Here is a 144,179-nt window from a genome sequence, read left to right on the forward strand (position 1 = left end):
CCCAAGATGTCAAGCAAAGAGGCACTGAGTTTGAAGGCAGGCCTTGAAATACATCCGCAGGTACATCTGCAATTGACTCAAATGATGTCAATTAGCCTATCAGAAGCTTCTAAAGCCATGACATCATTTTCTGGAATTTTCCAAGCTGTTTAAAGGCACAGTCAACTTCGTGTATGTAAACTTCTGACCCACTGGAATTGTGATACAGTGAATTATAAAAGTGAAATAATCTGTCTGTAAACAATTGTTGAAAAAAGGATTTGTGTCATGCACAAAGTAGATGTCCTAACCGACTTGCCAAACTATAGTTTGTTAATAATACATTTGTGGAGTGGTTGAAAAACGAGTTTTAAATGACTCCAACCAAAGTGTAAGTAAACTTCCGACTTCAACTGTATGTGGCAGGGTCTACAGACAGTCACGGATTATAAAAGAAAAACCAGCCACGTCGTGGATACCGACGCCTTCCTTCCGGACAGGCTGAACACGTTCTTTGCTCGCTTTGAGGATAATACAGTGCCACCAACGCGGCCCGCTATCAAGGACTGTAGGCTCTCCTTCTCCGTGGCCGATGTGGGTAAGACATTTAAACGTGTTAACCCTTATCCCTAGCCACGTCCTCAGAGCATTCAATCTCTCCCTATCCCAGTCTGTTGTCCCCACATGCTTCAAGATGGCCATCATTGTCCCTGTACCCAAGAAATCAAAGGTAATTGAACTAAATTACTAACGCCCCGTAGCACTCACCTCTGTCATCAGAATGTGCTTTGAGAGACTATTCAAGGATCATATGACCACCTTACCTGCCACCCTAGACCCACTTCAATATGCTTACCGCCCCAATAGATCCACAGACAATGATATCACCACCACAATGCAAACTGCACTGTCCCATCTGGACAAGAGGCAGACATATGTAAGAATGCTGTTCATTGACTATAGCTCAGCATTCAACACCATAGTACCCTCCAAGCTCATCATCAAGCTCAAGGCTCTGGGTCTGAACCCCATCTTGTGCAACTGGGTCCTGGACTTCCTGACTGGTCACCCCTAGGTGGTGAAGGTAGGTAAAAAGACCTCTTCTCTGATCCTCAACACTGGGGCCCCACATGGGTGCTTGCTCAGCCCCCTGTTCACCCATAACTACGTGGCCAAGCACGCCTCCAACTTAAATCATCAAGTTTGCAGGCGACAACAGTAATAGGCCTGATTACCAACAACGATGAGACAGCCTACAGGGAGGAGGTGAGGGCTCTGGGAGTGTGGTCCCAAGAAAATATCCTTTCACTCAACGTCAACAAAACAAAAGGAGATGATCGTGGACTTCAGGAAACAGCAGAGGGAGCACCCCCTATCCACATCGACGGGACCGAAGTGGAGAAGGTGGAAAGCTTCAAGTTCCTCGGCGAATGCATCCCTGACAAACTGAAATGGTCCACCAACAGAGACAGTGTGGTGAAGAAGGTGCAACAGCGCCTCTTCAACCTCAGGAGGCTAAAGAAAGGTGGCTTAACACCTAACAACCTCAAACTTTTACAGACCCACAATTGAGAGCATCCTGTCTGGCTGTATCACCGTCTGCTATGGCAACTACACTGCCCACAACCGCAAAGCTCTCCAGAGGGTGGAGCGGTCTGCCCAACGCATTACCGGGGGCAAACTCCCGCCCTCCTGGACACCTACAGCACCCGATGCCATAGGAAGGCCAAAAAGATCATCAATGACATCAACCACCCGAGGCACTGCCTGTTCACCCTGCTATCATCCAGAAGTCGAGGTCAGTACAGGTGCATCAAAGCTGGGACCGAGGGACTGAAAAACAGCTTCTATCTCAAGACCATCAGACTGCTAAACAGCCATCACTAGCACTTCATAATATTCTACGGTATCTTAGTCACTTTTAAATTGTGTTTACATATTGCATCACCCATTTCATATGTATATACTGTATTGTATACTACACCACTCACTGTTAAACACAGCACATCATAGGCTGCTGCCTACAGACATAGATTAGGAATCACTGGCCACTTAGGAAATGAAACACTAGCCACGTTAATAATGTCTCTGTATCTTACATTACTCATCTCTCTTGTGTAAACTGTAATCTATACTATTCTACGGTATCTTGGTCACTTTAATTGTTTGTAAATATTGCATCACCCATCTCATATGTATATACTGTACTCTATACTATGCCACTGCATCTTAGTCCAATGCCGCTCTGACATATGTATATTCTTAATCCATTCCTTACTTAGATTTACGTGTATTTTGGGAATATGTTAGATATTACTGCACTGTCGGAGCTAGAAGCACAAGCATTTTGCTACACCCGCAATAACATCTGCTAAACACATGTATGTGACCAATAAAATTTGATCGGGTTCTCAAACTTTTTGGGGCCGAGGACCCCTTTTGTTATAGCAAATTCATCAGGGACCCCCTCATTAATCAGAACACAACAACTCGAGTGAGATAAAAAAAAAAATAGCATACAAGGAGTTTTACTATGACTTTGGCAGTGCATGGCCAGATGAACCAAGTCTCAGGACCTGGAGCATCAGCACCAGTCTCAACGTCAACAGTGAAGAGGCGACTCCGGGATGCTGGCCTTCTATGCAAAATTGTAAAGAAAAAGCCATATCTCAGACTGGCCAATAAAAAGAAAATATTAAGATTGGCAAAAGAACACAGACACTGGACAAAGGAACTCTGCCTAGAAGGCCAGCATCCCGGAGACGCCTCTTCACTGTTGACGTTGAGACTGGTGTTTTGCGGGTACTATTTATTGAAGCTGCCGGTTGAGGACTTGTGAGGCGTCTGTTTCTCAAACTAGACACTCTAATGTACTTGTCCTCTTGCTCAGTTGGGCACCGGGGCCTCCCGCTCCTCTTTCTATTCTGGTTAGTGCCAGGTGCACTGTTCTGTGAAGGGAGCAGTACACAGCGTTGTACAAGATCTTCCGTTTCTTGGCAATTTCTCGCATGGAATAGCCTTCATTTCTCAGAACAAGAATAGACTGACGAGTTTCAGAAGAAAGTCCTTTGTTTCTGGCCATTTTGAGCCTATAAATCGAACCCACAAATGCTGATGCTCCAGATACTCAACTAGTCTAAAGAAGGCCAGTTTTACTGCTTCTTTAATCAGAACAACAGTTTTCAGTTGTGCTAACATAATTGCAAAAGGGTTTTCTAATGATCAATTACCCTTTTAAAATGATAAACTTGGATTAGCTAACAAAACATGCCATTGGAACACACATGCGATGTTTGCAGATAATGGGCCTCTGTACGCCTATGTAGATATTCCATAAAAAAATCTACCGTTTCCAGCTACAATAGTCATTTACAACATTAACAATGTCTACACTGTATTTATGATCAATTTGATGTTATTTTAAATGGACAAAAAAATGTGCTCTTCTTTCAAAAACAAGGACATTTCTAAGTGACCCCAAACTTTTGAACGGTAGAGTAAATCAAATCATGCCAGAACTGTGCGATGTAGTAGGGAGTTGTATTTTACAACAGGCCAATGTTCTACATAGTTTAGTGCGGAAAATGTGATAATTAACTACAATGACCATAATTCATTGAGCGGCTACTTGTCCGGTCTGTGTTTCTTTTATGTCTGCTATGTAAGATAGGGGATACAAGAGGGGATACATAGAGAGCAGTTTCTTCGAGAGGTATTTCTACCTGAAAATACATGATCTTAGTGATTGAAAGTTGGTATTCAGCAGTCATAAAAGTATGCCTTACATACTTCGAAGAACTACTAAAATAGTGATTTTGTCAGACAGCATAGGCAGCAGCTCTATAGAGATGAGATGATGACTTGGAATTAAATAATAAAGTAATCAAATAAAACAAATGTAATATACACAACAACTGAAATATTGTATTCAAGTAAAGTCATGTGAATAACTGATGGTTAATAAGTGATAAGCAGTCATAGGCAGTCACTACCATCATGGGACTTGTATTAACTTTTCATGAGAGTTCCAAATATCTCTAACGGTCACCCCAGAGTGAGTTGTTTTATGCCATGTAAAAAAGCTAACGTTTAAGTTCCTTGCTCAGAACATGAGAACATAAGAAAGCTTGTGGTTCAATTTTCCCAGTTCTTCAATATTCCCAATTAAGAAGTTTTAGGTTCTAGTTATTATAGGAATTATGACGCGTCGACTATTTCTCTCTATACCATTTGTATTTCATATACCTTTTACTATTGAATGTTCTAATAGGAACTTTAGTATTGCCAGCCTAATCTCGGGAGTTGATAGGCTTGAAGTCATAAACAGCGCTGTGAAGCAAGCATTGCTAAGAGCTGCTGGCAAACGCAGTAACGTTTGAATGAATGCTTACGAGCCTGCTGCCGCCTACCACCGCTCAGTCAGACTGCTCTATCAAATCATAAACTTAATTCACATATAATAATCACAGAAATACGAGCCGTTGGTCATTGATATGGTCAAATCCGGAAACTATAATTTCGAAAACAAAACGTTTATTCTTTCAGTGAAATACGGAACCGTTCCGTATTTTATCGAATGGGCGGCAACCCTAAGTCTAAATATTGCTGTTACATTGCAAAACCTTTAATGTTATGTCATAATTATGCAAAAATATGTCAAATTAGTTCGCAACGAGCCAGGCGGCCCAAACTGGTGCATATACCCCGACTCTGTGTGCAATGAACGCAATAGAAGTGACACAATTTCCCAAGTTAATATTAACTGCTAACATGAATTTCTTTTAACTAAATATGAAGTTAAAAAAATATATACACTGCTCAAAAAAATAAAGGGAACACTTAAACAACACAATGTAACTCCAAGTCAATCACACTTCTGTGAAATCAAACTGTCCACTTAGGAAGCAACACTGATTGACAATAAATTTCACAAGCTGTTGTGCAAATGGAATAGACAAAAGGTGGAAATGCGATGGGTCAGTCAAGGTGTGGGGTGGCATTTCTTTGTGGGGCCGCACAGCCCTCCATGTGCTCGCCAGAGGTAGCCTGACTGCCAATAGGTACCGAGATGAGATCCTCAGACCCCTTGTGAGACCATATGCTGAGACATGCACATTTGTGGCCTGCTGGAGGTCATTTTGCAGGGCGCTGGCAGTGCACCTCCTTGCACAAAGGCGGAGGTAGCGGTCCTGCTGCTGGGTTGTTGCCCTCCTACGGCCTCCTCCACGTCTCCTGATGTACTGGCCTGTCTCCTGGTAGCGCCTCCATGCTCTGGACACTACTCTGACAGACACAGCAAACCTTCTTGCAACAGCGCGCATTGATGTGCCATCCTGGATGAGCTGCACTACCTGAGCCACTTGTGTGGGTTGTAGACTCCATCTCATGCTACCACTAGAGTGAGAGTACCGCCAGCATTCAAAAGTGACCAAAACATCAGCCAGGAAGCATAGGAACTGAGAAGTGGTCTGTGGTCACCACCTGCAGAATCACTCCTTTTTTGGGGGTGTCTTGCTTATTGTCTATAATTTCCACCTTTTGTCTATTCCATTTGCACAACAGCATGTGAAATTTATTGTCAATCAGTGTTGCTTCCTAAGTGGACAGTTTGATTTCACAGAAGTGTGATTGACTTGGAGATACATTGTGTTGTTTAAGTGTTCCCTTTATTTCTTTGAGCAGTGTACTTCTGTGTATTGATTTTAAGAAAGGCATTGATGTTTATGGTTAGGTACATTCGTGCAATGATTGTGCTTTTTTTGCGAATGCGCTTTTGTTAAATCATCCCCCGTTTGGCGAAGTAGGCTGTGATTCGGTGATAAATTAACAGGCACCGCATTGATCATATGCAACGCAGGACAAGCTAGTAATATCATCAACCATGTGTAGTTAACCTGTTTGGGCGTGCCCAGAGCGTGCCCAGAGTAAACTGCCTGCTACTCAGTCCCAGTTGCTAATATATGCACATTATTAGTAGATTTGGATAGAAAACACTCTGAAGTTTCTAAAACTGTTTGAATGATGTCTGTGAGTATAACAGAACTCATATGGAAGGTGAAATCCTGAGAAAAATCCAACCAGGAAGTGGGAAATCTGAGGTTTGTAGTTTTTCAACTCTTGGCCTATCGAATACACAGTGTCTATGGGGTCATATTGCACTTCCTAAGGCTTCCACTAGATGTCAACAATCTTTAGAACCTTGTTTGATGCTTCTACTGTGAAGTGGGGGCGAATCAGAGGGGATTGAGTAAGGTCTCTAACAGAGTGGCACGAGCTGACCACGTGATAGTTAGCTTGTGTTCCATTGCATTTCTGAAGACAAAGGAATTCGCCGATTGGAACATTATTGATTTATGTTAAAAACATCCTAAAGATTGATTCTATACTTCGTTTGACATGTTTCTACGGACTGTAACGGAACTTTTTGACTTTGTCTGCTCCTAGTGATCGCGCGTCATGAATTTGGAATACTGGTCTAAACGCGCTAACAAAAAGAAGATATTTGGACATAAATAATGAACTTTATCAAACAAATCAAACATTTATTGTGGAACTGGGATTCCTGGGAGTGCATTCTGATGAAGATCATCAAAGGTAAGTGAATATTTATAATGCTATTTCTGACTTCTGTTGAATCCAACATGGCACATATCTGTTTGGGTTGTATGGGTCTCTGAGCGCTGTACTCAGATTATTGCATAGTTTGCTTTTTTCATAAAGTTTTTTTGAAATCTGACACAGCGGTTGCATTAAGGAGAAGTATATCTTTAATTCTGCGAATAACACTTGTATCTTTTATCAATGTTTATTATGAGTATTTCTGTAAATTGATGTGGCTCTGTGCAAATTCACGGGATGTTTTGGGGGCAAAGCCAAATGTAAACTGAGGTTTTTGGATATAAATATGAACTTGATCGAACAAAACATACATGTATTGTGTAACATGTTGTCCCGGGAGTGTCATCTAATGAAGCATATCAAAGGTTAGTGATTAATTTTATATCTATTTCTGCTTTTTGTGACTCCTCTCTTTGGTTGGAAAATCGCTGTAAGCTTTCTGTGACTAGTTGCTGACCTAACATAATGATATGTTCTGCTTTCGCCGAAAAGCCGTTTTGAAATCGGACACTGTGGTTGGATTAAAGAGAATTGTATCTTTAAAATGGTGTCTAATACTTGTATGTTTGAGAAATTAGAATTATGAGATTTCTGTTGATTGAAATTGCGCCAGTGCAATTTCATTGGCTGTTGGCGAGGGGTTCCGTTCCTAGACAGGTTAACTAGTGATTATGTGAAGATTGATTGGTTTTTTATAAGATAAGTTTAATGCTAGCTAGCAACTTACCTTGGCTCCTTGCTGCACTCGCGTAACATGTGGTCAGCCTGCCACGCAGTTTCCTCGTGGAATGCAATGTAATCGGCCATAATCGACATACAAAAATGAAGATTACAGTTGTTATGAAAACTTGAAATCGGCCCTAATTAATCGGCCATATGTATGTATGTATGTATGTATGTAGCATAATGTATTTACAGTTTTATTCACGTTTTCAAGTACTGGTGACAAATAACGCATTTTGATTACTGCAGAGATTGTAATGAACACCTATGATATGTGTAAAATACTTTTTTAGGTTGTACTGATTATAATGAGCTAATGCTAAGCTATTTGCCAGCTATGTGTGGCGTCATGTTTGTTGAAATTATACAATGCATTCTGGGTGTCAGGTAAACGTCTGTCAGACCAAATATTGTATAATGTGGTGAAGGAAGTGAATGATCGTAGATGACACACCCACTTCAACATGCATACCATAAACAGACCAAACTCATCTTGTCTCCTCTTATTATCTTTGGTTGATGCAAAAAAACAAAAATGGCGTTGCGCACAAACTACCCATCGTCGGATTACTTTCGATTTCTAGAAAGTGTTTTACTCAATTATTTATATCAATGGTGAGCTCACCCGTGATGTGATTAATTATAAATAGTCATTGCTATTCAGCCGATAGTTATAAAAATGACTGCTTGTGTTACGTCAATCTTTCCAAAGTTAGGGCTAGGACAAATGTAGCCTACATTTTCTGGTTTGGATGATTGTGTTATGCTGTGAATGTCTGAACATTGCATCCAAAAATAAACTGGTCACACTCTGGACATAACTTTGTAATGACTGTGTTTGTGCAAAATGTTTCTGTGAAAAAACCATGTGGCCAGCTCAAATGCTGATTGTTGCGTCAATCGAAACTGGACGTTCTAAATAAGCATTCTAATCACACCGGTTTGAGCGTACACTGCAGGGACCACTGTAGAATGATCACACCCGTTTGTTGGTACGTGTGAAAAGGTTAATTGCTTTATATTGTGTTGTTACAGCTTTTAAGCCACATTATTTTTTTAAACATTAAATGCACTATGCATTATCAAAACTGAAATTGGAAATTGTGATCATTTTTTAAATAATCGAACCGAAACTGAACTGACCTCAAAAAGCATTAATCGCTCAACACTACTGGCAAGTCCCTCCAACAGAAGCATCCAAGGAGTTGACCGCTTCCAGAACACCTACTGGCTTACCGGTTTTCAGATATGGTGTTTGGGCTTTATTGCGCTGCCGCGACCTTCCAGCAGCTCATGGACAGTGTTCTGAGGGGTACAGAGGCGCACGCAGCAGCGTAAATAATAACGTCATCATCTACAGTTCCACATGGGAGGAGAACCTCCACCATCTGAAAGACATCTTCTGACGAATCCACAAGGCTGGCCTCAACGCACGGAAGTGGCATCTAGCCAAGGCCAAGGTGCAATACCTTGGTTACGTGCTGGGCTCATCAAGCCGCAACTGAGCAAGGTGGAGACGGGGCTGTCCAGCCCACCCCTGACTACCAAGAAGAAGTTGAGGTCCTTTCTGGGCTTGGTGGGGTGGTCCCGGCGGTTCATCCCCAACTTCTCAGGCCGAGCTGCTGTGCTCACTGGCCTCACCAGGAAGTCCACAGAAGATGAAATGGTTCCCTGAGTGTGATGCCGCCTTTGAGGATCTAAAGCAGCGCATGTGCCAGGAGCCAGAGCTGCAGACAGATGCCTCCGCGGTTGATCTATGAGCTGTGTTACTTCAGGGAGAAGAGGATGACAGAAGACCTGTGCAATACATCAGCCGGAAGTTGTTTCCAAGAGAGACAAGAAGGTATTCAATGATGGAAAAGGAGTGTTTGACCACAAAATGGGCAGTCGATACCCTCAAGTACTACTTCCTAGTAAGAGTGTAACAGTTCACCAAACCCACGGTTTTGGGGTCAAGTTTGGTTTGGTTTCAGTAGAGCGGGAAAATTTTAAATCCACAGTTACTGTAATTAATTTGTGTTCATTTAGGAAAATACAATGTGTTGGTATTCCTGATTTGATATTCAGTTGAAGTCGGAAGTTTACATACACTTAGGTTGGAGTCATTAAAACTTGTTTTTCAACCACTCCCCAAATTTCTTGTTAACAAACTATAGTTTTGGCAAGTCGGTTAGGACATCTACTTTGTGCATGACACAAGTAATTTTTCCAACAATTGTTTACAGACAGATTATTTCACTTATAATTCACTGTATCACAATTCCAGTGGGTCAGAAGTTCACATACACTAAGTTGACTGTGCCTTTAAACAGCTTGGAAAATTCCAGAAAATTATGTCATGGCTTTAGAAACTTCTGATAGGCAAATTGACATAATTTGAGTCAATTGGAGATGTACCTGTGGATGTATTTCAAGGCCTACCTTCAAACCCAGTGCCTCTTTGCTTGACATCATTGGAAAATCAAAGGAAATCAGCCAAGACCTCAGAAAAAAAGTTGTAGACCTCCACAAGTCTGGTTCATCCTTGGGAGCAATTTCCAAACGCTTGAAGGTACCACGTTCATCTGTACAAACAATAGTAAGCAAGTATAAACATCATGGGACCACGCAGCCGTCATACCGCTCAGGAAGGAGACGTGTTCTGTCTCCTAGAGATTTACATACTTTGTTGCGAAAAGTGCAAATCAATCCCAGAACAACAGCAAAGGACCGTGTGAAGATGCTGGAGGAAACAGGTACAAAAGTATCCATATCCACAGTAAAACGAGTCCAATATCGACATAACCTGAGAGGCCGCTCAGCAAGGAAGAAGCCACTGCTCCAAAACTGCCATAAAAAAGCAAAGATTGTACTTTTTGGCAAAATGTCCTCTGGTCTGATGAAACAAAAATAAAACTGTTTGGCCATAATGACCATCGTTATGTTTGGAGGAAAAAGGGGGAGGCTTGGAAGCCGAAGAACACCATCCCAACTGTGAAGCACGGGGGTGGCAGCATGATGTTGTGGGGGTGCTTTGCTGTAGGAGGGACTGGTGCACTTCACAAAATAGATGGCATCATGAGGCAGGAAAGCATGTGGATATATTGAAGCAATATCTCAAGACATCAGTCAGGAAGTTAAAGCTTGGTTGCAAATGGGTCTTCCAAATGGACAATGACCCCAAGCATATTTCCAAAGTTGTGGCAAAATGGCTTAAGGACAACAAAGTCAAGGTAATGGAGTGGCCATCACAAAGCCCTGACCTCAATCCAATAAAACATTTGTGGACAGAACTGAAAAAGTGTGTGCGAGGCCTACAAACCTGACTCGGTTATACCAGCTCTGTCAGGAGTAATGGGCCAAAATTCACCCAATATATTGTGGGAAGCTTATAAGGAACACTACCCGAAGTGTTTGACCCAAGTTAAACAATTTAAAGGCAATGCTACCAAATACTAATTGAGTGTATGTAAACTTCTGACCCACTAGGAATGTGATGAAAGAAATACAAGCTGAAATAAATAATTCTCTCTACTATTATTCTGACATTTCACATTCTTAAAATAAAGTGGTTAAATAATTTTTACTAGGGTTAAATGTCAGGAATTGTGAAAAACTGAGTTTAAATGTATGTGGTTCTCTATGGTGTTTAGGTCAGAGCGTGACTAGGGGGGGTGTTCTAGTCATTCTATTTCTATGTTGGTGGGTTGTATGGTTCCCAATTAGAGGCAGCTGGTAATCGTTGCCTCTAATTGGGGATCATATTTAGGAAGCCCTTTCTCCCACCTGCTTTGTGGGATATTGTGTTAGTGCTTGTTGCACCACTGATGTCACATTTTTGTTGTTGGTTTATTGTTTGAAGTTTTCACCGTAATAAAGATGTGGAACTCTACACACGCTGCGCCTTGGTCCGTCCATTACAACAACCGTGACAGTAAACTTCCGACTTCAACTGTATGATGATGAGTCATACAATGCCTGATGAGAGCACTATCAGGAATACTAACACTGTTTTTTTAATTAAAAGACACGATTACTCAACAACAATACTAAAATAAAGTGCAATATGAGTGTGAAATCAATATGTAAACATGTCTCGACATTGTATAATCCTATGCTATAATGTTTTCTTACGAGGAGAAAAATATGCACACTGTAGCACATACTTCTCATTTCCCACTCTGGGGTAATGTGATGGGCTGTCACTGTTTAGTAGCTCTCTGTAGCCCCGGAGGTCCATCCATCTGTAGTAAACGTGACACAGGGTTGGCCAATTAATTGACAACTTCGGCTTTAGCTTGCTTAGTTTAAAGCGAGTACCACCTGTTTGCTGAAATGGGTGTGAGAGGGCGAAGTTCGTACCGTTGTTCGAGCACTTTCACGAGGTGCTGAAACTCCCTATGCTTCTCAACCACCGAGAATGGGTGCATATATAAACATAGTCTATCGCGCTTGTAATTTCTTTGCCCCGGTCTGAATCAGCTGCGATAGGCTGCTTAAATGCAGACAGGAGACGAAGTTGTGTTGTTGTTTTTATGTGTTTCTTGCTCCGGTGGTACTGGGGTGATGTCAGCGTAAATGTGTCAACATATTTGAGGTGTTGGCAGCTGAATAGGCTATTCTGGTTGAGCAGTGGCGACATACTTCTCTGTCGCCGTTGTAATCTACCAGGAAGTAAAATGTTCCCAAACTGCAGATTTATCGACCCCAGCACTCGCCATCATACAGAACTAGCTGCCGGCTACACCTCACAAAAGTACAATTTGAAATACAGCAATTAAGATTTTAATTTTGATTACAATGTTCAAATAGGCTGTAGTTTTTTTTAGCTCCGATTTACTCAAGAGCCATACAATGCAGTGTAGGCATAGGCTGTAGGCCTAGTGTATTTATTTTTTGTATTTATTTTTATGTATTCAGTCGAGTTCACAGTGCGCACTGAATCAAGGTCCCTGTACCGAATGGTTCGGTACAAATACATATACTGTTACTGTCACGCCCTGGCTTTAGTTATCTTTGTTTTCTTTATTATTTTAGTTAGGTCAGGGTGTGACATGGGGGATGTTTGTGTGTTTTTGTCTAGTCTAGGGTGTTTGTATTGTCTAGGGGGTTTTGTAGAGTTCATGGGGTTGTGTTCAGTGTAGGTGTTTATGTAAGTCTATGGTTGCCTGGATTGGTTCTCAATTAGAGACAGCTGTCTATCGTTGTCTCTGATTGGGAGCCATATTTTAGGCAGCCATAGGCATTAGGTAGGTTGTGGGTAATTGTCTATGTCTTGACGTTAGTTGCTTGTGTCTGCACTTTCGTTTGATAGCTTCACGGTCGTTTGTTGTTTTGTCTAGTTTGTATTAGTGTTCGTTTCTTCTTCTATTAAAAAGAAGATGTATTTATATCACGCTGCGCCTTGGTCCTCTCTTTCACCTAACGACGATCGTGACAGTTACACCTCTACCTCCTAGGGAAGGAGTTCTTGCTGGAGATGGATCACCGAGCCTTGCAATGGCTCCATCAGATGAGAGACACATACTGTATTAGAGGATTACCAGGTGGTACTTTTCCTTACAGCCCTTCAAGTTCACTGTCCCGGGCCTGGTAAAGAGAACATCCTGACAGACTTCCTGTCACGTCATCAGGATGAATACGTTTTGTGCCAACTTCGCACTGCGACATCACCTCTGTCACATCACGATGTTGTCACCATCGACGATGGCTGTCAATCTTCTATATCTGATACTATCTTAATATCGCCCAACTCTAATGTCCATATCACAACACCTTGATGCCTAAACTTCTCTCGTTCCCCCAAAGACGCCATTTGTGACACATCCTACAGGTACCTCCACATCACTATGCATTCCTGGAGAGAGATAAACAATAAAACATGGGAACATCAGGACATTCGTGCAGCAGAATACATAATCAACCATTCACCTAAATAGGTCATCACTCAGCAGTCATATGGCGCATCCCTGCCTGCCCCTAGGTTACTGTATATAAGCCAAAGGACCTGCTGCCTGTCATCTATTACTTTGCGGTGAGTGTCTGCATCCCAAATGGCACCCTATTCGTTATATATAGTGGGACCCAGGGCCCTATGGGCTCTGGTCAAAGGGAAATAGGGTGCCATTTGGGATGCAGACAATGAGTCAGGGGCCTCCTGAGTGGCGCAGCGTCACTAGAGACCTGGTTTCGATCCCACGCTGTGTCACAACTGGCCGCGACCGGGAGTCCCATAGGGCGGCTCACAATTGGCCCAGCTTCGTACGGGTTAGAGGAGGGTTTGACCAGGGGGGCTTTACTTGGCTCATCGTGCTCTAGCAACTCCTTGTGTCGGACCGGGCGCCTGCAGGCTGACTCTGGTCGTCAGTTGAACAGTGTTTCCTCCAACAAATTGGTGCAGCTGGCTTCCGGGTTAAGGCTAAGGTTAAGAAGCGCGGTTTGGAGGACACATGACTCGACCGTCGCCTCTCCCAAGCCCGTTGGGGAGTTGCAGCAATGAGACAAGATTTAAATTGGGGTAAAATACTACAAAAAAGTTGTTGTTTTTAAAGACAAAAACAAAATAAACAGTGAGTCAGAAGCAGGCCAGGACCTTTTTACAACCATCTCTCACATTTCCTTGCTTGCTTTTTTCTACATATGGGAGTTTAGAACTGCACAGCCTGCATTTCTGCATGTAGAAGGCATCCACGTATTATTGTATGGACCTGAGTTTTTACCATCACAAGTATTTTGAATTGAGGCGTAGAAAAAAGTAGGCCTAACATGGTGATCATGTGCACCATCGCACGTATATTGATTTTGTACCCCGACACGAGGCACGATCAGGACACGCAGGTTGAAATATCAAAACAAACTCTGAACCAATTATATTTATTTGGGGACAGGTCGAAAAGCATTAAACATTTAAGGCAATTTAGCAATGCTAGCTTGCTGTTGCTAGCTAATTTGTCCTGGGATATAAATATTGGGTTGTGATTTTACCTGAAATGCACAAGGTCCTCTACCCCAACAATTAATCCACAGATGAGAAAGGAATTCGGTTTACCGTTTTGTCATCTCTCCTCCTTCCTCAGGCTTCTGTTTTACTTCTTTGGACGTTATATGGTGGTTGGCAACCAACTTCACGGTGCATTACTGCAACCGACTGGTGTGTGGACGTCAGTTCATCTTTCAATCACCCACGTGGGTATATGCTCCTAAAGACCATTGAAGAGATGGGAGAGGCTGGACTTGCAGCGCGATGAGCTTCAAAAATAGAACCTATTTCTATTTTAGCACCTAGCCATGCAGACGCTCGCTGAGGCGGTGCAATTACTGAATAACATGTATGTGTACATTCATTTTGCATCGCGAGCGGTGTGGTCAGCATGTATGGCTTGCTCCTGATAAGCATGCCTCATTTCCTAGAGACCTAGCCTACAGTAGAGTCTTTCAAATTCTTAATAAGGGTAGATCCACAGATGATGCAATCTCTATTGCACTCCACACTGCCCTTTCCAACCTGGACAAAAGGAACACCTATGTGAGAATGATATTCATTGACTACAGCTCAGCGTTCAACACCATAGTCCCCTCAAAACTCATCACTAAGCTAAGGAACCTGGGACCTAACACCTCCCTCTGCAACTGGATCCTGGACTTCCTGACGGGCCGCCCCAAGGTGGTGAGGGTAGGTAGCAACACATCTGCCACGCTGATCCTCAACACTGGAGCTCCCCAGGGATGCATGCTCAGTCCCCTTCTGTACTCCCTGTTCACCCACGACTGCATGGCCAGGCACGGCTCCAACACCATGATTAAGTTTGCAGACGACACAACAGTGGTAGGCCTGATCACCGACAACAACGAGACAGCCTATAGGGAGGAGGTCAGAGACCTGGCCGGGTGGTGCCAGAATAACAACCTCTCCCTCAACGTAACCAAGACTAAGGAGATGTTGTGGACTACAGGAAAAGGTGCACCGAGCACGCCCCCATTCTCATCGACGGGGCTGTAGTGGAGCAGGTTGAGAGCTTCAAGTTCCTTGGTGTCCACATCAACAACAAACTAGAATTGTCCAAACACACCAAAACAGTCGTGAAGAGGGCACGACAAAGCCTATTCCCCCTCGGGTAACTAAAAAGATTTGGCATGGGTCCTGAGATCCTCAAAAGGTTCTACAGCTGCAACATTGAGAGCATCCTGACCGGTTACATCACTGCCTGGTACGGCAATTGCTCGGCCTCCGACCGCAAGGCACTTCAGAGGGTAGTGCGTACAGCCCAGTACATAACTGGGGCAAAGCTGCCTGCCATCCAGGACCTCTACACCAGACGGTGTCAGAGGAAGGCCCTAAAAATTGTCAAAGACCCCAGTCACCCCAGTCATAGACTGTTCTCTCTACTACCGCATGGCAAGCGGTACCGGAGTGCCAAGTCTAGGACAAAAAGGCTTCTCAACAGTTTTTACCCCCAAGCCATAAGACTGCTGAGCAGGTAACCAAATGGTTACCCGGACTATTTGCATTGTGTGCCCCCCCCCCCCCCCCCCCAACCCCGCTTTTACGCTGCTGCTACTTTCTGTTCATCATATATGCATAGTCACTTTAACCATACCTACATGTACATACTACCTCAATAAGCCTGACTAACCGGTGTCTGTTTATACCCTTGCTACTGTTGGTTTTTTTCTTTACTTACCTACACACACACACACATACACACACACACACATTTTTTTGCACTATTGGTTAGAGCCTGTAAGTAAGCATTTCACTGTAAGGTTGTATACCTGTTGTATTCGGTGCACGTGACAAATAAACTTTGATTTGATTTGACTTAGACAGATATTCCACTTCTCCTCCTGAAATATGAAAGCCGACAGAAATTCATAACCTGGCTTTAGGTTACTCAACAGCTCAGCAGGAAATGTTTTGTCTCAATCAGGAAGTATAGGCCTAGTATTTTATTCCCATAACAAAAACTGCCCTACTTCCTTACTGTGCAATTACAATGCAATTACTACAGTACTAGCTATGTAACATTAGTCAGTACAGTGTTACTACTAAATTCATAACCTGGCTTTAGGTTACTCAACAGCTCAGCAGGAAATGTTTTGTCTCAATCAGCAAGTATAGGCCTAGTTTTTTATTCACATAACAAAAACTGCCCTACTTCCTTACTGTGCAATTACAATGCAATTACTACAGTACTAGCTATGTAACATTAGTCAGTACAGTGTTACTACTAAATTCATAACCTGGCTTTAGGTTACTCAACAGCTCAGCAGGAAATGTTTTGTCTCAATCAGCAAGTATAGGCCTAGTATTTTATTCCCATAACAAAAACTGCCCTACTTCCTTACTGTGCAATTACAATGCAATTACTACAGTACTAGCTATGTAACATTAGTCAGTACAGTGTTACTACTACACATAGGTATAGAGCTGGGTGCATTTCAGTTGGTAGTGTTAAAACCAAGAAGTTGTGATGAGCCAAGGGTGAAGCCCTCATAGATGATCCCCTTGGAAATTTACTGGAAGGGAACACCATAACAATACTGGAGACTGACCAGAATCCACAGGAATCTGACCAGGCTTTAGATTCCGAGCCATATGGTGAAGACAGGAAAGGTGATCTGAGCAGCCGCAGTCAGACCACAGCCCTGCCAGCATCCCCTGGTTTGGCCTAGTCTTCACCCCCTGCAGCAGACCACAAACCACATGGTGATGGCTGGGCCTGGGGGTTTGTCCACCCACTACTTGATTGTACATGTGCAAGAAGATCAGCTATCACATCAGTAGCCTATGACCCTTGGCCCTTAAGACCTCAGACCACACCCACTCATCCTGTCTATCACCTGACTAAAATATGATTTAACAACAATGCTATTACAGTGTTACTACACAGGTATGAGAGCTAAAGTGTTTACCCATAATTCCAATACTGTACAAACAGACACTGAGTTATATCACGAAAAATCACTTTTTTGTTTGATCTAAATACCATGCTATTTACATGGTAGGGTACAAATACTGGTGTGTTTACATTTCTAACACCTGTCACCCAGAACGGGTGTCACCTGTCACCCAGAACCTGTCACTACAGGTGACATCATCCAAGCTACAGTACTTACTACGCCAGAGACAAAACCAATAAACTTTTGGAATAATCTAGCAATGATACAAAGGAGCAAAATACAGAAATGGTTATTGTAATCTGTAGAATCTGAATCATTAACGTTAGTCATTTTATTATCAACGTCGCGTGCTAAAACTTGAAGTTGCTTAGTTAAGAGCGAGCCGAGCTAGCTCGCTAGCTTCACTATTATGTCAATAAAGAAAAGATCTAGCTACCATAACATGTATAGTTTCTGATGTTGATGTCCTTATTCCAAACAATGCAAATCCCCAAAAATAAGAAGAGGTTAGTTTGCAAATATTTACCCAGTTGCCTCGCGCTGTCAGTGACAAGCTCCGTGTCAAAACACTTGGCACGAGCTCAAGGGGGTCTATATTCCTTCGCAACCGTGCTAGCTCACTACAGCTAACCTTGCATATTTGAAAGTACAGCTATTATTCCCATATATTTTGTTACTTTGCTAAGGAGATGTGAGCGGATTTAGAAAACCACTTAATTTATTAACTAACTGTTACCATGAGGACAGAACAGCTTGCAAGTTAGTTTCCCACGCAACATGGAACAGTTTATCGTCAAACGCAATATTACTCACTCAAGCTTCGTTGCATTAGTGCAAATTTGCTCTCACAGTTTGCTCTTCGCCAGATCACTTCGGGGTAGAAACTCCTTTGCAGTCAGCCTTACTAGCTAGATATTTCAATTCTAGACGGAGACTTTTCTGGCTTTTTCAATATCTCAAACGCATCATTTTTCTTTCTCTGTCTGGGACACGAGAATTTCACAAAGAAACGCCCAGTCCCAAACTCGTTCAATTAATCTCTTCTTTGATTGGCTGGTATTCCCATTTAGGGTATTGCCAGTTGTTGATCTTCACATTTCCATAGATCCCCTTTTGTAACGTTATTTGAAAAAGAGAAGAACTGAATTCAAATGTATTTATAGACTGTGGCAATAATAGATCATTTGGATATTCACCATGTTTACATTAAGGTATAGTAAAAATGATTTATAAAGACTTTATAAATATAAACAATATTCAGACAGTACCAGTCAAAAGTTTGAACACCTACTCATTCAAAGGTTTATCTATATTTTTACTATTTTCTACATTGTAGAATAATAGTGAAGACATCTAAACTATGAAATAACACATATGGAATCATGTAGTAACCAACAAAAATTGTTAAACAAATCTAAATATGTTTTATATTTTAGATTCTTCAAAGTAGCCACCCTTTGCCTTGATGATAGCTTTGCACACTCTTGGCATTCTTTCAACCAGCTTCATGAGGTAATCACCTGGAATACATTTCAATTAACAGGTGTGCCTTGTTAAAAGTTAATTTGTGGAATTTCTTTCCTTCTTAATGCGTTTGAGGCAATCAGTTGTGTTGTGATAAGGTAGGGGTGGTATACAGAAGATAGCCCTATTTGGTAAAAGACCAAGTCCATATTATGGCAAGAACAGCTCAAATAAGCAGAGAATCGACAGTCCATCATTACTTTAAGACATGAAGGTCAGTTAATGCGGAAAATGTCAAGAAATGCAGTCACAAAAACCATCAAGCGCTATGATGAAACTGGTTCTCATAAGGACCACCACAGGAAAGGAAGACCCAGAGTTACCTCTGCTGCAGAGGATAAGTTCATTAGAGTCGCCAGCCTCAAAAATTGCAGCCCAAATAAATGCTTCACAGAGTTCAAGTAACAGACGCATCTCAACATCAACTGTTCAGAGGAGACTGTGTGAATCAGGCCTTCATGGTCGAATTGCTGCAAAGAAACCACTACTAAAGGACACGATAAGAAGAAGAGACTTGCTTGGGCCAAGAAACATGAGCAATGGACATTAGACCGATGGAAATCTGTCCTTTGGTCTCATGAGTCCAAATGTGCGATTTTTGGTTCCAACTACTGTTAAGAGTAGGTGAGACGCAGAGTAGGTGAACTGGTGATCTCCACGTGTGTTTCCCACTGTGAAGCATGGTTGAAGAGGTGTGATGGTTTCGGGGTGCTTTGCTGGTGACACTGTCTGTGATTGATTTAGAATTCAAGGCACACTTAACCAGCATGGCTACCACAGCATTCTGCAGCAATACTCCATCCCATCTGGTTTGCGCTTAGCGGGACTATCATTTATTTTTCAACAGGACAATGACCCAACACACCTCCAGCTGGTGTAAGGGCTATTTGACCAAGAAGGAGAGTGACCAAGAAGGAGAGTGGTGGAGGCCAGATGGCCTGGCCTCCACAATCACCCGACCTCAAAACAATTGAGATTGCTTGGGAAATGTTGAATTGAAAGGAAAAGTGAAGGCAAAGCAGCCAACAAGTGCTCTGCATATGTGGGAACTCCTTCAAGACTGTTGGGAAAGCAATCCAGGTGAAGCTGGTTTAGAGAATGCCAAGAGTGTGCAAAGCTGTCATCAAGGCAAAGGGTGGCTACTTTGAAGAATTGAAAATCGAAAATATATTTAGCTTTGTTTCACACTTTTTTGGTTACTACATGATTCCATATGTGTTATTTCAGTGTTGATGTCTTCACTATTATTCTACAATTTAAAAAATAGTAAAAATAAAGAATACCCTGGAATGAGTAGGTGTGTCCAAACTTTTGACTGGTACTGTAAATTCAAACTTTTGGCAGGTATCTCGCTCCATAGACTTGCTTCCATTCAGCCAGAAGAGCATTGGTGATGTCGGGCACTGATGTTGGGCGGTTAGGCCTGGCTCGCAGTCTGCGTTCCAATTCATCCCAAAGGTGTTAGATGGGTCAGGGCTCTATGCAGTCAAGTTCTTCCACACCGATCTCGACAAACCGTTTCTGTATGAACCTCGCTTTGTGCATGAGGGAATTGTAATGCTGAAACAGGAAAGGGCCTACCCCAAACTGTTGCCACAAAGTTGGAAGCACAGAATCGTTTAGAATGACATTGTATGCTGTAGTGTTAAGATTTCCCTTCACTTGAACTATTGGGCATTGCCCCAGACCAATATTCCTCCTCCGCAAAACTTTACAGTATGCACCATGCATTAGGGCAGGTAGCATTCTCCTGGCAATCGCCCAACCCAGATTCATAGCTCGGACTGCCAGATGGTGAAGCGGGATTCATCACTCCAGAGAACGCGTTTCCACTGCTCCAGAATCCAATGGCGTCGAGCTTTACACCACTTTAGCCGGCGCTTGGCATTGCGCATGGTGATCTTATGCTTGTGTGTGGCTGACATTGCTTCCAGAGGCAGTTTGGAAATCGATAGTGAGTGTTGCAACCGAGGACACATTATTTTTCAGTACTCGATTCTGTGAGCTTGTGTGGTTGACTGGTGCAGCTCTAGCAGAGTAGAAATTTGATGAACTGACTTGATGGAAAGGTGGCTTCCTATGACGGTGCCACGTTGAAAGTCAATGAGCTCTTCAGTACGGGTCATTCTACTGCCAAAGTTTGTCTATGGAGATTGCATTGCTCTGTGCTCGATTTCATACACCTGTCAACAACTAAATAAATAGCCGAAACAGCTGAATCCACTAATTTGAAGGGGTTTCCACCAACTTATGGCCATGTAATGTATATTTAAGCAATAAGACACAAAATAAATGTTTTGTCATACCCGTAGTATGCAGTCTGTTATATCACGGCTGTCAGCCAATCAGCATTCAGGACTCGAACCACGCATTTTAAAATGTACATATAAACTCAGCAAAAAAAGAAACACCCCTTTTTTGAATGAACATGCACCTGTGGCACGGTCGTTAAGACACTAACAGCTTACAGACGGTAGGCAATTAAGGTCACAGTTATGAAAACTTTTCACACTAAAGAAGCCTTTCTACTGACTGAAAAACACCAAAAGAAATATGCCCAGGCTCCCTGTTCATCTGTGTGAACGTGCCTTGGGCGGCATGAGGACTGCAGATGTGGCCAGGGCAATAAATTGTAATGTCCGTACTGTGAGACGCCTAAGACAGAGCTACAGGGAGACAGGACGTACAGCTGATCGTCCTTGCAGTGGCAGACCACGTGTAACAACACCTGCACAGGATCGGTACATCCGAACATCACACCTGCGGGACAGGTACAGGATGGCAACAACTGCCCGAGTTACACCAGGAAGGCACAATCCCTCCATCAGTGCTCATACTGTCTGCAATAGGCTGAGAAAGGGCTTAGGGGTTGTAAGCCTGTTGTAAGGCAGGTCCTCACCAGACATCACCGGCAACAACGTCGCCTATGGGCACAAACCCACCATCGCTGGACCAGACAGGACTGGCAAAAAGTGCTCTTCACTGACGAGTCACCGTTTTGTCTCACCAGGGGTGATGGTCGGATTCGCGTTTATTGTCGAAGGAATGAGCGTTACACCGAGGCCTGTACTCTTGAGCGGGATCGATTTGGAGGGTCCATCATGGTCTGGGGCGGTGTGTCACAGCATCATCGGACAGAGCTTGTTGTCATTGCAGGCAATCTCAACGCTCTGCGTTACAGGGAAGACATCCTCCTCCCTCATGTGGTACCCTTCCTGCAGGCTCATCCTGACATGACATGGCATGACAATGCCACCAGCCATACTGCTCGTTCTGTGCGTGATTTCCTGCAAGACAGGAATGTCATTGTTCAATCAATGGGATTGAGCATGTCTGGAACCTGTTGGATCGGAGGGTGAGGGCTAGGGCCATTCCCCACAGAAATGTCCTAGAACTTGCAGGTGCCTTGGTGGAAGAGTAGGGTAACATGGGGCGGTAGGCAGCCTAGTGGTTAGATCGTTGGACTTGTAACCGAAAGGTTGCAAGATTGAATCCCCGAGTAGGAGCTGACAAAGTAAAAATCTGTCGTTCTGTCCCTGAACAAGGCAGTTAACCCACTGTTCCTAGGCCGTCATTAAAAATAAGAATTTGTTCTTAACTGACTTGTCTAGTTAAATAAAGGTAAAATAAAATAAATAAAAAACATTTCACAGCAAGAACTAGTAAATCTGGTGCAGTCCATGAGGAGGAGATGCACTGCAGTACTTAATGGTCACACCAGATACTGACTGTTACTTTTGATTTTGACACCCCTTTGTTCAGGGACACATTATTCAATTTCTGTTAGTCACATGTCTGTGGAACTTGTTCAGTTTTTGTCTCAGTTGTTGAATATTGTTATGTTCATACAAATATTTATACATGTTAAGTTTGCTGAAAATAAACTCAGTTGACAGTGAGACGACGTTTCTTTTTTTGCTGAGTTTATATACGCTACTGTTCAAAAGTTTGGGGTCACATAGAAATGTCCATCTTTTAGAAAGAAAAGCACATTTTTTGGTCCATTAAAATAACTTCAAATTGATCAGAAATATAGTGTAGACATTGTTAATGTTGTAAATGACTATTGTAGCTGGAAACGGCAGATTTTTTATGGAATATCTACATAGGCATACAGAGGCCCATTATCAGCAACCATCACCCCTGTGTTCCAATGGCATGTTGTGTTAGGTAATCCAAATCATTTTAAAAGTGTAATTGATCATTAGAAAACCCTTTTGCAATTATGTTAGCACAGCTGAAAACTGTTGTTCTGGTTAAAGAAGCAATAAAACTGGCCTTCTTTAGACTAGTTGAGTATCGGTAGCATCAACATTTGTAGGTTCGATTACAGGCTCAAAATGGCCAGAAACAAAGAACTTTCTTCTGAAACTTGTCAGTCTATTCTTGTTCTGAGAAATGAAGGCTATTGTGAGAAATTGCCAAGAAACTGAAGATCTTGTACAACGCTGTGTACTACTCCCCTTCACAGAACAGCACAAACTGGCACTAACCAGAATAGAAAGAGGAGTGGGAGGCCCCGGTGCACAACTGAGCAAGAGGACGAGTACATTAGTGTCTAGTTTGAGAAACAGGCTCCTCACAAGTTCTCAACTGGCAGCTTCGTTAAATAGTTCCCGCAAAACACCTGTTTTGACAACGTCAACAGTGAAGAGAAATATATTAAACATAGTGGCTGTTTATTGTTCGGCAGTCTTATGGCTTGGGGGTAGAAGCTTTAAGGAGCCTTTTGGTCCTAGAGAGAGAACAGTCTATGACTTAGGTGACTGGAGTTGACAATTTTTGGGCCTTCCTCTGACACCGCCTAGAATATAGGTCCTGGATGTCAGGAAGCTTTGCCCCAGTGATGTACTGGGCCGTACGCATTACCCTCTGTCGCACCTTATGCCGAGCAGTTGCTATACCAGGTGGTGATTGAACCGGTCAGGAGGCTCTCGATGGTGCAGTTTTAGAACTTTAGAGTGTCTAGTTTGAGAAGCAGACACTGGCAGCTTCATTAAATAGTACACACAAAACACCAGTCTCAACGTCAACAGTGAAGAGGCGACTCCGGGATGCTGGCCTTCTAGGCAGTTGCAAAGAAAAAGGCATATCTCAGACTGGCCAATAAAAATAAAAGATTAAGATGTGCAAAAGAACACAGACACTGTGTATATCCACAGCCTATTATGGTTACACACATCTTATGTATGGAAAATCAGCAACCAAAGAAGAGTTTCCCTTTTCTTATTACACATTAACAAGAGCATTTAAAAGCTCACATCTGCGTTTCTTGTACACTTACAAAGTTACACCACCACATCAATGCCTTTCTTAAAATCAATACACAAGTATATATTTTTAAACCTGCATATTTAGCTAAAATAAATCCAGGTTAGCAGGCAATATAACCAGGTGAAATTGTGTCATTTCTCTTGCGTTCATTACACGCAGAGTCAGGGTATATGCAACAGTTTGGGCCGCCTGGCTCTTTGCGAACTAATTTGCCAGAACTTTACGTAATTATGACAACATTGAAGGTTGTGCAATGTAACAGGAATATTTAGACTCATGGATGCCACCCGTTAGATAAAATACGGAACGGAATAAACGTTTTGTTTTCGAGGTGATAGTTTTCTGATTAGTCAAAGGTATATGGTTTAGAGAGAAATAGTCGACGCGTTATAATTCTTGTAATAACTTGCGGCTGAATTTAAAAGGGGTTCCTTCGTTGTTTTACCGTTCATGTCTTCCATAGAGAATGTCTTGATCTACTTCAAATAAGGTCTGTGTTTCGTGCAGGCTTAAACCGCCTCGATGTTTTGCTACCCGTGTAAATATCACTGGGATAAGGTAACGTTGTCAACATATTTTCATAAATCCACTCTACAATTTTTTTAATCTTTGCTTATATTTAGCCAATATTGATCAGTTACCTTGTCCTATGGATATCTACACAGTTATAAGATTGGCACGTTGATGTAAGTCTACACGAAACACAGACCTTATTTTAAGTGAATCTAAAAATATCCTATGGAATAAATGAAGGAACCGCTTTTCAGATTTTGCTAGGTGTCATGGGAATTATGACTCGCACTTTGGTTGTCAATTCTTACCATGCCCATTATTAAAATAGGATTTCCTGCATATAGAAATTAAAGTTTTTGTTTTCAACATTCATCACAGGTCACTTAAACTCTATTTTTATTCAAACAGTTGAGAGTATTTGTCTCCTAAGCAGACTCTTCAGTATCATTGTCACTTCAGAGCTGTTAAAAGTTAAAATAAAAGTGTTCATTGTTCATTCAGTATTGTTGCAATTGTCATTATTACAAAAATGTGTGTGTGTGTATGATATGTATATATATATTTTTTAAAAACTGTTTAAAAAAATAATAAATCGGACGATTAATCGGTATCGGCATTGAAAAATCATCGATAGATGATCAGCGATAGATAGTTTAGGTTGAGAAAAAAAAATCTATAAGCCTATCTCAAACCTTAACCCTTATCTTAACCATTCAGTGTTAATGCCTAACCTTAAGATTGCGGAGTTAATGCTAAAACTTAACCCTAACCTTAATGCACTACCTTCGACCTCTTCATGCTCTCAATACTAGAAGCGCCGATGCTATCACTATTATAGCAGGACCATTATTTTTATTTTTCCTTTTACCTTTCACCACAGATCATCCAGGTCCTTGACTCTCATCATCCCCACCCATACCATCAGAACTATCATCTATGTATACCACATTCCAGCATTTCCACCTGGCTACCCCTACCCCGGTCAACTGCCCGGCACCCTCCACAGCAACCCGCCAAAGCCCCCCCGTGTCTCCTTCACCCAAATCCAGATAGCTGATGTTCTGAAAGAGCTGCAAAATCTGGACCCTACAAATCAGCCGGGCTAGACAATCTGGACCCTCTCTTTCTAAAATGATCTACAGACCTATATCTATCCTACCCTGTCTTTCTAAGGTCTTCGAAAGCCAAGTTAACAAACAGATTACCGACCATTTCGAATCCCACCGTACCTTCTCCGCTATGCAATCTGGTTTCAGAGCTGGTCATGGGTGCACCTAAGCCACGCTCAAAGTCCAAAACCATATCGATAAGAGACATTACTGGGCAGCCGTATTCATCGACCTGGCCAAGGCTTTCGACTCTGTCAATTACCACATTCTTATTGGCAGACTTGACACCCTTGGTTTCTCGAATGATTGCCTCGCCTGGTTTACCAACTACTTCTATGATAGAGTTCAGTGTGTCAAATCGGAGGGCCTGTTGTCCGGACCTCTGGCAGTCTCTATGGGGGTGCCAGAGGGTTCAATCCTCGGGCCGACTCTCTTCTCTGTATACATCAATGATGTTGCTCTTACTGCTGGTGATTCTCTGATCCACCTCTAAGCAGACGACACCTTTCTGTATACTTCTGGCCCCTCTTTGGACACTGTGTTAACTAAATGGACACTGTGTTAACTCTTTGGACACTGTGTTAGCATCAACCGGACGGGCGACAGGTGCGGGCAGCGATCGGTTGAAGAGCATGCATTTAGTTTTACTTGCATTTAAGAGCAGTTGAAGGCCACGGAAGGAAAGTTGTATGGCATTGAAGCTCGTCTGGAGGTTAGTTAACACAGTGTCCAAAGAAGGGCCAGAAGTATACAGAATGGTGTTGTGGAGCTAGGTGCTGCAGGGCCTGGATTAACCTCTACATCACCAGAGGAACAGAGGAGGAGTAGGATAAGGGTACGGCTTAAGGCTATAAGAACTGGTCATCTAGTGCGTTCGGAACAGAGAGTAAAAAGAGCAGGTTTCTGGGCGCGGAAGAATAGCTTCAAGGCATAATGTACAGACAAAGGTATGGTAGGATGTGAATACAGTGGAGGTAAACCTAGGCATTGATGAGAGAGGTTTTGTCTCTAGAGACATCATTTAGACCAGGTGAGGTCACCGCATGTGTGGGAGGTGAAACAAAAGGGCTAGCTAAGGCATATTGAGCAGGGCTGGAGTTTCTACAGTGAAATAAGACAATAATCACTCACCCAAACTGCAATGGACAAGACATATTGACATTAGGGAGAGGCATGCGTAGCCGAGTGATCATAGGGACCAGTTGGAGGCTAGGCGAGCTGGAGACACAGCGATTCAGACAGATAGCGGGCCGGGGAAAGCAAACTATCAGAAGGGCCTTAGGGGGGACTTCGTGACGGAAGAAGTCTGTTGTAGCCCCCTCGGACGGTTATGTCGGCAGTCCAGTCGTGTTGGATTGGCAGGGCTCCGTGTAGGCAGTAAAAGGGTCCAGGCCAATTGGCAAAATATGTATTGTAGCCCAAGGATGGCTGATGGACCTCTTCAGCTTGCCGAGGGTGGGCCTAGCACGAGACTAGTTCCAGGCTCACTGGTGCTTGCTTCGGGACAGAGACGTTAGCCAGGGGGTAGCCACTCGGATAGCAGCTAGCTGGCTGTGATGATTCAGGGGAAAAGGTTCAGAGCTTGCGGTAGGAAACCGGAGATGTGGAGAAAGAGCAGTCCGGTGTGCTCTGGGTTGAAACACGCTGTGCAGACTGGCAGAGCTTGACCAGGCTAAGGTTAGCTGATGACCGCTAGCCGTGGCTAACTGACTATTAGCTAGTAGCTATTTAGCTGGCTAACTTCTGTTGGGGGTTTCGGTTCTAAAGTATAGAAAATAGCAGATTCATACCACATTGGGTGAGGCGAGTTGCAGAAGAGTATGTTGAAACTGAGGTTAAAATATAAAAAAATATACAAAATATATACGAAGGGGAAAAAAGGTTTATACACGGGACACGACAAGACGAAGACAAAGACGTCTGAACTGTTACGTCATCTTGGATTTTGATTATGGTGTTGGAGTCGTGCATGGACATGCAGTTGTGAGTGAACAGGGAATACAGGATGGGACTAAGCACACACCCCTGTGTCGCCCCCGTGTTGAAGGTCAGCGTCGCGGAGGGGATGTTGCCTACCCTCACCTCCTGTGTTCGGCCCGTCAGAAAGTCCAGGATCCAGTTGCAGAGGGAGGTGTTCAGTCACAGGGTCCTGACCTTGGTGACGAGCTTGGAGGGGACAATGGTGCTGAATGCTGAGTCAATATACAGCATTCTCACATAGGTTTTTCTCTTATGTAGGTGGGTGAGGGCAGTGTGGAGTGCAATTGAGATTGGGTCATCTGTGGATCTGTTGGGGTGGTATGCAAATTGGAGTGGGTCTGGGATGATGGAGTTTATGTGTGCCATAACCAGCCTTTCAAAGCACTTCATGATTACAGATGTAAGTGCTACAGGGCAGTAATCATTGTGGAATGAAGCCTTAGAGTTCTTGGGAACAGGAATGATGTTGGCTATCTTATTAAGACGTGGGGATTACAGACTGGGACAAGGAGAAGATGAAAATTATTGTGAATATGCCTGCCAGTTGTTCTGCGCATGCTCTGAGAATGCGCCCCGGAAAACCATCCTGCTAGAGTTGACCTGGTTAAAGACCTTACTCGTGTCGGTGAGCGATATCACCCAGTCCTCTGTGTCCTCGGTCCAGTTCTGCATTTCTGATCCATTGGATGTACATGTTGTATCTTTAAATTCCTGGCTGTAATAAAATGCTCTTGAGGAGTTTATGACATGCCAACATAGGGTGTGGCTCAGGCTCAGTGCAGAAAAGCCCCAACTGATAGGCTACAAGTATTATTTTCACATGTAGGCATAGTGTGAACCATTGATCTATGGCGCCCCCTGGAGTTCTTTTCAAGCACCATGGAGATTTTGGGATTGTCAGTCATATGCACAGTATGTGAGCTGAGATGAGCAGTCAGAAATACCAATCATCACTCACGGAGCGACTTCCTTTCCCCTCCTCTGCTAATGAACTGAGGTCCACACTCCAGTCCAGGTGGAGGTGGTAATGCACCTCGAAGTTGGTTGCCAACTGCCATATAAAGTCCAAAGAAGAAGAAGAACCCTGAAGGAGGAGAGATTACTAGAAAAAAATTAGGTTTACCTTTTATCTGTGTATACATTTTTGGAGTAGAGGACTTTGTGCATTTCAGGTAAATAACAAACCCTAGCTAAATTTCCATGAATGTTAATGCTTTGGACCTGTCCCCAAATGAATATACTTGGTTCAGAGTTCGTTTTGATATTTAAACCTGTGTGTTCTGATCGTGTCTGGTGTGGGTGGACAAAATCAACATGCGTGCGATGGCACATGTGGACGCACGCGTGTGAGCAGTGTGGTCAGCATGTTCGACTCCTCTTTTTTTAACAATAGCCTGATGCATGGACTCATTTCCACTGGCGTATCGGACACCCCCACAGCCCCCGCCAGTTAGGGGTCCACGAGCTCTGGGGTGCCATGGTCCTGTCATCTACTGTATGTCAATGTTTTTACATTTAATAAATCATTTTTTCAGTAACCCTCTAAAAAGTCATTCATTAACCATTTAATTTCCATATGTACTAGAAAGCTTAGCATTTGTTTCTTGGGTTTCAAGAATGTGACTGATCAAAGTGTCTCTGGCCGTGAAAAATAAATAATGGAACTAATTTAAAATAAGGGTATATTGGCTAACAAATGCCATGGTCAAAAGGCTAAGACGGCGCCAGTGCAAAGTGCAGCTTACTCAAGTGTTCAAGAGCGCATATCAGACCGAGAAGCATTTCGTTCTAGGCTAGAAATGACAGTTACATGGATGGTTAAAAACAGCTTTATTGCCCTAGCAACATCACGTAAACTGGGCAGAAGGGAGTGGTGATTGAAATACAGAAGTTCTGCTACATCTTTAATAGAGCTTCTCCCATCCTCTGAAATTGCGGCCTGAACACTTTATTGAAAGAGATGAGCTGTATATATAGGAATCTCTGGAACAGACCGTTTGGATACTGGACAGCCAATAAATGCGAACAGATCATCTTCAGAGGAATATAGTTCTTTGCTATTTTCTTCATACTGGTGAACCGGTTTTTGAGTTGTGTGTTTGCAATATCAACAGTCCCTTATCTCTGGTATATCTTGACCAGTGGTGTAAAGTACTTTAAGTAGGCTGGTTATTTTGAGTATCTGTACTTTACTTTACTATTTATATTTTTGACAACTTTTACTTTTACTCCACAACATTCCTAAAGAAAAATAATGTACTTTTTACTCTGTACATTTTCCTTCACACCCAAAAGTACTTGTTACATTTTGAATGCTTAGCAGGACAGGAAAATGGTCCAATTCATGCACTTATCAAGAGAACATCCCTGGTCATCCCTACTGCCTCCGATCCTGTGGACCCACTAAACACAAATGCGTCTTTGTAAATTATGTCTAAGTGTTGGAGTGTGTCCCTCTCTATCTGTAAGAAACAACAAGAAAATTGTGCCTTCTGGTTTGCTTAATATAAGGAATTTGAAATAATTTATACTTTTACTCTGATACCTAAGTCTATTTTAGCAATTATATTTACTTTGGACGTAAAAGTGAAAGTCACCCAGTAAAATACTACTTGAGTAAAGGACAATTGGGTACTTTTTCCACCCCTGATCTTGACATACATCCTTCAAGACTTTGTTTAAATTGTGTGCAATGCAATGGACATATAGGCTAACGCACTATATCTCTGGACTTCATAAGACCAGGGGTGTCTCTCAAGTTGGATTTAATTGAATTTACCTTGATTGCAGCCCATTTGTGTAGGCTATTAGACAGACAAAACCTGCTGAATTCAACAATAAATAGTGGCTAGATTTATCCTCAAGTCGACGACTTTTTTCATCATTGTTAGGATATTTGATGTGTAATTTGTATGGATGTTTTATAACTAGCAACTTAATAACAGCTATAAACATAACATGCAACAATTTCATAGATTTTTCTGAGTTACAGTTCATATGAGTAAATCAGTCAATTGAAATAAATTCCTTAGGCCCTAATCTATGGATTTCACATGACCTGGGAATACAGTTATGCATCTGTTGATAACAGATACCTTAAAAAAAAAATGGTCCTCACAGTGGGCCATAATATCTTGTCACGCTATTTTTGTGCATTCAAATTGCCATTGATAAAATGAAATTGTTTTCTTCCTCCGTAGCTTATACCTGCCCATACCAAAACCCGACTGCCACCGTGGGGCACTCTGTTCACAACATTGACATCAGCAAACCGCTCACCCACACAATCAATCAATCAATCAAATGTATTTATAAAGACCCTTCTTACATCAGCTGATGTCACAAAGTGCTGTACAGAAACCCAGCCTTCAACCCCAAACAGCAAGCAATGCAGGTATAGAAGCACTGTGGCAAAGAAAAACTCCCTAGAAAGGCAGGAACCTAAATAGAAACCTAGAGAGGAACCAGGCTATGAGGGGCAGTCCTCTTCTGGCTGTGCCAGGTGGAGATTATAACAGAACATGGTCAAAATGTTCAAATGTTCATAGATGACCAGCAGGGTCAAATAATAATAATCACCACAGTGGTTGTACAGGGTGCAACAGGTCAGCACCTCAGGATTAAATGTCAGTTGGCACACAGGACACCGGATAAGACAGGAGAAATACTCCAGATATAACAGACTGACCTCAGCCCCCCGACACAAACTTTTAGAGCATAAATACTGGAGGCTGAGACAGGAGGGGTCGGGAGAAGCACAGGAAGCAGCTCTTTCAGTAGTTTATTTGGAATAGGGTCCAGTATTCAGCTTGAAGGTTTAGAGGCCATGATTATTTTCAGCAATGTGTCAAGAGATATAGTATTAAAAAACTTGAGTGTCTCCCTTGATGCTAGGTGCTGGCAGAGTTGTGCAGACTCAGGACAACTGAGCTTTGGAGGGATACGCAGATTTAAAGAGGAGTCCGTAATTTGCTTTCTAATGATCATGATCTTTTCCTCAAAGAAGTTAATTAATTTATCACTGCTGAAGTGAAAGTCATCCTCTATTGTGGAATGCTGCTTTTTAGTTAGCTTTGCGACAGTATCAAAAATATATTTGGGATTGTTCTTTTTTTCCTCAATTAAGTTGGAAAAATAGGATGATCGAGCAGCAGTGAGGGCTCTTCGATACTGCCCGGTACTGTCTTTCTAAGCTAGTCGGAAGAGTTCCAGTTTAGTGTAGTGCCATTTCTGTTCTAATTTTCTGGAAGCCTGCTTCAGAGCTTGGGTATTTTCTGTATGCCATTGAGCTAGTTTCTTATGACAAATGTTTTTTGTTTTTAGGGGTGCGACTGCATCTAGGGTATTGCGCAGGTCCCGTGTGGCTCAGTTGGTAGAGCATGGCGCTTGCAACGCCAGGGTTGTGGGTTCAATTCCTACGGGGGGACCAGGATGAATATGTATGAACTTTCCAATTTGTAAGTCGCTCTGGATAAGAGCGTCTGCTAAATGACATAAATGTAAATTGAGTTCCTCAGTTAGGTGGTTAACTGATTTTTGTACTCTGACGTCCTTGGGTAGGTGGAGGGAGTCTGGAAGGGCATCTGGGAATCTTTGGGTTGTCCGAGAATTTATAGCACGGCTTTTGATGATCCTTGGTTGTGGTCTGAGCAGATTTTTGTTGCGATTGCAAACGTAATAAAATGGTGGTCCGATAGTCCAGGATTATGAGGAAAAACATTAAGATCCACAACATTTATTCCACGGGACAAAACTAGGTCCAGAGTATGACTGTGGCAGTGAGTAGGTCCGGAGACATGTTGGACAAAACCCACTGAGTCGATGATGGCTCCGAAAGCCTTTTGGAGTGGGTTTGTGGACTTTTCCATGTGAATATTAAAGTCACCAAAAATGTGAATATTATCTGCCATGACTACAAGGTCCGATAGGAATTCAGGGAACTCAGTGAGGAATGCTGTAAATGGCCCAGGAGGCCTGTAAACAGTAGCTATAAAAAATGATTGAGTAGGCTGCATAGATTTCATGAATAGAAGTTCAAAAGACAAACGTTGTTTGTTTTTTTGTAAATTAAATTAAAGTTAGCAACACCTCCGCCTTTGCGGGATGCGCGGGGGATATGGTCACTAGTGTAACCAGGAGGTGAGGCCTTATTTAACACAGTAAAATCATCAGGCTTAAGCCATGTTTCAATCAGGCCAATCACATCAAGATTATGATCAGTGATTAGTTCATTGACTGTAACTGAGTGAGGGATCTAACATTAAGTAGCCCTATTTTGAGATATGAGATATCACAATGTCTTTCAATAATGGCAGGAATGGAGGTCTTTATTCCAGTGAGATTGCTAAGGCGAACACCGCCATGTTTAGTTTTGCCCAACCTAGATCGAGGCACAGACACGGTCTCAATGGGAATAGCTGAGCTGACTACACTGACTGTGCTAGTGGCAGGCTCCACTAAGCTGGCAGGCTGGCTAACAACCTGCTGCCTGGCCTGTACCCTATCTCATTGTGGAGCTAGGGGAGTTAGAGCCCTGTCTATGTTCGTAGATAAGATGAGAGCACTCCTCCAGCTAGGAATGAGTCCGTCACTCCTCAACAGGCCAGGCTTGGTCCTGTTTGTGGGTGAGTCACAGAAAGAGGGTCAATTATCTACAAATTCTATCTTTTGGGAGGGGTGATTGAGTTGTGAAACTCTGCTGTAGAGCTCATCACTCCCCATAACTGGGAGGGGGCCAGAGACAATTACTCAATGCCAACACATCTTTCTAGCTGATTTACACGCTGAAGCTATGTTGCGCTTGGTGACCTCTGACTGTTTCATCCTAACATCGTTGGTGCAGACGTGGATAACAGTGTATGTTCGCTGGATGATTCGTTTTAAGTCTAATACTGCGGGTAATGAAGTCGCCAGTGACTAGGGTTTTCAATTTGTCAGAGCTATTGGTGGGAGGATTCAGACCCCGTAACGGGAGGAGTAGAGACCAAAGAAGGCTCGGCCTCTGACTCCGACCGGTTGCTAAATGGGGAGAACAGGTTGAACATTTCTGTTGGCTGAATGAGCGACAATGGTTGAGCATTCCTACAGCATTTCCTTCCAGAAGCCATGAGAAAATTGTCCGGCTGCGGGGACTGTGCAAGGGGATTTAAACTACTCTGTACTTACTGGTGGCACAGACGCTGTTTCATCCTTTCCTACACTAAAATTACCCTTGCCTAACGATTGCGTCTGAAGCTGGGTTTGCAGCACAGCTATCCTCTCCATAAGGCGATCGTTCTCCTGTATATTATGAGTACAGCGACTGCAATTAGAAGGCATCATGTTAATGTTACTACTTAGCTTCGGCTGGAGGAGGTACTGACGAACCACGTACAGATAAAGTGTCCAGGTTGAAAAAGTTTAATGAAAAAAGTTGAGCGAGGGAAAAACTAAAAATATAAACGGTACTTAAAAATAAAAACCGTAAAGTTGGCAGGTAGCAAAGTAAGGTTAGCAACAAACCGCACAGCAGCACGTAAACAAGTCTACAAGTTGTGACTCCCGTTTGCTACTATACCAGCCTCCACTCACAAAACCATATACATGGTCTGCAGTTGTGATACCAGTTGGACGTACTGCCAAATTCTCTAAAACGAAGTTGGAGACAGCTTATAGTAAAATAATTAACATTAAATTATCTGGTAACAGATCTGGTGACACCAGATAACAGATCTGACGACACACAATTAATCTTCTCCTTTCCCCCCTCTGATAACCAGGTGGTGAATCGCATCTCTGCATGTCTGGCAGACATTTCAGTGTGGATGACGGATCACCACCTCAAGCTGAACCTCGGCAAGACGGAGCTGCTCTTCCTCCCCTCCTCTCGCCATCACGGTTGACAACTCCATTGTGTCCTCCTCCCAGAGTGCTAAGAACCTTGGCGTGATCCTGGACAACACCCTGTCGTTCTCAACTAACATCAAGGCGGTGACCCGTTCCTGTAGGTTCATGCTCTACAACATTCGCAGAGTACGACCCTCCCTCACGCAGGAAGCGGCGCAGGTCCTAATCCAGGCACTTGTCATCTCCCGTCTGGATTACTGCAACTCGCTGTTGGCTGGGCTCCCTGCCTGTGCCATTAAACCCCTACAACTCATCCAGAACGCCGCAGCCCGTCTGGTGTTCAACTTTCCCAAGTTCTCTCACGTCACCCCGCTCCTCCTCTCTCTCCACTGGCTTCCAGTTGAAGCTCGCATCCGCTACAAGACCATGGTGCTTGCCTACGGAGCTGTGAGGGGAACGGCACCTCCGTACCTTCAGGCTCTGATCAGGCCCTACACCCAAACAAGGGCACTGCGTTCATCCACCTCTGGCCTGCTCGCCTCCCTACCTCTGAGGAAGTACAGTTCCCGCTCAGCCCAGTCAAAACTGTTCGCTGCTCTGGCACCCCAATGGTGGAACAAACTCCCTCACGACGCCAGGTCAGCGGAGTCAATCACCACCTTCCGGAGACACCTGAAACCCCACCTCTTTAAGGAATACCTAGGATAGGATAAAGTAATCCTTCTAACCCCCCCCCCTAAAAGAGTTAGATGCACTATTGTAAAGTGGTTGTTCCACTGGATATCATAAGGTGAATGCACCAATTTGTAAGTCGCTCTGGATAAGAGCGTCTGCTAAATGACTTAAATGTAAATGTAAATGTAATCTGGTGGGCATTCCTGCAGTCAGAGTACCAATTACATACACCCTCAGAACTTGAGACATCTGTGGCATTGTGCAATGATCATGATGTTTGATCAGCTTCTTGATATGCCACACCTGTCAGGTGAATGGATTATATTGACAGAAGAGAAATGCTCACTAAGAGGGATGTGAACAAATTTGTGCATAGAATTTCAGAAAAATAAGATTTTTGTGCATTTGGAAAATTTCTGGAATCTTTCATTTCAGCTCATGAAACATGGCACCAACACTTGACATGTTGCATATTTTTTTTTTTTCCGTGTAGCTATAGATAGTGATGAAACAATCCATAATAAGCTAGAGTTTTGATGGTGGACTGACTGTATTATTTGGAAAAAATAAACTTTCCATCCAAGCTGGGATATGTAGGTTCATGTCTAGGTAAAAAATAAATATATATGTTATTTAAATGATTAATTAAAATGACAAACAAATACCAGTTGAAAAAAAATATTGAAGTATACTGCATATGGAGACTGTTTAGTGCCAAAAACAAGGGGTTAATTACTAAAAAATAAGGGGTTAATTAATTTTTTGTAAAAAAGTATTTGGACACCTGCTCATCAAACATCTCATTCCAAAATCATGGGCATTAATATAGAGTTGGTCCCCCGATTGCTGCCATACAGCATACAATAACATTGTATGCTCTTCCCAGAAGAGCCTCCACTCTTCTGGGAAGGCTTTCCACTAGATGTTGGAACATTGCGGCGGGGACTTGCTTCCATTCAGCCACAAGAGTATTAGTGAGGTCGGGCACTGATGTTGGGCGATTAGGCCTGGCTCGCAGTCGTCGTTCCAATTCATCCCAAAGGTGTTCGATGGGTTTGAGGTCAGGGCTCTGTGCAGGCCAGTCAAGTTCTTCCACACCGATCTCAACAAACCATTTTTGTATGGATCTCGCTTTGTGCATGGGGGCATTATCATGCTGAAACATGAAAGAGCTTTCCCAAACTGTTGCCACAAAGTTGGAAGCACAGAATCAAATAGAATGTAATTGTATGCTGTAGCATTAAGATTTCCCATCACTGGAACGTAGGGGCCTAGCCCGAACCATGAAAAACAGCCACAGACCATTATTCCTCCTCCACCAAACTAAACAGTTTGCACTATGCATTGGAGCAGGTAGCGTTCTCCTGGCATCCGCCAAACCCAGATTCATCTGTCGGACTGCCAAATGGTGAAGCGTGATTCATCATTCCAGAGAACGCGTCCAGTGGCGACAACCTTTACACCCCTCCAGCTGACGCTTTGCATTGCGCATGGTGATCTTAGGCTTGTGTGCAGCTGCTCGCCCATGGAAATCCATTTCATGAAGCTCCCAATTAACAATTCTTGTGCTGACGTTCCTTCCAGAGGCAGTTTGGAACTCGTTAGTAAGTGTTGCAACTGAGGACAGATGATTTTTACATGCTATGCGCTTGTGTAGCCTACCATTTCACGGCTGAGCCTTTGTTGCTCCTAAACATTTCCACTTCACAATAACAGCATTTACAGTTGACCGGGGCAGCTCTAACAGGGCAGAAATTTGACTAACTGACTTGTTATAAAGGGGACATCCGGAGAAGAAGGTTGACATTTTACAAGGGCCTAACCAATTGTGTTTTTTTGTTTTTCTTTGGGTTGTTTGTAACTTATTTTTTATACTGATTTTGCGCTGTTACCGTCTCTTATGACCGGAAATAACTTCTGGACAACAGAACTGTGATTACTCAGCACGAACTGGCAAAATCTTTTTTTTCCTTTAATAACGAGTCCGACGAGATCGACGTGAATGACATACTGGTTTCCCGGGAACAGGCCCAGATCCCTGTCATTTGCATGAAGAGAAGGCGGAGAAAAAGGGGCCGGAACGCGGGCTGCCTTCTGGGAATTCATAGACAATCGAATAAACCCTCACTGCCTTCCATTCTGCTAGCAAATGTGCAATCTTTGGAAAATAAAATTGATGACCTACGCGGAAGATTATACACCCAATAAGACATTCCAAACTGTAATATTTTTTGTTTCACAGAGTCGTGACTGAACGACGACATTATCAACACACAGCTGGCTGGTTATACGCTGTATCGACAGGATAGAACTGGATAGAACTGCTATTCCAGTTTCAGCTCTTCTGCCTGCGGTTATGGAACCGCCACCTGTCCCAGACCTGTTGTTTTTCAACTCTTAATGATCAGCTATGAAAAGCCAACTGAAAATAATTCATGATTATTATTTGACCATGCTTGTCACTTATGAACATTTTTGAACATCTTGGCATAGTTCTGTTATAATCTCCACCCAGCACAGCCAGAAGAGGACTGGCCACCCCTCATAGCCTGGTTCCTCTCTAGGTTTCTTCCTAGGTTTTGGCCTTTCTAGGGAGTTTTTCCTAGCCACCGTGCTTCTACACCTGCATTACTAGCTGTTTGGGGTTTTAGGCTGGGTTTCTGTACAGCACTTCGAGATATTAGCTGATGTACGAAGGGCTATATAAAATAAAATTGATTGATAGAACATCGGCGTCTGGTAAGACAAGGGCCGGGGGACAATGTATTTTTGTAAACAACAGCTGGTGCACGATATCTAAGGAAGTGTCGAGGTTTTGCTCGCCTGAGGTAGAGTATCTCATGATAAGCTGTAGACCACACTATCTACCTAGAAATTTTTCATCTGTATTTTTCGTAGCTGTCTACATACCACCACAGACTGATGCTGGCACTAAGACTGCACTCAATGAGCTGTATTCCACCATAAGCAAACAGGAAAACGCTCACCCAGAAGCAGCGCTCCTAGTGGCCGGGGACTTTAATGTAGGGAAACTTAAATCCATCTTACCAAATTTCTATCAGCATGTTAAATGTGCAACCAGAGGGGAAAAAAACTCTGAACTACTATTACTTCAACAAACAGAGATGCATATAAAGCTTTCCCTTGCCCTCCATTTGGCAAATCTGACCATAATTCTGTCCTCCTGATTCCTGCTTACAAGCAAAAATTAAAGCAGGAAGCACCAGTGACTCGATCAATAAAAAAAGTGGTCAGATGAAGCAAATGCTAAGCTACAGGACTGTTTTGCTAGCACAGACTATAAAATGTTCTGGGATTCCTCCGATGGCATTGAAGAGTACACCACATCAGTCATTGGCTTCATCAATAAGTGCATCGATGACGTCGTCCCCACAGTGACCGTACGTACATACCCCATTCAGAAGCCATGGATTACAGGCAACATCCGCACTGAGCTAAAGGCTAGAGCTGCTGCTTTCACAGAGTGGGACTCTAACCCGGAAGCTTATAAGAAATCACGCTATGCCCTCCGACGAACCATCAAACAAGCAAAGTGTCAATGCAGGACTAAGATCGAATGGTACTACACCGGCTCTGGTGCTCGTCGGATGTGGCAGGGCTTGCAAACCATTACAGATGACAAAGGGAAGCACAGCCGAGGGCTGCCCAGTGACGCGAGCCTACCAGACGAGTTAACTACCTCTATGCTCGCTTTGAGGCAAATACCACGCTCTCCACAGCCGATGTGAGTAAGACCTTTAAAAGGTTAACATTCACAGGGCCGCAGGGCCAGACAGATTACCAGGACGTGTACTGCGAGCATGCGCTGACAAACTGGCAAGTGCCTTTACTGACATTTTCAAACTCTCCCTGTCCGAGTCTGTAATACCAACATGTTTCAAGCAGACCACCATAGTCCCTGTGCCCAAGAACACTCAGGTAACCTGGCTAAATGACTGCCGACCCGTAGCACTCACGTCAGTAGCCATTAAGTACTTTGAAAGGCTGGTCATGGCTCACATCAATACCATTATCCCAGAAATCCAAGATCCACTCCAATTTGCATGCCGCACTAACAGATCCACAGATGATGCAATCTCTATTGCACTCCACACGGCCCTTTCCCATCTGGACAAAAGGAACACCTATGTGAGAATGCTATTCATTGACTACAGGTCAGCGTTCAGCAACATAGTGCTCTCAAAGCTCATCACTAAGCTAAGGACCCTGGGACCAAACACCTCCTGCAACTGGATCCTAGACTTCCTGACGGGCCGCCCCCGGGTGGTAAGAGTATGTAAAAACACATCCGCTACGCTGATCCTCAACACAGGGGCCCCTCAGGGGTGCGTGCTCAGTCCCCTACTGTACTCCCTCTTCACTCATGACTGCATAGCCAGGCACGACTCCAACAACATCATTAAGTTTGACTTGTCTTGAAGCCACTCCTGCGTTGTTTTAGCTGTGTGCTTAGGGTCATTGTCCTGTTGGAAGGTGAACCTTCACCGTCATCTGTACAGGTGTTTGAAAGGTGATTTGATAGTTTCTGATCTACCCCCTGGGAAAGACCTCACCTTTAATGATTTTATTTGTTAAGCATCTTGAAATGCATTTGTTGTAAGAAATGTGCCATATAAATAGTTTGATTGATTGGCTGACGACAACATTGGTTCCTACCATTAACAACTACACAATACAATGTTTATTTATTCATGACACAAACATTCTTTAGTTTCTCAATAAACACTTGTAAATCATCATTAATTTAGCTTTTATCACTCAATTTGTCATAATTTACACACACATGTCACCAAACTAAGTAGCCTATTTATTTGTAGGATGTACAAAGCAATTATAGTTGCCTCTCCTTTTAGGCTTTTCAATTATTAAAGTGTAGCTAATAATGCAACATCATGTTGAATTTGTTTTAACTCCTGTGAAATGTATAACGGTTGTCTTAAAAGGCAATAAAGCATTGCAAGAGTCTACAATCAGCTTGTTTCTGAAATTCACAAAGAGAGCTCCATAATGGGACTTCCTGACCAATAGTGGAAATCCATTGTGCACCAAAGTGCTGATGGACATAGCTTCTCTTGTCCATGGCCAGTCGGCTTGCTTTTTCATTCTGACCATGCTCACAATATGTAAATGACCATATCTCCACCAATCTGTTCAGACTAGGATATGTTTATTTCGCAGAAGGTTTACTTTGCAGGCAGCATCAGACAGGTTGCCTGCAGAGTGTGACACTGTGTAGCTCTCTCGTGATGCCTCCTCCCTCCTGTGTCAGCTAGCCAAGTGAGGACGTGGGGCGTATGTATTCACATATGAGCTAAATCTGTATCAGACCTGGGTTTCTTATTGAAATGGAAATTAGATTTGACAAAGAAGTACAGTACACGACATACAATATAATATGTTAATGCACTTCCACAAATACCCAGCAGGTAGCACAAGAGATCCATAATAGAACCAGGGAGATTGTTTTGAGTTCATACTCGAACTACGGTACTAGATTACCTACCAAGTATTGAGAGTGTATTTGTGAAAAAATGTGACTGACATGCTGGTAGGTAATAAACCTATTTGGCTGCATGAAAATGCCACTGAAGTGTGCTGTTCTAAAGTAATCCGTGTTGTTGTTTTTCTGAACAACTTTGCAGCGTCTCAAAAAAAATCGACAACCGGATGATGGCAGCCGAGTTTAGCGCCGCAGTGTCCCGGATGTAATAGTGGGAGGGGGGACCTGCAGGCTGAGCTTCACCTTTCGGTAGATAGGGGCATAGCTAGTTGGTGTGCGCGCGAGTGGGAGATGGACCGAGAGCGTTCTTCCGATTAGCAACTGAAATACTCAGAACTATTAAAATAATATAACCGGTTGCTGAAACAAAAAGAAAACATAACTTAGTCCATCTTTCACATCCAATCCACACACACTAACACGGCATTGATGGTAATGTATGCAAGGAAACAACCGAGACTCAGCGATGGGTAAACAGCTCTAACGTTACTTCTATTCAGTTTTTTCTTCTCAGTTTTGACAATCCGCCATTTTTATTGCAATAAAAATAAGTAGAAACTTATGGAAGCTATTCAGCTGTTGCAGATTATTGAACTGCTTTTTTTTGTTTTTTCATTGATGTTTGAGATCATCTTTACAACCTGTTTCTTCTTAATTTTTTAGGTGCAACGACCGAAGGGATTCACAGCCCTACCAGGTACTTGTTAGCTAGCAACAAATAAGATTAAAATGGATACTCTAGTGCAGGCTTCTTGAGTACTACAGGCCTCGGTGCGGAAAATCGCAAAGTAGCGAATTTCCTTTGGGTTTGAACAAAAAACAATGCCGTATGTTGGTTAACATTACCATTATGTCTGGTAGATTGTATAAATAATTTAAACGTCGAATTTTGCTTTGTGAACACATTTGCTAGCGAGTTTTATTGGAACCCATAGTTAACTATAATTCAGGCCTATTCGTAATGTCAGTTTGCGCGATATAAGATTAAGGAGCAAACTTCAGAAAAATAAATGTAGTTAACTAAATAACCTTCATGTTGGTAACATCCAAATAGTATAATAAATTAAGTTTTCTTTGCAATTTTAAGAATTAACGTTAGTAGCTAGCTATATATGGTCGGCATTAACGCTAACTAATGTTAGCTAACGTTATATGATAAGACAGAAAAACACTTGAATAAGCTGTCTACCACATCTATTGATTTCAAAATGTGGCGTTACACCCCACGTTTAGTTTGAGTCTTACATGCGCAGGGTTTAGGTAATCAATTGTCAATGCCCATCCATGGAGCCAATAGCTTGTGACGTAGCCACAGCTGATCTAGCTAACTACAAGATTAAGTCACGACTTTTTAGAATTTGCAAGACATTGTAAACACATTTTCATGGCATGCGTATTATTTGGCTGCATATTTTTGGGGCTAACAAGCTTTTGTGCTATGCAACTTGTAATGATATCACAGACACTTAGTCAGACGTCTAGATTCAACTCGAGCATTTCGAATCGATCGCCGTTCCAGAATCTATTGATGTTTGATTTGTGTTTTCAGACTCTCAAATACTCATCGAAGAGTCACCCCGGTGGTGATCAACGCCATGAGAAGATGCGAGACACCGCAGATGCCACTCCGCCATGTAAGATGCTTCGGCGATCTGACAGTCCTGACAACAAACACATTGACAGCACGGGGCATGGCAGGGCAAAGGCAGTCCACGTGCAGCGGGCCAGAGAGAGGGATGGAGGTGAGAAATGCATATAACATAAAAAAAAAAAAAAAAACAACTGTTCAAGTAGCTAACCACCAGTGTCTTACTTAGTTTCTCCCTATGCTAATTTTACTACTGACATGTATTCTGCATTCATTTGTTAAGCTGTATGGTGTAGGCCGAGTCAGAAATATTGTGTTGCTAAGATCAAGCATACATGTAAGTCGCTCTGAGTGTCTGCTAAATGACTAAAATTTGAATGTAAACAGTACTTTCTCTCAAATTATGTTGCCATTATAGATCTGAAGCACACGGCAACAGCTCTGTCTAGTAGTGTTTGGTCACATGCCTTAAATCTATCTTTAAAGATGCACTATGCAGAAATGGCTCCACCATATCCTGGTTGCTAAAATTCCATTAGTTTGCCTAATTTCAGTTTGTGACAAAACAAGCAGTCATTGTGTAGAGCATAATTGAACCATCTAAACCGCTGTGAATTATATTTTCCAAAACAAACAATTTTGTATATTCAGCTGTTTGAAGCTTGTGTACAAAACCGAAAGTAAAAGACAAAAATGAAACTTCTGAACGGGAGGCATAGAAATAGCACATAGATGGTTTAATGACACACTTATTGGAAGTGAAAGACTGCACAGTGTCTCAAATGTGCTGCTTAGTATACCTATAAGACAGTGACGAAATCAAGTCCAGCATATTAGCCAGGACAACACATGTAATAAATCATGGCAGAGGTGTAAACCATAAGACTGATCATCTAACAAATCAGAAGTGTCTGTCTAAACCCAGAATCATATTCTTATCCTCTCGCTTCTCCTGTTTTCGGACTTTGGGCTCTGAATGAGGATCATTATCCCTGGTATTTTGATCTTGAATTGAACACTTAAGTTACTCTACCTTCTGCATTGTCAAACAGTAGTCGGATGGCACTCTCTAATATAGGTAAGACTAGACAATATTCTGAGTGCTGTGGTGAAACTAGACAATTATGTCAGATTCATGAAAAGTAGCTAGCTGTAAAGTGCATCTCCTTCTTGAACTAGCACTTCATTCCACTGTCTACACTAATCAGCCTGCTCATTGTACACTGAGACACTCATATGCTTACCTAAAACTGTGTTTTGAATATGGTTACCAGTTGTGCCTTGTTACAGATTTTATGTGATATCTGTTAGCATTGTGTTTTTCATTCAAATTCTAAATATGTCCATAACCAACAATTTGCAAATGCACACTATTAATATTATGACTAGTTTTGTCAACTAGTAGCCTCTATTTGGATGTAGCCTCTTTAACCATTGACCAAACTGCTAATGTTTCATTGTAATATTCTTTTAAGAATAGTATTCACTGTAGACTTGGTCATGAGATAATAGCATTATAGTGCTCAACCTTCATTTCCCTTTATACTGTACTTCTGGTCTGCTCTGTACCTGGTTAAGTCTAGCTGTGCATTATTTAAGCCTATTTACTGGCAGTGTGTTTGCCTATTTCTTGCAGGGCCTAAAATGAACACCTGTACAAATGCGGGTAGATTTTGTCATTGGCGGGTAAGATGTCTATTTCACCTACCACGTTGGTTGCATTTCACTCTAATTTGTGAATACAAATAAATGCTGCAGTAGCGGTTTTCAAAGTATTTCTGTGGCCTTGTTTCATAGCTGGTAAATTAATTGCTCAAAGAACTACTATAGCCTATCCACCTGCCGCTGCAACACTGCCTGGCTTGGGTCTGTGCGCATGTGAAGAGCTGAGTGAAGGATACATTTTTAGAAGCGCTGCGCAGAGGTACAAAAGTTGGTCTAATTTACTTGTCTACTGAAGTGAGACTGCCCTTGTGTTTCTTGGCTATTTACATTGTTTTGTTAACAAGCTCGGTTTTCAATGTTAATGTTTCAACTGTTAGGGAAGAGAAGACGACTCCGGCACAAACATGACATTTCCTCAGTAACCTCCCACCCTTAAAGGGGCAGGTGAAATGTTTGTTTCTGTGATCTTTTGGTTAACTTCTTAGTGATCCCTTCACGCGCCAATCCCATTAACGGGATTGATCTGACAACACCCAGTGAAATAGCAGCGCGTCAAATTCAAAAACAGATATTCATAATAAGTCATAAATCATACAAGTGTTATACACCAGTTTAAAGATGAACTTGTTAATCCAGCCACAGTGTCCGATTTCAAAAAGGCTTTACGGCGAAAGCAAACCATGCTATTATCTGAGGACAGCACGCCATCAAACATACACATGAAAATCATAATTCAACCCGCCAGGCACAACACAAAAGTCATAAATAACATATAATTCATGCCTTACCTTTGAAGATCTTCTTTTGTTGGCACTGCAATATGTCCATTAAACATCACAAATTGTCCTTTTGTTTGATTAATTCTGTCGTTATATCCCCAAAATGTCCATTTATTTGGCGGGTTTGATTCTGAAAATACACTGGTTCCAACTCACGCAACATGACTACAAAGCATCTAAGAAGTTACCTGTAAACTTGATCCAGACATTTCATACAACTTTCCTAGTACAACTTTAGGTATTTTTTTAACGGGATAAACTGCGTTCAATAGCGGATAAAAACAAAGTGGAGCTTTCAGGTCACGCGCCTCTAACAAACAGTACACTTCACTCGACCCTCATTCTGAACTGCCTTCTTAATTTCTCAAAGGAAAAACATCAACCAATTTCTAAAGACTGTTGACATCCAGTGGAAGTGATAGGAACTGCAAGCAAGTGCCTTAGAAATACAGATCTCCATAGAAAACACATTGAAAAGAGAGTGGCATCAATTTTTCCCCCCTGGATGGTTTGTCCTCGGGGTTTCGTCTGCCAAATAAGTTCTGTTATACTCACAGACATCATTCAAACAGTTTTAGAAACTTCAGAGTGTCTTCTATCCAAATCTACTAATAATATGCATATCCTAGGCCTGAGTAGCAGGCAGTTTACTTTGGGCACACTTTTCATCCGGATGTGAAAATAGTGCCCCCTAGCCTTAAAAATGTTCATTTAAGATTCAGGTCACAAATTAAACAATATACCATGTTACTTCTTACTAGTAGCACATTTATTCTTTTAGAAAAATTACTAAGCATGTTCATCTAGTTTTTGTTGGTGCAGTTTTAAGGATAAAAAAAATCTGTTTTGTTTGGGGGAAAGATATGAGTGTCTGGTAGGTTTTTAAATCTACCTGCCACTGGCTGGTGGACCAAAAATACATTTTTAGGCCCTGATTTCTTGGCTTTGGTCACTATCCAAAATGGCTCTTTTTCCCTGCCCTGACTGGAAATCGGTCGTTGTTTGTCTTGACCCACAATGAGAATGGCATAACCAATCTAACCTAGCCAGACATGTATGAACAGTGAAAGACCAGTGTATAGATTTGTTTACTTCAATATTATGCTGAACATCTGTGGCACATACGCTATATGCAAGGGACATCTGGGCCTACATTCATCAAGCGTGTCCGATTAGAAGTGCTGGCCTAGAATCCGGTCTCTCCTGTCCATGTAATTTTTGTCATTACGATCTAAAAGGCAAAACATATTGTGTATCACTCTTCTGAGATACTTCATACAGGCCCTGAATTAAGCGCCCCTCTAAGTCAGTTCACACTGAGTTCTTGCCTGTACCATACACTGTAAATACTACACAGAAGGAAGCATGCCTAATTACATATGATTTAAATGAATGACTGTGGTTGGCTCATCATACACTGAACAAAATTATAAATGCAACATTTTAAATTGTTGGTCCCATGTTTCATGAGCTGAAATAAAACATCCCAGAAATGCTGACCAGACCGGACACGTCGCGTGCGCCGCAAAATACATTTAGAAATCCATGTTGTTCAATTATTGCACCCACACTGCTCGCGCGCGCCAACGAGCATCTGCGTTGCCAAGGGCTAAAATAGAAGTCATTACTATTTCTGATGCAGATCGCACTGCAAGTCCTGCCTCTCCCATCTCCTCATTGGCTTATAGAAGCAGGTACCCACGTGCCATCTCCTCATTGGTTATACCCACGTGGGTGATTGAAAGATTAACTGTTTTGCCGGTCGTCGTGGTAATACTATGAAAGTTTAGATGCCAATCACCATATACGTTGAAAAATGAAAAAGCCTGGAAGGAGGAGAGCACTAGAAACGATTCGGTTGACCTTTTTATGTGTGGATTAATTGTCGGAGTAGAGGACCTTGTGCATTTCAGGTAAAATAACAACTATGTTTATATCCCAGGACAAATTAGCTAGCATGTGCTAGCTAGCTATATTGCCATACATGTTTAATGGTTTTCAACCTGTCCCCAAATTAATGTAATTGGTTCAGAGTTTGTTTTGATATTTTAACCTGTGTGTCGTGATCGCGTTTGGTGTGGGGGGACAAAATAAATTTATGCGTGCGCGCAGTCGGTTTGGGTTCCGTGTCAGTAAGCATTTCTCCTTTGCCACGATAACCCAGATTTGGCATATCAAGAAGCTGATTAAACAGCATGACCATTACACGGTGCACCTTGTGCTGAGGACAATAAAAGGCCATTCTAAAATATGCAGTTTTGTCTCGCAATACTGTCCTGTGTGGCTCAGTTGGTAGAACATGGCACTTGCAATGCAAGGCTTGTGGGTTCGATTCCCACGGGTGACCAGTGCAAACAAAAATATGGAAATGTATGCACTCACTACTACTAAGTCACTCTGGATAAGAGCATCTGCTAAATGACTAAAATGTAAATGTAATGCCACAGATGTCTCAAGTTTTGAGTGTGTAATTGGCATGCTGACTGCAAGAATGTCCTCCAGAGTTGTTGCCAGAGGATTGAATAAAACGAATCTGGCAGTACGTCCAACCGGCCTCACAACCGCTTTCTAGGGTTAAAGCGTGGTGTGGGCAAGCGGTTTACTGATGTCAGCTTTATGAACAGGGTGTCTCATGGTGGGGTTATGGTATGGGCAGGCATAAGCTATGGACAACAAACATGATTGCATTTTATCGATGCACGTTTGCACAAAAACACCGTGATGCGATCCTGAGGCCCATTTTCTTTGAACGTACCCGACCAACAGATGCATATCTGTATTCCCAGTCATGTGAAATGCATAGATAAAGGCCTAATGAATTTATTTCAATTGACTGATTTCCTCATGAACTGTAACTCAAATAAAACAATTTCATTGATTTTACTATGTTCAGTATATTTATTCTAGGTAAAACATGCCTCTGCCATGACATACAAACTCATCCTGTGATATACTCACTTTACTCCCTAGGCCCCTCAACTCTCTAGGCCTGTTGCGAGAACAATTTTTTTAAGGTGTGAGTAATTCTGACAAGTGCTAGGAAATGGCAGTGAATTTCTGATTTGATCCGCTTAAATTATACATGCATTCTTTCCCCAATCTCACTGTTGGTAGGAGCTAACTAGCGTTCACCCCATACTGTTACCAGGGGCTGCAACCAAAAGTATATTCTTGTAAACTATGGAGCAATATGGGATTGGCAAAGATTTTCAGCTTGCAGGCAGATGGTGGAATAAGTTTGAGTGACAGTGAGTGCTTTGCATAGGCCCTTTGTTTGTTTTTTTTATTTATTTTTTGAAACTAGAAAAAAATGCCTAGAACGTAAAATAACGTTATTAGCCAGTTTCCATGTTTTTAAATAACGGTTCTGTTCCGGGACAGTATGGATCACTTTCGTTCCGTTTCTGTTCCTTGAATTTTTTTGTTATTGTCCTGTTTGTTGGTTCTGTTCCCTGAACCGGTTCCAACCCCTGAGTGGCCCTGTGTGTTGCAGCCTGCCACCCCTTCTATCATTTTCCATCATGCCATATAACAAACAATAGTTGGCCACAGCACCTAGGCCTACAGCATGGGATGAGGAGTTAACTTGTAGGGCTAGGGCCCTATTAGTATGCTTTTAAAATGTAGAAATACTTGAAATCGCTCATCTGACATGACATAATTGTTAAAAGCAATGCAATGGCAAAAAAACTATTTAGTAATGTCAGCTCAATGATCACTTACTTCAATGAAGTAAAGATGCATGTTAGGAGTATTCGAACCGTGCCAAAGTTGGTAGACCTAGATGTTGACAGCTACTTATTGCCCCATAGTCTCTTTCATGCACAGTGACCACAAACTAAGCCTCAATGTTCTGTTTTTCTTGTCAGCCATGAGGTTTTCAGACTTGTAAATGCAGTTTCACCATCTTCAGGGGAGCATAATGAAATCTTTGTCAGTGTAAATAGTCTAGTTCAGCAGTCTTATGGCTTGGGTGTGAAGCTGTTATGGAGCCTTTTGGTCCTAGACTTGGCTCTCCGGTACCGCTTGCTGTGCGGTAGCAGAGAAAACAGTCTATGGCTTCGGTGACTGGAGTCTATGGCAATTTTTGGGGCTTTCCTCTGACACTGCCTAGTATATAGGTCCTGGATGGCAGGAAGCTTGGCCCCAGTGATGTACTGGGGCCGTACGCACAACCCTCTGTGGTGCCTTACGGTCAGATGCCGAGCAGTTGCCATACCAGGTGGGGATGCAACCAGTCAGGATGCCCTATTAGTATGCTTTTAAAATGTAGAAATACTTGAAATCGCTCATCTGACATGACATAATTGTTAAAAGCAATGCAATGGCAAAAAACTATTTAGTAATGTCAGCTCAATGATCACTTCAATGAAGTAAAGATGCATGTTAGGAGTATTTGAACCGTGCCAAAGTTGGTAGACCTAGATGTTGACAGCTACTTATTGCCCCATAGTCTCTTTCATGCACAGTGACCACAAACTAAGCCTCAATGTTCTGTTTTTCTTGTCAGCCATGAGGTTTTCAGACTTGTAAATGCAGTTTCACCATCTTCAGGGGAGCATAATGAAATCTTTGTCAGTGTAAATAGTCTAGTTCAGCGTGCAGCTATAGAAACTTTTGAGTATCTGGGCACCCATTCCTAATCTTTTCAGTCTCCTGGGAGGAAAAGGTCTTGTGCCCTCTTCACGACTGACCATGATAGTTCGTTGGTGATGTGGACACCAAGGAACTTGAAACTCTCGACCCTCTCCACTACAGCCCCGTCGATGTTAATGGGGGAATGTTCGGCCCGCCTTTTCCTGTAGTCCACGATCAGCTCCTTTGTCTTGCTCACATTGAGGGGGAGGTTGTAGTCCTGGCACCACACTGCCAGGTCTCTGACCTCCCTATAGGCTGTCTCATCGACGTCTGTGATCAGGCCTACCACTGTTGTCGTCAGCAAACTTAATGTTGTTGGAGTCGTGTTTAGCCACGCAGTCATGGGGGAACAGGGAGTACAGGAGGGAACTAAGTACACACCCCTGAGGGGCCATATGGTGTTGATTGCTGAGCTGTAGTCAATGAACAGCATTCTCACATAGGTGTTCCTTTTGTCCAGGTGGGAAAGGGCAGTGTAGAGTGCGATTGAGATTGCATCATCTGTGGATCTGTTGGGGCGGTATGCGATTTGGAGTGGGTCAGGGAATCTGGGGGGATGCTGTTGATGTGAGCCATGACCAACCTTTCAAAGCACTTCATGGCAACTGATGTGAGTGATAAGTTGTAATCATTTAGGCAGGTTACCTTCGCTTCCTTGGGCACAGGGACTATGGTGGTCTGCTTGAAACATGTATGTATTACAGATGTCAGGGAAAGGTTGAAAATGTCAGTGAAGACACTTGCCAGTTGGTCCGCGCATGCTTTGAGTACACGTCTTGGTAATCCGTCAGGCCCTGCGGCTTTGTGGATGTTGACCTGTTTAAAGGTCTTGCTCACATTGGCTGCCGAGAGCATTATCACATAGTCGTCCAGAACTGATGGTGCTCTCGTGCATGCTTCGGTGTTACTTGCCTCAAAGCGAGCATAAAAGGCATTTAGCTCGTCTTGTAGGCTTGCATCACTGTGCAGCTCGCGTCTGTGTTTCCCTTTGTAGTCAGTAATAGTTTTCAAGCCCTGTCACATCCAAAGAGTATTAGAGCCAGTGTAGTGTAATTCAATCTTAGTCCTGTATTGACACTTTGCTTGTTTGATGGTTCGTCTGAGGGCATAGCAGGATTTATTATAAGCGTCCGGATTAGTGTCCCGCTCCTTGAAAGCGGCAGCTCTAGCCTTTAGCACGATGCGGATGTTGCCTATAATCCATGGCTTCTGGTTGGGGGTATGCACGTACATACAGTCACTGTGGGGATGACAAACTTCTACATGTGGGCTTTGTATTTTTTTTTTTTTTTTTTTTTTACTGTTTCCAAATGCTCTGTGTTGCCAACGTGGTTGTTGAAATGTACATTCTTACCCGCCAATGACAAAATATACCCGCTTTTGGCGGGTGTTAATTTCCAACCTTGAATGCCTGGACAGAATAAACAAAAACATGCCAAATGTAACTCGAGCCCATGGCAGCAGTATGGTCCAGTTATGGAGCCCAAAGACAACAGAGCTTGTATTCAGAGTGTCTGAAACTAGGAGAGATGATCTAAGATCAGGTCCTCCATGTCCATCTAATCTTATTCATTATCTAATTTTTTTTATCCTAAAACAGTAAGTCCTCTAAGAGCCATAGGGCTCTGGCCAAAAGTAGTGCCCCACATAGGTAATAAGGGTTCAATTTTGGACACAACCATTGACCTTTAGGAGTTATCCCTTCAAGTTAAGCGCTTTTCAGCATCCCCTATTATTCTCACTCTCAAATGTCCACTGTTGATAATGCTGTCAGTACAGAGATGCCACAGCTAATCGGTCCTCTGGGCTGAAGCTTGCCTTTTTGTTTCCATCGATATTGGAGTATTTGTGACATAGCTACTTCCTCCACCTGCTGTGTTTGGTGATGCTATGTCCCTGTCCCAAATGGCTCCCTATTCCCAATATAGTGCACTACCTTTGATCAGAGCCCTATGGTCTCTGGTCAAAAGTAGTGCGCTAAATAGGAATTAGGATACCCTAGGTTCCCTTAGGCTTCTGCTTCTGCTTCACACCTGCCGCATGGGACAAGGAGCTCTCTCACTGACACACACACACACACAACAACCTTCCTCCTCCATCTGGGCCTGCAGCCACAAGCAATATGGCCCACTCAGTGTAAACACACAATTGTATCTGCATCACAGGGAATTAAAAGGAATAAACTTATGAGATACAGCAAACACTATCTATCTGCTTGTGACAAGTCTTTTTTATTTGGCATTGGTTTCCAGTAAAACACTGTTAAACATAAGGTTTATCTTTTGAATTTGTGAATTGGAAATATGTGTATTTCTGGCAAGTCAGTTTTCCTCTAACTGCGTTTTGGATTTGCAAGCCAGTGCTGTGTTTGATAAGCTACATATTAAAGTAGCCTAGTAATTTAAATAGTTTACCTTCACAAATTTTGATTAGCTGAGTGCCTCTGTCAGTCTCTGGATGTTAGCCTATAAACTACTTCACCTCTGCCTCTTTAGTTTCAAACCTCCTATGTCAATATAACTAGGCAATCAGTATTTGTTCTCAAAGGTTTATAAAAATGATCTCAAAAGTTTATAAAAAATGGATTTAGTTACATCATTCCAAGACAATTGCAATTCACCACTAAAAAAGGTCAATTTGTAGCCTCACTTACGGTATAACACAAATGTTCTGTGTAACATTTTTTATTTGCCTTGTCAAATGTTTAACTGTGACATTTCCTTGATGCCTATCTGATTTTGGGGATGCCTCTGAGGTCTAGCTGCTAGTTAAAATTCTTCTAGAAATAGATTGGCAGATTCAGTTGTGCATTAACAATGTTTCATCAGCAACTTTTTTTTGAGAAGTGGTTTACTTGTAAGGTGAATCTGCGTAATATTTATACCCCAAAATAAATACTGCAGTGCAGTTTTGATTCCAATTGAGGCACTGGTTTCTTCTTCTGATGGTAGTTGGATGCACTTATCAGTCAGCGATGATACTTATTAGGCCGATGTCTGGCTGACGTATGCTAAGCTTACCAAAAATGTAAGGCTACCTTGAGACAATGTATTATCTTGAGTTTCTGTTACAAACTGAATTGGACAAATGGAAGGACTTTATTGTTCCATATCTAGCAATTTGATACTTGCCTGTTGGTTGAATAAAAAACATCTACTTTTTTGTTCTTTCTAGGGACCAGTTATTCTCCACAGGAAAATTCACACAACCACAGCACCCATCACAGCAGCTCCAATTCACATTCGAACCCCAGCAAGACATCAGACGCAGTAAGTATATTACACGCTTACCACCTCTGTCCAGTCCACCATGCTTTAACATCAACAACACAATGTCCCAATCCTTTCCTCTGAAGTGTACACTTGTTCACTTCCCTGCGTGGATTTGAAAGGAAATTATTGGTTTTAAGAAATAAGCTGCAAACTCCCTTTAGCAGATGCCTACAATAGTCCAATGATTTGACATTTGTGGGAAGGTGTGTACAAGTGCACACGTTTCCCTTATCATTTGCTGAACACCTTCAATGTGCTAAATGCGTCAGTCTGTCTCTTTTGAATGGGACTCTACAGCCAGACACTGGACCAGACCAGGGTTCGTATATATCAAGCATTTTAGACAGGGTCCAACATAAACTATTGTATGCTGGCCTGTGGCCTGGGAATAACATGTTGGGCCAGTGGATCTTGTCAGTCACTGGCTTGTCCAGGCCAGTAAATTCTCAGCACATTTTGCATTCCAGTTTGACATTTAGCTGCTCTGTCACAGTCTGCCATCTGAAAACCATTGAAGACCACGTGCTGAAAAGTCATACTATTTGTATTTGAGCAATATGATTGGGTGGTAAAGCACCACTCTCATAACTTCTTGTTCTCAAGCAGTACATTGCCAGGTGATGCGCCCACGAGCTGTGCAGAGCAAAAAGAAGCACTCATCAATCCACCCGCTGATCTTATTTTATTTAGGTGAACATACTCGCAGTAGGCTGGCTACTATTGATTGTTTGCAAAAAAGTGTATTGATATCTCTTTTGAAATGCAGATGTCTCTTTAAAGGGGCAACGTCTTATTCTTAAAATGTGACGTTTCAGGGATCTAGGCATATGTCGCGTGTCACTACTTCACAAGAGAGCCATTTGAGAGTCTATGTTTTTAATCGAAATGTATTTTTTGGCAGAAATGCCTTCTGGAACATGTGAACTTAACAGACTTGTATGCCATCTGTAAATACGAATGCAATTAAATTACGAGCCAAGTTGGTTTAGCCACAGAAAAAGGCAGCACCCTTCCTGCTAGCCATGATTGGTTGAGATAATGAGTGGGCTGGACATGCTGAGAGAGGAGTTCAGATTGGTCTGCCATATAGCACGCTTCTGTCTATTTGAGCTGGTCAGTATATGTAGGTAATCCTGTCTAACGCGGCTTAAAAAATATATATATATGTATCACGTCAGTGTTGCTCTCCACTTTCTGGAGGACCGAGTTTTGAAATCAGTGGAATTCGAGTATGATGGCTAAGGAGATGGCGAAAAGACCTGTCTCCGAATTACATCTTCAAACTAAGGGCAACCATGGCATCTGTGACAGGCAGAGGCGTCCATCCATGATAGTCTAGCTAGCGGCATTTTCCGATATGACACGTTTCTAATTTTGACAGTCGTTTTCATTTCAAGTTGGTGTACTGTTAGCTGGCTCTCAAGCTAACGCTACATGTATGATATTATTTGTATCTCAGAGCCATTTGCTTTGCTAGTTATAGCCTAATGCTAGCTAGCTAACATTGAACCTGGTTGGTTAGCTACCTGCAGATTTATGCAGGGTAGTAACATTATGAGTTGCGATTATGGTTCATTGTTTACCTAGCTAGATACATGTTTCAACAAAAGACTCCAAGTAACCATTTCAATAGAATGTCAATACGTCAACTGTTGCTAGACATAGCCAGAGCAAATTTATCAGCTATCTACTCTGATTTCAGAGCACTCTTGTCTTAGTGTGCCAGAGCGCAGAATAACTGACGATTTATGAACGGTCAACACCCGTTGAATAAGGCCAGTGTCAGTAAACGTTGGCAAGAAAGCGCAAATTGTTGCCAGCAGCACAGTTGCAATCACCAATGCTCTGGATAACATAAAAACAACCTAACCAGCACTGCGAGGGCAAGTAAAATGGTCAGTGAACGGTTCTCTCACGTTAGCCAGTTAGCTTGAATTGCTTGACTGTTGTTTGGACAGAACGCTCGGCTCAACCCTTGAAGAGCGATGGTTGGGGCTAAAGCTTAAGAGAATTGGAACGATGCTGAATGGGTGTAGACAAAGAAGGGTTCTCCAGTAGTACTAGTAGTAGTACCAAAACATTCAAAGGGCATTTTCTCAAAAGTGAGGTTACAAGTTTATCAACTTTAAAAGCAGAATTACTTTCCCATTGTTCCTCAAATGCAGTGCATGATATACTATTTTGTAGCTCTGTCTCTGCTTTTATCCAATGTAAAAAACACCACTTCAAATTTTGCTACAAGACCAAATCAAGGCGGTCGGTCACAAATTATATATTATACAAACAAAACTGAATGCTATTAATACAGTGCAATATTAAAGAATGGATTAATGTCTCAAATTGCTAAATTATATTAAAGGCTTTTTAGTACCTTAAACAAATGTAGCCTATTACTTGCTAAATATAGAGAAAGCATGCAAGCCTATAGGCAATGCATTTATAAACAACCCCATGTCCGGGTGAGTAGAAATTATTTTTGGGCCAGTAGAGTTTTGGCCAACTAGCCTGACCAGGCCATAGGACCACGCAGCCGCCATACCGCTCAGGAAGGAGACGCGTTCTGTCTCCTAGAGATGAACATACTTTGGTGCGAAAAGTGCAAATCAATCCCAGAATAACAGCAAAGGACCGTGTGAAGATGCTGGAGGAAAAAGGGGAGGCTTCCGAGCCGAACAACACCTTCCCAACCGTGAAGAACGGGGGTGGCAGCATCATGTTGTGGGGGTGCTTTGCTGCAGGAGGGACTCGTGCACTTCAGAAAATAGATGACATCATGAGGATGGAAAATGTGGATATATTGAAGCAACATCTCAAGACATCAGCCAGGAAGTTAAAGCTTGGTTGCAAATGGGTCTTCCAAATGGATAATGACCCCAAGCATTCTTCCAAAGTTGTGGCAAAATGGCTTAACTTCTTAAGGCTGCAAGGGGCAGTATTGAGTAGCCTGATAAAATGTGTCCATTTCAAACAGCCTCGTACTCAATTCTTGCTCGTACAATATGCATATTATTATTACTATTGGATAGAAAACACTCTCTAGTTTCTAAAAGCGTTTGAATTATTTCTCTGGGTGAAACAGAACTCATTCTGCAGCACTTTTCCTGACCCGGAAGTTCAAAGTCTGAAATCGATGCTCTCTTCTTCTTCCTGCCTATAAATGGGCACAGCAGCTATTAGTATACATGCACGTCATACACCTTCCTCTGGGTGTCAAGAAGGCTGTGAGAGAAGAAATTAGGTGACTATCTCGATCTGGGATGGCATAAATCCTCTTGGACTGACGTGTACCCCATTTCCGGTACTCTGAAGAACGCAATTTGGACAGTGGGGTTGCCTTTTGTTTTGCTGACGTTGTAGGCGACTATTATTTCCGGCTTTGATTTTATTTGATACATGTCACCATATCATCGTAAAGTATGTTTTTTCAATATAGTTTCATCAGATTATTGAATTTTTTTCGGGAGTTTTGCCGTGTTCCGTTCTCTTCCGTTTGTTTACATGGAGAGATCCGTGCAACCCGGCTAGCGCGCTTGCTAAATGGAGAGAGAAAGTTGCCATTCTGAATCCAAACAACGACTCATCTGGACAAAGGACACCTTGTTCAACATTCTGATGAAAGATCAGCAAAAGTAAGACCCAATTTATGATGTTGTTTCATATATCTGTCGTAGTCGCCGGCGCCCAAGTGTTTCTGGCTATTGTGCTAAGCTAATATAACGCTACATTTTGTTTTCGCTGTAAAACACTTAATAAATCGGAAATATTGTCTGGCATCACAAGATGCCTGTCTTTCATTTGCTGTACACTATGTATTTTTCAGAAATGTTTTATGAGTAATTAGGTATTTGACGTTGGTGTCTGTAAATATTATGGCTGCTTTCGGTGCAATTTCTGAATGTAGCTGCAATGTAAACTATGATTTATACATGAAATATGCACATTTTTTGAAAAAAACATATGCTATACAATAAATATGTCATCAGACTGTCATCTGATGAGGTTGTTTCTTGGTTAGTGGCTATTTATATCTTTATTTGGCTGAATTTGTGATAGCTACTGATGGAGTCAAAAACTGATGGAGTAATAAAAGTGGAGTCTTTTGCTAACGTGGTTAGCTAATAGATTTACATATTTTGTCTTCCCTGTAAAACATTTTAAAAATCGGACATGTTGGCTGGATTCACGAGATGTGTACCTTTTCATATGCTGTATTGGACTTGTTAATGTGTGAAAGTTAAATATTAAAAAAATAAATCTTTTGAATTTCGCGCCCTGCACTTGAAGTGGCTGTTGTCATAAGTGTACCGACGTCGGGCTTGCACGCCAAACAGGTTAAGGACAACAAAGTCAAGGTATTGGAGTGGCCATCACAAAGCCCTGACCTCAATCCTATAGCAAATTTGTGGGCTGAACTGAAAAAGCGTGTGAGAGCAAGGGGGCCTATAAACCTGACCCTGTTACACCAGCTCTGTCAGGAGGAATGGGCCAAAATTCATCCAACTTATTGCGGGAAGCTTGTGGAAGGCTAACCAAAACATTTGACCCAAGTTAAACAATTTAAAGGCAATGCTACCAAATACTAATTGAGTGTATGTAAACTTCTGAACCACTGGGAATGTGATGAAAGTAATAAAAGCTGAAATAAATCATGCTCTACTATTCTGACATTTCACATTCTTAAAATAAAGTGGTGATCCTAACTGACCTAAAACAGGGAATTTTTACTTGGATTAAATATCAGGAATTGTGAAAAACTGAGTTTAAATGTTTTTGGCTAACGTGTATGTAAACTTCCGACTTCAACTTTGACGACCCCCCCCCCCCGGCACAAACATTTAGGGTTCATTGCAACCAACAGGCAGATTTTAGAAGCTGTGTTACCCATTACCACTGAATTTCTTAACTCTAGTTATAGGAGGTTACATGCACCGGCTTGTTAAAGCAATCTTGCTTGCAACCAAAAACTCACAAGGATAAACCACCAGGGCCCGGTTTCCATATAGCGACGGAACTTAGGCTTACGAGTTTTTTTTTTTTTTTAACAATGCATCGTTCACCACAACTGGATATTCTGGTGCCGCTCTGGAATGTAAGTTTTAATAAATAAATAATTAAATGTTAAGAATTGTTCCTACGACGGCCGAAAAACTCCACGCGGAGAACTTTTGCTAAGTGCGTCGTTAGACCACGTGTCAGGGATGGGATCTATAGAAAAGCGGGGCTTATTAGGTTTACCCAATAACAATGCACTGAATCACAGATTGGGCACGTTATTGCGCACGTTGTTACAAATCAAATATATTGAGGCAAAATTTCAGGCAGTAGCTGCCTTTCGGCAAAATGGAACTCAATTGATTTAAATATGATAGGCTACATGGGCCTATATTTTCCAATCTTTTAATGCAGTCATCTCAGTTTTAATTTGAAGCATCTTTTTATCCTTCACTTATTCATAACAATTGCAAAGACTCTGTATATGATGTTGACTTCGTTCTGAAGTTATTGGTAGTCAGACAGATAAACATCATGGTTTAATGTTTAGCGGAGATCTTTCAATAGTGGCACAAAATGGCGCAAAAGCATCTAACAACGCACTTAGCTGCTACGAGTGGTCTGACGCAGTCGATAAATAACGAGCGTTTTCAAGTGCAACTTTAGTAACGGTGGTTTTGGGAAACAGCTCAGCGATTTAACGATGTTCCTAAGAAGGTTCTAATGATGAACATGGCCGTAAAATGCTTTTAGGAAACCAGGCCTTGATCAGTTGATCTCTTGTTACTGTGTCAAGCGAGTTTGATACAGACAGCTGCGCGTCTAGCTTCTCCACTACCATTGAAATATTGACCTAGCAGCGGCATCAGAAACCATAAAGCTGCTCAATGTCAACATACTTATTAGGGTACAGCAATATAGTTGGCCTTAATTATTTCGTTAAAATGTTTCACCTTAATGTTGAAACTGCCACGTCTTTTTGGGATATTACAACAACTGATCTAAGCACCTCGCCTCCGTTTCGTCCGCAAAACAAGGACAATAAATGAAAGTACTGGGGCGGATGGTTGCGCTATTACCCTAAATGCAGAATCCATCTTTAAATGGCAAAATAGGGAACGTCCTCTCTGTCAACTGCGTTTTATTTTCAGCAAACTTAACACAAGTAAATATTTGTATAAACAGAAGATTCAACAACTGAGACATAAACTGAAAAAGTTCCACAGACATGTGACTAACAGAAATTGAATAATGTGTCCCTGAACAAAGGGGGGTCAAAATCAAAAGTGATGGCCCTAGCCCTCACCCTCCAATCCAACAGGTCCCAGACGTGCTCAATGGGATTGAGGTCCGGGCTCTTCGCTGGCCATGGCTGGTGGCATTGTCATGCTGGAGGGTCATGTCAGGATGAGCCTGCAGGAGAAGAATACCACATGAAGGAGGAGGATGTCTTCCCGGTAACGCAAAGCTTTGAGATTGCCTGCAATGACAACAAGCTCAGTCCGATGATGCTGAGACACACCGCCCCAGACTATGATGGACCCTCCAAATCGATCCCGCTCCAGAGTACAGGCCTCGGTGTAACACTCATTCCTTTGACGATAAACGTGAATCTGACCATCACCCCTGGTGAGAACAAAACGGTGACTCGTCAGTGAAGAGCACTTTTTGCCAGTCCTGTCTGGTCCAGCAACAAGGTTTGTGCCCATAGGCGACGCGGTTGCCGGTGAGGACCTGCCTTACAACAGGCCTACAAGCCCTCAGTCCAGCCTCTCTCAGCCTGTTGCGGACAGTCTGAGCACTGATGGAAGGATTTTGCGTTCCTGGTGTAACTCGGGCAGTTGTTGTTGCCGTCCTGTACCTGTCCCGCAGGTATGATGTTCGGATGTACCGATCCTGTGCGGGTGTTGTTACACATGGTCGGCCACTGCGAGAACGATCAGCTGTCCGTCCTGTCTCCCTGTAGCGCTGTTTTAGTCATCTCACAGTACGGACATTGGAATTTATTGCCCTGGCCACATCTGCGGTCTTCATACCTCCTTGCAGCATGCCTTAGGCACGTTCACGCAGATGATCAGGGACCCTAGGAATCTTTCTTTTGGTGTTTTTCAGTGTCAGAACACTAAAGAGGCCTTTCTACTAAGTTTTCATAACTGTGACCTTAATTGCCTACCGTCGGTAAGCTGTTAGTGTCTTAACAATCATTCCACAGGTACATGTTCATTAATTGTTTATGGTTCATTGAACAAGCATTGGAAACGGTGTTTAAAGCCGTTACAATGATCTGTGAAGGTATTTGGATTTTTACGAATTATCTTTGAAAGACAGGGTCCTGAAAAAAGGGTGTTTATTTTTTTGCTGAGTTTATATGCCATTTGAAATAACTTTTATTAGCCTACATTTACATTTGATAAATAAAAATAGATTATTTCAGTCTGACAATTGACTTGATTTCGTTACACATTTCAAATATGGACAGTCCAGGGACATTTTACCCCCGATCTTGATAAAAATGACCGTTTCAGACAATTATTTTAAAGACTTGTATTTGATTGATTAAATTGGAAATAAATAAAATAAGGGTAGGATTCACCAACATTAGTTTTCCATTCATACGTGTCGGGTAAATTGTCACCGTACATTTGCCTTGGTAAACGAGAAAACAACATTCTTTCAGTGGTACAGAATGATTGTCAAACGGATAGATAAATTGTCCTTTCGTCTGCTCAAAAAGTAGGATTTTGATAGCAAGCAGGACCATGGTAACACCGATATCAAGTGAAGACCTACAGGGGGAAACAGTCCTTTGCTTCTATCAGCTGCTAGGCTAATTCCTCTCCTACTTCCGTTTTCATTCAAAAGATGTTAAGTGTGTGTCAAGTGGCTGGCCTCTTCAGTCAGTAATGAGCTGTGAAGCTGCTGTCTTGGATGAATTCATTAACATTTTCCCCAAAAACGGAACCCGAACACGGCCTTGCCTTGCTTTATTGTTGTCCATAGCCCCTAGTCCCTAATTATTGGATGACATTGAACATAATTCTTTAGGTTCTAATTCTGTGTCACTTGTCAAAAATAAAGATTAGCGAAATGCGTTTTGTTTAACTTTATTATATTTAGTTGACTGTTACTATGCACACCATTACTCAACAGGTCTGTAAATACAACAGATTTGTATCTGTAGTCCCTGGGCAGGTGGTTTTCTGAATCAGGAAACATTATTGCCATGCTACCAATGTTGCAAGGAATTTGTCTTGGTTTTATACATGGAAGCATCCACCTCAACATTAACAAAAACACCAATATTTTGATATCTTGAGAAGCCTTCCTAGTTGTCAGTTGGGTTAGCCAGCATCCGTCCCTCCGTCTCATCTCCCAACCAGCCTTGGTATCGGAGCCAAACCTTCATGTCCAGATAGACCCACACATCCTTTACATCTCACATTGCAAGCTCTTGCATCAGACCTAATCCCTCTCTTGTCTCTTGCTGCGGTATATTTTTTCCGCCTCAACTCTTGATGGGATAACATGCATCCTTGTATTATCTCCTATCCTTACTTAATTGTCCCTTCTCATGCTCTTTCCTTTCCCGAATGTCATCATCTTCTTGCCAAATGTCCCGTTCTCTCTCTCTCTCTCCCTTCTTACCGAAGATGTCCTCTTCTCTCCCTCTACCTCTTTACCTAAATGTCCCCCTGCACCTCCTTCCTGTTCACTTATCTCTCTCCCCCTTACCTAAATGTCCTCCTCCCTCTCTACCCTACAGTGCCTTCATAAAGTATTCAAACTCCTTGACTTTATCCACATTTTGTTCCTCTGAATTTAAAATGGATTCCATTGAGACTTTGTCACTGGCCTAAACACAACACCATATGCACAAAAAAAAAAGTGTATATATATGCACAAAAATATTATTTTGCTCAAATTTTGTGCACAGATCTGTTTACACCCCTGTAAGTGATTATTTATTATTTGCTCAAATAATCCGTCCACCTGACGGGTGTGCCATATCAAGAAGCGTATTAAACATTATGATCATTGCACAGTTGCACCTTGTGCTGAGGACAATAAAAGTTACTCCACAATACTAACCTAAATGACAGAGTGAAAAGAAGGAACCCTGTACATAATATAATATTTCAAAACAAACATGCCTGAGTATCACACTCCATATTTTTGGGATATAAATAAACAGATTAGAGCTAAGCACAGGCAAAATCCTAGGGGAAAATCTGGTTGTCTGCTGTCCAACAGACACTGGGAGACAAATTCACCTTTCAGCAGGACAATAACCTAAAACACAAGGCCAAATATACAATGCTTACCAAGACTATGCTGAATGTTCCTGAGTGGCATCTATGGTAAGAGTTCAATGGCTGTCTAGCGACAACCAACTTGACAGAGCTTGAAGAATTGTTTTAAATCATGTGTAAATATAGTACAATCAAGGTGTGCCAAGCTCTTAGACTTACCCAGAAAGACTATGTGATTAACATTTCTTGACTCTGATGTGAATACTTATGTGAATCAGATATTACTATTTCAATAAATTTGCTAACTTATAAAACATGATTTGTCTTTGTCATGGGGTATTGTGTGTAGATGGGTGCGAAATAAATGTTATCCATTTTGAATTCATGCTGTAACATAACAAAGTGGAATAAGTGAAGGGGTATGAATACTTTCTGAAGACATTGTAAATGCCCTCGGTCTGCTTGCTTGCTTGTGGCGGCACAATGCACCGAATGATGGCTTGCCATAGCTCTCTGTGGTTCATGACACCTGGTAGGTCCGCTGTTGTGAGACCAGTGTCTCGGCAGATGTTGGCATCCTGTGGTATTCCTGTCTCGGGAGGTCCTCAACATAAAATGTTCCCTTCTCCCTCACTAACCTTTTTCCTTTCTCCCTTACATAAATGTCCTCTTCCCTACTCCTCAGCCATATGAAGATAAAGATGACTGGTCAGAGCACATCAGTTCCTCTGGGAAGAAGTACTACTACAACTGCAGGACCGAGGTCTCACAGTGGGAGAAACCCAAAGAGTGGCTGGAGAGGTACGCATTATGCCATTTTCATTAACATAATACCGATTTCACACTACTGAGCCTAGTTGAGCTGACCTGTGCTGGCTGGCCTGGTTTTCTATTCATTTTTAAAATGCTTGTCTCTTCAGTCCTTGATGAGCTGTGAAACTGATGTTTGAATTCATAAACACCGCTTACCAAAAAACGGAGACTAAGATGGCTTTGCTTTGCTCTACCCTTGTTCTGATTTGTTATTGAATTAAATGTAACATAACAAGCCATATTGTTTGTAAGTTACCATTCCCTTTGTAGGGCCTTAAAAAATCCACATTTCGGAGAACGCGGCCAGAATCTTGGAATACAGACATTTAAAACTGGTATTCAACAATATTCAAGAATGTATTGAACTTAGCTTAGTAGGAAATCAACTACATTTGTTGAAATTATTAGAAAATGCATTCATTAAGTTAATCATAAGACATTAACAAAATTCATCAGTTTTTCATATATTTCTGGAACTTTCTGAAGCCGCGTGTTATGATTAAGGCAGCCCCCCGCACCTCTCTGATTCAAGGGGGTTGGGTTAAATGCGGACGACACATTTCATTTGAATGCATTGTTGTACCACCGACTAGGTATCCACCTTTCCCTTTCTACATTTTGTGTAGCCGTTAGCGATGATGCTAATAATTATAAAAGTTCTGGTAGAGATGAAAAGGCTTTCCAAAAAACCTTCTCCAGTTAAATGTTAACTACAAAGTAGCCTTCTCGTGAACCAGGCTTCCCTGAAACAGGAAGCATGGGGAAGTTCCATGGCAGTAATCCTCTAAAGAGAGTTTGGAAACCTGGTGCATGCGCAGCCACCTCCTGTACTCCCTGTTCACCCATGAATGCGTGGCCACGCACGCCTCCAACTCAATCAAGTTTGCAGATGACACAACAGTAGGTTTATTACCAACAATGACGAGACTGCCTACAGGGAGGAGGTGAGGGCTCTGGGAGTGTGGTGCCAGGAAAATATCCTCACTCAACGTCAACAAAACAAGATGATTGTGGACTTCAGGAAACAGCAGAGGGAGCACCCCACCTATCCACATTGACGGGACCGCAGTGGAGAAGGTGGAATACTTCAAGTTCTTTGGCGTACACATCACTGACAAACTGAAATGGTCCACCCACACAGTGTGGTGAAGAAGGTGCAATAGTGCCTCTTTAACCTCAGGAGGTTGAAGAAATTTGGCTTGGCACCTAAAACCCTAACAAACTTTTACAGATGCACAATTTGAGAGCATCCTGTCGGGCTGTATCACCGCCTGGTATGGCAACTGCACCGCCTGCAACCGCAGGGCTCTCCAGAGGCTGGTGTGGTCTGCCCAACGCATCACCGGGGGCAAACTACCTGCCCTCCAGGACACCTACAGCACCCGATGTCACAGGAAGGCCGAAAAGATCAAGGACAACAACCAACCGAGCCGCTGCCTGTTCACCCCGCTATCATCCAGAAGGCGAGGTCAGTACAGGTGCATCAAAGCTGGGACCGAGAGACAGAAGCTGTTTTTCAGTCTCAAGGCCATCAGACTGTTAAATAGCCATCACTAGCATGTTAGAGGCTGCTGCCTATATACATAGACTTTGAAATTACTGGCCACTTTAATAATGTTTACATATTTTTTATTTCTCATCTCGTATATACAGTATTCTATTCTACTGCTTATTAGTATATGCCGCTCTGACATTGCTTGTCCATATATTTATATTTTCTTAATTCCATTCCTTTACTTAGATTTGTGTGTATTGGGTATATGTTGTGAAATTGTTAGATATTACTCCACTGTTGGAGCTGGGAGCTATCATTTCGCTACACCCGCAATAACAGCTGCTAAACACGTGTATGTGACCAATAACATTTTATTTTTATTTGATCAGTGACGCCTCGCAATCAAATGCATTGCTTTGGCGGAGCTCCAAAGTCACTCACCAGATTAGTGCCTTAGGAGCAACCGTGCAAAAATGTATCAAATAAAATTAACATCTAATGCTAATCTCCAGGAAGCCTAATTGTCTCCTTATTTTCATGCTGTACTTACATGACAAGGGTTGGATTTCCGCGAAACAATTTTATGTCCGCACTTACAAGGCATGTACAAACCTGGTATATGGTTTGCCTCATACTGAACATTGTCTACTGGTATCATTTTAAACTGAACATATAACACAACGTGTAAACAGTGTATGAATTTAGCTATTCTCTGCTTCAGATAAGATGCCCATAAGGCCAGTATTGCCATCATACTGTAGGCTTATGGGTGCATTGGCGATGCATGCCTTATGATAAGCTGCAAATAGATTCACATAGCTAATATACTGAGTGTGACAATGAAATAAAACAGATTGGAGTTCTACAACTACACAAAAGGACATGTTCATTTGGGAATACAACAGACACATTAGACAGAACACCACCCCCTCTTGATTGTGATGTGATTCATCAACATTGACAGTAGTTCATTTTTAATAATGGTTTAACACAATGCAAATAGTCTGGGTAGCAATTTGGTTACCTGTTCAGGAGTCTTATGGCTTGGGGGTAAAAACTGTTGAGAAGCCTTTTTCTCCTAGACTTAGACTTGGCACTCCGGTACCGCTTACCATGCGGTAGTAGAGAGAACAGTCTATGACTGGGGTGGCTGGTGTCTTTGACAATGTTTAGGGCCTTCCTCTGACACTGTCTGGTATAGAGGTCCTAGATGGTAGACAGCTTAGCCCCAGTGATGTACTGGGCCGTACGCACTACCCTCTGCAGTGCCTTGCGGTTGGAGGCTGAGCAATTGCTGTACCAGGCAGTGATGCAACCGGTCAGGGTGCTCTCAATGTTGCAGCTGTAGAACCTTTTGAGGATCACAGGACCCATGCCAATTTTTTTTTGTTTTCTGAGGGGGAATTGGCTTTGTCGTGCCCTCTTCACGACTGTTTTGGTATGTTTGGACCATTCTAGTTTGTTGGTGATGTGGACACCAAGGCACTTGAAGCTCTCAACCTGCTCCACTACAGCTCTGTCGATGAGAATGGGGGAGTGCTCGGTTAGGTGAACAAAAGACCAGTGGTGGCCAACCTTGCTCCAATGATCCCTGATCTACAGGGTGAGCATACTTCAATTCCAGCCCAGCAATAGCGCACTTGCCTGTCAACTCATAAGGTTGAATCAGGTGTGTTATTGCTTGTCTGAAATAGAAGCCTGCAGACCTCCAGCATGATTGGCCTGCTCCAATTGTTGTAGATTTTAACTTTTTGTATACAACATTTGTTGACATAGGTAGGCCTACACATGTAACCCATGCCCTTAGTCTGTTGGGGCCTCTCCATCTGCAAACAGGCGTTGACAGCTTTCCATGTCTGAAGACAGAAAACATCACAGAAATCGGCTTCATAATACTCAAATTAGACAGAACTGAATATTATGTTGCCATTTATCGCTCTGTCCTCAGTTTTCCCATCTAGGGACTGGAACTGGAGAATTTTTTTCATAATGTCCTCCCACAAAATGACCTGCCCTATCCAATAGCTAGCCTAGGCAGCCAATAGTGCATGGGCACTAGATCTGCACAATCTGCTGCCTAGGGTATTAGCCTACACTATCCCTTTAATGACAGCAGCAATTTCACCCTCTTCCATGGCTGTTATTTACGCTTTTGGTGACTATTTTTTTGCTAGCTAATAGGATGTTAGGTGATTACATTTAATTCACTTAGCTAAATAGTGTGGAAAGTTGGCTAGCTAGCAGCTCAGTTGTGTTAGCCTACAAAGTGGCCTACTTGTAGCCAGCCAGCTAGCTAATAATACATGGTTTAATAAAGAAAAACATGTATTTACTTGAGTAGGTTCTCCCATTGCCTCTGCTGTTTGACCAAGGACCCAATCTTAATGTTTTTGGTGGTAGCACAGCCAGTGGCCACGTGGATGAATGGAGACTAGGGGAAAAAGTTTTTGTCATCAGAGCGGTAAAGAACGTGCTGTGATGTTTCACTTTTACCAGCGTAATCCACTTTCAATTTCTATAAATAGCAGACTATCGGCCACACTTAAACTAGCATAGGCAACAACTACCCGGACGGAAAACAGTGACGTATATAACACACAGCACCCGTTCTATGGGCGTGTGGGTGGAGGGTTCTTGAAATGTAACATCCAATCAAAATCCCAGTCGACCATTCAAAAGGTTTTTGCAATACAAAATTCTCCAGACTTTAAAGGGAGGCGTGACGACGTGATTTTAAGTATGGCAACGTGAGACTAACTACAAAGTAGCCTACCTGACAGAATTATATCATTATTTGCATCAATCCTGTGGCCATTTTGTTTTGCAAACTTTGCAATCACAGGAGCGCTACAGAAACATTGCTAACCAAACAACAGTCTCTGACTTGTACACACTTGAATTAAAGGGTAACTACACCCAAAACCCAGACATTTCTTTTCCCATCATTATAATTTGAACACTGCAAATTGACCACGACTAAGCCCAACAATAGATTGTATTTGAAAATAACATTTTCATACCTTGATTGAGACGCGATCACGTCTTTTATTAGGTAGAACACTAACAGATTTCCTAAATTAATTGCCGATCCATGATTTAGAACATTTTGTTTTCTATTAAAGGGTAGGATTTTTGTGAGCAAAAACTGGGAAAAACAAAAACCTGGACTAAAAGGAGAAAATGGAATTTGGTGAGAAACTTAACTCAATGAAATTTATTTATAAAGCCCTTTTTACATCAGCCGATGTCAAAGTGCTATAAAGAAACCCAGCCTAAAACCCCAAACGGCAAGCAATGCAGATGTAGAAGCACAGTGGCTAGGAAAAACTCCCTAGAAAGGCATGAACCTAGGAAGAAACCATGCTCTGAGGGGTAGTTGGTCCTCTTCTGGCTGTGCTGGGTTGAGATTATAACAGTACATGGCCAAAATGTTCAAACGTTCATAGATGATCCGCAGGGTCAAATAATTATAATAATAGTGGTTGTAGAGGGGGCAACAGGTCAGCACCTCAGGAGTAAATTTCAGTTGGCTTTTTCATACAGATTAAACTGAATCGGGCAAAAAATTCAAACATACTATATAGGGCTCTACCTTTGCGCAGATCTTCCTCATCTTTGAGTGCCAATGTATTTTACTTACCTTAGGGCCCTGGTCAAAAGTAGTGATGGATGGATGATGCCATTTGAGATGCAAACTTGAGCTCTAACTTGACTGTTTGTTTGTTTCACAGAGAGCAGAGGCAGAAGGAGTCCTCCACTAAGTTGACGCCGGTCAACAGTTTCCCCAAAGACAGGGACTACAGACGGGAGGCCATGCAGCAGGCTACATCAGCCACTGGCTATACTGCTGCTAGTAAGTCTTTAAAAAATGTTGCACTTTTCTTTTCTACAAGGTCTCCCATTAAGGTACAAAAGTAGGCTTGGGTGGTGTCATGCCTTCATACCGACCCTGTGCCATACTGGGATATTCGGTAATACCTGCACAAGGGACGCTATTTTCTAGCAATGCTAACAAGTACATGTAAAATCCCATAGAGAATTCTAAATAAATGGTAACGAGTGCATCGCAAATATTTTATACTGTCTCTGATCTAAACTATTTAAGGACAGACATCCCAGTTCATACAAGTAACTCTAAAATACTACTCAGTTTGCTGCATGCCCAAAACATATTAGACTGCAAGGCTCTTGATCCAGGATAGGGTTCTCTGCGACGCTTGATTTTGGTAGAAGCTAATCGCTTAGCTAGATAGCTAACTAGCTACTAAATTAGCAAACCAAATGCACAACTGCAGAGCATTTAGAACATTTTAGACAGTTAACTTAATAGTTAAGATATCTAGCTGGCAAACATTTAGTTGTGAATTCCATACTGTAACTACATCTAGGGTTTTTAAGCCTTGAAATTTTGCTTAAATTCATGAAAAAAGTTGCCTTATAACAGTGAATCATTTCAGACCCTACTATATGAATGTCACTTGTTCGACACACCCAATTGCTGAATTGTCATTTGAAAATGCGATTCCACTTTTGAGGCAGTTTCCACTGGAGCAGACCCTGTCTTTAATAAACGTGTCTGTTGCCTAGACAGAGGCATTCCTGTACACTGCACTTGCCAGTATTAACTGTGTATATTAGGCTAAGCTTTACTCAACGTTTCCTATTCTGCACCTGCAAATAAAATCGTGAAGAATCAGATGTGCCAATGCTTTTCACATTTGAGATCTGACAAGGCTGCCTCCCTCACTCCTTCCCCTTCCTCCTCTCTTCCCTCCCTGCACAGAGTCGGCTCAGGCGGAGAAGCAGCCAGCATTGGCGTCCTCCTCAGGCTCGGGCCTGAACCCCACATCGGTTACCCCCGGTTCCTCTTCGGCCTCCACCACGGTGCCCGTGTCCCCGGTCCTGCAGTCCCCCGTCCATACCCCCCTGCTCCAGGACCCCTCACTGCTCAGACAGCTTCTCCCAGCACTTCAGACCGCCCTACAGCTTAACAACGCCAGCGTCGACATGGCCAAGATCAACGAGGGTAAGAGAGTCACGTGCGCACACACCATGTCCTCTGACGAGTCTTACATGTGAGGGTTATGGTGGTAAATGCTTTCGCAGCCAGCAAATTATGGGTCAGCGCCATCTGTTTATCTCTTAGACCCAGTATTCTCTTACCCTTCTATCCACAACACAGTAATAGCTCAGACACACACACAAAAGAGGGTACTGAAGCAAATTAAGATTGGAGTGTTTGTTTTGGTCATGATGGTGACTCAGACCAGTAGTCTTTCAACCTTTCTTTTACTGCCCTCTGAGGACACTACACAGGTACTAGGCAGGTACAGTTTAAGTCGGAAGTTTGCATACACCTTAAACAAATACATTTAAACTCAGTTTTTCCACAATTCCTGGCATTTAAACCTATTAAAAATTCCTTGTCTTAGGTCAGTTAGGATCACCACTTTTATTTTAAGAATGTGAAATGTCAGAATCATAGTAGAGTGATTTATTTCAGCTTTTTCTTTCATCACATTCCCAGTGGGTCAGAAGTTTACATACACAAAATTTGTATTTGGTAGCATTGCCTTTAAATTGTTTAAACTTGGGTCAAACGTTTCGGGTAGCCTTCCACAATAGGTTGGGTGAATTTTGGACCATTCCTCCTGACAGAGCTGGTGTAACGGAGTCAGGTTTGTAGGCCTCGTTGCTCGCACACGCTTTTTCAGTTCTGCTCACACATTTTCTATGGGATTGAGGTCAGGGCTTTGTGATGGCCACTCCAATACCTTGACTTTGTTGTCCTTAAGCCATTTTGCCACAACTTTGGAAGTATGCTTGGGGTCATTATCCATTTGGAAGACCCATTTGCAACCAAGCTTTAACTTCCTGACTGATGTCTTGAGATTTTGCTTCAATATAGCCACACAATTTTCCTCCCTCATGATGCCATCTATTTTCTGAAGTGCACCAGTCCCCCCTGCAGCAAAGCACCCCACAACATGATGCTGCCACCCCGCGCTTACGGTTGGGATGGGGTTCTTCAGCTTGCAAGCCTCCCCCTTTTTCCTCCAAACATAACGATGGTCATTATGGCAAAACAGTTCGATTTTTGTTTCATCGGAACAGTGAACATTTCTCCAAAAAGTACGAGCTTTGTCCCTATATGCAGTTGCAAACCGTAGTCTGGCTTTCTTATGGCGGTTTTGGAGCAGTGGCTTCTTCCTTGCTTAGCGGCTTTTCAGGTTATGTTGATATAGGACTCGTTTGACTGTGGATATAGATACTTTTGTACATGTTTCCTCCAGCATCTTAACAAGGTCTTTTGCTGTTCTGGGATTGATTTGCGCTTTTCGCACCAACGTACGTTCACCTCAAGGAGACAGAACGAGTCTCCTTCCTCAGCAGTATGACGGCTGCGTGGTCCCATGATGTTTATACTTGTTTACTATTGTTTGTACAGATGAACGTGGTACCTTCAGGCGTTTGGTAATTGCTCCCAAGGATGAACCAGACTTGTGGAGGTCTCATTTTTTTTCTAGGTTGATTTCTTTGCTTTTCCCAAGAGGCACTGAGTTTGAAGGTAGGCCTTGAAATACATCCACAGGTACACCTCCAATTGACTCAAATGATGTCGCTTAGCCTATCAGAAGCTTCCAAAGCCATGACATCATTTTCGGGAATTTTCCAAGCTGTTTAAAGGTACAGTCAACTATAAGTGAAATAATCTGTCTAAACAATTGTTGGAGAAATGACTTGTCATGCACAAAGTAGATGTCCTAACTGACTTGCCAATACTATAGTTTAACAAGAAATTAGTGGAGTAGTTGAAAAACAAGTTTTAATGACTCCAACCTAAGTGTATGTAAACTTCCGACTTCAACTTTATGTACACTTGACTAACAGGTTACCTGTGTATGCATATACGCACAGGTTGTCCAACATAGGAGTGTGAGTGGCCTTTTCTGAGGTCTTCCATATTGGTAGTGGTGCCTGACTGTGGTTGTCATGATACCAGAATTTTGACTTTGATACCAATTTTTGTATCAGGATACTCAATACCAAGGCATATTAGCCAAAGTCACAGAATGGCACTTGATTCTGACAGATAAACTCAGCTACTTCTTACTTCAGTCGTTTGGCGTCTTGAGTTCAATATCATTACATTTGCATTTAAAACAATATATATAATAATCAGTGACAGCCATGTCTGCATCAAAGGAAATGTTCACCCATTTTGAGTGTTATTGTTTTGTGCATCGGATGATCTATTGATTCTCTGGGTCATTTCACGTTTTCACGTGTATCTGAGTTATTGGCGTTCAAGCTGGGTTACATCCGGCCTGTATGACTTAGAACTGTGGTAAAGTAGCTCTCACTACACTGGAATTTTAATAGGAATACGACTTTCAGATATCGTACATGTCAGATTTCAATGCTGGCTGATGTCACAACTCCAGGATGTCTGATTGAGCCATTGATCATATTTTGCGACATTCCTACCTTGAGGAATGTGTAATTTAACGGAGTCTAGCCCATTTTTCCTATTTGTCTGCCTCTTTAGTCCAGGGTGCATTGCATGGTGCTGTTGCCTGAGATGTTATAGAAAGTAGATGGGAATCCAGTGAATGGAGGAACGTAGAATATCTCCATCATACCTATGGCGTCATTGTGCAAAATGGTACGCAGAATCATCTGGATATGTGTGCCACAAAAGTTCAACATTCACCTTGTACCATTTCTGTCAAGCTATCTACGCATAGTTTTCCGCGTACGTTCGATAAATACAACGTATGCACCCCACAGAACGCACTGCAACTGTCTCTGCTACTCAATGCTGCAAGGAAAATGCTGCGTTCCATTGGAAATTAAGGTAGTTCTGGTGCACCAAAATGCTATGCCGCTGTCAGTGTAACGCCCGACCCAGCACTGTCGACCGTTCACGTTGTCATGCAGCGTCACACAGTTGCTAAGCTACTCGTCACGAAATTCCTTCTCAAAGTCGGTGTGTATGTTGAAACGTGCCTATTTTCCTCAATAGTACGTATTGTCAAGATTCCAAAGCTATACAATATTACAGATAGCAAATTAATTCTCACATCTCTGAAAATATTTGTATTTCTTGTTGAAATTTGTGCTAATGTTGGGTTTTTGAGATAATGCTCAATAGACTCCCATTCACTCAGAATCGCCCAGAATGCACCGTCCGGCCCATTTGAAGTAGCATGGGCAATGTTTCCCATCTCCTCAACGGTGAAAGAGCCGTTCATTTGTCTCCCTGATTTGCATACTGCTTTTTGAGGTCAATGTTTTTCTGCAGATATATAATGCATCATTCTCTGAAGAGGGTGAATACTCACTGCAGAAACAATAAGTATTGGGGAGAGCGTGTCAGTTTGGTCCACACTGATTTTTACAGTTCGCAAGAAATAAGTACATTTTTGCAGACCATCTAAAAATTTGTCAAGGAATTTTTTTATTTGAATGCGCATTCCACGATCTGACACAATCTTTCCCTCTCTGGTCTCTTTCCTCTCTCTTGGTGGAGTTTGTATCATGTTTACAAAAGATAGCAGATGCTCTTATCCAGAGCGACTTGCTCAAGGGCTCATCGTCAAATTTTTCTCCCAGTCGGCTTGGATTCAAAACCGCAACCTTTCGGTTACTGGCCCAATGCTCTTAACCGCTAGGCTACCTGGCGCCCTGTGTTCTAATGCTACTATTAGTCAGGGTCTGGTTGGTTGGAGGCTGACCCTGTCTGGCGTGTCATGCCTGGTGCTTAAGTGCTCCAGAGCAAATGTGCTCAGCAGGGCCCTCTGTCACACAGATCGGGGCTCTGCAGCAGCCCAATCCTGCTTCTATATGCACCGATGACTGGCCATGCAGAAAAGAACATGGCTGGCACTGGCTGTCTGGGGCGAGCGTGTCATCCTGTCTGACTGCTTTATGATCCCTGAGCCTGGCCCAGAATGCAATATCTTTACTTGAAGCCAACATAAGATACTCAAAGCCATCGTAATGCTTTTATTACTTGTCTTCAAGCATGTGTGCCTTCGGGTTTCGAATTGTATTCTGAGCCGTGACCATTTCAGATTTGTTAGAAACATTGCATAACTATGAGATGCTCTTTATGTTTTGAGGAGCACTCTCTAAAAAAAAAAAACACAAGTGAAATCGCATATTGATGTAGTGTTGCACGGTATACTGCAATTTTAGTTCGTTTCTATACTAGGACATGAAACTTTCTGTACTTCTGTCATGTTTCACGTCGTCTACTAATTGAGAGATCGTCTGTCTATCAGCACAGCCGATGTCCCCTTATAGTGCGAGTGCACCGTGCCTGCTACACTTACTCATTGCTAGCTCTAGCCTGTCCTGAGGAACCACTTCACTCACTGGGAATCTGGGCTGCATCATGTCATCTCCCCACTCATGCTGCACAGAAGTTAACACACTTGAATAATGCAACACAGGATGTAGAAATGTTGCAACTGTTAATTACTGTTCGCAAAAGAGTCCATTACAGGCTAGAACACAATGCAAGAAGATACCAGTAGCTTCCAGCTTTGTAGGCTAATTTTCCTTGCTAGCTTACAGCTGAAGCTAACATCCATTCACTCCCCTAGTACTTTGTTTGTGATGATATGCAAACCATAATGCAAAATATGCTGATTTTCAATCACTGCCAAAAACGTTATTCGATCACATCGTCTCCCTTGCCTCACATCTGTGCTGTTTCTCTGGGGGGTGTGTGTGTGAGAATGAGTCATTAGGTCTTAAACAGACAGCACACGCTGTTATAAAAAAAGAGTGCTTCTTCTATGCATGTTAAGTACAATAAAATAAGTCCCAAATGGAAGGCAAATAGATGTAGCCCAATGAAATCAGCCAATACAAGCTCAATAATTCAATGTATGCTCATACTCCACTTGATGGAATCAAGTCTGTATTGTGAATTGGCCTTGGCTACATCTTGATTTACCAAGTTTATCAACAGAGATTTACCATTCAAATAAATTATGACTGTTATGTAGTTTGGTAAAAGCAAATGTATTAATGAATGCATACATAGCGTTCTCTGAAAAATTGACAAAACAATAAAAATGTAATGATATTGAACTCAAAAGATCTGTCTGGATCAAGTGCCATTCTGTAACTTTGGCTAATACGCCTTTTTATCCAATGGTATCGAGTATCGTGATACTAAACCTGGTATGGGTATCGGAATCAAAATGATGGTATCGTGACAACAATAGTGAGGTACAAAGGGGGGCTTGTATATGTTTGTGGTCTGTTGTACCAGTAAGCCTCTGAGTCATTGAAGATGGTCTATAGTTAGCCTGGTCCCAGATCAGTGTGCGCGGTCTTGCCTACTCCTCTATGACATGACAACGACCATAGGAGTTAGCACGACCGCACAAACAGATCTGGGACCAGGCTACTGTTGAGTAAAGCCTGTTTGGTTTAGCATGTGTGTTTTGACTTCCTCGGCCTTAGGAGTGATGTACTACTTTTGGTCAGACAGTGTTTTCCTGCTGATGCTCTGGTCTCTTCCAGGGCTGGTTTCCCTCACTCAGTGCTACACACCTAAACCTAGAGAAATCTCTTAGTCACTGGTGCTCCACTTAAGGGTCTTAATTAAATCTAAAATGGCTTTTCCGTTAGCAAGCCACTATAAATTGACCTGGAATCTAAACCGAATACTGCTGTTTGTTATAGGGTTGGGTGATTTCCTGTAGGGCTGTCCCCGACTAAAAACAATCTTGGTCCACCGAGAGTCGTCTGTCTGTCCAGAGCTCATTTAAGGGCTTTAACAGGGTGTCTCTATATGGAAAAATACACATTTGAAATTTTAAGCTGTGTATTTTTCCATAGACACCCCATGTTTGAATAAAATCAACTATATATGCAGTCTACTGAGCTTTTCTGATGCTTTAGGAACTGCCATTTAAAAATGAAGACACAAATTACTAGAGGGTGCCAGAGATCAATATATGCTAACCAGAAAAAACAATTGTTCCTGAGCCCCCCTCTACATAAAGCAAACAAATAAAAACATTGTAGGTAGGAAATATCCTGATTTAAAATAAATATTCTATAAATCACATTGGCTACGCATGGACTATCTGCAAGGAACTTGAAACGTATTAACTTGGTCCTGCCTGAAGCTTTCTCTAGCAAACTTGCAACCATTGTATAAATTATTCTGGGCCCTCAATGAGCTCTGGACAGACAGACCCAGCTGTAGGCTATTTGCACAAGGGATAAGTAATCAGGTAAGCCTGGTTTATGATTATTCCACCGGATCGGAGCATGCCACCCCCCCCCCCCACGTTCATGCTTAGTGGTTATTGAAAGGGAGAGCACTGTAAAGATTTTACAAACGGGCTACTTTGACAACAATTTCTCATTCTCAATGGATGTAAAAACAGACTTTGTTTACTTGCTGTTTGAGGGAGATTTTTTTTTCTCCATTTGAGTAGCTCCACAGTGAGTAGCGGAACCCCTGTTTCTTGGTTAGTCACTAACCAAGAAACAACTTCATCAGATGACAGTCTTATAACATGTTATACAATAAATCTGTTTTGTTTGAAAAATTTGCATATTTCAGGTATAAATCATAGTTTTACATTGCAGCTACAATCACAAATAGCACCGAAGCAGCAAGAATAACTACAGAAATACCTAAATAGCAACGTGAAATACCTAAATACTCATCATAAAACATTTATGAAAAATACATGGTGTACAGCAAATGAAAGATAAACATCTTGTGAATCCAGCCAATATTTCCGATTTTTTTTAAGTGTTTTACAGCGACAACACAATATAGCATTATATTAGCGTACCACAATAGCCAACCACACAACCGCATTCATTCACCGCAAAGGTAGCGATCGCAAAAAAAAACAGCAAAAGATATAAAATGATTCACAAACCTTGACGAACTTCATCAGATGACAGTCCTATAACATCATATTACACAATACATATAGGGTTTGATCGAAAATGTGCATATTTAGCGGTACTAATCGTGGTTTTACAATGTGAATACGTAGCCAAACTGCACAAAATTATCCGGACATATTTCTGACTCACCTAATCTAATCAAAGAACTCATCATAAACTTTACTAAAAAATACATGTTGTACAGCAAATGAAAGATACATTAGTTAATGCAATCGCCGTGTTAGAATTCTAAAAATAACTTTAGTACGACATACAGCTTACGTTATAGCGAGACAGCGCCTGCAATGAGGGCGGAAAATATTACTAAACATTTTCCACAAATACGAAATAACATCATAAATGGTTCCTACTTTTGCTGAGCTTCCATCAGAATCTTGTACAAGGAGTCCTTTGTTCAGAATAAATCGTTGTCTGGTTTTAGAATGTCCTCTTCTCCTGTCGAATTTGCAACCAAAGCTAGCCAAGTGGCGCGAAGTTGTCCATCTTCACCAAACGCAGAGAATGGAAAACGCCAAAACTCCCGATAAACGTTCAATAATCTGATAAAACTATACTGATAAAACATACTTTACGATGATATTATCACATGTATCAAATAAAATCAAAGCCGGAGATATTAGCCGTCTATACCGAACGCTTTTCAGAAGGCAATCCAGGGTTCCTTCCCGCGCCTTGCTGAACAAAGGAAATTTGGGGTCATGTCATTCCAAGAGCTCTTGTTCGACATCAGATCAAGCTAGACACCCCATTCCACCTCCCCCTGCCTGTTGACATCTAGTGGAAGGCGTATGAAGTGCATGGATATCCATAGATGTCAAGCAAATGAATAGGAAGTCCCTGGAACAGAGCCTCGATTTCAGGTTTTTCACTTCCTGACAGGAAGTTTGCTGCAAAATGAGTTCTGTTTTACTCACAGATATAATTCAAACGGGTTTAGAAACTTGAGTGTTTTTTATCCAATAGTAATAATAATATGCATATCGTACAATCTAGAATAGAGTACGAGGCCGTTTAAATTGGGCACGATTGTTTCCCAAAGTGAAAATAGCGCCCCCTATCCCAAAGAAGTTAAGACGATCAAATGGGGACATTTATACGCCTACATTTGTGAATGTAATGTAAATGTAATACTGGCGTGCCATCCCTGCGGCTTCCAATGGTTTAGTCCTCTCAGACAGGTGCCATAATTAAAAATCATTTATTTTCCACAGCTCGACCTCCAAACATTTTTGGGCCAAACAACAGCCTATCGATCATGCAACTTAATGAGGTCAGCCCTTATGTCAAATCAAATTATATTTGTCACATGCGCAGAATTCAACAGGTGTAGACTTTACAGTGACATTTTTACTTACCCTAGTGAGGTTAAGGGCTTGTATGTGGGACGCTAGCGTCAACAGGCTGTGAAACAGCAGGGCGTCAAATTCAAAACAACAGAAATCCCATAATTAAAATTCCTCAAACATACAAGTATTTTACACCATTTTAAAGATACACTTGTTGTAAATCCAGCCACAGTGTCCGATTTTCAAAAAGGCTTTACGACGAACGCATACCAAACAATTATGTTAGGTCAGAGCAAACTCATAGAAAAACACAGCCATTTTTCCAGCCAAAGAGAGGAGTCACAAAAAGCTGAAATAAAGTTAATCACTAACCTTTCATCTTCATCAGATGACACTCATAGGACTTCATGTTACACAATACATGTATATGTTTTGTTTGGTAAAGTTCATATTTATATCCAAAAATCTGTTTACATTGGAGCGTTATGTTCAGTAGTTCCAAAACATCCGGTGTATTTGCAGAGAGCCACATCAATTTACAGAAATACTCATAATAAACATTGCTAAACGATACAACTGTTATGCATGAAATTTTAGATCCACTTCTCCTTAATGCAACCGCTGTGTCAGATTTCAAAAAAGCTTTACGGAAAAAGCACACCATGCAATAATCTGAGTACAGCGCTCAGACACAAAACCAAGCCATACAGATATCCGCCATGTTGTGGAGTCAACAGAAGCCAGAAATAGCATTATAAATATTCACTTACCTTTGATCTTCATCAGAATGCATTCCCAGGAATCCAAGTTCCACAATAATTGTTTGATTTGTTTGATAAAGTCCATTTATGTCCAAATAACTCCCTTTTGTTCGTGTTTAGTTCCAAAATCCAAACTCACGAGGCGCGGGCAAGTCCAGGCAAAAGTTCAGACAAAGTCCTATTACAGTTCGTAGAAACATGTCAAACAAAGTATAGAATCAATCTTTAGGTTGTTTTTATCATAAATCTTCAATAATGTTCCAACCGGAGAATTCCTTTATCTGTAGAAATGCAATGGAGCGCAAGCTAACTCTTTTGTGAACGCGCATGGTCAGCTCATGCCACTCTGGCAGACCTCACTCATTCAGCTCCCTTTCCCCCCTCCTTCACAGTAGAAGCATCAAACAAGGTTCTAAAGACTGTTGACATCTAGTGGAAGCCTTAGGAAGTGCAATATGACCCAATAGACACTGTTTTTTCGATAGGCAATGACTTGAAAAACTACAAACAGATTTCCCACTTCCTGGGTGGATTTTCTTTCTCAGGTTTTTGCCTGCCATATGAGTTCTGTTATACTCACAGACATCGTTCAAACAGTTTTAGAAACTTCAGTGTGTTCTATCCAAATCTATTAATAATATGCATATATTAGCAACTGGGACTGAGTAGCAGGCAGTTTACTCTGGGCATGCTTTTCATCCAAATGTGAAAATGCTGCCCCCTATCCATAACAAGTTATAATAGGTTTTAATATTCACAGTGGGTACAACATGTCCTATTCAACCAACGGGCCGAACGGACTATCCTCAGAGCCATGTTTCTGTGAAACAGAGTATGTTACATTCCCTGATTACTCTCTGGAAGGAAATCCTTGACCTGAGCTCAAACTTTATTATCCACAGAAGGAACATTAGCGAGTAATCTACTCTGAAGCGGTGGGTGATGTGTGCGCCTCCTGAGTCGGACTAAAAGTCAGCTCCGAGTGCCTCTATTCCGCCTGCGGAGTTTTGGAACAGCCTCTGGCATCAGTTCAATTGCCCTGGGGGATACGAACAAAGGATCTGGTTCGGGGAAGTCGTATTGCTGTTGAGTTACCGCCGCTCTGATTTCCTGGGCAAATAATTTAAATACTGCAAAGTTTCTTAAGAGCTTGAAGCACGGCAGCCCTTTACATTTGCGCCATTCTTGTAACACTGGATGAATCATTACAAAAGATAAGTGCGGGAAAATCCTTCTAATATTACTTTCTGGTGGAGTTTCAGTATGGAACAGGTGTGTCTGATGGAACCAAGTGACAGTCGGCTAATGAGGAGCGGGCTAAAGCATGGACAAAAACCTATATCGTAATTGATAAATTACAATCTATTTTTTGGGTTGAGGTGCACAGTTACTTTAGCCTGGCTGACTTGCGCCTCACGTGAGTACACAGCGAGCTGCAATGATGTAAAGGCTGGTGTTAGCAAGACTACAGGTACTCTCCATTAATTCCCTTTTTAGACAATGTCAAATAAATTGCCATATTAGCCTAAGTTACCAAGTGATCCATCATATGATTTATAAGATTAATTTAACGCTGCTACAGAAAGAGCCCTGTATTTTAAACATTCATTTAGTTATGCATTGATTTCTTAATTCTGATTTTGAATGTAATATTTTGAACCAAGTTCAAGTCTGTCAGTATATTGGTGTTTGGTAATTGCAGCATATTTGCTCCAAATACAATCAAAATGTAGGCCTGTAACTTTTTACCCAATTTTATTTAACTTGATTACAATACATACCGATCGCGTGGGGAAGTCGATGGCCAAAACACAGCAACCTCGTTCATCCATTTCGGTTGGTGGCTTTCACAACGTTTGATGCTTTTCTTTTGGCTGATCCCCAGGCTTCTAACGAGTCTTGCAGCCCCTGGCCTGGGCTATTATCTCCCCAGTGTGGTCGTCTCCAAGCACCGGCTGCGCAGCTTCTAATCGGCATCGATGTAGTGCAGTGTCAATTACATGTAGGGCTCCAGTTGTTGTCACGAAATAGTACACCGTTTTCAGCTCCAATGTTATTTTGGCATGATATTTCTTGTACATGGCATTTTGTGTTTCTTGTCCAGAGTGTGAACCATCTTCTTGAACCCGATGTTCAATTGTTTAAATTGATGTCTTTTGCAATGTGGTACGTTATGGCATCTTATTTCATTCATTCCTTCAGTCAGAATGTGTTCAAATCAAATTATCAATTGTTATTAGTCACATATATTTAGCAGATGTTATTACGGGTGTAGCTAAATGCATGTGTTGCTTAGGGAGGTGTGTGCAAACGATTCCATAATGGATTGTTGCCTGGGCTTTGCTCTTGTCATGACGCTTGTTGGCCTCTGCCTCATTTTTCTTCGTCATGCTGTATTACATGCCTGTGTTTCAAATGGTAGGTTAAGTTGCTTGTGTTTCCTGGAGTGGTTGCTATAGTTTTGCGACAGTACAAGCACACTGCCTCACACTGCTTAACCTCTACCGAGTACCTAACCCGGATCCGGGAGCACCCCCCACCCCCCCCACACTGATTAGCATCGCTAGCATAGCGTCACAATTAAATAGTAGCATCTAAATATCATTAAATCACAAGTCCAAGACACCCAATGAAAGACACAGATCTTGTGAATAAAACCACCATTTCAGATTTTTTAAATGTTTTACAGGGAAGACACAATATGTAAATCTATTAGCTAAACACGTTAGCAAAAGACACCATTTTCTTACTCCAACAGTTTTTTTCCTGCGTCAGTAGCTATCACTAATTCGACTAAATTAAAATATATATAGCCACTAACCAACAAACAACTTCATAAGATGACAGTCTGATAACATATTTATGGTATAGCATAGTTTTTTTTTTTTAAATGTGCATTTTTCAGGTATAAATCACAGTTCTACATTGCAGCTGCAATCTGATATAGTGCTGATGCAGCTAGAACAATTACAGAGACCAACGTTATATAACTAATTACTTGTCTTAAAACATTTCAGAAAAAATACACAGCGTACAGATATTGAAAGCCCAACATCTGGTGAATCCAAACAATATTTCAGATTTATTAAATATTTTATAGCGAAAACAAAATGTAGCGCTAAATTAGCATAGCCACGCCAGCCAGAACCAGCTGGGCGCGCCCGACCAGTTCACATGCACGACAGATATATGAAATAACATCGTAAATTGGGTCTTACTATTGCTGATCTTTCATCAGAATGTTGATCAAGGTGTCCTTAGTCCTGATGAGTCGTTCAATCCATTCACAATGGCAACTTTCCCTCTTCATTTAGCCTGGGTACTGGTCGACTGGCACGGTCCCTGTCCAAAGTTAAAAAACTCACAGAACGGAACACGGCAAAACTCCCGAAAAAATTCAAATAATCTGATTAAACTATATTGAAAAAACATACATTACGATGATATGGTCACATGTATCAAACAAACTTCGAGACGGAGATAGTTTTCATCCGTAACGTCAGCATAACAAAAGACAATTGCACCTCTAAAACGCGCGTTTCAGAAAACCGGAAGTTGTCGGTCACGCTAAAGAAATAGGTCTTATTTCACGTCAGTACAAGATAAACAAAACATTTCTCCTCTGACGTCTTCCTGACACCCAGAGGAAGACGAATGAAGTGTGTTTCGGGTCATAGGTGGCGTGACCATATATAGGCAGAGCGTTGAAGCGAGCATACACATCTTGCAATCTTCTTCTTGCTCAGGGAATGTGCTGTCAAACGACTTGTGTTTCACTCAGAGACAAAATTGAAACGGATTTAGAAACCATAGCTTGTTTTCTATCCAATGGTATATGGTTATATGCATATAGTAACAGCAATAATTGAATGAGGCAGTTTAATCTGTAGAGGCAATTATGCTAATGCGAAAACAGCACCCCCTGTATTCTCAAAAAGTTAATGTCACTAGGTAAGTAGCATCCTTCTTTGGCAGTATTTGTTCTTGGGTTTCCGGGACTGCATTTTCTTCATCGCTGTTAATTTCCCCCCCGCTAATGAGCGAAGCTACTTGCAACATCACTTGAGATCTGCCAACAGGTGTGGGAAGCATGGAACAGAACACAGCTCTGGTTGGCTGCTGTAGTCTTAGTTCAAATGAAACGACATAGATGAGTGTTGAGCTCTGGGAGCGCAATTATTATTTTTTCCTGTGCCGTTTCGCTTTCAAATATGCCGTGCTGCTCCATAGGCTATTGTTTAATGCATGAAGGAATATTGTGTAATCATCGAAAAATACCGACATATGCAAAATTGCTTCAGTATGACTCAAAAATGTCAGTCATTTTCGGTTTATCGTCCCAGTGAGTTACATTATAAATCATGGGTTGGATAGAAGCAAAGTCTACAGTCTAAAGAACTGGATACTAATTGCTTTGCCTCATCCTCCTCTCTTAATAGGCTATTGTTTGTTCCAGTTCTCATAAAGCTGTGATTGAGAATAGCCTAGGCCTATAGCCTCTGACTTTCAAAAAGAACCAGACAAAGTGGCAACTTTAGGACAAAAGTACCTTCTTCAAGAGCTATTAGGAAAATAGTTTGTCATAAAGCTTCTATGATAGGCTATATTGGACATTCGGTTTTTAACCTTGCATGCCTGTGTTTCATCCAAAGAACGATGAAAGCGTAGTAGCCCAAAGTCAAATTCATATTGAATAAAGCCCTTTTCCCTTTTTTTTACCGCTAGACACAATATACAGTGGGGCAAAAAAGTATTTAGTCAGCCACCAATAGGATTTTTAATAAATTTATTTGCAAATTATGGTGGAAAATAAGTATTTGGTTTATAACAAAAGTTTATCTCAATACTTTGTTATATACTCTTTGTTGGCAATGACAGAGGTCAAACATTTTCTGTAAGTCTTCACAAGGTTTTCACACACTGTTGCTGGTATTTTGGCCCATTCCTCCATGCAGATCTCCTCTAGAGCAGTGATGTTTTGGGGCTGTTGCTGGGCAACACGGACTTTCAACTCCAACGATTTTCTATGGGGTTGAGATCTGGAGACTGGCTAGGCCACTCCAGGACCTTGAAAGGCTTCCTACGAAGCCACTCCTTCGTTGCCCGGGCGGTGTGTTTGGGATCATTGTCATGCTGAAAGACCCAGCCACGTTTCATCTTCAATGCCCTTGCTGATAGGAGGTTTTCACTCAATCTCACGATACATGGCCCCATTCATTCTTTCCTTTACACGGATCAGTCGTCCTGGTCCCTTTGCAGAAAAACAGCCCCAAAGCATGTTTCCACCCCCATGCTTCACAGTAGGTATGGTGTTCTTTGGATGCAACTCAGCATTCTTTGTCCTCCAAACACGACGAGTTGAGTTTTTACCAAAAAGTTCTATTTTGGTTTCATCTGACCATATGACATTCTCCCAATCTTCTTCTGGATCATCCAAATGCTCTCTAGCAAACTTCAGACGGGCCTGGACATGTACTGGCTTAAGCAGGGGGACACATCTGGCACTGCAGGATTTGAGTCCCTGGCGACGTAGTGTGTTACTGATGGTAGGCTTTGTTACTTTGGTCCCAGCTCTCTGCAGGTCATTCACTAGGTCCCCCTGTGTGGTTCTGGGATTTTTGCTCACCATTCTTGTGATCATTTTGACCCCACGGGGTGAGATCTTGCGTGGAGCCCCAGATCGAGGGAGATTATCAGTGGTCTTGTATGTCTTCCATTTCCTAATAATTGCTCCCACAGTTGATTTCTTCAAACCAATTTGCTTACCTATTGCAGATTCAGTCTTCCCAGCCTGGTGCAGGTCTACAATTTTGTTTCTGGTGTCCTTTGACAGCTCTTTGGTCTTGGCCATAGTGGAGTTTGGAGTGTGACTGTTTGAGGTTGTGAACAGGTGTCTTTTATACTGATAACAAGTTCAAACAGGTGCCGTTAATACAGGTAACGAGTGGAGGACAGAGGAGCCTCTTGAAGAAGAAGTTACAGGTCTGTGAGAGCCAGAAATCTTGCTTGTTTGTAGGTGACCAAATACTTATTTTCCACCATAATTTGCAAATAAGTTCATAAAAAATCATACAATGTGATTTTCTGGATTTTTCCCCCCTCATTTTGTCTGTCATAGTTGAAGTGTACCTATGATGAAAATTACAGGCCTCATCTTTTTAAGTGGGAGAACTTGCACAATTGGTGGCTGACTAAATACTTTTTTGCCCTACTGTAGTTGAGTGTCCATTTTATTGGAAGAATATATATATATTTTTTTTTATGAATTGTTTTCGGCTATAAAAGCCCATGCATATGACAGAGCGAGGAAAAAGGGAAACAATATTTTCTGACTAGACATTTTGCACTGTCTTGGTGAAATTCACCGCTCTGTCTAGCCTACATTCCTCTCTTGTGTTCTGCTCTATTGAAACAGATTGAGTAATCTGCCTATTCCTATTTGGTACAATGTCACTCGGGCGCCAGCCGACTCCGTTCTTAGGCCTTCTGTGCGGCGCCAGTCAAGTTCAAATAGGGTAAACCATTGTCTGTCATATCACGATGTCGTCACCATCGTCGATGGCTGTCAATCATCATCGCTAGACGATACTATCGTAATATTGCACAATCCTGATTCAGTGTGCTCCTACGTCAAGAGACATTTGTACCAGCTAGAGAGTAGTTAGTCATAGAATTTAATTTCTCCATTGTTTACATTTTGTTTGGTCACGCACTTAGTGGGGCTGATCTGATGGCTCTAAAACAGGGGTGATGTTAGGGATCATGTTATGGTTTTAGATAAATGCCCATATTTCCAAGCTTTCCTCACTCATCTTTATTTTTTCCCCCTTCTATTTCCAGTCCTCAAAGCTGCTGTCACTCAAGCGTCGTTACAGTCGTTGCTTCATAAGATCCTCACAGCTGGCCCGTCAGCCTTCAACATCACTACTCTGCTCTCCCAAGCAGCCCAGCTCTCCAACCAAGGTAGGCCTTCAGTCACCCTGTTGTTTTATCTGGCTTCCTTGTTTGTTTTTAGATCCACAATGGCAACCTTCCTATTCCAACTTGCCACTGTTGATTTTTAAAGTATCTAAACCAGATAGATGTCTAATCATTCTCCACCCTTTGTTACCCCCAACAGCCCAGCAGTCGAACCAGTCCCCCATGTCGTTGACGTCAGACGCCTCCTCTCCCCGCTCCTACGTGTCTCCCAGGATCAGCACGCCGCAGAACAATGCTGGTCACCACAAAGCCCTGCTCAGCACGCCCCCTGTAGCCTCACAGACCAAGGTACTGCCTACTACTACCACTCTGGTAGGCCATGTCTATTTGGCTGTTTTTAGACATGCAGCCCAATTCTAATATTTTTTTCACTAATTGTTCTTTTGACTAATCGTATCAGCTCAGAAAAGATCTGATGTGATTGGTCAAAAGACCAAGTAGTGGAAAAAAATATCAGAATTGTGTTGCCTGTCTAAATGCAGCCTTGCCAGTCTAATGTAGAGTCATATACTAACTACTGCCTGCCTAGCAGCCTACTTCCTGCCTAGGACCTCTGTGTCTAAAGTAGGCAAAGCCATGTCTACCTCACTCTGCCTGCAGAGCAACTCTGTTCAATCCATCTGTCGCATTACAAGTATTGGCTGTCTTGTTCTGAATGTAATGTAAATGAGTGAAGGGGATGGTAGTATTTGTGTTGGCTTTATAACCTAGCTGGTCTGGGCCTATGAGTTTTCTGTTGGTGTTTCACAGCATCACACACTGGCCTAAGTCATACCCAGGTTCAGTGTTTAAGTGATGTAGTGTTGTCACAATACCAGAATTTGGACTTCCATACCAGGTTTAGTATTACGATACTCAATACCAAAACAATACCATGGCAAAAAAAGATATATTAGCCAAGGTCAGAGAATGGCAATTGATCTAGACAGAAACTCTGCTACTGATCTGTACAATCATTGGGGATAGTTGGAGTTATATCATTATATTTGAACATTTTGATGTCCATTTTCTGAGACAGCCATGTCAAATCAAATTTTGGCACGTGCCAAATACAACAGATGTGGACCTTAACATGAAATGCTTATTTACAAGCGCTTAACCAACTATGCAGTTTGATAAAAAAAAATATATATACAGTTGAAGTCGTAAGTTTACATACACTTAGGTTGGCGTCATTAAACCTTGTTTTTGAACCACTCCACAAATTTCTTGTTAACAAACTATGGTTTTGGCAAGTCGGTTAGTACATCTACTTTGTGCATGGCACAGGTAATTGTTCCAACAATTGCTTACAGACAGGTTATTTCACTTATAATTCCAGTATCACAATGCCAGTGGGTCTGTTTACATATACGAAGTTGACTGTGCTTGGAAAATTCTCAAATTATGTCATGGCTTTAGAAGCTTCTGATAGGCTAAGTGACAGCATTTGAGTGAATTGGCAGTGTACCTGTGGATGTATTTCAAGGTCTACCTTCAAACAGTGCCTCTTTGCTTGACATCATGGGAAAAGAAATCAGCCAAGACCTCAGAAAAAAGGATGAACCAGACCTCCACAAGTCTGATTCATCCTTGGACCGCAATTTCCAAACGCCTGAAGGTACCACGCTCATCTGTACAAACAATAGTGTGCAAGTATAAACACCATGGGACCACACAGTCGTCATAACGCTCAGGAAGGAGATTCGTTCTGTCTCCTGGAGGTGAAAGTACGTTGGTGTGAAAAGTGCAAATCAATCCCAGAACAACAACAAAGGACCTTGTGAAGATGCTGGAGGAAACAGGTACAAAAGTATCTATATCCACAGTAAAACGAGTCCAATATCGACATAACCTGAGAGGCCGCTCAGCAAGGAAGAAGCCACTGCTCCAAAACCGCCAATAAAAAAAGCCAGACTACGGTTTGCAACTGCACATGGGGACAAAGAAAGTACTTTTTGGAGAAATTTCCTTTGGTCTGAAACAAAAATAGAACCGTTTGACCATAATGACCATTGTTGTGTTTGGAGGAAAAAGGGGGAGGCTTGCAAGGTGAAGAACACCATCCAAACCGTGAAGCGCGGGGGTGGCAGCATCATGTTGTGGGGGTGCTTTGCTGCAGGAGGGACTGGTGCACTTCACAAAATAGATGGCATCATGAGGTAGGAGAATTGTGGATATATTGACGCAGCATCTCAAGACATCAGTCAGGAAGTTAACTTCTTTCGGATCAGTGGGACACTAGCGAAAGGAAACCATGCGTTTATCCGAGGATAGCGCCCCGCATGCCAACACATGAAAAACATACACTGCTCAAAAAAATAAAGGGAACACTTAAACAACACAATGTAACTCCAAGTCTATCACACTTCTGTGAAATCAAACTGTCCACTTAGGAAGAAACACTGATTGACAATACATTTCACATGCTGTTGTGCAAATGGTATAGACAAAAGGTGGAAATTATAGGCAATTAGCAAGACACCCCCAATAAAGGAGTGGTTCTGCAGGTGGTGACCACAGACCACTTCTCAGTTCCTATGTTTCCTGCTGATGTTTTGGTCACTTTTGAATGCTGGCGGTGCTTTCACTCTAATGGTAGCATGAGACGGAGTCTACAACCCACACAAGTGGCTCAGGTAGTGCAGCTCATCCAGGATGGCACATCAATGCGAGCTGTGGCAAGAAGGTTTGCTGTGTCTGTCAGCGTAGTGTCCAGAGCATGGAGGCGCTACCAGGAGACAGGCCAGTACATCAGGAGACGTGGAGGAGGCCGTAGGAGGGCAACAACCCAGCAGCAGGACCGCTACCTCTGCCTTACCACAGACATGATTCAAACAGTTTTAGAAACTTCAGTGTTTTCTATCCAAATCTACTAATAATATGCATATCTTAGTTTCTGGACCTGAGTAGCAGGCGGTTACATTGGACACGCTTTTCATCCCGACGTGGAAATACTGCCACCTATCCCAGAGAAGCTAACTTCTCGTTAGCGTCCCACCTAACCATCAGCCAGTGAAATTGCATGGCGCCAAATTCAAAACAGAAATCTCATAATTAATATTCCTCAAACATACAAGTATTATACACCATTTTACAGATAAACTTCTCGTTAATCCAGCCACAGTGTCTGATTTCAAAAAGGCTTTACGGCGAAAGCACACCTTGCGGTTATGTTAGGTCAGCGCCAAGTCACAGAAAAACATACAGCCATTTTCCAAAGAAGGAGAGGTGTCACACAACTCAGAAATAGCGTTATAAATATTCACTTACCTTTGATCTTCATCGGAATGCACTCCCAGGAATCCCAGTTCCACAATAAATGTTTGTTTTGTTCGATAAAGTCTGTCCAAATACCTCCTTTTAGTTCGAGCGTTTAGCCCAGTAATCCAAATGCACAGTACGCGAGCAGTTATTTCAGACAAAGTCAAAAAAGTTATTACAGTTCGTCGAAACATGTCAAACGATGTATAGAATCAATCTTTAGGATGTTTTTATCATAAATCTTTTTTTTTTAATCGTCCCGGACAATTCCTTTGTCTTTAGAAATGAAAAGGAACAGAGCTCGCTCTCACGGCCGAGTGCCTGACTTAGCTCATGGTATTCTGCCAGACCTCTTAGTCAAACAGCTCTTACTCTCTCCCCCTTCACAGTAGAAGCCTGAAACAAGGTTCTAAACCCTTGACATCTAGTGGAAGCCATAGGAAGTGCAATGTGACCCCATAGACACTGTGTATTGGATAGGCAAAGACTTGAAAACCTACAAACCTCAGATTTCCCACTTCCTGGTTGAATTTTTTCCCTGGTTTTTGCCTGCCATATGAGTGCTGTTATACTCACAGACATCATTCAAACAGTTTTTGAAATTTCAGAGTGTTTTCTATCCAAATATTTTGGGCCTGAGTAGCAGGCAGTTTACTCTGGGCACCATATTCATCCAAGCTACTCAATACTGCTCCCGTTCCCAAAGAAGTTAAGAGGCTAATGGTCTTGCTCACATCTGCTACGGAGAGCGTGATCACACTGGCGTCTGGGAACAGCTTGTGCTCACATTCATGTTTCAGTGTTGCTTGCCTCGAAGTAAGCATAGAAGGCATTTAGCCCGTCTGGTCGGCTTGCGTCACTGGGCAGCTTGTGGCTGAGTTTCCCTTTTGTAGTCCATAATAATTTGCGAGCCCTGCCACATCCAACGAGCGTCAGAGCCGGTGTAGTAGGATTCCTTCTTAGTCCTGTTTTAAACGCTTTGCCTGTTTGATGGTTCGTCTGAGGTCATAGTGGGATTTCTTATAAGCTTCCGGGTTAGAGTCCCTCTCCTTAAAAGTGACAGCTCAGGGCTTTGTCTCGGTGTGGATGTTGCCTATAATCCTAGGCTTCTGGTTGGGATATGTACGTATGGTCGCTGTGGGGAACGACGTCATCGACGCACTTATTGATGAAGCCAGTGACTGAGATGGAATACTCCTCATTGCCGTTGGATGAATCCTGGAACATATTCCAGTCTTTGCTAGCAAAACAGTCCTGTATCCTTGTCATCTGACAACTTTTGTATATATTGATATAACTATTATATCGAAGTAAACCTGGCGTCACGTGATGACATGTTGTGTGGTCCTCCCACTACAACTCGAAAGCATTTCATTTATTAGTCTGCTGATGAAATAGTGCCTTCAGAAAGTATTCATACCTCTTTATTTATTCCTTGTTACAGCCTGAATTCAAAATTTTCACCCATCTACACAATACCCCATAATGAGAAAGTGTAAATATGTTTATAGAAATGTTTGCAAATTTATTGACAATAAAATAGACATCTCATTTACATAAATATTCACACGCCTGAGTCTGTACATTAGAATGACCTTTGGCAGGAATTACAGCTGTGAGTCTTTCTGGGCAAGGCTCTAAGAGCTTTCCACACTAAATTCTTCAAGCTCTCAAATGAGTTATTGATCAAGATGAATTCATATCCCAGTGACTGGTAGAAAGCAGACTGAACCAGGTTTTCTTTCAGGATTTTGTCTGCTTAGCTCAATTTTGCTTTTTTATCCTGAAAATCTCCCCAGTCCTTAATGATTACAAGCATACCCATAACATAATGCAGCCACCTCTATGCTTGAGGCAAATGTTTGGGGCAAATCCATTACTACACTTTATATTCTGGACAAAAAGTAAATTACTTTGCCATATTTTTTGCAGTATTGCTTTAGTGCCTTGTTGCAAACAGGCTGTTTTGGAATGTTTTTTAATTCTGTACAGGCTTCTTACATTTCACTGTCAATTAGGTTATTATTGTGGAGTAACTACAACGTTGTTGATCCATCCTTTGTTTTTTCCTATCACAGCCATTAAACTCGAACTGTTTTAAAGTCACCATTGGCATCATGGTGAATTCCCTAAGCGGTTTCCTTCCTCTCCGTCAACTGAGCTAGGAAGAACGCCTGTATATTTGTAGTGGCTGGGTGTATTAATACACTGTCCAACACTGTCCAAAGTGTAATAACTTCGCCATGCTCAAAGGGATATTCACCGTCTGTTTTATTTTACCCATCTACCAATAGCTGCCCGTCTTTGCGAGTCATTGGAAAACCTCCCTGGTCTTTGTTGTTGAATCTGTTTGAAATTCACTTCTCGACTGAGCGACCTAACAGATGTGTGGGGTACGGAGATGAGATAGTCATTCTAGTCATGTAAAACGCTATTATTACACACAGTCATGCAACTTATGAGACTTGCACATTTTTACTCCTGAACTAGCAGGCTTCCCATGACAAAGGGGTTGAATACTTACTGACTCATGACATTTCAGCTTTAATTTTTTTTTTACTAATTTGTAAAAACATAATTCCACTTCGACATTATGGGGTTTTGTATGTTGGCCAGTTTAATCAATTTTAAATTCGGGCTGTAACATAACAAAATGTGGTAAAAGTCAAGGCGTGTGAATACTTTCTGACCTTCACAGTGTGACGAAAATGCACGGTGATGAGCTTGATGGGTCTTTTGTATGATATTTTATTATGAGGATTTTAGAATATTTGCATAAATCTGTCGCTAATTGGATGGAAACTATAGCTACTGTCATTTTTATCCTATAACATCCCTGTGTCCTATAACATCCCTGTAACATCCTTGTGTTTGTGTCAAGAGTCAATCAACAGCAAGTAAATTTCCGTAAAATGATGGTATGTGCCAGTCTAATCTGGGATTTAAACCTTCCTGTCTTTGTGTGGTTGTGGTGAACCTCAAGGGTTCTGGTGTGTTTCCTCTCTAACCCTTCTCCACTCTCTGTCTGGTCCAGGTGAGCAACACGCCGGTTGTGAAGCAGCAAGGATCAGCCCCTCAGCCCTCCCCCCAGCAGCCCCATCCCAACGACAAACAGCACGGACACGACATCGCAGCCTCCCCAAGGACGCTCCAGCGTCAAGGGTGAGCTTTTCATTTACATTTTTAGTAATTTAGCAGACACTATTCATTTATGGGCTGGAGCACTGTACAGTACATTTGGAAAGTATTCCCTTTTTTCCACATTTTGTTAAGTTACAGCCTTATTCTAAAATGGATTAAATTATTTTTTCCCTTCAATCTACACACAATACTCCATAATGACAAAGCAAAAACAGGTTTTTAGACATTTTTCCAAATGTATTAAAAATAAAACGGATACCTTATTTACATAAATGTTCAGACCCTTTGCTATGAGACTCGAAATTGATCTCCGGTGCATCCTGTTTCCATTGATCATCCTTGAAGTTTCTACGACTTGATTGGAGTCCATGTGGTAAATTCAATTGATTGGACATGATTTGTAAAGGCACACACCTGTCTATACAGTTGAAGTCGGAAGTTTACATACAACTTAGCCAAAGACATTTAAACTCTTCTATACTTTTTCACAATTCCTGACATTTAATCCATGTAAAATGTTCTTGTCTTAGGTTGGTTAGGATCACCACTTTTATTTTAAGAATGTGAAATGTCAGAATAATAGTAGAGAATAATTTATTTCAGCTTTTATTTCTTTCATCATGGGTCAGAAGTTTACATACACTCAATTAGTATTTGGTAGCATTGCCTTTTTAAATTGTTTAACCTCTCTAGGGTACGTGAGACGGTAGCGTCCCACCTCTTCAACAGCCAGTGAAACTGCAGGGCGTCAAATTCAAATACAGAAATACTCATTATAAAAATTCAGAAAACAAAACATATTTTACATAGGTTTAAAGATGAACTTCTTGTGAATCCAACCACTGTCAGATTTAAAAAATGCTTTACGGCGAAAGCATACCTTATGATTATTTGAGAACATAGCCCAGCAGACAAATCATTACAAACAGTAACCAGCCAAGTAGAAGAGTTACACAAGTCAGAAATAGAGATAATCCCTTTGATGATTTTCATATGGTTGCACTCAGCAGACATTCATTTACTCAATAAATGTTCCTTTTGTTCGATAAAGTCTCTTTATATCCAAAAACCTAAGTTTTGTTTGCCTTTTCTTCAGTAATCCACAGGCTCAAACGCAGTCAAAACAGGCAGACAAAAAATCCAAATTGTATCTGTAAAGTTCATAGAAACATGTCAAACGATTTACATTTAAGTCATTTAGCAGACGCTCTTATCCAGAGCGACTTACAAATTGGATAGCATTGAAATTTTCACAGCTTTTTCACTTTCTTACATATTTCAGTGTAGTTACATCATATTTCAATACTAGTTACATACAGTATATATATATTTTTATACCTTTATTTAACTCGGCAAGTCAGTTAAGAACAAATTCTTATTTTTCAATGACAGCCTAGGAACAGTGGGTTAACTGCCTTGTTTAGGGGCAGAACGACAGATTTGTACCTTGTCAGCTCGAGGATTTGATCTTGCAACCTTCCGGTTACTAGTCCAACACTCTAACCACTAGGCCACCCTGCCGCCCCGATTGTTTTTAGCCTAAATAATCGATAATATTTCAACCAGACAAGAACGTCGTCAATATAAAAGGTAAACAAGAAAGGCACTCTCGGTTGTGCGAATGAAAAAGCTCTAACACGGCAGGGTCCACTCATTCAGACTGCTCTTACTCCCTATTTTTTCAGAATACAAGCCTGAAACAATTTCTAAAAACTGTTGACATCTAGTGGAAGGCATAGAAACTGCAATTTGAGTCCTAAGTCAATGGATACTGTAATGGCATTGAATAGAAAACTACAAAACCAAAAAAGAAACTACTTCCTGGTTGGATTATTCATAGGTTTTCGCCTGCCAGATCAGTTCTGTTATACTCACAGACAATATTTTAACAGTTTTGGAAACTTTAGAGGGTTTTCTATCCAAATCTACCAGGTATATGCATATCATATCTTCTGGGCCCGAGTAGCAGGCAGTTTAATTTGGGCATGCTTTTCATCTAAAATTTCAAATGCTGCCCCCTAACCTAGTGAAGTTAACTTATGTCAAACGTTTCGGGTGTCTTCCACAAGATTCCCACAATAAGTTGGGTGAATTTTGGCCCATTCCTCCTGACAGAGCCGGTGTAACGGAGTCAGGTTTGTAGGCCTCCTTGCTCGCACACTTTTTCAGTTCTGCCCACAAATTGTCTATGGGATTGAGGTCAGGGTTTGGGATGGCCACTCCAATACTAATACATTGACTTTGTTGTCCAGAGTCAATCAACAGCAAGTGAATTTCAGTAAAATTATGATCTGTGCCAGTCTAATCTGGGATTTTAACCTTCCTCTCTGTGTGGTTGTGGTGAACCTCAAGGGTTCTGGTGTGTTTCCTCTCTAACCCTTCTTCGCTCTCTGTCTGTGGTCCAGACCATTTTGCCACAACTTTGGAAGTATGCTGGGGGTCATTGTCCATTTGCGACCAAGCTTTAACTTCCTGGCTGATGTCTTGAGATGTTGCTTCAATATATCCACATAATTGTATTCCTCATGATGTCATCTATTTTGTGAAGTGCACCAGTCCCTCCTGCAGAAAAGCATCCCCACAACATGATGCTGCCACCCCCGTATTCCCAGCTGGGATGGTGTTCTTCAGCTTGTAAGCATCCCTTTTTCCTCCAAACATAATGGTCATTATGGTCATTGTGACCAAACAGTTCTATTTTTGTTTCATCAGACCAGAGGACATTTCACCAAAAATTACAATCTTTGTCCCCATGTGCAGTTGCAAATCGTAGTCTGGCTTTTTTATGGAGATTTTGGAGCAGTGACTTCTTCCTTGCTGAGCGGCCTTTCAGGTTATGTCGACATAGGACTCGTTTTACTGTGGATATAGATACTTTTGTACCTGTTTCCTCCAGCATCTTCACAAGGTCCTTTGCTGTTGTTCTGGGATTGATTTGCGCCCTTTCGCACCAACGTACGTTCATCTCTAGGAGACAGAACACGTCTCCTTCCTGAGCGGTATGGTGGCTGCGTGGTCCCATGGTGTTTATACTTGCTTACTATTGTTTGTACCGATGAACGTGGTACCTTCAGGCGTTTGGAAATTGCTCCTAAGGATGAACCAGACTTGTGGAGGTCTACAACTTTTTTTCTGAGGTCTTGGATTATTTATTTTGCTTTTCCCATGATGTCAAGCACTGTTTGAAGGTATGCCTTGAAATACATCCACAGGTACACCTCCAATTGACTCAAATGATGTCAGTTAGCCTATCAGAAGCTTCCAAAGCCATGACATAATTTTCGGGAATTTCCCAAGCTGTTTAAAGGCACAGTCAACTATGTATGTAAACTTCTGACCCACTGGAATTGTGATACAGTGAATTGTAAGTGAAATCTGTCGGTAAACAATTGTTGAAAAAATGACTTGCCATGCACAAAATAGATGTCCTAACTTACTACTTGCCAAAACTAGTTTGTTAACAAGACATGTGTGGAGTGGTTGAAAAACAAGTTTTAATGACTCCAACCTAAGTGTATGTAAACTTCCAACTTCAACTGTATGTGGTCCCCACAGTTGGCGGCGCATGTCAGAGCAGAAACTAAGCCTTGAGGTCGAAGGAATTGTCCATAGAGCTCAGACAGGATTGTGTTGAGGCACATATCTGGGGTAGGGTTCCAAACAATTTTATCAGCATTGAAGATCCCCAAGAACACAATGGCCTCCATTATTTTTAACCACTCAGACTCTTCCTAGAGCTGGCCGCCCGGCCATGCTGATCTATTGCAGGAGAAGGATCTTGATCAAGGAGGTAACCACGGTCCTGATGGTCCCTCTGACAGCTGCAGAGTTCTGTGGAGATAGGAGAACCTTCCAGAAAGACAACCATCTCTGCAGAACTCAAATCAGGCCTTTATGGTAGTGCTCAGATGGAATCCACTCCTCAGTAAACGGCACCTGACGACTCTGACCTTGAGAAACAAGATTCTCTGGTCTGATGAAACCAAGATTGAACTCTTTGGCCTGAATGACCTCAAGCCTCACGTCTGGAGGAAACCTGGCCCTACTGTGAAGGATGGTTGTGGCATCATCATGCTGTGTGGATGTTTTTCAGCTGCAGGGACTGGAAGACTAGTCAGGATCGAGGGAAAGCTGAACGGAGCAAAGAACAGAGATCCTTGATGAAAACCAGAGTGCTCAGGACCTCAGACTAGAGCAAAGGTTCACCTTCCAAAAAGACAACAAACCTAAGCTCACAACCTAGACAACGCAGGAGTGGCATTGAATGTGTTCATTGTGTGTCATGTTAATTTGTGTTTCTAGTGTGAAAATCTATTTAAAAAAAAATCGTAACAGAGCAGACGCTCTTATCTATAGAAGACAAAACAACCACTTATTGCTAGTAAGATTCTTCAAGCAACTCTGGTCTGGCTGATGTGAAGCAAAAACAGAACATTGCCATCCATGATCCTGCCTTGTAGGAGACAGTTTAATTTGTCAATATGTCATTTTGTGGCACCACCTGCTGGCGGTTTATAGAACACGTTTTTCATAAGTCATTGCATTGTATCGCTACACACAAAGATAATGGATGCACCATTGTTTAACCAAAGAAATCAAGACGACATCAAGTTAAACACATCTGATATGTATTGGAACTGTTAAGTGGGTTTAACCAAATATCACGATTCACAAGCCACTGAGTGAATACAGTATTGCAAAAATAAGTATTACAATGTAGATTACCCCACCCTGACTGTAGTCAGACACTGGACTTCATGGATGTTTTGAGCTTAAAATAATATGCAGAATGTGTCAGTCTTGTCTGATGTGGAGCCTTTTCTCTGGTTGTATTTGGTCAGCAGAATCTCACATAATATGCACAATTGTTTAGTTATATTTGATTTCTAAGAACCTTAATTGTTGATATTATGCTGTGTTGGTCTGTTTTGTCTGATATATTGGTTTGACCCTCCTGTCTCCTCTTACAACAACAAAGTTGGTGATAGTGTCATTACGGCAGAATATCATTGACATATAATATGCATAATTGGTCTGACCCTCTCGTTGCGCCTCTGTCATTCCACAGCAGTCAGAGGAGTCCATCCCCAGGTCCCAACTACGTCCCCCCCAGCAGCAGCAGTGCCACCACCTCCACCCCCTCCAACTCCTCTTCCTCCACCCGACCAGCCTCCTGCTCCTTCACCCCCACCCTAGCAGCACACTTCAATGAGAATCTCATCAAGCATGTCCAGGGCTGGCCCGCCGACCACGCAGAGAAACAGGTAGGATACGCATCTAAGTAATTGTATGCATTGTTTGTTATTATTTCACCAGTAAAGAACATAGAGATTGTATAGATTTTTAGCAGTATTGGGTAACCATTTCATTATTTTTATGTGAACCTAGATTCATTATGCATTGATCAATGTCATTGCTGCTGTTTATTTTCTTTGATTATTTGAAACTTCCCCCCCCCCCCCCCAGGCTTCCAGACTACGTGAGGAGGCCCACACCATGGGAAGCATCTACATGTCTGAAAATTGCACGGAGCTCAAAAATCTCAGATCCTTAGTTCGAGTCAGTGAAATTCAAGCGACATTGCGCGAGCAGAGGTAAGAGTCCAGACCCTAATTGCCTGCGATATGCATGTTAACATCCATGTGTTCTATTATTACAAATATTTTAGCATGACAACTAATACATCTTTTTTTCTACTCTTGTCTAGGATATTATTTTTGAGACAACAAATTAAAGAACTTGAAAAGTTGAAGAATCAGAATTCCTTCATGGTCTGAGAACTTGAGTTGAAGAGTGGAGAGGATAGGGTGGAGAGACCCATTGCACATGGTTGTAAGAGAGCCGTTGGTTGGGAGAACTGTTCTTGTTCTGTGCCCAGTCTTAACACAAGCTGCAGTTGGATTGGCTTTGGACCGTTGGGCATGGAGAGTGCTGGGCTTGTGGGAGAGGGTCTGAGTGGTTGGTTGGTTGGGGAAGAGGGGAGAAAAAGGGTTGATACAAGACATGGAATGTGTCCCAAATGGCACCCTATTGCCTTTATAGTACACTATGTAGTGGATAGGGTGCCATTTGGGATGCACCCATGGTTGGTTTTGTATGTGCCCCGGAGATGTAGATTTCTTGTAGATGTTATTCATGTTGTAAATATGTTTTGTAGATTATTGAGACCATGGAAAGCCATGCTTATCAAAGCTTTTGACATCCAAACTAATCAACGTTATGCCGAGGAAGTAACGGCTTAATTTCATAGCCTCCTTCATATTAAACTCGTCTGTCAGTGGTTATGTCCCAAATGCCACAATATTTCCTCTATAGTGCACTACTTTTAACCAGAACCCTATGGGCCCTAGTCAAAAGTAGTGCACTATATAGGGAATATGATGGCATTTGGGACGGTACTGTCAGTCTGCAGACTTGAAGCTTTTGTTTTAGATGGGTGAACCATTGCCTTGAGCACATCTATGACCTGCATGGAAATGGTGGAGTATAGTGTTATACAGTCAATAATAACTGAAACATTAATAATACCTTAGTGTAAAACAAGCAAGCAAGGTAAAACAAACTCACTGGTTTTTCTCTTGAATAATAATAATGCTCAATGGATTCAAGTTATTTTCCCTATTATCCCCCTTTGGTTGAAGTATAATGGTTACACACACACAGGATGTGTCCCAAATGGCACACTATTTCCTATGTGTATTGAACTACTTTTGGTTAAAATGTGTGCAATATATAGGGAGTAGGGTGATATTTGGGAGACGGCCGCACACAGCTACCCATCCCCACCTTCCTCTTGCTGAAAGGTACATAATGTCTGGTCGCAATGGTTCAGATCTGTTTGTTCACAGCTCCCAGTGGCCCTGTCCTGCATTGCATTTCCTAAAACGAAAAACAAACAAACCAGTGCCTGGTGGTGTGATGGGGGTGGGGGGAAGAAGGTGCCACAATTGTGTGCTGCTTTGAGATCAAGGACCATTCCCACTGCTAGCACCCCGTAACTCCCACCCTGGTCATACACGCAGGAGCACAACCCCGTGGTCTAGCTCCTCCTATAATGTAGAGGAGCCGGGAAGAGTAAAAACCCTCCTGGGTTTTTTTCTCAAACTTTCCAGCAAGTTTTTGGGGGGGGGGGGGGTGTTACTTTTATTAAAAGCAAGGGCACCGTCTTGGTTCATCCGAGAGTTCATTCCTATGTACAGTTGATAAAGTAATAATGAAGTTTAAGAAGTAAAGGAAAAAGGCTTTATTAAAAAGTTGCAGTGCTACTAGTATATCAGAATATGTTATTAATAAATTATTGCTACAATTTTCTTTGCACACTGTTTCGAATGAGTGCTACTGGGAGCTATTAAAGCAGCTGATATGGCACCATATTCCTGATTTGGTACATTACCTTTGACCATGGCCCGTAATCAAAAAGACTAAAAAGGAGATGTCATAATTCTCAAGATTTTTCAGGAAGTGCAATGGGAGGCAAATGGAACTCAGTGAATTGACCTGAATGACACAATTAGAACTACTGGCTCCCATTTGTACTTCTTGCTCTGTCATTCCACAGCAGTCGCTTCTCCTTTTTAGTCTTCTTTCCCAAAGGGCCTGGTCAAAAGTGGTGCACTATATAGGGAACAGGGTACCATTTGGGATGTAGACATGGAGTTGCTGGTCACTAACACCACACACCAGGGTCAGAGGTTGAGCAGAGCAATGACATATGTGATATGTGCGTATTGTAATAAACATGCTAAACTCAAGTGAGCACTGGTTATTATTTTATTGGAGTTCTGTTAGTGTTTTGTTTATTACTATTAATGCTAGTGCCTTGTTGAAAGTCTTAAGTCACACAACCTCTGAAATGGAAATAAATATACCATGTTTTTTTTCTATTTGATCCAGTAACAAAAAGATATTCAACAAGCGTTTGTCATGCATCGATCTATAGGGTTGTTTTTGGCACTCCCATCCATACTTGCATCTTTGTATTCCCCCCCTGTTCACTCCGAGTCAGTACCGAAACTGTCTTTGTCCCAAATGGTGCCCAATGTATAACAATAGTGCTCTATATAGGGAATGGGGGTGCGATTTGAGAAGTAAACTGTCCTGAGCTGTGACTGCCGGATTTTTCTCCACCGTTCTAATCTTCTATTCAGTCTGATTTGAGATGCACCAACACATTCAGTAAAGCTGACCACATCATTGCTTTGTATATTGTTTTCCTCTGAAGTATATTGAAAAAATAAATAAAATATGCCTCTACAGAACCAAGTTCTCTGCTTTGACCTTGTCGGTTCAGTACTTTGTTTATTAATGTTATTTGTTCAAAACTAGCCTGAGTGCCAGTGTATGATGTCATGTTTACTCATTGTCATGTCCAACATGTTTGGTTTGACGATGACTCAATGGAGTAGACGAGCTCAAACAGATCTGGGACCAGGGTAGTTTGTTCCAATGTTCCCACAATGAACATGTTGAATGTTTCCAATATGTCAATGCGTTCAGTATGTCTAGGGTAACCAAAATAAGTTACCACAGAAGAATGACAGTTGTTGAACCCTTGCAACATTTAACCATTTGTTCTCGTCATTGTGACAGTTCAAGTTAGTCCTTTATGTTGACTGAATATACAGTGCATTCGGAAAGTATTCAGACCCCTTGACTTTTTCCACATTTTGTTACAAAGCCTTAACCTAAAATGGATTATAGTAATTTTTCCCTCATCAGTATACACAATACCAAAGCCAAATTGTATTAAAAATTTAAAAATGCCTTGTTTATATAAGTATTCAGACTAAGATACTTGAAATTGAGCTCCAGTGCATCCTGTTTCCATTGATCATCCTTGATGTTTCTACAACTTCATTGGAGTCCTCCTGTGGTAAATTTAATTGAGCTGACATGATATAGAAAGCACACACCTGTCTATATAAGGTCCCACAGTTGACATTGCATCTCAGAGCAAAAACCAAGCCATGAGGTTGAAGGAATTGTCTGTAGAGCTCAGAGACAGAACTGTGTCGAGGCACAGATCTGGGGACTAGTACCAAAATATTTCTGCAGCCTTGAAGGTCCCCAAGAACACAGTGGTCTCCATTCTTAAATGGAAGAAGTTTGGTCCCACCAAGACTCTTCCTAGAGCTGGCTGTCCGGCCAAACTGAGCAATCGGGGGAGAAGGGCCTTCCTTAGGGAGGTGACCAAGGTTCTGATGGTCACTGACAGAGCTGCAGAGAACCTTATAGAAGAACAACCATCTCTGCAGCACTCCACCAATCAGGCCTTTATGGCCAGATGGAAGCCATTCCTCAGTAAAAGGCACGTGACAGCCCGCTTGGAGTTTGCCAACAGGCACCTAAGGACTCTCAAACCATGAGAAACAAGAATCTCTTATCTGATGAAACCAAGATTGAAGTGTTTGGCCTGAACCTGGCACCATCCCTATTATGGTGAAGCAATTTAGTGGCAGCATCATACTGTGGGGATGGTTTTCAGTGGCAGGGACTGGGAGACTAGTCATGATCGAAGGAAAGATGAACGGAGCAAAGTACAGAGAGATCCTTGATGCAAACCTGCTCATGACCTCAGACTGGGTGAAGGTCCACTTTCCAACAGGACAACGACAGGAGAAACTCAGGAGATTGGAGAATTTCCCAGAATACAGGTGTGCTAAGAAGAACCCCAAGAAGAATCGAGACTGTGATTGCTGCTAATGGTGCTTCAACAAAGTACTGAGTGTAGGGTCTGAATACTTTTGTAAATGTGATATAAAAAATATTTTAAAAATAATACATTTGCAAAAATGTCTAAAAACCTGTTTATGCTTTGTCATTATGTGTGTATTGTGTGTAGATTGATGAGAAAAAAACAATTTAATCAATTTTAGAATAAGGCTATAATGTAACAAAATGTAGAAAAATCAAGGGTTCTGAATATTTTCTGAATGCACTGTAAGTGGACTGCTGCCGTTAGGTATCTGGCGATGCTTGCCAGTCCTCACTTTCGTCTTTCTCCCCTCATGTCTCCGAGTTGTCACTCTTTCCTCTACCCAATGATTCTTTATTTAAGATTCCTGTTTTCCTTCCCTTTTCCCAGTTGCTACTTTAGATGTATTTCTCCTATGCAGAACAGAGAAACCCCCATGAAAATCAGTAGGTCTACTAAGAAGGGCTCTGAATGCCATGGATGAATACATATGCAGACCCCAACAACATTGTTGACCGGAGGTAACAAGGTAGATTTGACATTGAACATAAGTACATAAATGAAATCAAACAAATGTCAAAAAGTGTTGAACCTTGAGTGAGTCTGGCTACTGCAGCGTCACAGATTCCACTCATCACTAGATGGCACTGTTGTCTTTCCAGTTGAATTGCACATACATACAGTGCATTTGGAAAGTATTCATGACAGAAATATCACATTTACATAAGTATTCAGACCCTTTTCTCAGTACTTTGTTGAAGCACCTTTGGCAGTGAATACAGCCTTGAGTCTTTTTGGGTATGATGCTACAAGCTTGGCACATCTAATAATGACGCCGGAAGGGATGGCATTAAAAACTGTAATATACACTGCTCAAAAAGATAAAGGGAACACTTAAACAACACAATGTAATTCCAAGTCAATCACACTTCTGTGAAATCAAACTGTCCACTTAGGAAGCAACACTGATTAACAATAAATTTCACATGCTGTTGTGCAAATGGGATAGGCAAAAGGTGGAAATTATAGGCAATTAGCAAGACACCGCCAATAAAGGAGTGGTTCTGCAGGTGGTGACCACAGACCACTTCTCAGTTCCTATGCTTCCTGGCTGATGTTTTGGTCACTTTTGAATGCTGGCGGTGCTTTCACTCTAATGGTAGCATGAGACGGAGTCTACAACCCACACAAGTGGTTCAGGTAGTGCAGCTCATCCAGGATGGCACATCAATGCGAGCTGTGGCAAGAAGGTTTGCTGTGTCTGTCAGCGTAGTGTCCAGAGCATGGAGGCGCTACCAGGAGACAGGCCAGTACATCAGGAGACGTGGAGGAGGCCGTAGGAGGGCAACAACCCAGCAGCAGGACCGCTACCTCCGCCTTTGTGCAAGGAGGAGCAGGTGGAGCACTGCCAGAGCCCTGCAAAATGACCTCCAGCAGGCCACAAATGTTCATGTGTCTGCTCAAACAGTCAGAAACAGACTCCATGAGGGTGGTATTAGGGCCCGACGTCCACAGGTGGGGGTTGTGCTTACAGCCCAACACCGTGCAGGACGTTTGGAATTTGCCAGAGAACACCAAGATTGGCAAATTCGCCACTGGTGCCCTGTGTTCTTCACAGATAAAAGCAGGTTCACACTGAGCACGTGACAGACGTGACAGAGTCTGGAGACGCCGTGGAGAACGTTCTGCTGCCTGCAACATCCTCCAGCATGACCGATTTGGCGGTGGGTCAGTCATGGTGTGGGGTGGCATTTCTTTGGGGGCCGCACAGCCCTCCATGTGCTCGCCAGAGGTAGCCTGACTGCCATTAGGTACCGAGATGAGATCCTCAGACCCCTTGTGAGACCATATGCTGGTACGGTTGGCCCTGGGTTCCTCCTAATGCAAGACAATGCGAGACATCATGTGGCTGGAGTGTGTCAGCAGTTCCTGCAAGAGGAAGGCATTGATGCTATGGACTGGCCCACTCGTTCCCCAGACCTGAATCCAATTGAGCACATTTGGGACATCATGTCTCGCTCCATCCACCAACGCCACGTTGCACCACAGACTGTCCAGGAGTTGGCGGATGCTTTAGTCCAGGTCTGGGAGGAGACCATACGCCACCTCATCAGGAGCATGCCCAGGCGTTGTAGGGAGGTCATACAGGCATGTGGAGGCCACACACACTACTGAGCCTCATTTTGACTTGTTTTAAGGACATTACATCAAAGTTGGATCAGCCTGTAATGTGGTTTCCACTTTAATTTTGAGTGTGACTCCAAATCCAGACCTCCATGGGTTGATAAATTTGATTTCCATTGATCATTTTTGTGTGATTTTGTTGTCAGCATATTCAACTATGTAAATAAAAAAGTATTTAATAAGAATATTTCATTCATTCAGATCTAGGATGTGTTATTTTAGTGTTCCCTTTATTTTTTGGAGCAGGCTATTATGTTTCACTGAGTTGTGGCTGAACGACAACACAGATAATATAGAACTGGTTGGTTTTACTGTGCATCGGCAGGACAGAGAAGCTATGTCTGGTAAGGCGGGGGGGGTGTCTATTTGTCAATAACAGCTGGTGCGCGATGTCTAATATTAAAGAAGTCTCGAGGTATTGCTCGCCTGAGGTAGAGTACCTCATGATAAGCTGTAGACCACGCTATCTACCAGGAGTGTTCTCATCTATTGTAGAAAAGGCCCATGGAGTTGGTGGAATAATCCTTTAATTCATGGCCACTTACTCAGCTGGGCCAGGGGCGCTTTAATTAGGTCAGGTGGAAATGACCGACAGATCTCATCCCCATAAAAGGAGGAAATCGCCATCGCCCGATCTCACTGCTTTCTCTCCCTTAACTCCGTCTATTCCAGAAGTTCTGTGCATTCATGAATCCACCCAAGTCCACCGACTCTTACCTTTCATCTGAACTATCTGTTGTGATCGGGAGAGTGGACCATCAGTTATTGTTTATAGTTATTACCGCGGAGCGCGGCTTGGAGCGCACGCTTCAAACATATTGTGTAATGTGAATGGTCAATGATCACGGCCCTACGGATCATCAAAGGCCAATTATGCAATTGATATGGTTAATATGTAATGAAATCAATTACATGTACACATGAAGACACTTGAAAGGGTGAACTGAGAAACGTCATTGTTTGCTGAACTGATCAATTCTGATATCAAACTAATGGGGATTATAGATTGAATAACCGATCACTGTTTGTATTATTCTTCTCCTGATTATGATAAATAGTTACGAGCATAAATGACTCAAGGATGATTCCCATTGACTTCTTAATGACCTGGATTGTTGAATTCCCTAATTATGTTAATCATGAATGATTGTTATGATTTGATCTTTGTGATTATGAATTTGATTGGATACCTGTTATTCTGTTTCCTTTGTTATGCAACACAGACTACTCAGTAAATATACCACTTTATGGTTAAAGGAATTCCTGCCTCAGTCTCATCCATTCCTCTGTCACCTGACACGTGACCACCTGTTCACCTTCACTGTCAGTCATCCTACCTGTCCAGCTACCCACACAGATTCCACTAATCTTTCATCTATATCATTCGTGGCCGTCTATTTACCACCAAAAACCGATGCTGGCACTAAGACCGCACTCAACGAGCTGTGTAATGCCATAAGCAAACAAGAAAATGCTCATCCAGAAGCAGCGCTCCTAGTGGCCGAGGACTTTAATGCAGGAAAACTTAAATCTGTTTTACCTCATTTCTACCAGCATGTTACATGTGCAACCAAAGGGGAAAAAAACTCTAGACCACCTTTACTCCACACACAGAGACACATACAAAGCTCTCCCTCGCCCTCCATTTGGCAAATCTGACCATAAATCTACCCTCTTGATGCCTGCTTACAAGCAAAAACTAAAGCAGGAAGTACCAGTGACTCGCTCAATAAGTAAGTGGTCAGATGACGTGGATGCTACGCTACAGGACTCTTTTGCTAGCACAGACTGGAATATGTTCAGGAATTCCTCCAATGGCATTGAGGAGGTTACCACCTCAGTCACCGGCTTCATCAATAAATGCATCGACGCCGTCATCCCCACAGTGACCGTACGTACATATCCCAACCAGAAGCCATGGATTACACTCAACATCCGCATCGAGCTAAAGGCTAGAGTTGCCACTTTCAAGGAGCGGGACACTAATCCGGACGCTTATAAGAAATCCCACTATGACCTCAGACAAACCATCAAATAGGCAAAGCGTCAATACAGGATAATGATTGAATCCTACTACACCGGCTCTGACACTCGTCAGATGTGGCAGGGCTTGAAAACTATTACTTACTACAAAGGGAAACCCAGCCACAAGCTGTCCAGTGACGCAAGCCTACCAGAGGAGGCAAGCAACACTGAAGCATGAATGAGAGCACCAGCTGTTCCAGACAACTGTGTGATAACGCTCTCCGTAGCCAATGTTAGCAAGACTTTTAAACAGGTCAACATTCACAAATCCGTGGGGCGAGACGGATTACCAGGACGTGTACTCAAAGCATGCGCGGACCAACTGGCAAGTGTCTTCACTGACATTTTCAACCTCTCCCTGACTGAGTCTGTAATACATACATGTTTCAGGCAGATCACCATAGTCCTTGTGCCCAAGGAAGCGAAGGTAACCTGCATAAATGATTACCACCCCGTAGAATTCATGTCAGTAGCCATGAAGTGCTTTGAAAGGCTGGTCATGGCTCACATCAACGCCATCATCCCGGAAACCCTAGACCCACTCCAATTCGCATACTCCCCCAACAGATCCACAGACGACGCAATCTCTATCGCACTCCACGCTGCACTTTCCCACCTAGACAAAAGGAGCACCTATGTGAGAATGCTGTTCATTGACTACAGCTCAGCATTCAACACCATAGTGCCCACAAAGCTAATCACTAAACCAAGGACCCTGGGACTAAACACCTCCCTCTGCAGCTGGATAATGGACTTCGTGACGGGCCACCCCCAGGTGTTAAGGCAACAACTCATTTGCCACACTGATCCTCTACACTGGGGCCCCTCATGTGCGCGTGCTTAGTTCCCTCCTGTACTCCCTGTTCACCCACGACTGCATGGCCAAACACGACTCCAACACCATCATTAAGTTTGCTGATGACACAACAGCAGCAGGCCTGACAACAATGAGACAGCCTATAGCGAGCAGGTCAGAAACAGTGTGGTGCCAGGCAGTGTGGTGCCAGGACAACAACCTCTCCCTCAATGTGAGCAAGACAAAGGAGCTGATCGTGGACTACGGGAAAGGTGTGCCGAACAGGCCTCCATTAACATTGACGGGGCTGTAGTGGAGCGAGTCGAGAGTTTCAAGTTCCTTGGTGTCCACATCACCAACAAACTATCATGTTCCAAACACACCAAGACAGTCGTGGTGAGGGCACAACAACACCTTTTCCCCCTCAGGAGACTGACAAGATTAGGCATGGGTCCTCAGATCCTCAAAAGTACTACAGCTGCACCATCGAGAGCATCCTGACCGGTTCTATCACCACCTGGTATGGCAACTGCTCGGGATCTAACCGTAAGGCGCGACAGAGGGTAGTGGGTACGGCCCAGTACATCACTGGGACCAAGCTTCCTGCCAGGACCTATATACTAGGCGGTGTCAGAGGAAGGCCCAAAAATTGTCAACTCCAGTCACCTAAGTCATAGACTGTTCACTTTCTAGTGAACAGTCTATGACTTAAAGCTTCTACCCCCAAGCCATAAAACTGCCGAACAATAAACAGCCACTATGTTTAATATATTTATCTTCACTTTTGACGTTGAGACTAGCGTTTTGCGGGAACTATTTAATGAAGCTGCCAGTTGAGGACTAGACACTCTAATGTACTTGTCTTCTTGCTCAGTTGTGCACCGGGGCTTCCCACTCCTCTTTCTATTCTGGTTAGGGACAGTTTGTGCTGTTCTGTGAAGGGAGTAGTACACAGCGTTGTACAAGATTTTCAGTTTCTTGGCAATTTCCCGCACGGAATAGCCTTAATTTCTCAGAACAAGAATAGACTGACGAGTTTCAGAAGAAAGTCCTTTGTTTCTGGCCATTTTGAGCCTGTAACCGAACCCACAAGTGCTGATGCTCCAGACACTCAACTAGTCTATAGAAGGTCAGTTTTATTCGTTTTTTAATCAGCACTACATTTTTCAGCTGTGCTAACATAACTGCAAAATGGTTTTCTAATGATCAATTAGCCTTTTAAAATGATAAACTTGGATTAGCTAACACAACGTGCCATTGGAACACAGGAGTGATGGTTGCTGATAACGGGCCTCTGTACGCCTTTGTAGATATTCCATAAAAAATCTGCCGTTTCCAACTACAATAGTAATTTACAACATTAACAATGTCTACACTATATCTCTGATAAATTAATTCGATGTTATTTTAATGGACAGTTTTTTAAATTTTCTTTCAAAAACAAGGATATTTCTATGTGACCCCAAACTTTTGAACTGTAGTATATATATATAAATATATATATATAATGGTGTGTATAAACCATACGGACAGGATATTAATAGAAGGATATTAATAGAAAATAGAAAAGTCTCTCAGTCCCAGCTTTGATGCTCCTGTACTGTCTCCGCCTTGCAGATGGTTGCGGGGTGAACAGGCCCGCACACAAAAAACACACATTGTTTTGTTTTCTTAACCATTCTCTTTTGTGTAATCTATTCTACCCCATAATGTGGAAATGAATGACCATCATAGGCCAGATGCATAGCATAGTTTGTCTTTTCCATTCTCAATGTCCTCCCTTGCACCAACTGCTTGAAACTAAACAGCCTGTCATATTAAAATCAAATGTTATTTGTCACATGCGCCAAGTACAACAGGTGTAGTAGGCCTTACAGTGAAATGCTTATCTACAAGCACTTAACCGACAACGCAGTTTAAAGAAAAATACTTTAAAATAAAAGTAACAAATAGTTAAAGAGCAGCAGTAAAATAACAATAGCGAGGCTATATACAGGGGGTACCGGTATAGAGTCAATGTGCGGGGGCACCGGTTAGTCAAGGTAATTGAGATTATTCAGGTATTAAAATGACTGAACAGTGATTTGAGTTAATTGATTGGTTTGAGATCATTTGAGTTAAGCTGATTGCTTGATTAATTGATTGATTTATTCAACAGGAAATGTTTCATGCAAGAGAGAAAAAAAGTATGTAAACCTGTCTATCCGTGACTACCATCCACAGTTTGTAGGGGACAGTTCACTCTGAGCCAGTAGATGGCATTATTCAACCATACAACTGAGGTCAACCTAGTATCACAGATTATTGTGAAATAGATACAAATTGCTTATGGGAAATTTGTGTCAGGCACACAAAAAAGTGTATTTTTTATTGTGCAGTGCACGAGTTTGTATACAGTGCATTTCAATCACAGATAACGACAGTAGGTTACTTAAGACAGATATGGCCATATAATACAAATGTCTAGCAACCCAAAGGTTGTGTGTTTGAATCTCATCATGGATAACTTTAGCATTTTCTCTAATTAGCTACTTTGCAACTACTTACTACTTTTGAGATACTTTGCAACTACTTAGCATGCTAGCTAACCTTTCCCCTAACCTTAAAACCCTTTAACCTAACTCCTAAACCTAACCCTTTAACTACTTAGCTAGCATGTTAACTATCCCTAACCTTATCCCCTAACCCTGACCTTAACCCCTAGCCTAGCTAACGTTAGCCACAACACATTGGAATTAGTGTAATGTACACTAATGCATTATTAAGAAAGAAAATCACTTAATGCACACAAAATGCATTGTGATGAAAAAGTGGACTTTTTTGTGTGCCTGTCACGAGTTTCGAATAAGTAATTTGTGTCCATTTCACAATAAGATGTGATAGTGTGTTGCCTGAGATACAGACAAAAGGCCTACAATTCATGCAGGGAACATGCCATTCATTCTGGTTCATTCATAGAGCACCTCAAGGCCTTTTAGATATTATTACCATGTCTGATTATATATCGCACCCTCTATTTAATTTCGGAAGTTTATTAGAATTTCATCTATTCTCGAGGAAAGGGTTGCATAGGCTATTATGTTACAGTTCTTAGTGACAGTTACCTGAAACGGATATAAAAAGTTCATTTACCAGACGGAGAGCATAATTTTGGAGCACAGGAGTGTCATGTTTGTTATAAAGATTAGCAATATAAGTAGAGTGTGAAAACAGTTGCAAGGATAAGAGTAGGCCTATATCGGACATTTCTAAAATGGTGTAACTACTTGTCATTTCTAGAGGCAGATCAACAAGTTTAGGTTTAGCCTAGTTTGTTCAACAGATTTGGGTGGATGATGCAAAGCAGGTGTAGGTCTGGCGTCTCTCAGGAAAGCTTTACTCTTTGACATTGTGTCTATGACCGTCTGTTGGGCAAAAATGTGTCTCAATTCAATTCAAAGGGCTTTATTGGCATGGGTAACATATGTTTACATTGCCAAAGCAAGTTAAATAGATAAGCTAATAAACAAAAGTGAAATAAACAATCAGAAGTTTGGTGTCAACATTGCACTCAAAATAGTAGAAACATTTAAAATGTTAGGCCTATATTATGGCTATGGCTATGTAATAGCGAGAGACAGAGAGATGTCTCTCGCTATTCTTCGTAGGCTGTAGAATTTATTTTCCATTTATGCCCAGGCCTAGCATTTTCTTTGGTATGAATATTTTTTATATATGGCTTAGGCTACTAGTTGGCTTGACATTTTCACAGAATATGTGACTGGGCATTTAACTACCGTCATGAGAATGTTGCCATTGTTTCCTTTTCTGGAGATTCCGCCTGAAGATGTTAATTAGGGGATAGAGACAGACGAAAACTACTGCTGCATAGTTTACCACGAGAATGTTTGATGCTATTAGTATAAAAGCTTACCTAGCTAACATTCCATGTAGCCTATAATCCTGTTCGTTCATGGAATTCTGAAATAAACAAATTCTCAAGTTGAACACTTTAGCCTAAAATAGGTATTCAATATCTTAATATTCCTAACCCATGTAGGCCTATAGCCCACAAACCAGACATGGGATGGCTGGCTGCTGAGGCTGCTACATAGTAGGCAAACGACATTGGTGAATAACACTTTACCTTTTTCCTGAATAATGTAATTTATGATTGTTTGGTTGTAATTCTTTCTTGTCAATCAACCTTTAAAAATAAAAAAAACATTATTTGTTATTTTTTTAATCCAAACGTCAAACTGTCTTGGACTACAATTTCCAAAGTAATCAGAATCAACAGATAGGCTAGTGGCGGTTTGATTTGGGCTGGTTGGTTTTGATATCGATCGGAGACGAGTGCTGCTGTGTGTTTTGCATGGGATTGTTTCGAGAGTAATTGAGTGTCAGTGTCTGTCTATGTCGTCCTAGTGGCGCCAAGTGTCTTTTTGGATTGCTAATTTCTCTAACCGTCTATTAACCACCCATAACATCCATTTACACAGGTAGCAGCAATCTATACTGAACACAAATATAAACACATCATGCAACAATTTCAATGATTTTACTGAGTTACTGTTCATATAAGGAAATCAGTCAATTGAATAAAATCAATTAGGCTCTAATCTGTGTATTTCATGACTAGGCAGAGGCACAGCCATTGTTGGGCCTGGGAGGGCATAGGCCCACCCACTGGGGAGCCAGGCCAAGCCAATCAGAATATTTTTTTACCCACAAAATGGCTTTATTACAGACAGAAATACTCCTCAGTTTCATCATCTGTCTGGTCTCAGACGATCCCGCAGGTGAAGAAGTCGGATGTGGAGGTCCTGGGCTGGTGTGGTTACACGTTGTAAAGCCGGCTGGACGTACTGCCAAATGTTGGAGGTGGCTTATGGTAGAGAAATTAACATGAAATTATCTGACAACAGCTCTGGTGGAAATTCCTGCAGTCTACATGCCAATTGCACACTCCCTCAAAATCTGTTGCCTTTAATTGTCCACAGCACATGGTGCACCTGTGTAATGATCATGCTGTTTAATCAGCTTCTTGATATGCCACACCTGTCAGGTGGATGGATTATCTTGGTAAAGGAGAAATGCTCACTAACAGGGATGTAAACAAATTTGTGCACAACATTTGAGAGAAATAAGCTTCTTGTGCTCATGGAAATTTTCCAGGATGTTTTGTTTCAGCTCATGAACATGGGACCAACACTTTACATGTTGCGTAATAGATCTCTCTGGGCTGGCATAGGCTGGGGAACCTGCTCTTGGTGGCGTCAGCCTAACAAGGCAATTTGGATAGCCTAACTTATAAATAGACTAGACTATGTTTTCATTATTAGGCTATTCAGGTAGAATATAAACTAAGGCATGTATAGGCCTATTTTATGCTACTTTTTATTAAAACAATGTAGCCAACACTCACGGTTACATTGATTGACCCAAACTGTAACACTGTTACATTGCATTGACTAGTCAGTATAAGAGAGTGTATGGCACTTACAGTAGGAGGAATATTAAATTGTGTGAATGCAATGGAAATCAATGCAAATCTAAAGTTTATAAAGTATGCAAATTGGGCTAGGGATGACCCAATGAGCACTCAGGGGGCGGACTTAGGTTACGTATCGAAGTCTGGCTCAGATATTTCTTCAACTCAAGAGCCTCTACCCGAAGTCGACTAGTGAAGTGTTGATGCGAGAGTGAGCAACCGTTTATTCACATTTCGTTGGTTTCGGATTATAAGTGTTATGCTCAACTATCATCGCGGATGTGTGTGAAGTCGGAGTGGACAAGTAGTTACAAGATTTATCACTTTTTCTACTCATGGAATGTATTTTTTCCCCTTATTTTCAGCAGCTATAAACATTCAGTTTTTTCCTGCAGGGCTATCCAAGTAAGGTAAACAAGTCGGATTTTAGGGCTATTTCTCATGTAACCTAGTTTTCTCGATGCAGGGACAAGCCATTCGTTCTTTTTTGTTATTTTCTTACGTCTTCCAAAGGATTGTGATTGTGGCAACATTTGTTCGCAGTCCAACGCTAATTTCTGTAGCGTTCATGTAACCTTGTCTTCGAGCTCAGCCCTACGGGTTTTGCTACTGGGATAAGGGGACTAAAAAGTTACTTGTCATAAATGGATCGCCATTCCAGTTTCATTTGCATTTGGCTACAACTGGAACTGTGTGCCATGGCTGTTCTTCTTACTAAAGGTAAACCTTGATCCCTAAAAACGTGCTTTTATGTTATCTTTTTTGGATATAATATGTTTCTAAATGTCTCTCAATCAACAATAGGTTTTATAATTCTGCCAGATATTCCAACACGAGAGGTGTCTTAATTGTTATAACTAAGAAAACGCAGCTTTCTATACAGTAGGTGTTCTGTGTGTGTCCCATGAGTTCATATAGCAAGGCCTTTCCATTATGGTAAAATTGGCACAAACAGACTGAATGACTCAAATGGTTATCATAGTTCTCGCGTTTGTGCACACGCACTATTTGATATTATGTGATATTATGTAGCCTATAGGCTATAGCGGTTAATGTAAAGAAATAAACACAATCAACTCGAGTCTCCAAATAACTTAAAATCAAAGCGCAGTAGCTAGGCCTAGGCTACTATAGTGTACTGGTGATTGTCTGGTATATACAGCATTTGGCATTTATAAGACAGTAATGTGTTAGTGTATTAGAGCGCCATAATGCTTTTATAATGTGTTGTTTAGGGCCCAATGTAGTGCAGGTCCCTGTCAATGGTCAGCTCATGATGTTTTAATAAAATGACAGCATGTAACTGAGACTCTGAAAGTAGCCTACACACAAACAGCTTGTAACAACATACAAAGGCCCGTATTTACTTGGGTGCATTTCTGTGTTTTTATGTTTGTTGCTGTCTTGTAACAGTGTTAATAAAGATAAGGATTTCTATTGAAAAGTATAACAACTCGATACAAATAGCCTGTGCCATATTTAACAGTTTTAAAACCACAGCCTAAGAGTATCCTAAAACATCTGATTATAAGTGAAACGCTACTCATAACATTTGCAACGCTTTTTTTTCACTCTTTTTATTTCTATAAAGAAAAGGTGCAAAAAATAATAATGATAAGATTGTTTGGTGGAAGCTTTTGAGATGAGAAGCCAGGGGAACACCCATCCCATCCTGACCACACTAAAGCTTGCGTGCAAGCTGAAAAGGGAGTCTCCTGCACCACTCTCACTCCCCTTTACAAGTTTCCATTTGGGTTGATTTAAAAAAAAAAAATTGGCACACAAACCACCATAAGCTACACAGTTCCTGTTTCATAATACGGACTTAAAGGACCATTTTGCACGGAAAGCTCTTAAACTCGGCTTATTTGCTGTAGTTTAAACAGAGAAATACTTCTCAAAGTATTTCAGGGTTTACCTTGTCATTTACATGTATTTTGACAATGTTGCCAATGTCACTTCAGTCCTAATTTGGGAGTCTTAAAAAGACAAGTAGTCTGGTTTCTGGGTCTTGAAATAGCGAGGTGACATTATAATTTGATTTTAAAAGCAAAGTAGGTAGACTATAGGCAAGGCTATTGACCTTATTTTATTCTGGGATATTACAGCGCTGTGTGTGACTAACTCATATAGCCTACGTCCAGCTGACAAGTTTATAACATTTCACTTATTTTACTATGAAACACAAGATTTCTCCCCTGTCGGAATGGGTTTGATTTCCCAAACTGCTAACGTTACCCTGTTAGAAAACATAGGCATAGTCCGTGCATACATTTCAAATCTGTGAATTAAGACGTTATTATTACTAGATAATAATATGTAGAATGTGTGGTCTGACATGTTGGTGGTGGGTAGGCTATAGCCTAATATTTAGCCTACAAGACTTCATAAACAAAGACTTACATGCATTTATTTTTATTTTTAGGAGAAATACGGTGTTACTGTGATGCCCCCCACTGCGTGGCCACAGGCTACATGTGCAAATCTGAACTAAACGCTTGTTTCACCAAGGTGTTGGACCCTATGAACACCAACTCGCCTCTCACGCACGGCTGTCTAGATCCCATAGCAAACGCTGCCGACGTGTGCAGCGCTAAGAACACAGATGCCCTGAGTGGGGGCTTGTACACACTAGAATGTTGTCACGACGACATGTGTAACTACAGAGGACTACACGACCTGGCGCACACCAGAGAATCTACAGGTAAGGAAGGGGAGAGAATGGAAACGTTCAATTGCTCTACTGTGGCTCTGTAAACTGTACGGATACTGAAGTTATTCTATTATTTTCTATTCTACTCTTTTGATAAGGTTCATAATGTGTGACAGACAGAGCAACCAAAGTGACGATTTTGTAGTGTAGTCTACTGTTTACATCTGTCATAGTCCTATGTTGTAACTCTATCGACAACAGCGGTTCTTAAATGGCCTACTGTAAGGACATGCTGTCCATACACTTTTTTCTTTAACAATTCCGTCTTTAACAAAACTTCAGATTGACTTTTAATCGGCAGCAGCGGGGGGGGGGTGCCTTGTAGAATATCCCTTCTCAGACTGTATGTAGCGGTGCCTAAATACTAGCTTCATTGAGTTATGGAAAGGTGCATACAGCCTTACAGAGAGGAAGGGAGAGCTCTCAAGTAGGGATTTCTGTTATGACAGTCAAGGGAGTTTAGCTCGTTTAGTAGCTGAATAATTTTGGGGGTGGCTCTTATTTTAGAAAGACGACTCATTGCATTCAACTTCTGAAAGCAGAAGACAAGTTTCCATTGGACACCAATGTACATTGCACAATAAAATAATCGTATTTTCCCTCCACCTCCAGATCACGGCAGGTACCAGCCTGAGAGCAACAACCATAACCTGGTCACGCGGGTACAGGAGCTGGCCTCTGCCAAAGAGGTGTGGTTCAGGGCAGCAGTGATTGCGGTGCCTATCGCGGGAGGCCTCATCCTGGTTCTTCTCATCATGCTGGCGTTAAGGATGCTCCGCAGCGAGAACAAGCGGCTGCAGGACCAGAGGCAGCAGATGTTGTCACGGCTCCACTACAGCTTCCATGGCCACCACACTAAGAAGGGCCACGTGGCAAAGCTAGACTTGGAGTGTATGGTGCCTGTGACGGGCCACGAGAACTGCTGCCTCACCTGTGACAAGATGAGACAGGCAGACCTGGGAAATGACAAGATACTCTCACTGGTACACTGGGGGATGTACAGTGGGCACGGGAAGCTGGAGTTTGTATAACTTACTTTTCTAAGATCGTTTGACTTCACTTTATGTCCCACCACACCCTACCCCACCCGCCCCCCAAAAAACAGCCAAGACTGCCTCCTCCACTCGTTGGGGTTTCTCTTTTAACTTAAAAAATGAATCCCCATTTTTGTCCATTGTACTTATCTGTTTTCTTCAATGGAAGAAAAAGAGGACTGAATTGAGCGCAAGCCTTGTGGTTTTTGCTAAAGGAGCACTTTACTTGAAAATGAAAGGCAAACCAATAAGGAGCTGAGCGGGCAGGACTGAGCTGACGGACTGAAAGAGCTCTGTCAAGACTCTGTCTGCCTGTGCATCCTGGACTTTACACAGACCGCTGAAGGATTCCAAATCTGTCTTATTTGCACATTTGTAAAAACAAAAAAAACGTTGTTTTGCTTAAAAAAAAGCTAAATAGGAGAAGAATTTAACTGACACCAGGGTACAAAAAATTACTTTTTGAGGAGTATAGGTGACTGTAGGTGTGTACACTCCTCTGTATGTTTCTTGATCCAAGCTTATTGTAAAGATTTAAAATATATATATTTTTGTCTGAAAGAAAGACCCTGTTCTGTGTGTTCTTCCCTGCTATGTGTGTGTGAGAGAGCGAGAAAGAGAGATGAGAGCTGTGGCTCATGTCAGAGAGGGCTTTTTTCTAGCTGTTTCTTTCTGGGGTGTGTGTCAGTACAGTAGTATGTGAGAGGATGTGTGGCGAGAGAGGAACATGCTGCCTCGGTGATGTATGTTGGTCCAGGCAGAGTGTGTCTGTGTGTGTGTGTGTAGGGCTGACTTCATAGTGAGGCCATGTTTCACAGTAGTGCTCCACATGACTCAGTCATTCTTGAACTTCCTCCAAAGGTTAGGATCTCAGCTTCCAACAAATGTTGTTTATTTCATTGCACATGCTGGATTTCTCCTGGAAGTAGTGTGGATATTTATTTTATATTCAGTCTAAGGCCAGTATAAGCCCTCCCCATTCAGCTTCTCTGGATGTGTTTCAGCCGACACACTAACCCTCCTGTATCCAACCTCGTGTTGATGAAGAGGGCTTTTTCCCCTGCCAAGCAACTAGGCTAGCGATTATACCAAACTTACCACTCTTATTACACCACTTAGAAATAGATCTCAAGTATGATGGTGGGGTTTGTTTTATTAAGAGAGTTATTGATGAGCTATTAAGATAGTTAATATGGAACCTACAGAGTTATGGGTTTAATAATGTGAAGCCTGTATTTGTTATTGTTGTTGTGTTGAAAACCCCATCACTTCTTCTCCCAGTATGTGTTCCTCTCCCATCGATTTGGCCTTCTACTTTATTACATAGTAATACTTCCCTGATGATGTCTGAGAGGGGAGGGATGAACATGCAGGAGCACATAAACACACACAGTATGCACTCACCCAGACATGCAAGCTTACACACACACACACACTCACTCACTCAGGGAGACTAGTAGAGCCTCTTCATGCCACATACAGACCGGATGCACCGTCACACTGGCTCTTCAATAAAAGTATTCTCCAGGCCCATTAGGATAGGCTACCATTTTGCTGAGAGGCTGGCGGTCATGCTGTTTGTATTGACATGCACACGTAATGAGGTGGTCGACTGGCTTCCTTCAAAAGCCCAATTTGTTTTGAAGTGACTTCAAACTCCTCCCTTTCTAACTTGCCAGTGAATTTTTATTAATGTACAGTACCAGTCAAAAGTTGACACACCTATTCATTCAAAGGTTTTTCTTTATTTTCTACATTGTAGAATAATAGTGAAGACATAACAACTATGAAATAGCACATGTAGAATCATGTAGTAACCAAAAAAGTGTTAAACAAATCAAAATACATTTTAGATTCTTCAAGGTAGCCACCTTTTGCCTTGATGACAGCTTTGCACACTATTGGTATTCTCTCAACCAGCTTCACCTGGAATGCTTTTCCAACAGTCTGGTAGGAGTTCACACTTGTTGGCTGCTTTTCCTTCACTCTGGTCCAACTCATCCCATACCATCTCAATTGGGTTGAGGTCAGGTTGAGGTCCTTCTTGGTCAAATAGCCCTTACACAGCCTGGAGGTGTGTTGGGTCATTGTCCTGTTGAAAAACAAATGATAGTCCCACTAAGTGCAATCCAGATGGGATGGCTATGCTGGTTAAGTGTGCCTTGAATTCTAAATAAATCACTGACAGTGTCATCAGCAAAGCACCCGACACCATCACACCTCCTCCATGCTTCACGGTGGGAACTACACATGTGGAGATCATCTGTTCACCTGCACTGCGTCTCACAAAAACATGGCGGTTGGAATCAAAAATTTGGACTTTCCACCAGTCTAATGTCCATTGCTCGTGTTTCTTGGCCCAAGAAAGTATTTTCTTCTTATTGGTATCCTTTAGTAGTGGTTTCTTTGCAGCAATTTGACCATGAAGGCCTGATTCACACAGTCTCCTCTGAACAGTTGATGTTGAGATGTGTCTGTTCCTTGAACTCTGTGAAGCATTTATTTGGGCTGAAATGTCTGAGGCTGGTAACTAATTAACTTCTGCGGGAGCGGTAACTCTGGGTCTTCCTTTCCTGTGGCGGTCCTCATGAGAGCCAGTTTCATCATAGCGCTTGATGGTTTTTGCGACTGCGCTTGAAGAAAACTTAAAAGTTCTTGAAATGTTCCATATTGACTGACCTTCATGTCTTATTTGAGCTGTTCTTGCCATAATATGGACTTGGTCTTTTACCAAATAGGGCTATTTTCTGTATACCACCCCTACGTTGTCACAACACAACTGATTGGCTCAAACGCATTAAGAAGGAAATAAATTCCCCAAATTAACTTTTAACAAAGGCACACCTGTTGAATTGAAATGCGTTCCTGCATTCCACCTCATGAAGCTGGTTGAGATAATGCCAAGAGTGTGCACCGCTGTCATCAAGGCAAAGGGTGGCAAAGGATGTCCAAACCTTTGACTGGTGCTGTATATTCTGGTTGCGTTGGACCCTGGTTAAAAGTTGTGCACTTTATAGGGAAAAGGGTGCTATTTGGGGGGGCACTCTCTCTCGCGTAGACTTGTCAAGAATCATAGGCTCATCTACTCCAGTCTCATGTTTAACGACTAGCAGCTATGAGGGTGAGATATTCAGCTTTTATTGGTATGTGACATTTTTCAACCTCATAGCAGGGAAGGTTAACTACCGTGATTTAAATCAGAGGTGTTTTTATTTTTTTCTCCCCGCCTCACTGACGATCAACATTCATGCAGTCGGTGTGTGTGTATGTTAAGGGCTCTCATGGACTATGCTGTGGCCGAGTTAAACAATATACCGTATGAAGTGAAAACACACATAGAACCTGTTAACACCTGCACATGGTAGTGGATGCACACATACTGTTACACAGCTTTTTATAACCTTCTATATTATTCTTGTTTTTTCCTCTTCAGCAGACTCTATAGCAGGGATCATCAACTAGATTCAGCCGTGGGACGATTTTTTTTTCTTGAGCGAAAGATTATGGATCCCAAACTGAACCCTTCCCACCTATAAGATAACTGGTTCATTTACTCTGAGTGACAGACATTTTTTCTATGATCCTAAATCTGGCCATGAACCACCAGACAGATGCCAGTAGTCCTTCTACAGTAGAGGTTCTACTGGTAGCGGTCAGGGTGCCGGAACATAGTTACATATAATTTGTAGACTGCAAATTGACCACAAGAAGCCCAAACAGATATACTATTTGACTAAAACATAATCATTTAAATCCTTGCTTACATTTGTATACGATCACATACACTACATGCCCAAAGGTATGTGGACACCTGCTCGTCGAACATTCCAAAATCATGGGCAATAATATGGAGTTGATCCGACTTTCCTGCTATTAACAGCCTCCACTCTTTATTTTTTATTTTAAGTTAATCTTTATTTAATTAGGCAAGTCAGTTAAGAACAAATTCTTATTTACAATGGCGTCCTTCACCGGCCAAACCCGGACGATGCTGGGCCAATTGTGTGACCGCCCTATGGGACTCCCAATTACGGCCGGTTGTGATACAGCCTGGAATCTAACCAGGGTGTCTGTAGTGACGCCTCTAGCCCTGAGATGCAGTGCCTTAGACCGCTGCGCCACTTGGGAGCCCAAGGTAAGCCTTCTTTTCGGAAGGCTTTCCATTAGATGTTGGAACATTGCTGCAGGGACTAGCTTTCATTCAGCCACATGCATTAGTGAGGCCGGGCATTGATCTTGGGCGTAAGGCCTGGCTCGCAGTCAGCGTTCCAATTAATCCCAAAGGTGTTCAATGGGGTTGAGGTCAGGGCTCTGTGCAGGCCAGTCAAGTTCTTCCACACCGATCTCGACAAACCATTTCTGTATGGACCCCGCTTTGTGCGCGAGGGAATTGTAATGCTGAAACAGGAAAGGGCCTTCCCCAAACTGTTGCCATAAAGTTGGAAGCACAGAATCGTCTAGAATGTCATTCATTGTATGCTGTAGTGTTAAGATTTCCCTTCACTGGAACTAAGGGGCCATGAAAAACATCCTCCAGACCATTATTCCTCCTGCACAAAACTGTACAGTTGGCGCTATGCATTGGGGCAGATAACATTCTCCTGGCATCCGCCAAACCCAGATTCGTTAGTCGTACTGCCAGATGGTGAAGCGTTGTTGCTCCTAGACATTTCCACTTCACAATAACAGCACTTGCAGTTGACCGGGGCAGCTCTAGCAGGGCAGAAATTTGGTAAACTGACTTGTTGGAAAGGTGGCATCCTATGACGATATCACGTTGAAAGTCCCTGAGCTCTTCAGTAAAGCCATTCTACTGCCAATGTTTTTCTATGGAGATTGATTGACTGTGTTCTCGATTTTATACACCTGTCAGCAACAGGTGTGACTGAAATAGCCGATTCCACTAATTTGAAGGGGTGTCCTCATACTTGTGTGTATATAGTGTATATCTCTCTATTATGCATGGGAATACTTTCTAAAATTAAAATCACTTGGAGTTTATTTGTTGGTGTTTTTACAGTCTTTTATGTACAACAACAAAAAATGTGGTCAGAAAACTGCGGTCTGCTCTATAGAGAACCCTGCTCTATAGAGATGTAAGGTTATCCATGTTAACTATTGATCATGAGTGGTTTATTACTCAGGATTTATCCTTAGTGAAGGTTACAGGTTATTATGTATCTTCACTCAGCATTGACTACAAAGGTGCATTACTCTTAATGCACATACATTTATAACATATTCAAACAAGTCTACACACTATAAACGGTTTCCCAAACGAACTCTTGAACCTTTTACCGTCTCTGAAATAGTTCTTGTCACTCCCCAGGCCTTTCTTGAAAACATACTGTATAAACGTCTCACTGAAGATGATTGACTTGTTATCCATTAAAATAAAAACAGAATAAAATCATACATTCTGAAAAAACTAACAATTCATCATTTTAGAAAACAACAATTTACAAGTCAAAGAAAGGAGGATGTACAATAGTGTCATTCTGCCCTGTGAGGAATGGACATTCTTTAAAATAAGACATGGAATAAATATTTATTCCACACAAAGCAAATTCATTTCCTTTGAATGGATAAAAATATGTGTTGGTCCCTGTCCTAATTTACCCATCTAAATATTTATCCCTGCGTGTTGTTAACATTTAGATATAAATCTGCCTCAAGAGAAAAATTATTTGGTTGGGAATGTTTACGAGATCTGACTGGGACTCTTGAAGCTTAATGTCACCGTCTGTAAATAGATGTCTTGTTATTTTTTTTAAAGAGGGCTTTTCAGTTGCATTTCAACCACGGTTAAATCAGCACAATATCTCTCCAAATGAAAGATAATTCATTAAAAGACGGAGACAGAGATGATAATGATTAAATTACATTAAATTTCAAGTTCCAAATAGATATTCCAATGTCTGACTTTGTATATCAGTGTAGCTAACAACCCGTGCTGCTAGTCAAGAGTCCTGCTGGTTCGTTTTGTGTCACTGAGGCAAGGCTGAGAGAAGTCGTGCTCGTGAGGAGAAGGAGGAGGAGAGGAGGAGGTGGGAGACAAGAGGAAGGAAGAGGGGTCTGGAAGCGGCCAAGCCAGTCCTCATGAGATGTGTTGAGACTCTGGCTATTAACTTACTGACATTCAGGATCCAGACTAGGCCCAGTAGTGACCTGTCCCCACCAGACCTTAACTGAGATGAACACAGCCCTGGGCCTCTGGGACTGTGCCCCTCAGACAGACTCTATTCTCCATTCAGCACTCTGTGGATGTGACACCTTCATCATCTGTGCTACTATAAGAGCACTTATGGGCCCTTCTCTGTCAGTTGGAGATCAGGTCCTAAAGACAGATGGCAGAACAATGTTTAACTCTCCTGAGAGACTGACATTTCTTACCCTCTGAGTCCCACCTCCTACAACCACTCATCTCTCCAGTCATGGATGACAGAGATAGGCTCATATGGCATAACACTTTTTTTGTGGTTAAAAACTCTCTTTTGTAGTCACGATGTTATACATTTACATTTAAGTCATTTAGCAGACGCTCTTATCCAGAGCAACTTACAAATTGGTGCATTCACCTTATGATATCCAGTGGAACAACCACTTTACAATAGTGCATCTAAATCTTTTAAGGGGGGGGGTTAGAAGGATTACTTTATCCTATCCTAGGTATTCCTTAAAGAGGTGGGGTTTCAGGTGTCTCCGGAAGGTGGTGATTGACTCCGCTGACCTGGCGTCGTGAGGGAGTTTGTTCCACCATTGGGGTGCCAGGGCAGCGAACAGTTTTGACTGGGCTGAGCGTGAACTGTACTTCCTCAGAGGTAGGGAGGCGAGCAGGCCAGAGGTTGATGAACGCAGTGCCCTTGTTTGGGTGTAGGGCCTGATCAGAGCCTGAAGGTACGGAGGTGCCGTTCCCCTCACAGCTCCGTAGGCAAGCACCATGGTCTTGTAGCGGATGCGAGCTTCAACTGGAAGCCAGTGGAGAGAGCGGAGGAGCGGGGTGACGTGAGAGAACTTGGGAAGGTTGAACACCAGACGGGCTGCGGCGTTCTGGATGAGTTGTAGGGGTTTAATGGCACAGGCAGGGAGCCCAGCCAACAGCGAGTTGCAGTAATCCAGACGGGAGATGACAAGTGCCTGGATTAGGACCTGCGCCGCATCCTGCGTGAGGGAGGGTCGTACTCTGCGAATGTTGTAGAGCATGAACCTACAGGAACGGGTCACCGCCTTGATGTTAGTTGAGAACGACAGGGTGTTGTCCAGGATCACGCCAAGGTTCTTAGCACTCTGGGAGGAGGACACAATGGAGTTGTCAACCGTGATGGCGAGATCATGGAATGGGCAGTCCTTCCCCGGGAGGAAGAGCAGCTCCGTCTTGCCGAGGTTCAGCTTGAGGTGGTGATCCGTCATCCACACTGATATGTCTGCCAGACATGCAGAGATGCGATTCGCCACCTGGTTATCAGAAGGGGGAAAGGAGAAGATTAATTGTGTGTCGTCTGCATAGTAATGATAGGAGAGACCATGTGAGGATATGACAGAGCCAAGTGACTTGGTGTATAGCGAGAATAGGAGAGGGCCTAGAACAGAGCCCTGGGGGACACCAGTAGTGAGAGCACGTGGTGCGGAGACAGATTCTCGCCACGCCACCTGGTAGGAGCGACCTGTCAGGTAGGACGCAATCCAAGCGTGGGCCGCGCCGGAGATGCCCAACTCGGAGAGGGTGGAGAGGAGGATCTGATGGTTCACAGTATCAAAGGCAGCCGATAGGTCTAGAAGGATGAGAGCAGAGGAGAGAGAGTTAGCTTTAGCAGTGCGGAGCGCCTCCGTGACACAGAGAAGAGCAGTCTCAGTTGAATGACTAGTCTTGAAACCTGACTGATTTGGATCAAGAAGGTAATTCTGAGAGAGATAGCAGGAGAGCTGGCCAAGGACGGCACGTTCAAGAGTTTTGGAGAGAAAAGAAAGAAGGGATACTGGTCTGTAGTTGTTGACATCGGAGGGATCGAGTGTAGGTTTTTTCAGAAGGGGTGCAACTCTCGCTCTCTTGAAGACGGAAGGGACGTAGCCAGCGGTCAAGGATGAGTTGACTTATACAAGTCAGATGGGCCTAGTCATAGATGTAGGCATACGGAAGGGACATGTTTATAGTGGGACAGCACAATGTGCACCAGTTTGATTGCTTTTCATCTTGCTAGAGGACCACCTCCCACCTTTATGCCACATCCTGCTGTTAACGTAATCCCTGTACATCCATACAGACTTCTGTAGTAGAGGAGAGATTAAGTACATTATCAGGTGCCAACCGTGAGCACATTTTTTTTATTTTTTTTTATTTAACCTTTATTTAACCAGGTAGGCAAATTGAGAACACGTTCTCATTTACAATTGCGACCTGGCCAAGATAAAGCAAAGCAGTTCGACACATACAACAACACAGAGTTACACATGGAGTAAAAACAAACATATGGTCAATAATACAGTGAAGAAAAAAAAAGTCTATATACAATGTGAGCAAGTGAGGTGAGATAAGGGAGGTGAAGGCAAACAGATATATGTATAAATAAATAAAATATAAAAAGGCCATGGAGGCGAAGTGAGTACAACACAGCAAGTAAAATAAAAACTAAAAAACACTGGAATGGTTGGTTTGCATTGGAAGAAAGTGCAAAGTAGAGACAGAAATAATGGGGTGCAAAGGAGCAAAATAAATTAATAAATAAATACAGTAGGTAAAGAGGTAGTTGTTTGGGCTAAATTGTAGATGGGTTATGTACAGGTGCAGTAATCTATGAGCTGCTCTGACAGCTGGTGCTTAAAGCTAGTGAGGGAGATAGGTGTTTCCAGTTTCAGAGATTTTTGTAGTTCGTTCCAGTCATTGGCAGCAGAGAACTGGAAGGAGAGGCGTCCAAAGGAAGAATTGGTTTTGGGGGTGACTAGAGAGATATACCTGCTGGAGCGCGTGCTACAGGTAGGTGCTGCTATGGTGACCAGCGAGCTGAGATAAGGGGGGACTTTACCTAGCAGGGTCTTGTAGATGACCTGGAACCAGTGGGTTTGGCGACGAGTATGAAGCGAGGGCCAGCCAACGAGAGTGTACAGGTCGCAGTGGTGGGTAGTATATGGGGCTTTGGTGACAAAACGGATGGCACTGTGATAGACTGCATCCAATTTATTGAGTAGGGTTTTGGAGGCTATTTTGTAAATGACATCACCGAAGTCGAGGATTGGTAGGATGGTCAGTTTTACAAGGGTATGTTTGGCAGCATGAGTAAAGGATGCTTTGTTGCGGAATAGGAAGCCAATTCTAGATTTGACTTTGGATTGGAGATGTTTGATGTGGGTCTGGAAGGAGAGTTTACAGTCTAACCAGACACCTAGGTATTTGTAGTTGTCCACATATTCTAAGTCAGAGCCGTCCAAAGTAGTGATGTTGGACAGGCGGGCAGGAGCAGGCAGCGATCGGTTGAAGAGCATGCATTTGGTTTTACTTGTATTTAAGAGCAGTTGGAGGCCACGGAAGGAGAGTTGTATGGCATTGAAGCTCGCCTGGAGGGTTGTTAACACAGTGTCAAAAGAAGGGCCAGAAGTATACAGAATAGTGTCGTCTGCGTAGAGGTGGATCAGAGAATCACCAGCAGCAAGAGCGACATCATTGATGTAAACAGAGAAGAGAGTCGGTCCAAGAATTGAACCCTGTGGCACCCCCATAGAGACTGCCAGAGGCCCGGACAACAGACCCTCCGATTTGACACACTGAACTCTATCAGAGAAGTAGTTGGTGAACCAGGCGAGGCAATCATTAGAGAAACCAAGGCTGTCGAGTCTGCCAATGAGGATGTGGTGATTGACAGAGTCAAAAGCCTTGGCCAGGTCAATGAATACGGCTGCACAGTATTGTTTCCTATCGATGGCGGTTACGATATCGTTTATGACCTTGAGCGTGGCTGAGGTGCACCCATGACCAGCTCTGAAACCAGATTGCATAGCGGAGAAGGTGTGGTGTGATTCGAAATGGTCGGTAATCTGTTTGTTGACTTGGCTTTCGAAGACCTTTGAAAGGCAGGGTAGGATAGATATAGGTCTGTAGCAGTTAGGGTCAAGGGTGTCCCCCCCTTTGAAGAGGGGGATAACCGCAGCTGCTTTCCAATCTTTGGGGATCTCAGACGACACGAAAGAGAGGTTGAAGAGGCTAGTAATAGGGGTGGCAACAATTTCAGCAGATAGTTTTAGAAAGAAAGGGTCCAGATTATCTAGCCCGGCTGATTTGTAAGGGTCCAGATTTTGCAGCTCATTAAGAACATCAGCTGACTGTATTTGGGAGAAAGAGAAATGGGGAAGGCTTGGGCGAGTAGCAGAGGGGAGGGCAGTGCTGTTGTCCGGGGTAGGGGTAGCCAGGTGGAAAGCATGGCCAGCCGTAGAAAAATGCTTATTGAAATTCTCAATTATAGTGGATTAGTCTGTGGTGACAGTGTTTCCTATCTTCAGAGCGGTTGGAAGCTGGGAGGAGGTGTTCTTATTCTCCATGGACTTTACGGTGTCCCAGAACTTTTTTGAATTTGTGTTGCAGGAAGCAAATTTCTGCTTGAAAAAGCTAGCCTTGGCTGTTCTAACTGCCTGTGTATATTGGTTTCTGGCTTCCCTGAAAAGTTGCATATCACGGGGGCTGTTCGATGCTAATGGAGAACGCCATAGGATGTTTTTCTGATGGTTAAGGGCAGTCAGGTCAGGAGAGAACCAAGGGCTATATCTGTTCCTGGTTCTAAATTTCTTGAATGGGGCATGCTTATTCAAGATGGTGAGGAAGGCATTTTTAAAAAATGACCAGGCATCCTCTACTGACGGGATGAGATCAATATCCTTCCAGGATATCCCGGCCAGGTCGATTAGGAAGGCCTGCTCGCTGAAGTGTTTCAGGGAGCGTTTGACAGTGATGAGTGGAGGTCGTTTGACCGCTGACCCATTACGGATGCAGGCAATGAGGCAGTGATCGCTGAGATCTTGGTTGAAAACAGCAGGGGTGTATTTGGAGGGCAAGTTTGTTAGGATGATATCTATGAGGGTACCCGTGTTTACGGAATTGGGGCGGTACCTGGTAGGTTCATTGATAATTTGTGTGAGATTGAGGGCATCAAGCTTAGATTGTAGGGTGGCTGGGGTGTTGAGCATGTTCAAATTTAGGTCGCCTAGCAGCACGAGCTCTGAAGATAGATGGGGGGCAATCAGTTCACATATAGTGTCCAGAGCACAGCTGGGGGCAGAGGGTGGTCTATAGCAGGCGGCAACGGTGAGAGACTTGTTTTTAGAGAGGTGGATTTTTAAAAGTAGAAGTTCAAATTGTTTGGGAACAGACCTGGATAGTATAACAGAACTCTGCAGGCAGTCTTTGCAGTAGATTGCAACACCGCCCCCTTTGGCCGTTCTATCTTGTCTGAAAATATTGTAATTGGGGATAAAAATGTCTGAATTTTTGGTGGTCTTTCTAAGCCAGGATTCAGACACGGCTAAAACATCCGGGTTGGTAGAGTGTGCTAAAGCAGTGAACAAAACAAACTTAGGGAGGAGGCTTCTAATGTTAACATGCATGAAGCCAAGGCTATTACGGTTACAGAAGTCATCAAAAGAGAGCGCCTGGGGAATAGGAGTGGAGCCAGGTACTGCAGGGCCTGGATTCACCTCTACATCACCAGAGGAACAGAGGAGAAGTAGGATAATGGTACGGCTAAAAGCTATGAGAATTGGTCGCCTAGAGCTACTAGAGCAGAGAGTAAAAGGAAGTTTCTGGGGGCGATAAAATAGTTTAAAGGAATAATGTACAGACAAAGGTATGGTAGGATGTGAATACAGTGGAGGTAAACCTAGGTATTGAGTGATGATGAGAGAGATCTTGTCTCTAGAAACATCATTGAAACCAGGTGATGTCATCGCATATGTGGGTGGTGGAACTGATAGGTTGGATATGGTATAGAGAGCAGGGCTAGAATCTCTACAGTGAAATAAGCCAATAAACACTAACCAGAACAGCAATGGACAAGGCATATTTACATTAAGGAGAGGCATGCTTAATCGAGTGATCAGTAAGGGTCCAGTGAGTAGAGGTTGGTTGGGGTCGTGGCGATCCAGACAGCTGGCCGGGTATATGGCTATCGGTAGCAGCATAGGATGGAGGTCTGTTTGTAGATACCTCGTGCGTTTCCGTCGGTAGGTTCCGTGTAGTGGGGTTTTGTTCAGATAGCAGCCGATAGGACAGCTAACGATTAGCGGGCCTCAGGTGAGCGTTCAGGTAACGTCGGAACGGATTTGCCGGTTGGATAAATCCCTCGGGCAGATAACGTCGGCAGTCAGTCGTGAAGGCCCGGTGGGGTTCCGTATCTGCAGCAGCAACAAAAGAAACGGGTCCGGATGGTCATGGAACTCCTCAGCTGGCTAGCTCCAGCATGATTTGAGTTTGCTCCGGGGTCGACGTAAGCCAATAGTCACACGGTATGCAGCTAGCTAGCTGCGAAATCAAGGTGCAAGTGTCCAGAGCCTGAGGTTGGAATCCGGGGAAACTGAGAGAAAAAAAGTCCCGGAATGCTCCGGTCCGAGTCGCGTTGCACAAAAGTGCCGGTAGATTATCGAGCTAAAGGAATAGCTGATGACCGCAAAACGTGGGCAGCTGAAACACCAACGCTAGCCAGCAAACCGGCTAATTTCGGGGCAGCTACAGATTAGCTTCTGGCTAGCTATCGGAGTAGCTTCTGGTTAGCTATCAGGCTAGCTTCTGAATTAGCCCCTGGCTATCTTCCACGATGGATTTTCAGATTGAGGTAAATAATACTTAATGTAATTGGTGAAGCGGGTTGCAGGAAAGCTTTTGCAGGAAAGCTTTTGTAGTTGAGTTCTTGGATAATAAAATAAATAAAAGATATGTGAAGAAAAGGTGTAAATATATATATATATACAGGACACGACAAGACAATACGGAAAAGACGTCTGAACTGCTAAGCCACCTTGGAGCAATTTAATGAACACAGAGTGTGACAATGGAGGCAGAACCTGAACAGAACTGTTAAATAAGCCCCCCCCCCCCCCCCCACACACACACACACAAGAAAAAAAAGAGGGAGAAAAGCTAAAAGGTTGCGTGCATACTAAGGACTAATAATAATGGCTTTCACAAAGCTTATTGGCAGCTGGCCAGAGCCAGGCTTCTCTCTTCAAGAGTACAGAGCAGGGACGGTGAGCAGCGGCAGCACCTTGAGTTGGCAGCCATAGCCCTTGGGTTGTGTGTGTGTGTGTGTGTGTGTGTGTGTGTGTGTGTGTGTGTGTGTGTGTGTGTGTGTGTGTGTGTGTGTGTGTGTGTGTGTGTGTGTGTGTGTGTGTGTGTGTGTGTGTGTGTGTGTGTGTGTGTGTGTGTGTGTGTGTTTTTTAGTTGGCAGCCATAGCCCCAGGTGGGACACTGCTCTGTGCAGGGAAGTTATACTGTGTGTGCATTGTGAGTCCTACATCCTAGGGATTACCTGATTGAAAGGAGAGATGACTGTGTTTCATCTCCCTGACACTATTCCCTACTGTATGGAACATTTAAAAGGATGGCAGGCAGTGATATGCCCACAGGATCTAGCCCCACAGTAACAGGTAAGTCTGTGGAACTGCCTCCCAAAGGGCAATCTATTCCCTGTATAGTGCACCAGCCAACAAAACAAAAACATAACAATGGCCATGGGGCGGAGAGTGGCACTGTTTCCCCTACTGCAGATTTAATCTTTAAGACCACGTCAGAGCAGATGCTATCTGGTTCACTAAGTCTCTGGGAGATTTGATAACATGAGCAGCACTGGTGTTAAGAAAACTATTTTTATTTTTCTCTCCGGTGGATGGATGTGTGCAGCCTGGATCAAAATCAAATTGTTCAGTTTCAGTTTGGGTGAGTGGCCATTGTCAAGCAACACCCAAAAACATGCTACGGAAAAATGTGTCCAATGTATTTCACAGTAAGAGGGAGCCTACTAAGTCAACTACAGACAGACAACTGAAAGAAGGAGTCCATAAGTGATAAAACTTAGTGGAGCGATAAAACCGCTCCTGACAAAATGGATTTATCTATTTGTTTCTGTTTGAGAAATCACTAACTGACACAGCGAGCACATGTTGGAGGACTACACTGCTGCAGGGCAAAGTATGCCATTTAGACTGCTATGTTCCAAAACACTGGGGTAAACGCTGGGTAATTATTCTCTCTCTGAGAGCTTTACGACACTTTCTGGGGAACGTTCAAACGGCAGGGTTTGTTTGGGGAAAGTGTCCCATTAACCATTTAAAATAAAGGTTGATGCATCCCAAATGGCACATTATACCCAATATAGAGCACTACTTTTGACCAGGGCTTGGGCCTTGGTCAAAAGTAGTGCACTATATTAAGGATAGTATAAAGGATAGGGTGCCATTTGGGATGCAATCAGGGACAGACATGCAAAGACGTTAGGTGTAAATATGTTTTTTTTATACAGTACATACACACATGGAAAATCATGTTTGGCATATAGGCCTACATGTGATTCTTGTTATACATTTCACAAACATGATATTTATTTGGAGTATAAAATTCTTGGTTGAGATTTGTACATACTATAATGGCAGGAGTCAGCATTCCTGTATGCTGATAGACTACAGTATATAGTAGATTCTCAGAGCTCTACCACCCCTCTCCTCTCCACCTCTTTGATGATAGCTTATAGCCTATAGAACTGAATACATTACATTTGGACATTTTGGACATTTAGCAGACACTCTTATCCAAAACGACTTAAAGTCAGTGCGTTCAAATGAGTTAGGTAGGACAACCACACAGTCATGAAAACTCCTCTCCCTGACCTCCTCTCCACCTCTCTCTACCTCTTCCCTCTCTCCAATCCCCCTCTTCCCCCTTTCCTCTCCACCTCTTTGCAGATACTCTAGAACTTCCCCTCCCCTGTCCATCTCTCTCTAGCGGGAGACAGGCCACTTTTACTTGGGTAATGGCTGGATCCTTAATGCCCAGTGATCCAGCACATGAGGTCATTAACCTGTCCCCTGCCTCCCTGAACCCCCCGTCCCCCATCCAACCCACCCAGATACCTAGAGGTCACCACTCCCTGCTTCCTCTAGCCCCCTCCACTACATCCTACATTAAGTGCATATTCACGAGGGCCATTTACCAGTCACAGGCTGCGTACTAAATGGCACCCCCACACATTGACATTGACTCCGGTGACCCCCCCTGTGTAGCCCCACTGTTGTTATTTCCTGCTGCTCTTTAATTATTTTTCATTCTTATCTCTTTTTTTAGGTATTTTCTTAAAACTGCATTGTTGGTTTAGGGATTGTAAGTAAGCATTTCACTGTAAGGTCTACACTTATTGTATTCGGCACATGTGACAAATACAATTTGATTTGATTTGATTCCCTATATCCTTCAAACTCAACTCTGGACCTAGAATTTTTTCATTGTTCCCCTCTAGTCAGGGACTGATTTAAACCTTGGACACCAGGTGTGTGCAATTAATTATCAGGTAGAACAGAAAACCAGCAGGCTCCGGACCTCATAGTGTAAGAGATGAATACCCCTGCCCTATAACTAACTCTGGTCAAAAGTAGTGCACAACATAGGGAATAGGGTGCCATTTAGGACAAAGCCACAGTCCCTCTGAGTCCCCATAGCTCAGTCCCGGAGAGTTTAGTTTGTTGTAAACATGATTCACTGCCCTCCAGACCTCTCAGTCCTAATGTCTGTTTGGAAACTCTAGAGTGCAGGAGTAAACAGTGCTTCACTTTGCCAGACCAGACAGGCTGCCTCTCCCTCCCTGGTGTCCTGGTGCATCCGGTGGAATGGTGAAGCCACCTGCCGCCTGGCTAAAGCCCACGGCTCATAGCCAGGCCCATAGCCAGGTCTGAGTTGACCTGAATATTGCGGTTATTGGGAAGGTTGTCTCTGTTTCCGAGGTGTTGTGTGTTTTTAAAGCAAGGTCCGGTGTGGTGAGCAGGTAGGTCTCAAACTGTGGCGGTCGGTGCCGTTTAAGATGAGGATGGCTTTATTTTTACACAGTATACTGTCATTCATATTTATTTCGAGGCACAATTAACCAGCATGGCTACCACAGCATTCTGCAGCGTTACCCATCCCATCTGGTTTGCGCTTAGTGGGACTATCATTTGTGTTTCAACAGGACAATGACCCAACACACCTCCAGGCTGTGTAAGGGCTATTTGACCAAGAAGGAAAGTGATGGAGTGCTACATCAGATGACTTGGACTCCACAATCACCCGACCTCAACCCAATTGAGATGGTATGGGATGAGTTGGCCTGCAGAGTGAAGGAAAAGCAGCCAACAAGTGCTCAGCATATATCAAATCAAATCAAATCAAATTTTATTAGTCACATACACATGGTTAGCAGATGTTAATGCGAGTGTAGCGAAATGCTTGTGCTTCTAGTTCCGACAATGCAGTAATAACAACAAGTAATCTAACCTAACAATTCCACAACTACTACCTTATACACACAAGTGTAAAGGGATAAAGAATATGTACATAAAGATATATGAATGAGTGATGGTACAGAACGGCATAGGCAAGATGCAGTAGATGGCATAGAGTACGGTATATACATATGAGATGAGTACTGTAGGGTATGTAAACATAAAGTGGCATAGTTTAAAGTGGCTAGTGGTACATGTATTACATAAAGATGGCAAGATGCAGTAGATGATATAGAGTACAGTATATACATATACATATGAGATGGGTAATGTAGGGTATGTAAACATTATATTAGGTGGCATTGTTTAAAGTGGCTAGTGGTAAATTTTTACATAATTTCCATCAATTCCCATTTTTAAAGTGGCTGGAGTTGAGTCAGTATGTTGGCAGCGGCCGCTAAATGTTAGTGGTGGCTGTTTAACAGTCTGATGGCCTTGAGATAGAAGCTGTTTTTCAGTCTCTCGGTCCCTGCTTTGATGCACCTGTACTGACCTCGCCTTCTGGATGATAGCGGGGTGAACAGGCAGTGGCTTGGGTGGTTGTTGTCCTTGATGATCTTTATGGCCTTCCTGTGACATCGGGTGGTGTAGGTGTCCTGGAGGGCAGGTAGTTTGCCCCCGGTGATGCGTTCTGCAGACCTCACTACCCTCTGGAGAGCCTTACGGTTGTGGGCGGAGCAGTTGCCGTACCAGGCGGTGATACAGCCCGACAGGATGCTCTTGATTGTGCATCTGTAGAAGTTTGTGAGTGCTTTTGGTGACAAGCCGAATTTCTTCAGCCTCCTGAGGTTGAAGAGGCGCTGCTGCGCCTTCTTCACAACGCTGTCTGTGTGGGTGGACCAATTCAGTTTGTCCGTGATGTGTACACCGAGGAACTTAAAACTTTCCACCTTCTCCACTACTGACCCGTCGATGTGGATAGGGGGGTGCTCCCTCTGCTGTTTCCTGAAGTCCACAATCATCTCCTTTGTTTTGTTGACGTTGAGTGTGAGGTTATTTTCCTGACACCACACTCCGAGGGCCCTCACCTCCTCCCTGTAGGCCGTCTCGTCGTTGTTGGTAATCAAGCCTACCACTGTAGTGTCGTCCGCAAACTTGATGATTGAGTTGGAGGCGTGCATGGCCACGCAGTCGTGGGTGAACAGGGAGTACAGGAGAGGGCTCAGAACGCACCCTTGTGGGGCCCCAGTGTTGAGGATCAGCGGGGTGGAGATGTTGTTACCTACCCTCACCACCTGGGGGCGGCCCGTCAGGAAGTCCAGGACCCAGTTGCACAGGGCGGGGTCGAGACCCAGGGTCTCGAGCTTGATGACGAGTTTGGAGGGTACTATGGTGTTAAATGCTGTGCTGTAGTCGATGAACAGCATTCTCACATAGGTATTCCTCTTGTCCAGATGGGTTAGGGCAGTGTGCAGTGTGGTTGCGATTGCGTCGTCTGTGGACCTATTGGGTCGGTAAGCAAATTGGAGTGGGTCTAGGGTGTCCGGTAGGGTGGAGGTGATATGGTCCTTGACTAGTCTCTCAAAGCACTTCATGATGACGGAAGTGAGTGCTACGGGGTGGTAGTCGTTTAGCTCAGTTACCTTAGCTTTCTTGGGAACAGGAACAATGGTGGCCCTCTTGAAGCATGTGGGAACAGCAGACTGGGATAAGGATTGATTGAATATGTCCGTAAACACACCAGCCAGCTGGTCTGCGCATGCACTGAGGACGTGGCTGGGAATGCCGTCTGGGCCTTGCAGCCTTGCGAGGGTTAACACGTTTAAATGTTTTACTCACCTCGGCTGCAGTGAAGGAGAGCCCGCAGGTTTTGGTAGCGGGCCGTGTCAGTGGCACTGTATTGTCTTCAAAGCGGGCAAAAAAGTTATTTAGCCTGTCTGGGAGCAAGACATCCTGGTCCGCGACGGGGCTGGTTTTCTTTTTGTAGTCCGTGATAGACTGTAGACCCTGCCACATACCTCTTGTGTCTGAGCTGTTGAATTGCGATTCTATTTTGTCTCTGTACTGGGACTTAGCCTGTTTGATAGCCTTGCGGAGAGAATAGCTACACTGTGTGTATTCGGTCATGTTTCCGGTCACCTTGCCCTGGTTAAAAGCAGTGGTTCGCGCTTTCAGTTTCACGCGAATGCTGCCGTCAATCCACGGTTTCTGGTTTGGGAATGTTTTAATCGTTGCTGTGGGTACGACATCGTCAATGCACTTCCTAATGAACTCGCTCACCGAATCAACATATTCTTCAATGTTGTTGTTGGACGCAATGCGGAACATATTCCAATCCGCGTGATCGAAGCAGTCTTGAAGCGTGGAATCAGATTGGTCGGACCAGCGTTGAACAGACCTGAGCGCGGGAGCTTGTTGTTTTAGTTTCTGTTTGTAGGCTGGAATCAACAAAATGGAGTCGTGGTCAGCTTTTCCGAAAGGAGGGCGGGGGAGGGCCTTATATGCGTCGCGGAAGTTAGTATAACAATGATCCAGGGTTTTACCAGCCCTGGTAGCACAATCGATATGCTGATAGAATTTAGGGAGTTTTGTTTTTAGATTAGCCTTGTTAACCTGTCTAGGATCAGCGTGGCGCTAGCGGCACCCCCCCCCCCCCCCCACTGAAAAACCAGTGCCGCGAAATTCAAAAAAAATATTTTTTTAAAATATTTAACTTTCACACATTAAAGTCCAATACAGCTAATGAAAGACACAGATCTTGTGAATCCAGTCAACATGTCCGATTTTTTAAATGTTTTACAGGGAAGACACAATATGTAAAGATGTACATCTATTACCTAAAAACACATTAGCATAATCCACCATCTTTTATTTGTCCACCAACACCAGTAGCCATCACCAATTCGGCTAAACTAAGATATTTATAGCCCCTAACCAACAAAAAAACTCATTAGATGACAGTCTGATAACATATTTATGGTATGGGATAGGTTTTGTTAGAAAAAAGTGCATATTTCAGGTAGATGGCATAGGTTACAATTCCACCCACCGTCACAAATGGACTAGAAAAACTACTTAGAGCAACGTGTTTACCTACTTACTAATCATCAAACATTTCGTAAAAATACACAGCATACACGAATCGAAAGACACAGATCCTGTGAATACAGACAATATTTCAGATTTTCTAAGTGTCTTACAGCGAAAACACAATAAATCGTTATATTAGCGTAGCACATAGCACATAGCAGCCCAGCATTGATTCTAGCCAAAGTGAGCGATAAAAGTCAACATCGCCAAAAGATATTAATTTTTTCACTAACCTTCTCAGAATTCTTCCGATGACACTCCTGTAACATCATATTACACATTCCATATAGAGTTTGATCGCAAATGTTTATATTTAGCCACCAAAATCATGGTTAGACAATGTGAAATGTAGACAAGCTGGTCAGAAAAAGTCCTTGCGCCACTTAGACAGTGATCTACTCTTATACATAAATACTCATAAACGTGACTAAAAAATATAGGGTGGACAGGGATTGATAGACAATTTAATTCTTAATACAATTGCGGAATAACATTTTTTAATTTATCCTTACTTTTCAATACAGTTTGCGCCTAGCGAAGCTACGTCATAAAACATGGCGTCCTAAGCCACTAAAATGTTTCGACAGAAACACGATTTATCATAATAAAAATGTCCTACCTTGAGCTGTTCTTCCATCAGTATCTTGGGCAAAGGATCCTTTCTTGAGAGCAATCGTCTTTTGGTGGAAAGCTGTCCTCTTGCCATGTGGAAATGCCTACTGCGTTCGGGATGAACTGAAAAGCGTGCCCAACTATTCACATCGTTGCAAAAATAAATGTCCCAAAATCGCACTAAACGGATATAAATTGCTATAAAACGCTTTAAATTAACTACCTTATGATGTTTTTAACTCCCATAACGAGTAGAAACATGACCCGAGTAATATTACCCCCTTCACTAATGCTTGGAACAGGAGCGGGCCGGTGTCCTCTAGGCGCATGACGCAGCTCCAAAAGAATGACTAGCTTCAGGGTTTTTTCATTTGTGGGGCCTGTGAACGCGCAATCGACCCCATTGGAATCGTCATCACGTAAAGGCATCCAGGGGAAGACGTAAGAAGTGTCCGTACAGTCATAGCAATATCAGTGCCTTTTTAACTGACTTCAGAACAGTGGCCAACATTTCTGAAATCTGAATCCATGTCAGGGAAATTGCTGTAGAATGGGCTCTGTTCCACTTAGAGACAAAATTTCAACTCCTATAGAAACTATAGACTGTTTTCTATCCAATAATAATAATAAAATGCATATTGTACGATCAAGGATTTTGTGCGAAGCCGTTTCAAAAATTACCAAATTAGCATAAATAGTCTAAACAGCGCCCCCATCCCCAACAGGTTAAAATCCCCAGCTACGATGAATGCAGCCTCAGGGTGTGTGGTTTCCAGTTTACAAAGAGTCAGATAGAGTTCGTTCAGGGCCATCGATGTGTCTGCTTGGGGGGGAATATATACGGCTGTGATTATGATCGAAGAGAATTCCCTTGGTAGATAATGCGGTCGACATTTGATTGTGAGGAGTTCTAGATCAGGTGAACAGAATGACTTGAGTTCCTGTGTGTTGTTATGATGATCACACCACATCTCGTTAATCATGAGGCATACCCCCCCGCCCCTCTTCTTACCAGAAAGATGTTTGTTTCTGTCGGCGCGATGCGTGAAGAAACCAGCTGGCTGCACCGACTCCGTTAGCGTCTCTTGAGTTAGCCATGTTTCCGTGAAGCAGAGCACGTTGCAATCCCTGATGTCTCTCTGGAATGTTACCCGTGCTCGGATTTCATCAACCTTATTGTCAAGAGACTGGACATTGGCGAGTAGTATGCTAGGGAGTGGAGCGCGATGTGCCCGTCTCCGAAGCCTGACCAGGAGACCGCTACGTTTGCCCCTTTTACGGCGTCGCGTAGGGTCGCCCGCTGGGATCAGATCCATTGTATTGGGTGGAAGGCAAAACACTGGATCCGTTTCGGGAAAGTCATATTCCTGGTAGGAACGATGGTTAGTTGACGTTAATCGTATATTCAGTAGTTCCTCCCGACTGTATGGGAACTCCTTCAAGACGGTTGGAAAAGCATTCCAGGTGAAGCTGGTTGAGAGAATGCCAAGAGTGTGCAAAGCTGTCACCAAGGCATCGGGTGGATACTTTGAAGAATCTAGAATATAAATCCATAAATCTAATCTATAAATCTATTTTGATTTATTTAACACTTGTTTGGTAACTACATGATTCCATATGTGTTATTTCATAGTTTTGATGTCTTCACTATTATTCTACAATGTAGAAAATATGAAAAAATATGAAAAACCCTGGAATGAGTAGGTGTGTGCAAACTTTTGACTGGTACTGTATGTGACCTGGCGAAAAAACCTTTCCAAGCCAAACCATATCATAACCGCTACCCACAGTCTACATTGTTGTCACCATATTAGCTAAAGTAATGTCATAGTCAACATAGCTAATATAACTAACGTGTTAGTAAACCCGCTGAAATCAGTAAGTAGTTTAGCAGTTACACCGTCGGACCCTGTGGCAATTAAATTAGTAAAATCAAAAGCTCACCTTGACTTGGAAGAGTTCCAGTGTTGTGTTGGATAGCAATAGCCAGCTAGCTAACATAGCATCCCTCTGTTTGAGCGGAGTGTTTGAGTAGGCTAAACTAGCTAGCTGCATTTGCTAGCTAATTAAGTGAAAGTGAGTAAGTGAAAGTGAAAAAAATCTCTCTCTCGCTTCTACATTTTTGAAGAAATTAATTTGTTCCAAACTGTTGAACTATTGTCTTTCTCTTTGAGTCAACTACTTACCACATTTTATGCACTGTCGTGCTAGCTAGCTGTGGCTTATGCTTCCAGTACTAGATGAATTCTCTGATCCTTTGATTGGGTGGACAACATGTCATTTCATGCTGCAAGAGCTCTGATAGGTTGGGGGATGTCCTATTAGGTTGGGGAAGTTGTCATATTTACCCTGTAAGTCTATGGAAGAGGGTTAGAACCATGAGCCTACTAGGTTTTGTATTGAAGTCAATTTATCCAGAGAATGATGGAAGCTAGCTGTCCTCCAGCTACACTATGGTGTTGCCCTACAGAGTGCTGTTGAGGCTACTGTAGAACTTCATTGCAGAATAGTGTTTTATTCAATTATTTGGTGACGTGAAAATATTTAGTATAATTTTATCTAAAGGATAACTTTTTAAATGTTATTTTTTTTTTTTTAAAGTTCACAAAGGAAGATGATCATCCCCTTCCTCCTCTGAGGAGCCTCCAGTCATCTCACACTACTTATGATGATTTTCCATCTAAGACTTACCCAGTCCAGGTAGTTACTATTGTGAGTCTGAGGCTCCATATTGAATTCACTACCTCTCAATCTCATAAATCGTCCAAGTTTGGGAAAAAATACCAAATAGTTATCCATGTGGTCTGGTCTGGCTCCGCACTGCTAGGAGGATGTGGCTCTTGAGAAGAAGAGTGAAGTTCACTTCCAAACATAAATATGTTTAAATGTAGGACAGTCCCCTTGGGTCACTGAGAGCAGGGCAATGGAAAATAAACAGGACAAGAGGCTTCCTCTGCTCTGCGCCTAGTGTTTTAGCCTGAGTCCCAAATGGCACCTTATTCCCTACATAGGGCACTACTTTTGACCGGTGCACTATGTAGGTAATAGGGTGCCATTTGGGATGTGGATTTCTGTGGAGACGGACAAGGGGGACGAGGGGTGAGGAGGTTCCCCCATCCAGGGTTCTGTAATCCTATACTCCATTAATTAGAAGTGTAGAGGGAGAGGTGGGGCATGGGGGAACAGGAGCTAGAGCTACAGTAATCGCAGTTTACCAATGTGCTGACCTGGTTTGATGGTCAAATAGTAAAAGAGAGAGATGGTGGGAGAAGAGGAGGGGGGCGGGTATGTGAGATGGAGAAATAGAGAGAGTGAGGGAGAGAGAGTTAATTTCTTCTTCTTTTTATTTATTCCAGAGAGGACCAGCTAACAACAAACATTCGTACTACTTTTAAGAACATTCCACTGAGAGTCTCATTAGGTCATTACCTAATGTTTTCATAGGAATGTTCCAGTGATGTGCAAGAACTGTTTCCAAGAGACCATTCCCTTCATGTTAAACAGAACTTACTCAGAACGTGGTTACCATGTTCTCAGAATATTCAATATTAATGTTCTATGCATGTTTCATTGGAACGTTGCAAGAGCATTCATGTGTCCAGTTTTCTGAGGGATAGGAGAATAGTCCATCAACATCACAACAAACGTACACAGAACATGGTTGCCATGGTCTCAGAGTTGCAAAAACATTCCTGTGTTCAATGACATCATGTGTCTGTTAGGTGTTATGTTGATTGAATGTTCTTCCAAGCCTCAGAAAACTAGAAACATGAATGTTCTTGCAACGCTCCCATGAAACATGTCATGAACATTAATATATTTTATTTTGGGAACATGGAAACCATGTTCTGTGTATGTTTGGTGTGACGTTGATGGAATGTTCTCCTAAACCTCAGGAAAAAACTGGACACATGAATGTTCTTGCAATGTTCTTCCTTTCTGTTTTCTGTTTCCTCAGGCTCTACCCAGCTCCTAGCTCAGCTAATCATCACAGTGGGTAAAGCCTGTTTACTACTGGGGTCAAGGTCCCAGGCACATATTTACTGCTGCTCTCATAAGAGCCATTGTTGTTCAACTTCACCCAGTACATGCTATGGCCACATTAAGATCCTAACTCTCCCTCTCTTTCTCTCGCTAATTAATGTTCCTCAAAATCAATCATGCTTTATTACAATTCATGCATTACTTCCCTTCTGAATGCTTCATGAATGACAGATACATTATGCTAGAATAATATGCTTAAAGCAGAGGTTTCTTATTTCTCCATTTGAGTGTGGGAGGTTATGTGGCCTCTTTGTTCTTGTATTTTTTTTAAAGAGATATTTACAATAATTCCCTGCTTCTCCCCTCTCCTTTGATTCCCCTCTGGGGCTTATAGGGAAACACATTTACAGCACTCCTCTCCTCTCCTCTTCTTCCCCCTCTCCCCTCGTCCTGTGTGGTTTAGGCAGTGATGGCAGCCCTCATCTGTACAACATTAAGAGTTAAGAGTGAACATTGGGCAGACCACTGAAGTCTGAGAGGGGGCGAAGGGGGGACAAAGGTAGGGGGTAAGGGGGACAGGGGGGTGGTATGGAGGGGGACAGACAGGCATAATTCAGACCAGAGGTCTGTGGAGTGGTGGAACCTAAAAGGGCCTGCAGTCAGACAGGAAGCGCTGTGTTAACTCCTGTCCCATTTAGGAGCTGACATTGGGAATGAGACTGAGGCTGGGGCTGGTCTGCATTTGGCCAACCCTGCCTCAACCCAACCCAACCCAGTGTAGCCAAGGCTCCAAATAGGACAGGATTTAATTCTAGTGAAAGTTAATTACATTGTATCCATTACCGATGTGTAATTCATGTTTAATAATACAGATGTGTTTAGTTTGTAAATGATTCATTCTAATGCACAATAATTGTACAGTAAACATCTTTTAGATGTTGTCTGATTAAAAACCCTGTCTGTCTCACTAAGTGATCGACACAAGCGTTTATGTTGTTATTAATACGAGTATAAACATTTGGGGCTGGATGACAAACAGATTGGAGCTGTGTTGAAGACTTGGGCCTAGGACAGTGGAAAACATGTTCTCCACTATTGAGCCTGTAGTGTGTGTCCGCGTGTGTGTGTGTGCTTGAGTGTGTGCATGTATGCGTGCGTGTGTGTTCCTCCACTGTAACGGTTTTCCTCCTCCTCTTCATCCGATGAGGAGGAGCAGGGATTGAACCAAAATGCAGCGGAGTTTGAAGACATGATTTATTAAAGAAAACACGAACTTGACTAAACTAACAAAACAACAAACGGTGTAGACAGACCTGGACGACGGACTCACATAACACGAATAACGCACGAACAGGGAAAATAGCCTACACATAAAAATGACGATGAACAAAACAAACCGAACAGTCCCGTATGGTGCGACAAACACAGACACAGGAGACAACCACCCACAACGAACACTGTGAAACAACCTACCTAAATATGACTCTTAATTAGAGGAACGCCAAACACCTGCCTCTAATTAAGAGCCATACCAGGCAACCCATAAACCAACATAGAAACAGAAAACATAGAATGCCCACCCAAACTCACGTCCTGACCAACTAACACATACAACAAACTAACAGAAATAGGTCAGGAACGTGATATAACCCCCCCCATAAGGTGCGAACTCCGGGCGCACCAGCACAAAGTCTAGGGGAGGGTCTGGGTGGGCATCTGACCACGGTGGTGGCTCAGGCTCCGGGCGAGGTCCCCACCCCACCATAGTCAATCCCAGCTTCCATTTCCCCCTATGAATGACCACCCTCATCTTACCCCCACTAAATCCTTTTGGTAACATCGACACCAGGGGCAGCACCGGGACAGAGGGATAGCTCAGGACAGAGGGATAGCTCAGGACAGAGGGATAGATCAGGATAGTAAGGTAACTCAGGATAGAGAGGTAGCTCAGGATAGAGGGGCAACTCCGGACTGAAAGGCAGCTCCGGACAGAGAGACAGCTCTGGACTGAGGGACAGTTCTGAATAAATAGCCGCTCTGGGCTAAGGGACAGCTCATGACTGGCTGACGGCTCTGGACGCTCATGGCTGGCTGACGGCTCTGGACGCTCATGGCTGGCTGACGGCTCTGGACGCTCATGGCTGGCTGACGGCTCTGGACGCTCATGGCTGGCTGACGGCTCTGGACGCTCATGGCTGGCTGACGGCTCTGGACGCTCATGGCTGGCTGACGGCTCTGGCAGATCCTGTCTGGTTGGCGGCTCTGGCAGATCCTGTCTGGTTGGCGGCTCTGGCAGATCCTGACTGACGACTGGCTCTAGCGGCTCCTGACTGACTATCGGCTCTGACGGCTCGGGACAGACGGGCGGCTCTAATGGCTCGGGACAGACGGATGGCTCAGACGGCGCTGGGGAGACGGATGGCTCAGACGGCGCTGGGGAGACGGATGGCTCAGATGGCCCTGGGGAGACGGATGGCTCAGATGGCGCTGCGGAGACGGATGGCTCAGACTGCTCCTGTCTGGCGGAAGGCATTGGCTGCTCTTGTCTGGCGGAAGGCTCTGTAGGCTCATGGCAGACGGGCAGCTTTGCAGGCTCATGGCAGACAGGCAGTTCATGCGCCGTTGGGCAGACGGCAGACTCTGGCCGGCTGAGACGCACTGTAGGCTTGGTGCGTGGTGCCGGAACTGGAGGCACCTGACTGGGGACACGCACGTCAAGCCTAGTGCGGGGAGCAGGGACAGGGCACACTGACCTCTCGAAGCGCACTATAGGCCTGGTGCGTGGTATCGGACTGAGGGCACGCACCTCAGGACGAGTGCGGGGAGAAACAACAGTGTGCACAGGACTTAGGAGACACACAGGTGGCTTAGTGCGCGGTGCCGGAACTGGAGGCACTGGGCTGGAGACACGCACCATAGGGAGAGTGCGTGGAGGAGGAACAGGGCTCTGAAAACGCACTGGAAGCCTGGTGCGTAGTGTAGGCACTGGTGGTACTGGGCTGGGGCGGGGAGGTAGTGCCGGAAATACCGGACCGTGCAGGCGTACTGGCTCCCTTGAGCACCGAGCCTGCCCAACCTTACCTTGTTGAATGCTCCCCGTTGCCCGACCAGTGCGGGGAGGTGGAATAACCCGCACCGGGCTATGTAGGCGAACCGGGGACACCATGCGTAAGGCTGGTGCCATGTAAGCCGGCCCGAGGAGACGCACTGGAGACCAGACGCGTTGAGCCGGCCTCATGACACCTGGCTCAATGCCCAATCTAGCCCTACCAGTGCGGGTAGGTGGAATAACCCGCACCGGGCTATGCATACGTACAGGAGACATCATGCGCTCTACTGCGTAACACGATGTCTGCCCGTACTCCCGCTCTCCACGGTAAGCCTGGGAAGTGGGCGCAGGTCTCCTACCTGCCCTCGGCCCACTACCTCTTAGCCCCCCCCCCCCCCCCCCAATAAATTTTTGGGTGGTACTCACGGGCTTTTCGGGCTTCCGTGCTAGACGCGTCCCCTCATAACTCCGGTTCCCTTCTCCGGTTGCCTCTGCTCTCCTCAGTGCCTCCAGCTGTTCCCATGGGAGGCGATCCCTTCCAGCCAGGACCTCCTCCCATGTGTAGCAACCTTTACCGTCCAATACATCGTCCCAAGTCCATTCCTCCTTCTTGCGCTGTCCCTTACTCCGTTTACACCGCTGCTTGATTCTGGATTGGTGGGTGGTTCTGTAACGGTTTTCCTCCTCCTCTTCATCCGATGAGGAGGAGCAGGGATTGAACCAAAATGCAGCGGAGTTTGAAGACATGATTTATTAAAGAAAACACGAACTTGACTAAACTAACAAAACAACAAACGGTGTAGACAGACCTGGACGACGGACTCACATAACACGAATAACGCACGAACAGGGAAAATAGCCTACACATAAAAATGACGATGAACAAAACAAACCGAACAGTCCCGTATGGTGCGACAAACACAGACACAGGAGACAACCACCCACAACGAACACTGTGAAACAACCTACCTAAATATGACTCTTAATTAGAGGAACGCCAAACACCTGCCTCTAATTAAGAGCCATACCAGGCAACCCATAAACCAACATAGAAACAGAAAACATAGAATGCCCACCCAAACTCACGTCCTGACCAACTAACACATACAACAAACTAACAGAAATAGGTCAGGAACGTGATATAACCCCCCCCATAAGGTGCGAACTCCGGGCGCACCAGCACAAAGTCTAGGGGAGGGTCTGGGTGGGCATCTGACCACGGTGGTGGCTCAGGCTCCGGGCGAGGTCCCCACCCCACCATAGTCAATCCCAGCTTCCATTTCCCCCTATGAATGACCACCCTCATCTTACCCCCACTAAATCCTTTTGGTAACATCGACACCAGGGGCAGCACCGGGACAGAGGGATAGCTCAGGACAGAGGGATAGCTCAGGACAGAGGGATAGATCAGGATAGTAAGGTAACTCAGGATAGAGAGGTAGCTCAGGATAGAGGGGCAACTCCGGACTGAAAGGCAGCTCCGGACAGAGAGACAGCTCTGGACTGAGGGACAGTTCTGAATAAATAGCCGCTCTGGGCTAAGGGACAGCTCATGACTGGCTGACGGCTCTGGACGCTCATGGCTGGCTGACGGCTCTGGACGCTC

The 144,179-nt window shown here is 42.8% G+C and overlaps 3 protein-coding genes across 3 annotated transcripts in view; 2 read left to right on the forward strand and 1 right to left on the reverse strand.

The window, feature by feature from the left end:
* Positions 1–18,188, reverse strand: part of LOC129859478 (MAGUK p55 subfamily member 7-like) — a 277,723-nt gene extending 259,535 nt beyond the window's left edge. Inside the window, exon 1 of the mRNA XM_055929316.1 lies at positions 18,013–18,188. The gene's annotated coding sequence lies outside the window, so the exon portion shown is untranslated. The remainder of the gene's footprint in view (positions 1–18,012) is intronic.
* A 22,676-nt stretch (positions 18,189–40,864) lies between these two features.
* LOC129859479 (WW domain-containing adapter protein with coiled-coil-like) lies at positions 40,865–99,737 on the forward strand. Its single transcript, XM_055929317.1, has 13 exons — positions 40,865–41,090; positions 41,284–41,317; positions 42,170–42,362; positions 52,465–52,559; positions 62,490–62,605; positions 67,844–67,965; positions 68,896–69,138; positions 84,955–85,077; positions 85,235–85,383; positions 91,373–91,500; positions 96,548–96,743; positions 96,946–97,073; positions 97,187–99,737. The coding sequence occupies exons 1-13, from the start codon at positions 41,050–41,052 to the stop codon at positions 97,254–97,256; spliced, it is 1,638 nt and encodes a 545-aa protein (XP_055785292.1). The 5' UTR covers positions 40,865–41,049; the 3' UTR covers positions 97,257–99,737.
* A 12,079-nt stretch (positions 99,738–111,816) lies between these two features.
* Positions 111,817–115,963, forward strand: LOC129859480 (BMP and activin membrane-bound inhibitor homolog). The gene is made up of 3 exons (XM_055929318.1): positions 111,817–112,371; positions 114,077–114,355; positions 114,977–115,963. Exons 1-3 carry the CDS (start codon positions 112,296–112,298, stop codon positions 115,393–115,395), a joined length of 774 nt encoding a protein of 257 aa, XP_055785293.1. The 5' UTR covers positions 111,817–112,295; the 3' UTR covers positions 115,396–115,963.
* Positions 115,964–144,179: the final 28,216 nt, after the last annotated feature.

The sequence above is a fragment of the Salvelinus fontinalis genome, chromosome 7, assembly GCF_029448725.1.
Source record: "Salvelinus fontinalis isolate EN_2023a chromosome 7, ASM2944872v1, whole genome shotgun sequence".
In the NCBI taxonomy this organism is placed as follows: Eukaryota; Metazoa; Chordata; class Actinopteri; order Salmoniformes; family Salmonidae; genus Salvelinus; species Salvelinus fontinalis.

Coding starts and splice junctions, on each gene's coding strand:
- LOC129859479 (XM_055929317.1), top strand. CDS start 41,050: ATGGTAATGTATGCAAGGAAACAACCGAGACTCAGCGATGG. Junction 41,091..41,283: donor CAACCGAGACTCAGCGATGG/GTAAACAGCTCT, acceptor TTAATTTTTTAG/GTGCAACGACCGAAGGGATT. Junction 96,744..96,945: donor CCGACCACGCAGAGAAACAG/GTAGGATACGCA, acceptor CCCCCCCCCCAG/GCTTCCAGACTACGTGAGGA.
- LOC129859480 (XM_055929318.1), top strand. CDS start 112,296: ATGGATCGCCATTCCAGTTTCATTTGCATTTGGCTACAACTGGAACTG. Junction 112,372..114,076: donor GGCTGTTCTTCTTACTAAAG/GTAAACCTTGAT, acceptor TTTTATTTTTAG/GAGAAATACGGTGTTACTGT. Junction 114,356..114,976: donor GCACACCAGAGAATCTACAG/GTAAGGAAGGGG, acceptor CTCCACCTCCAG/ATCACGGCAGGTACCAGCCT.